This window comes from Patagioenas fasciata, chromosome 6, assembly GCF_037038585.1.
Source record: "Patagioenas fasciata isolate bPatFas1 chromosome 6, bPatFas1.hap1, whole genome shotgun sequence".
NCBI classification, from domain to species: domain Eukaryota; kingdom Metazoa; phylum Chordata; class Aves; order Columbiformes; family Columbidae; genus Patagioenas; species Patagioenas fasciata.
Genome location: NC_092525.1, coordinates 15,438,125 through 15,579,896, shown reverse-complemented (window position 1 = coordinate 15,579,896; position 141,772 = coordinate 15,438,125). Strand labels below are relative to the sequence as shown.

At 46.9% G+C, this 141,772-nt stretch overlaps 6 protein-coding genes and 1 long non-coding RNA gene across 7 annotated transcripts; 3 read left to right on the top strand and 4 right to left on the bottom strand.

Moving 5' to 3' along the window:
• Window positions 1-55,077: 55,077 nt before the first annotated feature.
• On the bottom strand, window positions 55,078-68,971 carry NUF2 (NUF2 component of NDC80 kinetochore complex). Its single transcript, XM_065842334.2, has 13 exons — window positions 68,776-68,971; window positions 67,606-67,680; window positions 66,595-66,671; window positions 65,872-65,933; window positions 64,790-64,887; window positions 64,114-64,187; window positions 62,217-62,313; window positions 61,209-61,271; window positions 60,332-60,469; window positions 59,247-59,387; window positions 58,345-58,520; window positions 56,453-56,588; window positions 55,078-55,873 (listed from the first exon to the last, which is right to left on the bottom strand). Exons 1-13 carry the CDS (start codon window positions 68,896-68,898, stop codon window positions 55,724-55,726), a joined length of 1,410 nt encoding a protein of 469 aa, XP_065698406.2. The 5' UTR covers window positions 68,899-68,971; the 3' UTR covers window positions 55,078-55,723.
• A 3,326-nt stretch (window positions 68,972-72,297) lies between these two features.
• On the top strand, window positions 72,298-75,710 carry LRRC52 (leucine rich repeat containing 52). The gene is made up of 2 exons (XM_065842454.2): window positions 72,298-72,922; window positions 75,436-75,710. The coding sequence occupies exons 1-2, from the start codon at window positions 72,298-72,300 to the stop codon at window positions 75,708-75,710; spliced, it is 900 nt and encodes a 299-aa protein (XP_065698526.2).
• LOC139828265 (uncharacterized) lies at window positions 74,282-77,720 on the bottom strand. The gene is made up of 2 exons (XR_011739679.1): window positions 77,537-77,720; window positions 74,282-76,690 (listed from the first exon to the last, which is right to left on the bottom strand). It is a non-coding gene; the product is annotated as an uncharacterized lncRNA (long non-coding RNA).
• Window positions 76,966-82,789, top strand: MGST3 (microsomal glutathione S-transferase 3). The gene is made up of 6 exons (XM_065842453.2): window positions 76,966-77,110; window positions 79,305-79,428; window positions 80,526-80,599; window positions 81,214-81,271; window positions 82,352-82,424; window positions 82,574-82,789. The coding sequence occupies exons 2-6, from the start codon at window positions 79,312-79,314 to the stop codon at window positions 82,699-82,701; spliced, it is 450 nt and encodes a 149-aa protein (XP_065698525.2). The 5' UTR covers window positions 76,966-77,110; window positions 79,305-79,311; the 3' UTR covers window positions 82,702-82,789.
• A 211-nt stretch (window positions 82,790-83,000) lies between these two features.
• ALDH9A1 (aldehyde dehydrogenase 9 family member A1) lies at window positions 83,001-90,804 on the bottom strand. Its single transcript, XM_065842581.2, has 11 exons — window positions 90,550-90,804; window positions 89,864-90,009; window positions 88,624-88,753; window positions 88,164-88,298; window positions 87,465-87,661; window positions 86,537-86,677; window positions 85,810-85,998; window positions 84,690-84,777; window positions 84,175-84,316; window positions 83,518-83,630; window positions 83,001-83,407 (listed from the first exon to the last, which is right to left on the bottom strand). The coding sequence occupies exons 1-11, from the start codon at window positions 90,728-90,730 to the stop codon at window positions 83,313-83,315; spliced, it is 1,557 nt and encodes a 518-aa protein (XP_065698653.1). The 5' UTR covers window positions 90,731-90,804; the 3' UTR covers window positions 83,001-83,312.
• Window positions 90,805-92,263: 1,459 nt separating this feature from the next.
• Window positions 92,264-113,804, bottom strand: TMCO1 (transmembrane and coiled-coil domains 1). Its single transcript, XM_065842175.2, has 7 exons — window positions 113,658-113,804; window positions 112,234-112,311; window positions 108,765-108,824; window positions 105,161-105,207; window positions 104,496-104,563; window positions 100,819-100,963; window positions 92,264-92,608 (listed from the first exon to the last, which is right to left on the bottom strand). Exons 1-7 carry the CDS (start codon window positions 113,725-113,727, stop codon window positions 92,510-92,512), a joined length of 567 nt encoding a protein of 188 aa, XP_065698247.1. The 5' UTR covers window positions 113,728-113,804; the 3' UTR covers window positions 92,264-92,509.
• A 3,487-nt stretch (window positions 113,805-117,291) lies between these two features.
• Window positions 117,292-136,950, top strand: UCK2 (uridine-cytidine kinase 2). Its single transcript, XM_065842420.2, has 7 exons — window positions 117,292-117,590; window positions 127,168-127,327; window positions 128,202-128,298; window positions 129,151-129,293; window positions 133,631-133,728; window positions 135,715-135,763; window positions 136,534-136,950. The coding sequence occupies exons 1-7, from the start codon at window positions 117,492-117,494 to the stop codon at window positions 136,671-136,673; spliced, it is 786 nt and encodes a 261-aa protein (XP_065698492.2). The 5' UTR covers window positions 117,292-117,491; the 3' UTR covers window positions 136,674-136,950.
• Window positions 136,951-141,772: the final 4,822 nt, after the last annotated feature.

The following is a 141,772-nucleotide window of genomic DNA, read 5'->3' as shown; positions in this document are numbered from 1 at the left end:
GAGATGCATCTAAGCTGGTGAAGTAGCTAGTGCTTATTAAGAGCCGCTGGTTATTAAAACATATTTGAGATGTCATCACCAGTGAGCAGTCCCAGTAGCAGGCAGGAGACTCAGTGCCTGCAGATGTATTTCTTCCTTAACTGTGGCTGCCCAGGGACAAGACCCAGTGCTTCCATTGGAAGCTCTGCAGTCACCACACCAGTACCCTTCATCTGCCTGTGGAAGGGAAGGTGATGGCCTTATTATGTGATTAGTCAAAGTTACAGGTTGCTTATTTTCAAGGCTGTTTTCTAGGACTTGAACAACTCAGACTGGGGCATTTTTAAAGAACAGGATGTTTTATTTTCTCATGTTAATGGAAGCTGTGGTTTGTTCAGCCAGTTCTTCACAACTCTTCTGTGAGGTCCATAGAAAAATCATCCTCAGATAGCCTACAAGACCATAAAGACTTTATTTTACAGGACCTTAGTCCAGCTATCCTTCCCGATTTTGTATGTTTCTAGGCTGGCTGTCCTGTTCTTGGTAATCTCCTTACCTTAATCAGACACACTGCTATTTCCCACAGAAGTGCTCTTCAGGTTGCTTTGGCCACCTCTCCTCCATTCTCTCCAAAGCAGGTACCTCCATATGCTTCAAAACGGTGTCACACAAAAGTGCAGTCAGGGCAGGTCCCAAAAATATTGCTGTCACAGTATAGAATGCACAACTCTCAGTTTGAACAACTTATACAAAGGGAGGGTCAAGCCAATTATTTCCCTTCCTAGCATGAATTGCTTTAAGTGCAAAACAGCCTCCAGGCAAAGCAAAGAATTTTCCTAGCACATCCAGGACACAAACAGTAAGTCAGTCTTAAATCCTATTAAACTCAACAGCTTAGACTGTTTCACAAGCACTAGCACTCCTAACTTTGAAACATCTTCACTGCTGAAGCTAGAAAATAGCAGCTTTGTAAAGAGAAGGGAAAACTCTGTCAGTCAATTTAAAAACCAGAACACACACCTGGCAGAAGTATCCTTGCCCAATTGAATGAGACACTGTTCTCAAGAACTAAGGTCACAATGCCTTGAAGCTTTAATGTCAGCATCCTCAGCTGGACAAGACTCCACATTCACCTTGCTCAAGCAAGATTATCTCAGGTTCCCACCATAAAAGGTTGATTTTCATCGTAAGTCTGGTGCTCTGTTTTTGGTCACCTTGTTTTGAGACAGAAATGGACCATTTTGAGAGAGCGAGCCCAGAGGTGATGCATCTGTCAAACACATTGCGCAGGAGCAGGGCCATCCCAGTTGGTCCTCATTGATCCAAAAGCAGCTTTCAAACAGCCTGCTAGAAATGGGAAGGCAAAGTTTTTTTTCAGCTGCATTCACCACAGTGTATAAACAACAGGCTAAATTTGAGGTAAGGTCAGATGAGGCGGGGGGAGAAAAAACCCAGCATGCTTTCTATGTTTGTTATGTTATTCTTGTCAGAAGCCTTGGAAGAGGTTGAGCAACCTCTATCCCCAAGGGTCTTTAAAAACAGATTAGTCCAGAAACAACATAGGTAGAGTTGATCTTACCTTGGGACAGGGAAACAGACTCACATGACCTTGGCAAGGTCCTTCTAATGTCTCTTCTTCGGCAGTCCTACGCTGTAGCATGGGCAATGCTTAGCCCTTCCCCATCCCCTCTCTGCCCTGCTGCTAGGGACTGGTATCAGAGTTAGGGTACCAGTCAGAGGATCCTGTACTCCAGAAACAAGCCAAAACCATGGACAGATGGTCCATAATCGCAGTCCAGCAGAAACAGTGTTCTGGTCTGCAAGGCTTGCTGGTCTCACGTGACAAAAGCTAACCCATTTCATGTCCCCAGCAGAACCCCAAACCCAAGCCTGCCTCCACAAGCAAAGCCCACAGTCCCCACTCCAGATTTGGATGACAGAGATGACCAGAGGGGAGCAAACAGAGCAAATATTTTTTGTTTGTTTGTTTGTTCTTTGTTCCTCGTCTCTCAGCCACTGGTGTCATTTAGGATTTTTTGTGGAGGAGACACATCAGCACAGTGACGGATCCTGTCTGGTCCCATCAGCACAGAGGCGTCGTGTCCCCAGAGTAACGCGAGAGGACTGCCGTTCCTGCAGGGAAGGCTGCTCAGCAGGAGGTGTCAGCCCGGGAAACACAACAATTGTTTCTCTCCCATCGGTTCTGTGGCACTTGGAAACTTTCAGGGTTGGGGAGAAGGCTGAGTCTGAACGCAGAGGTGTGCCAAGGGCTTGCACTGAAGGACAGGGAGCAGGCTTCACACCCTGATGTTGTTGTGATGACAGCCACCCAGCATGTCAAGGGAAAAGGAAAAGTATACTCCAAGTGGCTGTTTCCTACCAGACATGCCCCATGGGGTGAGAAAAGACACTTCCATTAGCTGACACTTCCCACTGCATTCCCTCATCACCTCTGTGTGCAGAGCTGCAGTCACAAATCATGGGCTGATTTAGACTCTTAAAAAAACAAAAGGATGGCGCCGTTTATAAAGTCGTTTCCTTAATTCTCAATAAAGGCTCCTATTTGCTTCCTCCTCCATAAGTCACCTCTGGTTTAGCAGCGTGGTAGCAGGACAAAGGGATGGCGTGAGTTAACACTCCAGTGCCCTCTAGCAAACACAGCTTTTGCTGTAGCAGAAGCACTTCGTATCCTCTTTCACAAAAGCATCAGAGGACTTCAGTTTCTCTGTGGCTGTGTGGGGACAAGCCTGGTGGAAACTGTTCTGCCTGCCAGTCAAGCAGAGATGTGAGGTGCAGAAAGTCTGAGCTATGTGCCAGGCACATGCACAAAGCGAAGAGCACCAGTTCTCCAGAGGCCCAGCCACCAGACCACCTATGCTCAACACCCTGAAGATCCCAGCTGGGGCCGTAGGTATAATTTTATGTAACCCACAGGGAAAACTGCCTGAAAAAAACAACAAAACAAAACAAAAACAAACAGTCTCTACATTTGGTTTACTGGGAGAGGAGCTGGATTCTAGGCTCCTTGTCTGTGCAATCAAGTGAGATGCACTAATATCAAGTACATATGTATTATAATGCCACATTTTGTCTCATTTCTGCTGTTTAGAGCTACCCAGGCCTTGTCTTTTGCCAGCAGGAGATGCCACGACACGGCTCTTCACTGGGTAGAAAGCGCTTGGAGGAGCTGCTTGTGAACAGCAGGCTCAGAGGGAGAAACCAGCGGAGGCATGCACAGAGCAAGTGATAATTTCTGTGCTGTGCAATTACAGCTGGGAAGGAGTAAACCTCTGGTGCACAAACCTGCCAACAGTTTACTGCCGACAAGGAAACAAAACCGACAGTTGACACTGGAACAGCTACTGATATCCTGTAATCATCTTAAAAATAGACTCTTTGCAAACCTGCTTGTTAGCAGTGAGAACATATGCTCTTTTTAAGAGTGGGGGAGAAAGAAAAAACCTCTCAGCATCTCCAAAGCAACATTTGCGTTAGCCAGAGCAAATGTTTGATGAAGCTGAAGCTGCAAGCATCTTCCCAGAAGTTGGTCTGGTCCTGCTGGATGACCAAGACACATCGAGGTCCTGTATTGCTACAACAGCTCTCTCACCACCAGCCACACTTAGTCCTCTGAGCCCAGCAGCGAGTGCTTGCGTTGCTATTCCAGACACCCAGCCTATTCTCTCTCAGTATGTGTACACATAGCTGGGTTCCCCAGCACAATGCTGTGTTCACCATCCCATCCATGTTGAAATGTAACATGCAAAAAGCCTGTTGTCCTAACTTCTGCCTCCCCCCGATGAAGTCTTCTGGGCTCATTGAGGTCTGACTGTGACCACGGCAGTGAGACCTCATCTCTCTGCTCATTCTGTAGTCCACTCTCAGTGCTCTTCAGCCCACTCATCCTGCTTTCCTTCTCAGGACCCTCTGAAGGGACATCTGTCACTCTGTCCCCCATCTACATTGCTCTGATAGCTAACATCTGCCATGGCATCCCTAAGGCTCCTTTTTCACACTGCTACAGTTCATATCTGGGCATGTGACATAAACAGAGACTCTCCATTACCCAAACATCCATACATGGTGAAGCACAGTACCACATCTCCAAACTGAGCCACCAGGCATCTCCTGGGTGACAAAGCCACCTGGCTTTTTGTTTGATTCCAGCTCACTTCTGCCAAACATTCTTGACCACAGAACCACATATATCCAGAAAAGCAAGAAGGACACAGGGCTGGTTTGGTCCCCACCACAGAGACAAAATTCACCCACCTGCAACTCACTGTCCCCTGTGCTCAACACATCAACACAGCAGGGGAGACACAAACAAACATTCCCTTGTAAGTGGATTTCATTTCAGTATTAGCCATTTAGAGATTACATCCATTTCAATTTGGGCAGGGATCCAAGGTTAACATCCCTGCTTTTGTTCATCAGCTCAGTTTTACATCTTACTTGGAAAAGTCAGTGCAATGTTGCACTGTGCACAAGGACAAGGGGAAAGGAAAGGCAGATCTAGAGGGGCTCTGGGACTGCTTTACTTAAGAATAATTTCCCTAGCCAGGTGTCACTGGTCTCTTCAATCTGCTACTCATGAATGTAGACATCACAGACTGTTATTGTACAGCCCTAAGCTGGCTGTTGAGCCCTAGCGAAACTTCATAGACTTTCTGTTGTTTCCACATGGTCAAGGAAGGAAGAGCTCTGCCAACCGGGCACAACACACAGCATGGGGGTGGCACCCTCCATCCAGGGTCAGAGCAGCATTCAAAGCCACACATTCCTTTAAAATCTACATTTATGCCAACTGTGGCTTCCCAGTTCCTGGAAGTCACATCTACTTCTTGGTAGATGTGGCTCCAGCAGGGTCATGTTGCTAGCCAACTTCCCAAGGTCATTTTGGGTCTTTCAGTAGATTGGCCAGCCAAGCTCAGCCTGTGTGTGCTTCCCTGCCTTGCAGCCCCCTGGGAAGACCACAAACCATGCTTACACACAACAATGCACCACAGCAGCAACTGCAGAGGATCAGTCAACCCAGCAGCTGACTCCAGAGACCATCCTGTCACAGAAGGATTTCAAACCCCAGCATCTCTGGAACAGCAGGCAGAAGAGTCCATCTGCATGTTATGAACTATGATAAAAGCTGATCTTTGGCAGTCTGGGTTTCCAGCCATCTTGAGATACCCTAGAAAGCAGGAGAGTGGAAGTACAGTCTTGGATGCTATAATTGCCAGCCTGGAAAGGATTTGGCTACACAACAGCAGCCACCTTGCCAGCAGGAGACCATCTTTACTGCATGACCCCAGCACCTGAGCAGGAAGACAGCTTCTTCACCCAGGGCAAACATACTAACGGCTTTCACCCAGGCGTTCTCAGATTAGCTCCCAACAGTCAATACTGCCAGCATGAATTATTAATCAGTGTGTCATTCAGCCTCAGAAGCTGATACATCCACACCACACAGGAAAAAAAAAAATAAGCAAGCTTTTAACAACACACCCATGTCAGCAAGCCCAAGGCGAGTTTGCCAGCCACTTTCTCACACCTCCCTGTCGAGATGCTGAGCGCCAGCAGGAGTGGACCCGCAGTGGGGTCTGCTCGCTGCCGTCTCCAGCACAGAGCCCCGCACGCCCCCGCTCCCAGCACCAGCTCCGTGCCCGGCTGCATTAGCTCAGCACATCCACCTGTCATGCAAGCCACTCGTTTGGAAAATTATTCTGCTGGAGCATCACTGAGGACACCTTGCCAGTGAAATATCAGACAACATCAGGCAGTGTTTACTTGCTCCAGTGCAGATACTACACATTTATTATTTACACTTTGCAGTGTATTTTCAGAGTTATGTCAATAAGACTAAGAGTTATCAAGTGATCTGTTTGTAGTCAGTCAAAAACTGCCATGATTCCCAGTTTGCCTGAGGAATTTTAGGACAGGGATTTACCATTTTACACGAGCCTTATCCACAGCACAAGGGACTAGGGATCTAAGAGGCATTTGTTTGGATTTGCAGGAACTCAAACTGAGTTTTTGCATTGCTTACCTCTGCTTCCTGCATACGGGTGCTCTCCAAGGGAAGCCAGTCCCAGAGGGGAAGGAGGACTCCTGAAACAGCATAATGACAAGCACAAGTATTTTCTCCCATCTTTTCAGCTGTCTTTTGTCAGGGGAAGGGAAAGCAGTGAGCATTACCAACCCAGTCATAGCATAAGCTCATTATTCCCCCTGCTAAGAGCTGCTTAACAGTAAAAGTAGCAAATATCCTCCCATGAAACCTGAACAAATTTAAAAATATTAATTTGAACTGCCTTTTGAAATGAAATTTATCTAGAGCTAGAGAAAACAACTTGAGAGACACCCACTGGATGGCATAGTCTCCAGCACTTTCACCAGTAACACAGACCAGCTGCTGTCTCCCTCTTCCAAACCCAGATGTGATGGACTATTGAGTGCCAAAGAAAACTAGTTATCCCAAAGAGTTCAAGACACTGTTCAAGAGCTCAAATTAATAGCCTGGCTCCAGGTGGCAAGACATGCATAATCTCTAGCAGCAGTGCTCTGATGTAGAAAGATTAGCCACAGTCCTCTCCTCATTCTCACCTTTTTGATTCTCAGAAATGCCTTCGTAGTTCTGACTAAAAGACCAAAGCATCCAGCCAAATATCTATATAAAGTCACCAGGTATTTTAGCAGCCACGCTCTGCTTCAAGGCCCATTGAAAAGGCTTAAGGTTTAGTATCTGAAAAGCCCCTTTTCATCAGGTCTTGGGCTAAGCTAATTCTAGTGTTCAACTGGACTCCACAGTTCGGCAGCAGAGATCCGAATTCTTGTCCCGGTAATAAGTGCCAAGGCAGTTGTTTTTATCTTATTCAGTCAACAAGAACATGGAAATCAATTTTTCCCAATCTCAGTTATGGCTAGAAATCCATTCCTTTTAAGCCAGCTACAGGATTAATCTATTGAATGGTTTGCAGGCATTTTGCTGACATACAAACATTTGAAGAATACATTATGCTTCCCCCCTCCTAGTCTAGCATTAGCGCTTACTTTTTTTTACTGTAAACATCTTTGTTCGGGAATCCATGAGACAGGATGTGGAAATGCATCTCTGTCTTGCAAACAAGCCTCATGTCTGCAAAGTTTTGCGCTGCACTCAAATTGCCAGTACTTGGCAACTTCAAAAAAAAAAAAAAAGGCAAAAACATCTCAATGCACAAGACATGCCAGCAACACAGAAATTGTGCTGAACTGCCTTTGTATGGCCAATACTGAACAAAGCATCAGCAAGTACAAATGAAATAAATGATGTAAACTCCAACTTCTGTGGAAGCTTTGACCTAAACACCTGCCAGTCTAACAATCAGTAAAAGATCTCTCCTGGCTTCACAACATCAGGATGTGCATGTAAAAAGCCATCTTGCATCTATTATGAGAGTAATCTAGTGCAATTCTGTAGCCCATTAAAAGAAGGTAGTTGACCATAGTTTGTTCTGTTGTCATAGACAAATAAGGTTCTCATTACTTCTGGTCCTTACTTCGGTCTCTAGAAGTTTCTTGCCCTGTTGTCAGCAAGATCACAAAGATGCTCTACAAACTTTCTGGAAAAACATATTACATTTAATGAGATAACTGATTCTTTTTCCCCCAACTTTACATACATGGAAACAGAGGCAAGTTTTTCTCTTTTACCAGCATGAGTTGTTTCCCACCCAAATCTGGGGATATATTGCCCTCAGTTCCAGTATCTGCACTTACCAATAAGAAACAGGATCTATATTTTCATTTGTCCAATATCACAGCTTCTCCACACCCAGTCTCCAAATGTCAGGATTGTTTGTAAAACTTTCTACAGGTGATGAATTTCAGGCCAAAGGCTAAGATTTGTTTTAAAACGTTCTTCACTAAATTTGATCTGGGCAGCAGTATCGAAATGCTTTTGGAAGAACAGAGAACGACAAAGCAATTATATCCCACGCAGCAGGACAGCAGAAAGCGAGCGCATCCATCTCGCCACAGCTGTCCTGTCTTCCTCCAGCAACCCGAGCCCAACAGACTGTGCAGATCCATTTCCCACCACTGTGGAGGGCACTACAGGTATTTCCAATTCAGAAAATACTCTATGCTATAATGTGTTATCCTGGCCAGAAGGGACACATCTAGTTATAAAAATGTGGTAGCCCTGTTTGCCCACCTCAAAATATTATATGTGGATGCAGCGTAGAAAGGAGAGAACAGCACCGTTCACTCAGTAACCATCCCTAAGAGCAGCTGATCCCTGCTTTAAGATAGTCAGCTGTGGACACCAACCTTGATGCCTAAATGGTACTACATTCACCTGGATTGTCACACTGGCCACTGGATCTCTTCAGAGCTCTCAGGCTGCCCATGGAATACATCTTCAGGCCTGTCCCCATCATGGTGCCCTCCCTCCCACACTTCTCTTTCCAAATTATTGCCCCTCTGTTTCTGTATTACTCTACCCGCTGGGCTGAGACTAAGACAATACATTACACTTGTTTTTCAGCTAGGAGCAAATCTCCAGAAGTGAATTTATCTCACACAACTTCCAGCACTTGCAGCGAAGTATTTCCTCATGAGCCCTCTGGATGGTCTCCAGCTGCCATCAGCAAGACCTTAGTCAACAGGCAAGTCCCTCTAAACAGCATAGGTTGTTTCTGGCTATCCCTTGCAAGTCTTTCTTGCCTGCACCAGGATACAATCGCCAGTCATAAAGCATAAAGACACCTGTGTCATTCTGGGAAGCAAGACCCTTTCTGGGAGAGCAACATAAAACGTGCCCATGCTGTGCATTGTCTGGAGAGGAGCAGGGGATGCTCAAGGACTCCTTTGTACTACCATATAGCATCACTGGAGAGCTTCCATCATGTTCTCTCATCTTGCCAGGATATCCAAGACAGATCCACAGTAACTGAATAATCAATTAATCCTCCTGTAGAGCTCCATTTACATAATGAAAACACAGCCTACCAATATACCACTATTTTTCAGTTGTCTAGACTAATATATCTGTCCTGTAGTTGGAGGAGAGAGATCTAACACAGCTTCTATTACAGGTGGCAGAGTTCCAGCTGAAATCACGTGGTAGCAATAAAACTTGTATTGATTTCATGTAAGCATTTAACCCTAGCAGAGCATGTATTCCTCCAACAGCCCACAACGGACTCTGCGTCCAGCAACCCAGGCTGAATTACAGTTGCATCTCATGTGGAACCTGGGGAATCTCCTCCCTTTCTCTCTAGCTCCAAAAAACGTCATAGATAAGCAGAAATCAGACAGGTTTCACTGCACATTTTGAAATACGGCAACAAGTTCGGACCAGTGGCGCTGAAACAACCCTCCTGCTCCACTCTGCACATACTGGGAAAGCACAAGCCAGTAGGCAGCATAGAGTCCAGAGCTGAATTAAAGCCTTTACTCTCCCTTCAACTTTCACCTCTGTAAATAGGATATGAGGAGCAAACCATCAGTAGCTCAGAGCAGGGCCCATTTGCAGGCCCTGGCTCCCAGCCAAACCAGACTGGCTGCAGATGGGTGACCAGCAGAGAAGGCTGAGGTTCAGCTGCAGTCTTGGGTCCCACCACAGGCTTCTGCAGGTCAACAGGCAAACAGTTTTGAATTTACCTTCAAGCCCACAAAGTCAGCACAAGACCCTCCATTAATCCAAGACACTGAAAAGGGGACTAAACGTCTGACCTGTATCACCAACAGCACAGCTGGATCACTGGAGATGGAGACAAAGCTTTGTTAGACCTTCTCCTAGGCAGGACGGTCTCTGTGTGCAGCAGAACAAGCCCTGAACCAGCCTGCAAAGGCTCCCATTGCTTCAGTAACAGCACTGTATTTATGCATTTCCGCAGAAGCACAGTTTAAGTGAGCACGCTCTGCCCTCCTCTGCTTGCTACAGGTTGTCTATTCAGCCTGCAGTCTAGGCAAACTCGTACATCTTGCCAGAGGGATCACATTGTGCTTTGCTGATGACACAGCCACCTAAAACAGACCCAGTGACTTCTGGCCATTCACACAACCAGGGCACACACACAGATCAGCTGCTAATTGCAGCAGCCTAACACTGCAGCTGGTAATGAGGACACTGATGCCAAACCACAGGGTTCCCCACAACCAGCTGACAGCAATGCCGAGCACAACTTGTCCCCATCTGAACAAGCAACTGTTCCGCCAGCAAAGACAGCTACCCCAAGGCGTTGTCCTGACCGAGCACCATTGTCAGATGAGACAAGGTCTTCAGAGCACACACGCACAGCACCAACAGCATCTCACACATAAGCAGAGGCCACAGCATGCCAAGAGCCACCAGCTGCCACACTCAGGGCTGCATGGGCTGGCCAGACCCTGCAGGGATGGGACAGCCACCATGCCAAGTGAGTGTCAGGGACGTGTCCTTAGAGTCCCCCATCTTCTCCTGCCCAGCCAGGCACAGGGACAGAAGATATTGCTCCCTGTGCAAGCAAGTTCCAAGATTTGCCTTGACATTTGTAGGTCACTGGAATCAAAGGGCTTGGGAAGGGGAAACTTCAAAATCCTTGAAAGCTCTGCTCTGTTGCGAGCACACCTCAGTCTTGATCTGCCTTGCCTTTCCATGTCCCCCACAACACCCTTCTCCCTTTTCTCATAGGACAGATCTTCCCACCTAGTCGCCCTCTCTCCCCATGGGGTGAGGAAAATCAGTTGCACCAGTACCGGGATCTCTGGTTCTTCTATCTGATCTACCAAAAGGTGTTCAGGCAGTGCTTCCATGAAACAAACTGAAGGAAAAACATCTCTGCTCCAGCCCAGGTGAGTTCTAGGCCAGTTTCTTCTCTAAACCAACCTCAAATGTCATTTGAAGAACCCTGGCCTGCTTGATTTTCACTATCCCTCTTTCTCCTTAAAATGTGAATTCCAATTTTTCCAAAGGTCCCTCTGTCTCCTCTCTGAGCAACTGGGGAAGAGAAAGTGCAGAGTAAGTTAGATTTCCAGGGCTAACCCCTAAATTTCTTGCAGAAACACACCCGAGGGTGGCTTGCATCAAGTTGCATCTCTGGTGGGTTTTGCAAATTTGTTTTCCTTCACTCCAGGCAAGAGTCTTCAGCTTAGAGGAGAGCACTAGGAACCACACCACAGTGCTATCAGAAGAGCAGGGACTCCCTGCTTCCAGCGCATCCCAAGGCTTCAACCATGAAAAAAAAAGACCTGGGCTACTGTGATCTTGTTCTCCACACACAGGACTAAGGCCCAGAGTTTTCCATTTGTCAGACATTCCTCTGCATAGTGTTGCCCAAGGATGGCAGAGATCAAGTCATTTAGACTTGGCAGCCCTGTATGTCCCAAGCACAAGTTTTGGCAGAAACTCCAAAGCCTGGGATGCAAATATCTTCCTAGAGAGCAGTTATGCTCCTCTCTTTCTTCTGTTGAGGTTTTCCCAGCTTTGCCCTTATGTCCTACATCCCCCCTGGGGCCTGTGGCAAGCACAATGACAGCTCCTCTTTTACACAGCTCAGAATGGCTGCCTTGCACAACAACCTTCTCTGCAGGTCTGAAGCTCTGGAGAACAGCCTACATCTGCTATGATGCTGTGCCTAGAGTCATCCCCGCTCCCAAAGGACAGTCTGAGCCAAGCTTATGTTACCAGCACCAGAAGCATGTTCCCCACTTCCTAAACATTGCATCAGAGCACACAGTGTCAGGAGCATTTGGAAACGCATTGAAGCTTCCTCTGCATATGTGTGTCAGAGGACACGCACGCATCCCGTCTGGAAGCAAGAAGAAAGGCCATCTGCCTTTCATCGTGAACTGGTGACGGTGGCAGATTATCCCTGCCACTTTGGCTACTGCACGCCGAGCTGTGCCCAGCTCCACAGCGTGCTCCAGAGCCACCTCCTGGCTGAAAGGATAACAGTCCTGGAGAAAACCAAGAATAAGAAAAATGTAATAAAAAAACCCTAACAAACCCAAACACACCAAATCCCAGTCATTCGATTTATAGCTGCAATGCCCCTCCGCATCAGGATCCAGCATCGCTTCACTGCAGATGTAGACAGTACCCTGCTCCCATTCCTAAGCACTGCCCCAAATCTAGAACAGTGCAGGAATCTTGATGCCAGAGGCAGTTTTCCTCCAGGGCTGCCAGCTTTGCCACAGTGGTTCTGGTGCAGACATGCATGGTGTACATGTGTTCACCCCAACTTTCATACAGATGCCCCAAGACACAGACAGCTGGACACAGAAGCTGCAGTTTATGCCCAGCACAGCACGCAGAAACAGGGAAGGTGGTTGGCACCAGGCAAGGTAAAACACCGAGACAGAAGCTGAACCTTCGCACTCAGGTATGCAAAAGGCTGGCACTCTCCTTTCCTCACCACTTCTTCCCTTTGTCTCCCACTTGCATTTGGCTCACAGGCAACAGAGACCCAGCCTCCTCCTCCAGCTTAAAAGATTCATCTGTTCCAGCCACTTCTGCATCCATTAACACCAAGGCTTTTCCTTCTCTGTGCCATTCCTTCCTGCTCAGCTCAAGTCACACTGGGGCAGACAGGAGCCGCTCCCCTTCCAGGCCAGCAGAAAGGACAGGAGACAGTTATCCCAAAGAAAGGTCCATCAGCACAGAACAGGAAAAATTTCTCTCAGTCTGTGACAAGGCCAGACCCTGATATTTGATTAGGTTAGTTTTCCAGCAAGGCTGTGCAGAACATCCAGACAACTGAGCTGCCTTGAAGAGAGCAAGATGCATTTTAAGTGTCCTTTCCCAGTCCTACCAGAGGCAGGTGAAGAGATTACCATCAAGATCCTTCTCTCTGATGCCAAAGTAATGCCCTTGACACTTGATGCTTCTTTGCACAACAAAAGGTACATTACCCAACTCCAGAAGTGCAGGCTGCAGACGGAGGCTAATTAAAGCACAGATTTAACTGTAAGCCAAAGTTTGTGCACATAAAAACCTGATAAAATGGCATACTGAACCCTTATAAAAGGGTTTTCCTTACTGCAAAAGTGATAACCAGGTAAAGGAAGGGTTACAGCAATTAATAATGATCTCTAATCTGGGTTTCTTTCCTCTCAGCCTTCTTTCTTCCAAGATGTCCGTGCCATCTCCAGCTCATCCAGCCCAATACAGATCACCTGATTCCCAACATGAGATCGGACTGAGGCAGTGAACCACAGATCGCTAAGGTCTGGCAGGAAGAAGCAATCCACAGTTAAAACCCCACAGCAGAGAAATCCAAAGGCAGGCAGAAATCCACCCACCATGTACCCTTCAAACAGGTAGAAATGCACCAGCCGAGCAGCGTAGCCAAGAGTGACACTGGAGTCCTTATGATGTAAAAATCTCTTCCCGTGTTGCAGCATGTTGACCTGACAACATGCCATCAGAATTTTAAATTATGTAACTGAAAAACCCTTCTCCCTGTCAGTGAGCGTTTGAACCTGAAGCGAAGCCGGCAGCGGAGAAGAGCCGACAGGAGAGGTAATTACCCGCGGTCTACTCCAAGAACTGACAGAAAGCAGGCCCCGTGCTGGAGATCCTGGCCTCATTACGGGCTCTCCTGGAGGCTGCAGCTGCTCCTCTCCGCGGTCAGATGCGAGTCACAGCGTTTCGGAGGAGAGAAGAGTGTTCCCGCAAGCTCATTAATGGCTGCGGGGTCCATCAGCCGTAGCACAACACCGTTGCTGGTGTTTGAAGCCAGAGCCCCAACACAGTGCAAAGACTCCGGAGACAGAGCAAGAGCCAGCCATGAAGCCTGCTCATCGCTGTGGCATTTCTAATATGGAAAGGGGCCTTGTCCTGAGTCAGTATGTGGTTTACAGCTAACAGAAAATGATAGAGCAAACTCTCACTCCTTCCTCCTTAACAGCAGCTAGACAAAAAAACCCACACACAACCAACTAAAAAAAACACCACAACTTTAAGATTCCACATTGTAGCTGGACAACAGCTTTAGAAGCCATACCAACTTCTGCAGCAGAGGTGCTTCCCAGGGAAAAAGACATCTTGCCCCACGAGAGTTGCCGCTCCACAAAAACCATGGTCTCCCTGTGGCCGCACATGCTCCTCAGACATTGCCCTGTCTCTCTGTAGCCCAGGACAGCTCTTGCCATGTAGCTGCCAAGAAAAGAAACATGCAGCAGCGTGGAGACAGAAAGGTCTGCAGGGTAAGACAACTTGGCTGGTATGGCACAGCCCCTCTTGCACCTCAGGACTAACAAAGCACAGCTTTAAGTGTCAGGCAAACCCCTTCCCCAGGATATGTGCATTATATGCCAGCCTCGCCAGATCTGGCCCACAATGACCCGTTATCACTCCAGCCAGAGGACTTGCCCCCTCCTTGCCCATGCAGGTCCTCAGCTCAGCCCCTGGCCAGATGGTGGTTGTTACCCTAAGGACAGATGCTGGATCATCTCACACTACCAAGCCCTGCCATGCTGGTCTCAGCATTCAACCAGCATTGCTGTCTGTGTCCTGCACACAGCCCACAGATTGAAAAAAACAAAGGGCATTTTGCACCTCTTTCCCTCCCACCACCATGCTCACAGCCCAGCCTCGCTCTTTCCCAGTTTGCGCAGGGTGTCTTCAACATGTTTCCAGCGACAGCCCTCCAACTGTAGCAAGGGAAACACAAGCACACAGCAGCACCTCAGCTGTCTGCAGCCAAAGGACTTGCGGCATCACTGATTTGAGCTCCACCTCCATCCAGCCACCAGCTGGGGTGTCCTCTCTGTGTTGCTCTAACAGCCTCTCCTGGCAGCGACCTTTGCTGACCTGCCGATCTTAAGGGGATAGGAAGGCAATTCCAGCTCCATTCTCCCGAGCTGCTACAGTCCGTTTTCCTTGCCTGCACAGGGGGGTTGTGAAGCCCCCATGATGGATTGCTATCCAAGGGGGAGGGTGTTGAGCCACCAAGTCCATTTGATAGAGAAACTGCCAGCTGGACATGAACTACAGACCCAGAGAGCAAAAGGTGATCCATTCCAGCTACCTCAGCCCCTTCCTAGCAAGAGCCTGGCCCAGGGAAATAAATATCCTGAATAGCAAAGGAGCAGGGAGAGACATAAATGACCAAGTGCTGCATGGGTGTAAGAAAGCCCTGTGATCATTTACTTCAAGGGAAGAGACATGAAGCATGTGAAGCCCCTTGAATACCAAAACAGAGGTGCAACAGTGATGGAGAACTTGCAATACATGGTTTCCCTTGGTGCTACCTGCTCTTTTGGCTGGTGGCCCAGGCTGAGCCACAACAGAGCAACCATCCATGGCACACAGCACACCTCTTGGTGAAGTGATGCTGTGACGCTACAGCAAGTCTAGCTCTCTCCACAAAGCCAGGAATGAGCATCTTTTCCTCCAAAAGGTCTGTAATGAACTAGCAGCTTCTTTTGGGAAAATACAGACCTATCAAACAAAATCTGTGGCATGGGTTGTGTCTCCTAACACAGCAAGCAAACCTCAACTCAGTACTGGCACCACCTGCCCTTGGATCCAGGGAGCACAGAACAGAACAAGACAGGAAAGATGTGTCAGGCTGTTCTGCTCCCCAGAGGGCAGGAGTGGAATGTGGATGCATTAAAAGGGTAATGTTGGCATATTATAACCAGCAAGTTTAATGACACCTAATCATAATGCTACAGAATTTTGGAAGGGACATAAACCCTTGGGTTTTGAACAACCTTTGAAAGACAGAAGAATGGGAATAAGTCACCCGCACAGCCACCTGCTCTACAATTTCCTCCACCCTTCCACTAAAACACCCAGTGCCAGAGCCATTACCAACCCCAGGCTGAGTTAAATACATCTTGGTGCAACTCCTGTCATCCCTTCATGCCTAAATAATTAACATGGCAAGTAATTTCCTCTCTAACAGACCTTTTTTCAGTTGAGCACCATTTTCTGCCTCATCCTCTCCTCTTCCCAATTCTTTATCTCAGACATTTTTTTCAACACAAGCCGAAGGAGTTTGGGGTCCAAGCACCAAGGCACACAGGCCAAGCCATACAGTCCTGCAGCCTCCAGCCCTCATCACACTCGAGTCTGCACCACGCACACAAACAGATTTCCCACCAAGCTCAAGGGAGCGAGATCAGACTTCAAATGCCTCCAAAAAAGCCTCGTATTTCTGTCCACCATGTGTCCCGTGAGGCTTTGTTCACACAGGCAGCTCCTGCTGCCACCCTAGTTGGGCTGTGCTCAAGGAGTCTTAAAATGGAGCATAAACTCCTGCCTCCTCCCCTAGCAGCACACATCCTCCTAGAGGGACTGGTGGGAAATTTCACACCGGGTTGGTTTTAATGCTTTGAATATTCTGTGAGGTTCGCGTTCAATTTCTCATCATAAAGTTTTAATGGGAACCCTTTGAAATTGCCAGCTCCTCTGATACATCTTCAGAAAGAAATTGTCTGTCTGTGCAAAACTTGGTGAGGTGCATCCTGATTATATCTGGGGCATCGTCTTCAGGTTTTAGTTTGAAAGAGAAAGCACATCAGATATGCAAGTTTTCGCAACATTTTTAACCATGATGTGTCAACATTTATCTCACACTTGCAATTTGGATAGCCAAAATCATCAGTTGTAGGATTACCTATATTCGATAAAAGTGATTTTGTAGCTGTCTCCTGCGATGGGAGGCAGGGAGCTGAGGACATACAAGGCTCAGCCCAGAGCTACCATGGGCTAAAACTCCCTCACAGATCACTCAGCTGCCTCTCTCTGCCGTAAGTACCACTGCAAGACTCTTGGAAACACCAGGGAATAAAAATCTTTGTTGAATAAGCTCACTGCTGTGCTACCTAACAAGCTCCCAAAAGTAAATCCACGTCTTCTCCGCAGAGATCTGAGCATTGCCAGCATGAGCAGAGCTGTGGAAGGAGGATTACAAAGAGGCACTGGGTGACTTTTCTTAACATATTAGTTTTCAGGACTGAATCTGCACACAAAATCTAGTCTTAAACAGTCAGGGTCTTTGGATGAAAGCAGAGATATTGCAGGGAATTAAAAAGAAAAATAATTAGAAAATGGTGGGGGGGAAATACTAGAAACTTAATTTGGTCAGGGAGAAAAAGTAACCTTGGTTTTCCAACACATCAGCTCACCAGAAGTATCAAATGTAGAGAACATGCAAAAAAAATTATTTATGAGACAGGATGAATTTTGTAAAATGGAAAGAAAAATGAGGATTCCTGTGGCAAGATGGGATTTCTCACCCCTTGCACTTTATTTCCTGGATTTGGCTGTTCCTCTTGCATACTGAAGGGCAGCACACCTGTTCAACCCACCTGCCCTGCACAGGACCCCCTTCCCACCAGCCCATGTCCCCAGGTAACAGTCAGAGGTCTCAGCAGAGATGGCTGAGCTGCAGAGATGTACCACAAGTCTGCATGGCCCATCCTTGAGCAGCGACGATACAGCTCAGGAGGGCACAGCTGGACCACAGCCTTACTCCTACCCTCTGCCCCCACATACGGCATCAACCTCAGCTAGGAAGGGGGATTTTCTCATTTCTACTTATCCATTGACCCTGCTCAGTGCTAATCACCCCAGAATTAACCAGCTGCGGGCTGCCGGGGCAGTGGATCAGGGTGCATTTCACCAAGCTCCCTTGGACCACCCCATATCCAGGCAGTGGCAGATGCCTTCCCAGAGCAGCTGCATTTCAAGCTGTTTTTTTCTTTGCTGCTTCTCTCTCTTTACCAGAAAGACTTTATGCAAATCAAATCTCTCTTTTGCTGGCTCCTGCTGTGCTGCAGAGAGTTGGTGGAGGGGAGGAGAGGGGAAGGGGGGGCGAAGAGGATGGAGCCTTGTTCGCTATCAGCTGCTCAGAAGAGCAGAGACAAGATTGATGATGCTCTCTGGATATAAGATCTCCTCCTTGTGAAAGGCTGCTTATGAGGCCTGATAGACTTGTCATCTCTTAATAAACATCACTGATATGTCGGTGAGGAGAAAGCGGGAGCGAGGGGAGGACACACAGAAAGGCGGCTGACAATCTACTCCGAACTATGCTCTCCTCTCGCCTTGGCCCTCCCATGCAATTCAGGTGGCCTGTCCCCAGGGAGGAACATCCCCAGCCCAGGGCCACCAGTACCTGCCATCGCAGCAGAGCCTAGGAGCAGGCTGAACCCAGCATCTGGGCATTTCCAGTGAAACAAACCCTTTCCCTACAAGCCTTGGGCAACCAGCCTTTCGCATATACCTCATCCTAAGCCTCAACAAAGCCAGGAGGATTTTCAAACAATTTACACAGTAGTTATGGGAGCAGATCCCAGTGGGGACAGAGTGCAAGGGAGGCGTTTCATCAGCAGCTTGCAGAGTCCAAAGCTGTCTCATTGCCATTGTGCTCCTTCTATAAATTGCTCTCCAAGTGTAAGTGGCTCTGCTCTTGCCCACATGGCTGTAAATCAGAGGGACTTGCCTGTGATCAGAAAACACACCCCTTGCTTTTGTTTCATCTCTGTAAAGCAGCAAGGAAGTTTTTAATGCCCAGAGGAAGCATTTGCCCTACCCAGTTCCAACAATGACAATCACAGGTAGCAAATGTGACATTATAACCAAGAGCTTGATTGGATACAAAACACATACCTATGGTCACCCACATCTAGGGGCAGGCTTGCTGATTTTGTGACTACAGCCACATTTTCCTTGTGCATCTGGCTCAGTTTGTACTTAATCAAGCTATGCATGGTTAAAAATCCTCCAGAGCATTAGCAGGTGCTTAGTGGTGCTGTGTAAGTGCAGAGCTAAGGAATAACGTGCTGTAAGCACAGCTAACGTAAGTGTTCATAGCTCCCTGTGGAGCTAGGAATGACTGCAAACCAGCTTCTCCACCCCGGGCTTACATATGCAAGGAAAAATTCCTACAGAGACCACATAGACAGAAGAGAGGTCCTTTGCATGTCATTAGTGCTCCCTTGTGAGGCTCAGAGCTGCCTGCAGCTACAGGGACACCTCTCCAGCAACGTGGGAGGACATCGGGCTCTCTTGCGTGTTAGGACCAGCCCAGGGCACAAGGATGACCGGGCAGCTCCGCTCCCGCAGGCAGCCTCCTGCTAATGCTTTTGTCCCCTCACCAAGGTTTCAGCCCCTGCCTAGTCCCCCTCATGCCCCAGGACACTGATGTTTTACATTACACTTCATCTTACACTATTGCTCTGTAAAATAGCAGTGATGCAGTGATCTCCCACATCTTACACCAATTTTATAATCACTCTATTCCAGTATTACTTTATTAGCAAGTCCTAAGACAAATTCATTGAGTCACAAAGGCTCATTACATCCACAGTACCAACACTTAGGCTCTTAACAAACTAAGTCCTTTCAGAGCTTGGATTTTTTTTGTGAGAAAACACCATACCTTCACCATGGCATCTATGTTTGTAACTCTTTCCAAAGTTAATAAAGGAACAGACTACCAAGATCCAGATTCAAACACCCGTACTAAATGAGCACAGGAGTGCTTACATGCCAGATGACTACCTGGCAGAAGGAACACGTATGTTTCTCCCTGTCTTGCACATGACCTTCCCACTATATCTCCCAGGAGAGAGGTGTCAGGTCTCCCTCCTCTCCAAAATTAGTGATCCACAAGAAATAAGTTTCTCAAGGTTGCAGCCCACAGCTCAGAGTAGACCTGGACAGTCTCAGTTTGGTTAGAAAGGAAAAGAACCTTGAGTCCAAAAGGTGAAAGTGCAGCCCCAGCATTTCTTGCCCTCGGCCATTCATAACGAACCAGCATCCCCAGCATCACCTTCTCAATCAAACGAGCACTTTAACACTTGAAACTCTCCTCCTGCACTCAAAGAAAAACAGAGGGATTTTTGGCAACCTCCAGTTACAGGGTTGGTGTTCAGGCACTGAACTGGGATCACGCTCACAGGGTAGCATCTCGACACCTGCCTTCAGTTCCCCAGCTCCGCAGGAACATCGGATCATGTTCAGCTCATCTGACTGCAGATTACTTTGCTTACAAGATTCTTCAGACAACCAATGCACCATACCCACATCTAAGCATACAGTGTGACTCTGTGGTTCATTTTTTGGTATGAAACAGCTTGCTTTGCAGTTATTCCACATATACAAACATTTCAGCTCTCTTACCTGGCATCTCAGGCCAAATCCACGAAACACCAGTTCCCCAGGACTTCAAATAGATAAGAGTTCAGGTGTCTCATGCAATATTCCCAAATCCTCATTATTTCATTGTCTTAGAATATTTTAGGAGCTTTTTTCCAAGTTTCAGCTGCTGGTGGCAAGTAATTTCATGAGAAACAATAATTGTGCTAAAAGATAATTATAAGTTTCTAACCTCTGTGGCCATGAAGTCCTTGAAACCAAAAGGAAAACCAACGTAAAGTCTCGAATGGATTTTTCCTTTAATTTGACTCCCTCACGTAACCCCAATGGCCCCTCTCTTCACCTTAGGTCTTGGAGTCAAGACTGAGAGCTCAGCTGGAGTTTCAGATTTGTTTACACATGCTTGCTTCATTGGGATTTTCTCAATGCACTGGAAAAGTGATCAAAATCCCCACCCAAAAGAACCCCACTATTCATTTTGTAGACTTTTTTTTTTGCATTTTCCTCTACCAAGGGAAAAAAAAAAACACACTAGAAGTAGAGGATAAGAGGCTTTCACAAACAAACTTTAAAAAAACAAAGCTTTGCTGAGGCTATAGGCAATAAAGAACCAATTAACTACCTCATACAAGAAACTGAATTGCTTGTCATTAAAAGAAAAGATAGTACCAATATAAACTCTGCCATTGTGATTAGAAACTTAAGGTACAGTATATACATTCTGTCCTCAGCACTTAACCTAATGGTTATAATGAGGATATCTAAGTGGCTGAGGATATTATTTGGTCAGAGGGTCACCACAGCAAGAGACAGATATTGCATAACTAGAAAATATGAGGGTATTTTTGCATCACATTTTACAAGCTGTCTTCCAATACAAATAGAGACATAAAAGAAAAAAAAAAAGACCTTGCTACATAATTAAGAAACTCTTCACATTAATAGAAATTAGACAATAAAAACACAATGAGATAAAACAGGATTCATGAGTGATTAAGAGATCAAGTGGGAGTATAAAACCTAGTTTTTGGAGCTATACTTTTTTTTTAAATAATCTGAACATAATCAAGCTAGGAAAAGAAACCACAAAGAGGAGGAGGAATTATTCACACTCAGGAGCTGTTTGCAATCTTCCACTGCTTAAAGCCCTTCCAGTGCCCTCCCATCTGTGCATCCCCAGAGTTTTGTGCATGGAGCAAATGCAGATATTTCCTTCCAAGAGCATTGCTGTGGTTTCCAGCAGGCTGGTTTGGGGATCACAGGGCACGAGAGGGTGAAAGAAACAAAAAGTTTATTTGGAGAAAGTGAGACTTCGAGATGTAAGGACAGCCGGGGGGTCTCTCTCTTCAGGACAACCCTACTTGAACAGCTAAACTCTCCTCGGGATCAGAGCCCTTCCAAAACTATTCCTACAGCGTGCAGCAAAGATTAAAACCCCAACAATTCCCATCTATAACTCACCCCCGTTTGGCAGGCAGCATCACACAACTGAGAACAGAGACGAACGGAAGGTGTCAAGGTAGCAATTTCCTAGCTCTACAGTGATCAGCACGGAAAATATGTGAACCTGTATTTCATCCTCCAAATCATATTAATACTCAGATCTCAAGCAAAGAGATACCACAAGGGTAAGTAAAGCTGTCCTAGCCAGTATTTTGAAACACAGGGATAGAAATATAATGCAAGTGGTGTTTTAGTATATATATTAAAACACCAAGCGGAGGATTGAACAAAGCTAATGAACTTAAAAGATGACATCTGAACAAGTAGTCCATTATCCAGGGAAAATTCCAGCATGCTCAAAACTCATGTATCATTTGCTTTCATACAATTGTCCATTATCTCTATTTTATTTATGTAGTAAGACATTAACACTCCTAAGATCCCTAGACAAAGATTTAATGCTGCCATTTTATACCCACATCTCCTCCATCATTGTACCAAAAATCTCTCCCCCTTCCCCTGCTGACACAGTGTAATCCTCCAAATCTGCAGTTTTCACAGAAAGTGAATCTGATTTTGACTCGGACTCCAGATGGGTATAGCTGTAAAGATACTGTCATATGAAAGATGAGGCGCTAACTTAGACAAAGAACTGTTCATCCGCAAGGTTAATAGCCTCCAAAACAGCAACTGCCATGAAAGAGTTACCAGGTATAGATATTGCTATCCAGAATAAAGCCGGTATTGCAACAGAAGATGGAAGTCCCGGAAACTCTTAGTGGTGTTCCATGCTCTACAGAGAGTTGGGAACCCCTGCACACAGCTCAGGATGCTTGCAGGTTATCTTTTTTTCACACATCGCAGTTGCAACAGTCAGTGTGGGGTTTGCTATGGGATATTGGAGGGGTGAGGTGCGGTGGGGGGACCACAGCGCAGGGGGTCTGCCAAGCCTTCAGGGCTGGGGAGCTGTCGCACAGTTACCTACTGTTCTTTCAGCTGGCAAACACAATGCATGGGCACTACTGGAGTGGGGTTAATCCCACACTCCCAACACACTGACCACCCACACTTCTCTCAGTGCTCCCCTCACAACCCCTCTCACCATTGCCACAAGGCTTGGCACCTAGAGTCTACATAGCCCAAGTAAAACTAACGGGAATAAGTAAAGGAGAGCTGGGAAAAACAACCAAAACCAACCAAAAACACACACCACACAAAAAAAACCCACACAAACCAAAAACAGCAATCACAGCACCAGGCCTGGAATGAAATTGCCACCTCCTGCCCCAGAAACCCCAAAACATGTCTCAACTTGTGTTCTGGGAAGAATCAGATCCCATCCTAGATGCACTCCTGTGTGCACAGTGAATTGATCCCCTGGTCCCTGCAGTTCTAAGCAATCACATGGGACATTCTTCCACATACTACTCTACCTCCCCAGACATTTCCTCAACACCCAAAAAGGCCAGTTACATCTGAGTCTACTACCCCGAGAGCCAAACCCCCCCATCCACCTCAGCCAGCAGGAGGTTCATCATCTTCAGTTATATATTACTATAATTCTGAGAAGACTCAGTGTCAGTGCCACACAGAGATCAAAGCTAATGTAGTAGACCATGCCATCAACACAAACACAATTTGGACCTACTCACTTCCTTCCAAGGTTCTCCAAAGTCGTCTTCTCCAAGGCACTGCAAGAATGCATCTCAGCGGGGCATATGGACAGACTTGCAGACCAGCCAGCTGCACCCTGTAGCACAGTGCAGATCAGCAGCAGGCATGAGATATCGTCAACTGAGAAGAGAACAAAACAAGTCAGCATGGTGAGGTGGTGCAACAGAGAAGCCACAATGCCCATCTGCCCTGGACATGATGACCACAGGCACAGAGCCAGCCACCAGCTCAGCCGCTGGAAACACGAGAGCATTATGGTAACATGATGAACACCAAGTCTGAAAGCGAGTCCTTCCTCCCATCTAGTGCAGACGCAAATCTAAATCCTCAGAAGCAATGGTGAATTAACTCAGGTGCTCCTGAAGAGATTTTGAAGGAGAGAGAAGAGAAACACCCTAGAAAGTTGAAATGCCCTCTGATTGCCCCCTAAAGATTGGAGCCCATCAGTGCAGCTGCATACCTGTGTGACAGGAAGGCAGCTGGCTCTCCTGTGCAGAGCTCACTGACTATTCCTGCTGCTGCTGCCCAGGCAGACACTGTCACTGTGTGGCTTGGGACCTCTAAGTAGCCCTAAACTAGATTTGTGGAAATTATGTTTGCCAGATTGGTGTCAGAAGTGCCTAACAAAGCTTGTCAGGGTTATCCTGCACCCACAAACCCAGCAGTTCATGTGGAAAGACATGCTGAGCCCTGCTTTCAGAAACCCCAGCCTCCCACCCTAACTCAAATAGTTCTGTGTTAAAAAAAAAAACCTGCCTTCTATTGAAGAAAAAAAAATGCAAAGGGAAAAATTCCTCTGATACTTGCCATGGCTTGTCCAAGGAGAACAAGCATCCTCAGAGATTAGATAGAGCCTTTGCATGACAACCAAAGCACGGCAAAACTGCATTAATCTGCAAGATACAGGGAAAGCCTTATAACCACCTCAAATAGGTAAACTGCACCTACTGATGGAGAGAGCTCAAACTGGGAAGCACCTTAGCATCCCTTCTGCTCAGCCCTAGAAAATCATGTTGTCCAGAGCTCCTCCTGCTTCCCTGATGCTCAAAAAATTGCCACGCTGGGAGGCAAGAGACAGATTTCCAGGGTGCATGAGGCAGGCCATCCATCACTAGACAGACACATTCCTTAGGTACAGAATTGAGACACAGATGTGACCCATGATTCCCACATCATGATAATTCACCCAGCCTTAACAACACCCCCTTCCCCAGCACACCTCCTCATTTGTTTCACATGAAGTGTCACTGCCCAACCCCACAGAAAACAAATGTTTAGAGGGATAGGGATGTTAAGGACCCCTCTTCCTTGATCTCAGATTAATTAATCTGTTCTGCTTGCTCAAGAAGCTGCTTTGCTGAGCTGTGAGGAGCAAGTCACACACTACACATGGCACGCTGCAGTTCAGCGATATTCCCAGCACAGCCAGGCCAGGTAAGGCTGGGGAACCACTAAATTAACACTGGCAACCATCTGCACTGTGCAAACACTCTGTCCCTGGGAAACAGGAAAGCAATGTTTTTGGGAAATACTAGAGTAGGGTCAACACATGCTGGGCTGGCATCAGTATTATAATGAAGACTGTTTTCCATCTTGCCTCATATCCAAGAACCCAGACAGGATCAGGTTAAAGGTCAGTTATTTTCTGATGGATCATGCAAATAGAACATTGCTATGGACTTACACAACGCCAACACATACACTAGTGTAGATGAGCGATTTCTATCCAAATATCGGGAGGAAAGTTTAGCTTCCTTAAGTAATCTCTAGGAAACCAAACCATAGATCTGATTTGTGTGTGCCAGCCTCTTACCTGATGAAATGCAGGACAAACTTTGTGCAACAAGGAAGAGTTATAATAGATGATGAATAGATAAATAAGGTGTAAGGGCTCTGAAGAGGTCACCTGCACCATCTCCTTGCCCTAAAACAGGAGCCATAAACCATCGCATCCACACACTTTAATATCTGCGTAGCACCCAGCACAAAAGAGTCCCGTGCCAAGGGACACTTTGATGATTTAAGTGCTAAATAACAAATAGATGCTATTTATGTGGAAATTATTCCTGTTGGGATAGAGACATGAAAGCAACATTGTCTCCTGTGCCTCTGCCTGCCTCACCTGCACTCTCACTGCTCATCCATCTCCCAGGATTGCCTGGAACATTGCACATGTAGGAGCATTTTCAAACAGCTCACATTTTCTTTTAAAAAGTCAACCTGTTCAGTAATGGCTCATCCTGCTCCTCCCACCCCCTGCTACACACTCCCTTGGGGCCGAGAGGGGAGAAGATTCAGCTTGCACTGGAAAACAGCTTTATGTACATTAAAATATCACCACTTGCGAGTCTGATGCCATTGCAACCTGCAAAGCCAGAAACAGCAGCTTTGTCCCCATGGAATGGAAAAGGACAAATTTCCAGCCTCCCAGAAGGGCTCAAGGTATGCAGGTGCCCTTATTCCTGCAGTAACAGAATCTATAACAGCAAAATATTACAGGGAGGATGGAACAATATTGTTTCAGATCATTATATTTTATATAATGTCCTTGTACACCTGTACAATGAACCTCCAGCTCAAAGATTAAAATCAAAGCATTTTATAGAGATGAAAGTAATAATCCTACATCTATCATTTTCCAAAACACTAAAATAACTTTATAAAGCATTTGGTGATGTCAAGGACCTCTATAGGGTACACAGGCAGGAAACAAATATTTTCCTGCAACAAGACCTCGCCTCAAAATTACAAATAAGGACCCTCCCCCCAAAAAAATTACATAATCTTATTTCCCATGTTATGAAAAAGAACTATTTCCATTCTCATGTAAAAATCTTTTCTGTCCATCGGGCTGCAGGATTCCTGACTCCACCACAATCATCCCCTACAAGTCAGTCAAACTGTTACAGCCTGAATGTGTAGAACCTTAGACATGTCCAAAGATATCCAAATAATAGGAGAAACCAGGCCATTACATGTCTTCAAAACCACATCTGTGTCTTGTGGTGTAGAGTCTTCCTGCATTTACGGAATTACAGCCCAAAAAGCTCACGTGCAGGAAAGGGAGGGAGTAGAGCTGTCTCAAGGTGAGCCACCGTGTGCAGGACACAAGCAGCAGTTCACACTCTTCCCTCAGTGGCCACAATGGGGTAAAAACCACAAAAATGACTTGTCTGTTCCCAGTGAGGATGGATGCTTCAGGAGACTGCTGGGCATCTAGCCACCCCGAGATACAAACATTTTAAAGGACAAAAATCAAAACAAGCCCTCAATTTACCCACTTTCCCTGTTGCTTTTCAATCTACATGGTCCTGCAGACCAGTGGCTGTCTCCAGCCCTGTGACAGGAGACAGATCAGGACTGCCAAGGATTGTCACCCACCACAGTTCTTCATACACCAAACCCTGGAGATCCACACAGCTACAGGAGCACCAGCCAGGCCCACATAGGGAGTCATCCTGTGGCTTTATCATCCTGTAGGAAGCCTTCACTGTTTTTTGCTCCAGGAAACCTGGAGGGGACAGGGCCCCTTCTACACCACAGCAACCAAGCTAACACAGACAGCCAGATTTTAGGCAGAAAGCAGCCAAAAGAGCCCCAGGAGTTAAACCCAGGAGTTGCTAACTCCAGATATCATCTGCCTCTTGATGCCATCACAGCAGCAAATGATTTTGCTTTTTGCTGGCAAGATGAGAGTCTTAGAGAAGCCAAGCAGAAAGAAAAGTATTTCGCCAAGTAGAAACCACTCTTGGATGGCTTTCAGTGACCTTCCCAGTCCTCCCAGAGATACACAGTTGTGTACACACAGATGCACACACCACCACGCTGCCACAGCTGGGGTTGCTATTTTGGCTGGATTTGAGCTGATGGAAAATGCACTGGATGCAAGACGACCGTGCACAGTGGCACTCCTGCAAAGCACAAGCTCAATGCAGTGGCAGCAGCAGCAAGAGCTGAATTCCCATTTAAATAAAATGCCAAAAGGCAGTCAGCGAAAGTGACATTTATGGTGTTACTACAAATGCATTCAGTGGGAAGCTGAGTAGCAGAAGCAGGTTGGGGGGGAAAAAAACAAGCTGTAGTGAAAACTGCCATCTGTATATTGTGCCCCATTTTTAATATTCTGTATTCTCATAAAAAGTGTTGTTTCTGTCACTATTCAATCTCCCAAACTCACATGGAACACTGTTAAAAGTCAGCAGTGTGTGAAATGGTATTTTAAAATAAATGAAACCCGCTCGCAAAGCTGCGGAGGAATATTGCAATGCCAGGGTGCTGACAGACAGGCATTGAAAAGTAACAACCGTTATCATCTTAAAGCAAAGCGGATTAAATAAAAACCCACAGCTAGTGGTGCATTACCAAGTCTGATATTGACACAGCTGCCGTGGTGGTTATTTTTCATTGTCTCATCAAGACAAAGCATCACGGGATATCAATCTTCCCTCTGTCAGGCCATGCCTGGTGTAAAGTTTTTCGTTTACATTTTCATTATATCCCTTTTATCTCAGCTGCCAGCAAAAAAATATATATATGTATTTTATATAGATATACATATACACACACACATATATACATATATCTATAAGCATGCAGGCATGTATATACTTTTGGGTTGACTTTAGGTGCATTGCCAAGCCACAGCCTATGGTGTGAAGGTCCCTGTCCTCCCAAGACAAAGCCAACCCCTACTTGTGCCTGTGAGAGGTGGGTGGGCTGCAAGGACTGGTTAAGGTCCCCTCCAACTGGGGTTGGGTTTAGCACTGAGCTGGTAAAAAGGTATGAGCTTTATAGCCAAGAAATCCAATTAACACAGCTGTCAATGCTTCCTAAGCAAACCCCTTCCCATAACCAGATTTCACTGGATAGACAGGCCAAGTCTGTTCTATCTAGCTCAGTTTGGTGCAAAGTAAGGAAAAAAAATAAAGCAGAAACCGCAATTCTCCATGGAGGGCACTAGCTGTCTCATCAATACTAGTACAGCTATTACATTTCTTCCTTTGTAGCTCCGCAGATTGATCTGTGTCCAATCATTCCATACATTTCTGTCCTTGACACATTTTTAACTTCTCCAGCCTTGTAGTATTAGCAAAGCACTGCTCCTCTTTTTAGGAGGCTTACAAACAAGCCTTGCTTGGGCAGAAATACCTTCCAGAGTATGCTGAGAGCCTCACAGTGCTCAGTAGCCCAGCCTGTGCTTTCACTCCAACTCACAACTCTTTTCCAAGCCATGAGGCAGAACCAGCTGTTTGCAGCTGGCCACAGTGCTCTCCAGAGCAATAGGGACTGCTGAAGGGGAAAAAAAGGCTTCCTTCCTTTATTCTTAAGGAAGAATCTTCCAAACCTGTTGCAAATGTCTGCTATGGCTGCTCTTCTGTGCTTATTTATAATAATTAAGCACAGCCTCAATTCCAACATTTTTTGATCTTAGAAGAAGCTCAGCACTGCCCATGACAGCAGCTCAGTCCTTTAAGAACAGGAACTCTGGGAAATGTAGTTCCCAGTGGAAAACCAGCGCTAAAGAAGCGACAGAGGGCAGGTGGTGCCCTGTGAGAGCTACAAAGGGGTAGTAAAAATAACAAAGCAAGAGCCCTTTTGAAGGGGCTACAAAAGAGCAAGAATCTAAGCAACTGGCCACCAAAACTCCCTGCCTCACCACTAGTGGCCCCTCTGATGAGGTGTCTGTAGGCTGACTGCAAAATCAGTTTCTCCCCTTTTTCATTCAGTTCCCAAGTCAGGTAACTGCAGAAATCCTGTGAACACTGGACACACACATGATTACACCAGTCCACTTGTGCTCTGTTTATAGCCTACCACACTGTAGGAGGAAAACCTTAATTACACCTTTCCTAAGCCAAGAAAGGGCTCCCTGCAGTGACCAAGAGCATTATGTGCATCCAGGTGGGTATCACCTTCAGTATTGTCACTGGCTTCACTGGCACTTACCTTGAAGTCAAGCCTTTGCTGCTGCTCTGCAGCCCAGCTGCCCCAGAAGCAGGGCTGACTGGTTCCAACACCCAGTATCCCAGATACTCCATCATCCCCCTGTGCTCCACTCAGACCCTGGGGATCTTCACATAGATGGGAAGGGTAAATGTTCTCAATCGCAAAGCAAGTCCTCCTTCAACACAAGAAATACTTGCATGAAAAACACAATGCAATGTAAAGCAAATCATCTTCCCACCTCTTTTTCCCCTCTGTTTCTGAAGCACTGGAGGCAGCATCCTTGGCCACTCCACAGTTTCTCTCCCAGTCTGTCTACACTGTTCTCCCCACTCCACCACTATAAATAAATCAGGATCCTCCTACCAGAAATTTCCATCCCATTGACAGGTCTCTACAACCCTGGGATATCTGTCCTTTGTCCCGCTGCTAGGGACATTCCCTCTCCATCCCCCAAACAACAGCCCATCTTCCCAAGGTGTTTGCATTTAAAGAGAGTCATTAGCTCCTGCAAAGGGACAACTTCTGGGAAGCCAGTGGCAGTCCAGTAAGGCTCCAGCCTTCACTTCACCCATCTGGGATCAGCAGCTTTCATGCTCATTTGCACCCAGCCCAAATTTGACCTGTAGGTCCTGCCCCACCAGTCTGCAGCCCCAGATGGACACCAGTTACACCTTCTCTGCAGCACTCGGCATAGTAAAGGGTTACACCAGCTCTTCCAGCAGTGTTTCCTCTCTCTCCCTCTCTACAAGCAGCAGCAATTGCCACTCTGCATCCTTAATAGCAGCGTAATCAAAAGTTATGATGCATTTTTCAGTAATCACAAGAAATGATCCCCACTTAGCGTTAAGTAAAGCAAATTTGCCACTGGAAGGATAACAAAAAAAAAAAGAGGAAAAAAAGAAGTCAAAAGCATTTCAATTTTCATCTGAAACGAATGAGTCAGAGTCAATTTGGTAAAGCAGTTAACAGCAGCTGTGCTCCCCTTCCCAGCCCCTTAACAGGTACAATTTGCTTTTAACAAACAACCTCACAGAGGTCTCTGGCACTGTGTTAACATAGTGACATTCAACCCCTCTTGCTGTTGTGTATTTAAATTGGGTAATAGAGTCAGGCAGAGGAGATCCACCATGAATCTTAAGAAGTGCAATTTGACAGCATATTAAAAAAAAAAGGGGGGGGGAGAATTTATAAAAAAATAATAAATTAGTTTGAGGGAAAGTTTTGCTGCACTATTTCAAAGCAATGTATTAAAAGCAACAAAAGTCCCAGAAAGCCCCAGTATGGTGTGGAAGAAGGCTGCAAGACCCCAGCAAGCTTGGAGCCATGAGCAAGCAGGGTCCCTCCACAAAGAGCTCTGCAAGACAAGCCAAGACATTTGACAGCAAAAGCACCCTCAGCCTGAGTGCACTCAGGATGCTTCATCCCACTCCAAAAGCAATAGTGGAAGGCTGCATTTAGGGAAAAAATTTAAAAAAAAACCAACAGCGAAACACCACACCAAAAGAACCACAACAGCCCCACGCACTCACACTAAGGCTACTCCAACCCCACAGGGCTTGCCAGACCATGGCGCATTCTCAGCAGTGGCTACCTCTATGCTGGGAACAAAAGCAAAGATGTGTGATGAGCCTCCAGCCATCCCTTCTTATCCCTCCTGACCCCAAAGCATCTCTGTCCTTCCCTCATCCCAAAGCCAGGCCCTTAACAATGCCCTCATTTCACCGGGCTTTTGGTTCAGACAGTCATCTTCCCTCATTCATTTGTTCTTGGAAGAAATCTCATTTCATTACCTTCCAGGCTCTTCAGCTTTGTGGGGAATTACAGGAGGTGAATGAAAAATTCATGTTCTCAAGTCAGTAATTGGCATTTTTGTTTCTTTTTTGTAGAGGAAGGAAAGCAAAAGAAAAGGATGTGAATGGGGCAGACAGTAGGGTGAGTGGGTATCTTTTGTCAGTTATTAAGATAAAGTCGCTCATATTGCTCCTCTCCAGTGTACCGCAGTGCTTGCTCCAAGCAAGCCCTGTAATCCTGCATATTGAAATTTGAAAGCGTTCCTGGTACTTTTATTAGAGGGACAAGTAATGAAAGCAGACTGGACATACACAATTATTACAGTGTAATCCACTGGAAATGAAGTCAATCCAATCACCCAGTGTTCTGCTTTCTTCTCATTTTTTTAGACTTCAAGTAAATGCTTCCCAAATTCCAGCTGAAGTTCCTGTTACAATCAATAGTGCAAGGGCTCTCAGCATAAGACTCAATTAATATGATGCTAGCAAGTGCTCCCCTATTGATCCCTGGCTGCTCTGAAACACCAGCCAGCAGTGGCACGAACTGCTCACACTAGCAAAGATGACAAATGCAAAACAAGGGGCTGCCAGCAAGCTAAAAGGAGCAGACAACTTCTTTTCATGGATATGCAAGGAAAAGAAAAGCTTCTGTCCTGAAAGCATGAGAAGTTCTCAAAAAAAAACCCAAAAAACAAAAAAACAAAGTCTCCCAGGCTCCTATCAGCAGATTTGCCATCAGTGAACATAAGACCAGGATCTCACCCTTCCAACGTGTGACAAAAAACTTTGTTCAGCGGCTTTCAAGGTCCTGTCCTGGGGAGCTGGGGACGGGCGATGCTTTTTCCTCCGCCTCTCCCTCCTGCGAGCAGCAAGCACACTGTCAGCTGGGAAACAGATTGCTACATACGGCACGACCAAGGCTTGCGATGATTAGATCTATTAATACAGCGCATCTGATTCACCTCCAAGGCCCCGACGCTCGGTGACAAATAGGGACGGGCTTCCCTGCCTCGCTGAGCAGGGCCCTGCGATAATGACCTCCTTGCCAGCCGCTGCTTGGAGCCAGGACCAGCAGAGATCGGAGAGAATCGCATCCCCCATGTGCTGGTGGGTGTCCTGGGAAGAGCCCCAGCAAGGATGGAAAATTGGCAGTGCAGGGAGCTGTCAATCGCAGGTGGTGATTCCAGAGCTTATGCCCCAGCAGGTCCTTCTCACTTCAAGGATGTAAAGTTGTCCATATTTCCTGTCCTTCATCCATTCTCCTCCAGCTATAGCTGGTCCTAGTTCCACAGGAGAGATTGCTCTGATGGCGCAGTTCCTGCTGCCATCGGGGATCCGTGTGTCCCTGTCAGTTGCCACTGGGTTTCCCCTCAGATTAGAGGAGAACCTGCTCTTCTGGACTTGTCACCTTCTCCAGATCACTTCTCCGCATACACATCCCCCAGCAAGAACAGCCACCCACTGAGGCACAGCAGAGGAGGTGGGATGGGCAACTCCCTGCCAGACAAACTCTTCCCTCAAGCTTCTCTGGCCCCACACCTCAGCCCAGGTCCTCCTGGTACCAGAGCATGCCCCACAGCTGCCTGCTCAGAGCACAGGAAGCATCACGCCATGTTTCTCTACTCAACACCTTCTGCTTTCTAAGCACCCCGCTCTAGTTGCCCTTTGTCCATCACCTCACACGCCTAAAGCAAAAATAAAAAAAATCACAATTTTAGCACCTCAAAGACGTGAAGTTTTTCATAACAAAATGAAACCTTATCTCTTTCCTATCACAACCTGCTGCACAACTTGTAGAAATCAGACAAGCCCCACTGCCTGGAATGCTGCTTTACATAAAGCTTTCATGCCCTAACCTGTTTCCCCCACCCCAAACCTTGCTCTCCCCCAACTCTGCAGAACTTGTGCTCTCCCCTGCCACAGCGGGGGGAGAAAAGCCAGACAGCTGTCACTTCAGCAGGTCTGACATCATCTGCGTATCGGGCAGGGTGACGTCTCCTCATCAGCAGCTGCAGCCCAGGGTCTGCCTCTGCAGGGAGGCGTGCAGGCACGTTAAAGGTGGACACTTAGTGCATTTATTACCTGCTTATTAGATACCAGGCTCCCATTATGATGAATTGGCTGGCTGATGGCTCCTGCCAGCTCCAAATGCTCAGCAAGGCTTTCTAATTCCATTTGGATAAGGCTGGGCCAAGGCAAAATCGTTTCCGAGAGGAAGGAAAGAGCAGTTTTTCTCCGGCTTCCAAAACAATCTGACGCCTTGCCCAGTCTCAGCAGAACCTTTTCTTGACAGGTTCTCTTTCCTCCTAACCACATGAGTGCAAAGGGGACAGCTAAGATCCAGCAGCTCCAGCGGCTGCAATCTTCTGTCACTGTACAGAGTGGGTATCTCAGGAGCTTCCACAAAGGCTCTGGGGAGGGAAGCACTAGACGGAAGGACCAGACCACTCATCACACCCCCTGCACACATTACAATTGCTGTACCACTGCAGGGACAGGGCTCCTGGGCAGCCCTCGCTCAGCACCAAGAGCTAACAGCTGGTTGATCTCCACAGAACATCCCAGCCTAGGGCAGGTTTTGAAGCAAAATTTTGCCATTGCCTGAAGGTTCCACAGAACCCACACAGCACCTTTCCTGTGCACAAAAGGACTTGTACCAATCTCTGCAGTAAACCATACCCACAAGCATCTCCCTGCAGAAAAACAGCACATCGGTACAGGTATAATGAGATTAAAAAGACGATAGATAGTTCAGAGACTTTTCTGGGAATGGAGAGAGGCTTGAAAGATGTTCCAGAACACTGCAATCCACAAAGGTGTTTTTACAAGGCAAAACAATCAGGAAATAAGGAAATGTAGCATTGTTTCACAGGACCACTGTTCAACTCCTCTAAAAGCTGGAATGGAAGGTTTTGGGTGCCTCTCCCCAATGCACAGAATGCTGTCAAACTTTTCATGATGATTTCTTCCATATTCCTCAGTTCTGTAGAAACCTGTTCTCTTTCTGTTATCCTTTATTCCTCCCGCACACCAGATTCAAAACTACACGACGGGGCAAAGAGTTAAAAGGATGGTGAAGCTGCATTCTCACCACATCACTCTCAGAATTTGGTGATTTTCACAGTCTTGGGTTTTTTTTTTTCTCCCCTCCCCCTTTCTCGTTTTTGATCAATAGCAACCCTTGGAAACTGAGCCCAGCAGAAGTGACCATGCTCTGCTGACTAGAGGTGCTTCATCACCCATTCACCTCTGTTGGCAGGAAAGCCATTCCTGTGCTGTTTTTCACAGGTGGTACCAGCTGGGGGCAGGCAGCAATGCCAAACTGCAATTCCTCTGAACGACACAGAGCAACTCCTTGGTTAAGGGAGATACGTTGTACAAGTAGTTTAGAGGCCTTTGAGGTGGACAAGTATCAGTTCTTGGTGGCCAAGCTGCCTGCAAACAAAGCGCTCAGCTCTCCAGTAGAGACAGACGAATGGTCTTGCAATGCCAGAGAAAACAGCTCATGGGCTCTGATATCCTTCCATCTTTACCTGCCAAGATACTACTGAATCTTTCTTCCATCTGCTCCCCACCACATCCTTTCAAAGGAATAGTCCTGCATAGGTCCAGACCGGATGAGGAACCTCACTCACACAGAGCCAAGCAGCACTGAGGCTTAGCTGTGGAGTTTGCAAGCTCTGGATGCCAATCTCAGCTCAGCAGGAGGTAAACACTTGTCCCCCTGTAGGGATAGACTCAGGGCTCAAAATTTCCCTCCTCTTCCATCACTGGAGGGCCCTCAGCCCCAGTCTGGGGGAGGGCTGCACATCATACATACCCCTGCTGAATTATTACACGTTTCTGCTGTGTTCCTTAGACAGAGGACTTTGCTACCAGCAAGCGGGAGAGAAACTACCATCTGGGACCGCATGTGCTTTCCAGACAGATGGCTGACTATTCTAGTCGTGTTTTATTTCTAGCAATGGTTCATACAGCAACAGTGCTAGTGTGAAAATGGGATGTGACAAGATGTGTATTGCTTACACCTTCTGTAAAGTTCAGATAAAACTAAGACGTACAGAATGTAAAAATCAATATAATTAGGTAATTAAGAGAAGAGAAAACTCCTGATTTAATGCTGCATTGTGTTCATGTATATTACAGACTGTGTATATATGAGTGATATGGAACACACATATGTATGTTTCCACATTTATGCATGTACACAATGCAAAACAAATGAAAAATAATGAATGCATATATTTATGCATTAAAATAAACAGTTACCTGTTCCAGCAGGTGATTCAGATAGACTTTGACAACCACCCACTGTTTCACCCTTTAGACCAAAGCTCAAGAGGGCACAAACTCCCTCTGTTGAGCTCAAGTGGGACACAGCACCAGGTCCTGGTTCTGCCTGTGTTCCTTGGACATTATATCCTGCATTCTGTAATGCTGTACAACTACACCTAGAAAGGGTAGCTATAAGACGAGCAGCATCACACCCACACAAGCTCTTACTTTATAAGCACTAGTCAAGTTAGGATCATTGCACTGCTTTATGCAGAGCCAAGAATTCATCCCTGTTGCTCTGGCCAGCATAGGGAAGCTCATCCACAGAGAGCCTGACACATGCTAATGCACACAGAAGTGGTGAAATTTGGCTATAAACCCCATTTCCAAGTTCTTCTGCAGTTCAGGTTGGAATGAAGGCCTGAACTTAATGTGTTAAAGGCCACCAGTCACATATTTGGAGTCAACTAGGAACAGGCTTCCCTTTGTACACGGAAGCGCTCTGCAGCTTAGCTCAAGAACTTATATCTCCACACTCAGGTCTTCATACAGACTCAAGGAGAAGGAAAAAAAAAAATGCCAAAAAATGAACTCAAGACAACAGTACCTGTCCTCTGGCTGACTCAAGAGCCAATATAGACATAACAAGCTTCTGGAAGAGGCTGGTGCTGGACTCGGGCACATCTGAGGCTGTCCCTTCCATTACATTCTGCTTCTTCAGTCTTAAGAGCAGCAAGGTTCCATCTCATTTCACACCATGTAAGACAACATGGGACTAGAGAGCACCAAATGGGAGAAAGGAATTAGCTGATCCACACACAAATGCAGTGTATCATGCTGGGGTTATCAGCAAAGTCTTTGTCCCTGCAAGGTTATCATCAGGTGGGCAAGAGAGAAAGTGTGCAACTGTTCTTACATTAAACTGCAAGACTGCAGCTCGGGAAGCACTGGGTGGCAGCTAACATAGGACATTTCTACACACGAGGCCCAGGATCCTACACAGAGACACAAAACCCTGTTATAGATATGTCTGGGGATGCGGAACAGGGAAAAATTCATCTCAAACAAGAGATGAGCCCGTGGTCAAACCATGTGCTCCAGGCAGGAATCCAAGCCTGGTCAAACAGACAGGTGAGAAACTGCCACCTCCAGATCGCCCTGTGACTCTGACTCAGCAAATGATTTTTTTGCACTTTCAGTCCTCACAATAGAGTGCAAAGGACATTATATAGAAACTAGAGCATGTTTGGGGTGTTTTGGCAACGACAAGCTCTGTCTTTTTGTCACTTTGCAGATCCCTGCGTGTCACTCAAACTGGAAAATCTTCTGTCCTGTTCCCATAAGGCGTAGATGTGTTTTCTCACTTCTGCCTAGCCAGGTACTTTCTGTACTGCTGATGGTTAATTACTTGACAATGAATCACAGTGCTCAGCAGGGAGGTGGGGCAAAGACTGTTATCCAAGCAAGTCCTGGAGTAGGGGTGGCAGGGAAGGAAACATCTCTGCATTGGGCGGGTGGGCACACACGTAAAGGATTCACAAGGAATAAATTCAGAGAGGAATATCAATAAATCTCCCAACCTGGCGACTGGGGTGGGAGTTTCTTTCTCCCCCCTCTCTGCAACAGGGAAATTCTGCTCTTTCCATGGGGGGTGGGAAGTCGCACACGGCTGCATTGAAATGTAAATTCACTCAAATTATTAAGCACAAGAGAGCAGCTCCTGCCAGCCCTTTGTTCCGCAGTCAGAATGTGTAATCTAGAAGAATAAATATAGTCAGATATCAGCTAAACAAAGAGACCCGGGGCCATGCATATTCAGCGACCCTCTCCCCCAGGACATCCCTTCCCCCTTTATCAGGGAGGCTCTTTCTGCAGTCAACAATTGTAGATCAAAATGCCCTCATTAACCAGGGCTGAGACGAAAACCTCTTGCTGTTTCGTACTGAGGGTGGGGTCCTTTATTTCTCTCCAGGAGCAGAGATCTCCCCTACTCCCCAGTTTCCTCCCTGCCCCTTTTCCATTCTGGGAGGACAGGGCAGGAGCGTCAGACAGATGGGGCAGCTACAGGACAAAGTCCAAGGGTCTGGCAGATAGCATTGCTCCAGCTTTGCTTCCCTACGCCTCACTGCCATATCCACCTCTGTGCTAGCAAGGCGAATATCCCCAGGAGGGGACAGTCAGGTTACAGGCCTGTGCAAGCTGCCTTAAAGAGGGCAGAAGCCACCAAATACACCCACCCTCTCTGCCGCCACAGAAAGGATTACCTGGACTGAGCCTGACAACCAGTGGAGACTCCCAGAGACGTTTCAATAAAGAGACCACCCAGAGCAACTGTTTCATAACTTTTTTTTCCCCCCACAAGCTACTGATCTCCAGCTGCAAAGGGGAACAAAGCCACCTTTGGGGTCCAGGTCCAACAGCTTTTGCAGAGCTGCCAGTTCACACTCTGAGGATGTCTACTACCTCTCCAGTCACAGGAGAGCAAGTGATCACACTGGCATAACACCATGCTGCTAACTGGATAGAAAAGTCAGGCCCAGCTTCTGAAAGCCATTCCATCAGCAGAGACCAGCATATCAAAAGCAGATAGCCAAAGGTTGCATCTGCCCCACGGAGAGGTGGTTGGAGGCAAAGCAAGCACCAGGTGAGGAGGAGAGGGTGCTCTCCCCACCCATGGCTGGGGTCACCACCCAAACACCTTCTCTGTCTCCAGTGCTGTCAGTCTCACACCTGTCACTACCACTAAGCTGGCTGCAAGATTTAAAGATGAAGTGGAGAGGAAAAAAATTTAAAAAAAAAAAAAATCAATTTGGCTGTTTTCAAGTTATATGAATATAATAAACTCTGAGTGTCCTGCTTTTGGATGCAGTTTGCGCTTCCAATAACTCAGCAACATATTCATTAAACAAAGAGAGGTAAAAGCAGCAAGCCATTAAAAATAAAGCACCAGGAGAGGGAAGGCCATACAGGCTGTAAATATCTTTGACTCTTTTTCAACCTCCATTTTCTTATCCCTGCTCATTCACTAATTGACCTCTGCATCCTGCTTCTCAGGGCTGTTTCCATCACTGCACTTTGTCCTTCAACCACAGCTTGCAACAAAAGATCTCGGGCACACTCTAATGCAGAATAAACTCATTTTGTACCCTTCCAAAGCAGGAGAATGGGTCCATTTATAGTTATCTTAGTGCTTTGATACAACACCCCCTGTGGCTATGAAAACCACAGGATCAAAGAACAGGCATTCCAGGTGAAAAAATACTTCCACTTTTAATCTGTTTGTGCACAGTGCACAGACCCTCTATGCATACATAGGAAACACCTACCTTCCGGTATTTCATTTTCATTGCGTGAAGGCTACCCATAGCTATAGACAGACTTCTTTCCACCCAGATGGAGGCATGCTGGCCACAGGGCACTGCTCCCCACCCTGATCCAGGCAGGATTTAATTCCAGGTGGCAGGCACCAGAGCCTCACAAGCTAATCTGGACTGAGGACCAGCACCTGGTTCTCTTACCACCCTGCAAAATTCCCCCTACCAGCTGGGATAGATCTCATACTGATATGGAGGGAAGTGGTTACTCAGTAGGAGGCTCAACTCCATCTCTGCAGCATCTGGTTCTTCTTTGGAGCTCATCATCCTCTACATGGTCTCGTTTCTTCACAGGTTTTAGAAGCATTTCAGAACATTACTCAATATGACAACAAAACAGCACCTAAGACTTCCCTCACATTTCTTCTGATTAGGAAAAATGCTTGCTGAAGGAAGCAGTCTTCAGTTTGGTAAAGGTGTAAGTTCTTTTCTACCCCAAAAGAGAAGTGATGAGATTCCTCTGTTCCTTGCCTGCAGACACTCAAAATGCCACATTTCCTCCTTTGCATGGGATTTAAAAGAGCAGCCTTCTCATATTCTTAATGCCTCCCAAAGCTCACAGCATATGGCAATTTTGAAGAAAATTGGGTTAAGACCATAAAGGCTATTAAAGGAGTTTTGCTAAGTACTGGCTCCACAAGAGAAAAGCTACAGGATAGAGACAACCTGGGCACATTGCAGACCTCACTGGGCCTTGGGGAGCAGAAAGCAGGGCCAGGAGCTCCGTATTACATGCCCCTTTGACAAGTCATCTGCGCCCAGTCCCTGCTAATGCTGAGCAGCAGAACAAAGACCAAACAAGCTTATTTCCTTGTCTTCTCTGGGAAAAGACACATTCAGTACAAGGAAGAAGAATGGTCCTTACCTCCCACATGGCCCAGGGTTGATGTGGAACAGTTCCTGCAACCTCTTGCCTCAGGCACAGCACAGTAGTCAGTTCAGCTCAGCCCAGGCTGAGGAAGGAGGAAAAACCCTAAAATCAGACATGTGCAAAGCCATTCCTGCAGGTGTCAAGGAGCTGCTCTCAGCCAGACAACACCCATCTGTGTAGCAGGCAGGTGACTGACTACAGTTCTTTGGGTTAAGCAAACCATTTAAGAAGCCACTTCTGACTACCAGATTGCTGGAGAGAAGTTCCCTCCATACAGCCTTCTGCTGCAGCTTTCACTCAGCAAGCCTGGTTTTAACTACAAATCAGTTAATTTAAAGAAAAATATCACCAGCTTTTCCTAATAACCACTTCGTTTTCTCTCACTGTGATTTTACAATGGTGTAGCTCAACTGTGTTTAAGTCAGAAAAGAAGAGCAGAATCTGGCCTCAGCTGCTTACCTTTTGCCCCCTCAACTAAGCCACATTTGATCAGGAATCTCCTTTTTTTTAATCTACACATTCACTGGTACTAAAATATTTTCAGAATAGCACAGTACTTGGGCAATTTCACACAAGACTTTTTGCACTGCATTTTCCAGAATAGCCCCAAAATTAATCAAACACTACTTATCCCCAGATACCCTCTGATCCATACACAAGTATATGAACTCACCCAGATTTGACACAAAACCATTAGAGAAGAAAAAAATTCAAGGCCTCTCAGTTTGGCTCATCAGTGAATATTAATTTTTATTGTCATGCAGTTGACTTGTAAATCAACTGGATCATTAACTCAGACCTTTTGTGCAGTAACATTGCAGGATGTTGCAAGTTTAGACACCACAGCACTTCCTACACTCCCACTGCTCCAAATGCAGTGTTCTGCTCCCAAGGAAACAGGGGCACAACTTGAGCCTACCCAAATACAGGTTACACTCCATGTGACAACTCTGCTGCCTGGCTGTATCGACTAGCTGCAGCGCATTTGCCAAAATAACCACACCATGCTAATCTAACCAAATAGCGCTTTCTGCTGGATAGCTTATTCCCCATGCATACTGGAATAGCAAGACTAATGAAAAACCTGTTTCTGACAAGCCAAAGGTATCCACAATAAGTTTACAGGTCCAGGCAAAAGACTGAAGTTTAACTAAGGATTTGTGGCTCTACTGAGACTAGACTGCCGTTTCAGGGAGTGAACAGATCTATATCGATTTACAACATCAAAAGGCTCAGATCTTGGTTGTTTCATATCTATTAATAATAAGTATTGACTATAATAAACCAATTGAGAACATACCGCTCAGTCTGCTGCGAATACAGAATTAGTGACGTGAATCACAGTATGTTCATTTCCCAGGCTGTTGCCGCCACAGATGTCCCATCTTGTCAAGCCCAGACATTCCTGACCGTTCTCCTGCAGAAAGGCACAAGTGTCCATCGTCTCTGCCGGAAACTCTCATTCAATTTTTCTCTAGAGAGAAGCAATGGAATTAAAAGCCACTTCTTTTTTATAAGCAGTTAGGAATGCTGCCATAAGATGCCAATTCACCTGTGCAACTTGCAGCAAATTTTGACCTGTGGACTTTTTATGGAAATTCATAAAAGGAGCTGAGTGTTTCGAGCTAGCTCTCCTTGTCTGGGAATGGAGTTGGGACACAGACACTCCCAGCCAGCTCAGAACCTGCTGGGCTCAGGGGTGCAGCCCTGCGCCTCCTGTCAGGCCTGCCCAGGAGAGGATCACATCCCTTTGCAGGAGGGCATTTCTGTGTAGCAGCAGTAGTTTCACTTCTAGTACAGCCAAAAGGAGCTCAGTGAGCTTCAAAAGGGCAAGAGAGAACTGTGGAGAAACAGCTCAGTCACACTGTCATACATTCTCCTCTACCTACATCTATTTAGTCCCTCATTTGCAGAAGCCTAGTGTGGTGCTTTTCGGGTAACAGTCTTTCTGTAAGGGAAAAGCAGCCTGAGGTATTACAGAGCAGGTTAAGAATTGAACACAATAGAGAGAGGGTGGCTTTGGAGAAGCAGGGGGTCTCCATTTCCAGTTAAACAGCGACCTCTGCTCTCAGCAGACTGAAATGCACATCTCGCTTCTCATCCACCTTTCAGATGGATCGCTTTAGTCTGTTTTATCTATGAGAAATAAGGACACATCTTTCACATGTGGGCAACCACCGTGACCTTCAAATCCCATCAGAGGGAGCCAAGGGCTTCACAGCCCCAGCAGCTGTTAAAGCACCTAAGGATTTACCTTCTCCTACTTGGCTGATATTTAACCAGATGCCAAGAGAGACAAGGACACCTGGTTTCTAAATGGATTGTTCTCAGCATAACCCAGAGGGAATATAGATATATGTGCACTCTCGTACACACGCACAAGACTTGCATGGGAACTCTTAAACAGAGCTATGTGGCTAAGACAAACAAGAAGGATGCAGCTACTAAAAAATTCCAACTGCCCCTTGAAGGCTGAGGAAATTAAGAAATGTGGTAGGAGACCTGTCCAGCCTGCAGAACTGTTCCAAATATGCCATGGCCAAAAGAACTGTCTCAGCTCCTCTGTACAAGGCATCCTAAAGCCCTTTCTGCACCTCTTTCCTCTGCTAGTCTCAACTCACATTCCCACATCGAGTTACAGGATGTCTAGGACTCTTCCAATAGTCCACAAAACATCAAGCCACATCACAACTCCCCATTACTAGACTTTCCACCCTCTCACAGCAGCTGAAAGGGGAAAATACCATAAGAAATCCCACCTGTGCCATGCCAGGGGTCCAGCACTGAGGTCCTCTGCTAGGCTGCAGAAACCAGCGAGGCAGTTCTCAATCTAACTCCTCACTCATGCTGCAGAATATCTTCCCTGTGTGTCCTGCATGTGAATGATCCACAGGAGCTGGGATGCAAGCACAATGGGGTCTCTTGCCTCATCCATGAGGATCAGCAGGTAAAGTGGCTTTCTCATGCTGGGAACTAAAGGATGGATGTGCCCATGGTTGCCCTTCCCCAGTGCCAACTGGGCAAAACACCACAGCGCCCAGGAAGAAAGACAACTGCTCCAAAAAAGCCCCAAGCATTTAGCCTTGGGCTAAAATAAGACAGCAAAGTAAGAATCGCATACCTCACAAGCTCCAGGCATATTTTAAAAGGTCCCCTAAATTTTAAGTATCGGCTAAATATCGTAACACTATTGATCAAACAGCTTTTAGGACTGCACATAGAAGGCCCTGCTCCTCCTTCCCACATGCACACTCACACAACTGTAAAGTCACTGCAACAATTCTTATAAAGAGCAGCAAAGAAAATGAAGGTCAGTTTAAAAATACCCTTGCAGCTATAGATAAAAATCAAGCTACAATTAACCATTTTGAGTAAAACAAAAGATCTGTTAAGCAACTTTAAAATTACTGCAGCCAAAAGCATCCAAAACTTACACAGAAGTTGGTAGAAAACAGAACAAGTCTGTGCATCTCCTGAGGATTGTGTGTGTTCTCCCCAAATATAGTTTAAAAAAAGAATTGACAAGCATTGCCTTACCGATGCAAAACTTACATTTATACAGTGTTTCTAAGAAGTAGTCATATCAACCTTAACAACTGTTACAGAAAATTTGTGTCATACTTTTACAACTTTGTATGGTTTGATTACTGTTCTGTTTATATTCCCAATAGTATTTCAGTTGTGTTCACAGGACTATACCTGTGTCAACACCCCATTCATACAGAGCTTCAGACATACAGTGTCCAGAGACCAAGCAAGGTCAGAGATCTGCAAGAGATGAAGTTGCAGTTCAGACATAAATACTTGGGCACAGACTTCCATATATGTTTATATACGTCACCATCTAAAGATATTACACAAACAAAGCCCTTACAGGTGGATGTGTTAGTAAAAATTAGGATATTAAGCCTTCTTTCCTGTTTGGTCATAGAGGTTGTTTGTCAGGTTTGCCATTGCATTCCTAGGTAAAACATTTCCAAGAGAACATACAAACAGCACATAGCATCTCTCAGTACCTCTGCGCTTTGCAAAAACATCTCGACTACAGTCTCTGCAACTGCTTTTTGGGTAAAACCTGTGCACATCAGTTCAATGTTCCTGCTTGCTTCTGTCCCCAGACACTAGTGACGTGATCCCGTTGCGTGCCAAGGTGATGGACAAGCTCCAGGCGGAAACGGCCTCCAGACTTGGACTCCCACCAAGGACCCGGGAAGTGAAAGGCTCAACGTAACTTTGGCTGCAGAGCTCTGAAAAACTAAAGTCACATGTTGTTCTTCACTAAACCCAAGAACTTCCTGAGGTGGTCATACCCTTGTCTCCACAGCCCTCACCATCTCTAATGAGCACAAGTTTAGGTGCATTAGCATCCATTCAATTTTCAGCACTTAGACTTCATAACTCTTCCCATTTTGTCACTCTTAATATTTATAAGACATCTAGTAAATGATTTATTTTCCTTCAGACCCCTTGTCATTCACAGTTGCTTATCTCCTGCATGGAGGGGGCAATCAACAGATTTATAGCAGTCCATAAAAGTTGTTACCAAAAGTACAGTTTCTTTTTGTGTGTGATAATTTCTAATAACTCTCATGCATAATAGCAATTACTGACAAAAGTCAGCCTCTGTTAATAGAGTTTATCTCAGTTCATCATATATCCTTTGTCAGTGGAAGCATTTTGACAAGCCTGGGGTTAATTAAAACCAAGAAGACAATAAAATACACCTAATCAAACATTACAGGTACAGAAATCAATTAGCAGATTTATGGCACTTTGGAGCCCTCTATAACGTGCAAAATTCAAAGAAACTGTCAGTTCCATCCCCCCAAGACAGTGTAATTGAATTTCTAATTGAAACTATTTTTCAATAGGTAACACAATCCGCAAAGTTTGATTTGCATTAAAGTGGCATCTGCCGAGGACAGAGAAATCTAAAAAAAAAAAAAAATTACAGAAATCCCCTGCTGCTCCCATTATTACCAGCAATAATTATTATTTGCATATTTAAAATTTTGCAAATGCCCTTTAGAATGGAGTGGCCCATTCTTTGCCAAGACACCTCTAGATACTAAGATTCCTGTAGAAAGAGTTCATTTGGATCAAAACAAGGGGTGTGGGGGGAAATATAAATATAAAAAAAATTCAGGAAGGACAGAAATCAGAAGGGCAGAAATCCAGCTGGGCCTGGTGAACAGCAGAACGAAGTCCAACTGATCACCTACTACTCTTGGCATCTCTAAGGGATGGACACTGGGACTGTATTGTTTAATGGGCCTTATTAACAACCTAAATGGTGGGAGAGAGCTGTCTCAGCAGGTAGGCAGACAGCACCAAAACAGGGGGGAGCAGTCCATACGCTGGAGGACAGGGCTGCTTTTCGGAGGGAGTCCAGTGGGCTGAGAGGAACCTCATGCAATTCAGAAGCAAATACCTTGACTGAGCTGCTTGGTTGCCAGCTGTCTTTCAGTGCAAAGCTTCACAGGAGCAACGCAGCTATTGCCAATTTGGACACAACAGCCACACAGATCTTCGTAAAAGCAGAAAGTAATTCAGGTTGGGAGGGACCTTACAGAGATCGCCCAGCTCCAGACTAGATCTTGTTCAAGACAAGAATAACAAAACAGATTTTTAAAAAGCCACAGTATAAAACCCTCGAGCTTATTGTAACACAGTATTTCCCTCTGAAATGCAATGAGACAGAGCACATACATGCACAACTATATAGTCTAATTACATACAGTACCACTCAGTATATACTATCTATATCTTACATTGCTTCATTTCTTCTGCTGCTCATAAGATGTAGCTAAGAGCGCTCTCTTGGTAATTTACTGGGAGATGGGAAAGACTAGAAATGAAAAATCAGAAGAAATGAAGATACAAGACAAACAAAGCTTTCCAGTCCTTGCATCTCTTTCAGTGTAGTGAGCCAGATTATTTAAACACCCAATTTTAGCACCCCTATACAGAATCCAATATAAATGAAAGTATTGTTATTCTAAATAAAATTTAAATATCAAATGAATAGTTAATTACTAATTAAATTTTTAACCTTATACAGTGAAACAAAAACCATGAAAATTGTTTTTATTCAAATACCACTCTGATGGTAGCAAATCCAAACTCCAGCTAACTGGCTCTGGTTTCACAAGAACCAGCAAGAGAGCCTGAGCAGAAAAAAAAAGCAGAAAATATCTGGCTTTTAAAAAAATTCTGAACAAAACAAACTACAGAATGAAGCAGAAGCAAAGTGGGGCTAAGGATCTTTCTCCTGTTTTAAGGAAGCCGTGGACAAACAGACAAAGTCCTCAAATGCAACGCAGCTCTCCAGAGAGGTCAGTCACGGCCACACACCTCCCAGGCCCAGGTCAACCCCTGTTTGTTTTACCAATATCTCAGCAGCATCCCATCTGGAAGAAAAGCACATGCAGAGAGCGCATCTACGGTAGCTTCACAAAGCACCAAACCTTATCTGAGAAAGGCATTCCCGGAAAGCCACATCTGTAGGATCAATCAACAAGTGAAGCACCAGGATCTTCTCACAGGGAGGACACCTGAAATACAGATCTGCTTTACAGGAAGATATAGTCTCTGTGTTACCAGAGACAGATTTTCATCTGGATATCACTCAGTGTGAAATTAAATCCTGGTGCATTTGGGAAATGGTCCACGGAGAGGTGATTAACTCTATTAGAGGATCTGGAGGGAACTCATTCCTATTTGTGGGTTTTGGGGTTTTTTTGGTGGTTTGTTTTGGATTGTTTGGTTTGGTTTTGTTGCAAGGTTTGGTGGATTCTTTGCAGGTTTTTTTGTGTTTTTGTTTGTTATTTTATTAAGGAACAGAAAAAGGAGTCCAGAATTCAGATTATAGCAGTTTCTTCTGGAGCTGATCCTTGAAACTGTCATTGTCATTGACAGGGTTATTATTAAGTGTCTGTGCTTGTAAGAAGCACACTTTAAACTCTGCATGTCCTAACATTTTGGAAGTTTGAGGACTTCACTCTGGCCCTCCTTCCCCTCCCATAGTGGCTCCATGGAGATGTACCTGCAACTGGACATTTGGTGGTGCTGCAGCATTCACCTCCCTTCTTTCAATAGAATAAACCAAAGGACTGTCCTGGTTTTGTAAATTACACTGGCCCTCATTAAAAAGCTTTCTTGCAGTCCCGGTAAGGAGAAGTAGTCCCTTCGTAAGAAAACAGATCCAAGATACCAGTGAAAAATCACTTGGCCATCAACTGTAGGAAAGGAGCCATTTTCTGGTTTGGCTGGGTTATGCTTGTTTGTAGTTGTTTTATTTGGGGTTGTTTTGTTTGCTTGCTTTTTTTTGGGGGGGGGGTGGGGGGAGGAGTGAGATGTTGGTTTTGTTTGGTTTTGTTTTGTTTGTTTTTAGTTTCCCTTCCACATCTTTCATCACCCTCCACTACAAGCACATATTTTTGCTTACTCTGTTCCTTGTATGTTAACACACACTGCTTATTCCAAAACAAACAGGATTTCTAGCATTGAGAAGTGAAACCTCTCCCTTAGACATCACTAGAAGCAGCTTTCAGTACCAGCACCCACTGGAATTTGCTGCCAAAGTAGAATGAATCAGGTAGCAGGGAAGAGGAGCTAAGTGAAGATGAGGAAGAGGTATGAAACCCTCTACCCACAAAGGCTGTAGGAACACAGTGCATCCACAGGGCAGAAGAAAGCTCAGCTTTGCTGAGTTAAGAAGAGAAGCAGGTGGAGTTGAAGACCAAAGGACACATCCAGCAAGGTCCAAGGTTTTTTCTGGCAGGCTGAGTATTGAGCATCATAGCTTATGGTTAAGGTTTCCCTGGTATCAGCTTAACTCTCCCTTACTGTAAGTTAAGTTTGTTTTTCTTCCACTAGGACTTTCCACTGCTTATCCCACAGGTCATGATTTCCCAGTTCTTTCCCATTTTTGGCTTTTGAAATGCAGCGTGCAAAGCTGGATACATTCTGCTAGCCTAGACTTCACCCAGTACCACAGAATAGCCTTATCTCACTCCTGACCCCACAACTTGCACGTGACATTCCTATTAATACTCCCAGGAACAAGATTTCTTTTTGAAGGAGCATCACTCTGACTCACTTAGCTGTGATCCACTGTCAACCCAAATCCTTTCCTGCAGTACTGCCTGCCTAGGCAGTTGTTTCTCTTTTTTTTTTAATCAGATATTTCCTCCCTAAAATTAATGTTTGTTGTGAATTGCATCCTATTGATCTCTAACCATTCCTTCAATTTGCCTAGATCATTTTGAACTGTATCACCCAGTGCTGAGAGCTCACAGAAGGAAGAAACACCTCACTAAAAACATTTTGACAGTAAGCAAAGGGCAACTATTCTTTAAGAAAAGTCGAATCACACCCACTAGAAGAACCTGTTAAGCAAATTCAGTTTGTGCTGCTTTTACAGTGCTGTCCTCAGGGACAACACCAGCAACTGCAGTCCATAGGCATTGCCCCAACTACCCCATCACCCACCCAGCAGCTCTGCAGCCCAGAAGGAAGATTCCTCTTGGGTGATCCATGTTCAAAGGAAACAACCTCAGAGTGCTTTCTTGTGTCATCCAAGTCATCATAGCTTGATCCTTTCTATCTGGCAGTTCAAAAGTCTTTAGAATCCCAGTGACATAGACCTTTCCACACTTGAAGCACCACATACCAACCCCGACCAAACTCTGTTTTTGTTAATTTCAAACCATAGTGAAAATGCCAACACAGCAAACACTGACCAGCTGACACATCTCTACTGTTACAGGGCAGGACAGCTCAGATGGAGCTAACACGTGCTCTACAATATGTTCACGGCGGTTTTAAAACAGGAGATTACACTGATGCCCCATTCAGAAGATGTCAGACTGTGTTGGCACATGGTCACAATGTGTTGTTACATGGTAATTTTCCCCTCAGCCCAAATATCACCAGCCAACATTCTGGCCAGCCACTGCGTGGTAATCCCAGGCAGAAAGAAAATCCAAAATTCTTTCCCTATTAAATCTGTGTACAACATAAGACAGATTTATTTTCTTTCTTGCATTTCAGCTTTTTGCCTGGCTGCAAGGAAATAGGGGTTTAAGAAGAATATATTAAGAAAATGCTTTCTTAACACTAGCTGCAAATTCACCTGTCTCCTTGATGCTGATACATTTTCCTTCAAAAGTTTGCATCCTTTGACATCTTTGCAGTCCCTTCATGTTCCTGCTGCTGTTTCTCAGCAATAGATAAGAAAACTTCAAAACCTTGCTCTGCACTGGCAATAATGAGATTCAAAAGAAAAGATTTTTTTCCAATCTTTCTACATAAAAAAAGGCCTGAATCAGAGCCCAGCAGTGCACAAATATTACTCATGTCATTGACACTAAGAAAAGGGGAGCTGTGAATAAAAAATGTTAAAAATGAACACAAGGAGCATTGTTTGCATATCAGAAAAATTAATCTACATAGGGAAGTGTAAGAGCCTGCAATTCAGAAAGCAAAGAATTAGGACAGCCCAGCTGAGAATAATTTTCTAGCCAGTTAATTTAATTGCATAAATCATTCCTTTGTTAGCAATAAAGAGATATAATTAAAATGAGATTGCTTCTCATTTCTATTCTCTGGAAACTAAAGGAATTGATTTTGGGGAAAGCATTCTTCCAAATACCAGATCGGCAAATTACATTTACCTTTTTAGAAAGGCTAAATTATTTTGCACTAATATCATGGAGGGTTTAATTAATTATAGATCTGCCATATGATCTTAAAGAAATAATTTACTTAATGCCCACAGAACAGAAGTTTTTAAGTGTGCATATCCCTCTGATAGATGGTGTGCAGATTTTTACAAACAGGTCAGAAGTTGAACAGGTGGCTGTCAGGAGAAATATGAGAAAATATAATAAATGTTTAAAGATAGGGGACGGTTTGTTAAGAGATATTAAAGTACCATTTCCTATTTACTGGGACATACCTGGATTACTGTTCTTTGAACTCCTCTGAACTGATTTTCTTCTATATGTTGCAATGAAGGTTGTTTGCTATCCACAAATCTTCAGGGCTCAGTAATTGTTAAGAGGTTAATAACAGAGCAACAATTGGAGAAAAGAAATGTGAAGCCCACCTATTAATACAGAATATTGCAGGGGCTGGCCACCGTCAGGCCCTTAACAATGGTGTTAACACAACACATATAAATACAGAGGTCCCACAGCAGTGCCGCTGTCACACTGTACACATTTTGTAGGCTTTGCTTTCTCCTCACAAAGAATCACAGACCTTGGGAGATCACACAGGGTATTGAATTCCCTGTTCTTCACTTACAGCCAGAAAGCCAATAGGTCTCAAGCAGAAGAGATCAAAAAAAGCCCACACTACATGTAGACCGAACACCACAGCACTTCACCCAAAGTCCTAAGACCTGCAGTAAAAAACAGAGGCCATAACATGAAACAAAGCATCACCAACACTCCAGTTTTCACCAACACAAATACAGAAGAGTGTTCCTAGAAACAGATAAGTCTTCCCAAATCTTCATAATGCCCACAGCTCATACACCCTGCTAGAAAGGGGTAAAACAGTATCTATCATTGTCATCTGATGGGAACTCTGAAATTTAGTGATCGGTTTAGCACTGAGTTTGCAAGCAAGATGCACCAATTGATCACTCAAAATACCATTATGCTAAACAGGAAATACTAGAGGTCTATACTAACACCTTGTCTGTATCATGCCCAACTCCTATGGATTCTGGGGAAGATTAAAATTAAAAAAAAAAAAATCCCAGAAGCTTAGTTAATAAAGTTGGCAGGGAGGAAAGGGAGACTTTTCTGTATGTGAGGGATGACCAGGGGAAATACTCATAGAACTCATGGCATGAACAGGAACATAATTTCCTTCTAAACCTCTCCCCACTGGACTGAGTTTCCTTCTAGAGTAGTCTCCAGCTCTAAGATTCCTTCCATGGTCTTATCTAAGTGCCTTCACTAGGCAGATTGCCAGCTAGTTTCCAAATTTCATTCCTTTCAAGGTTACAAACTGTTCTATCCCAAAAGCAGTTAAAGGTATGTACATACAGCATCATTTCGGGGACCTGCCTTCTCTCATCATGCTCTCTTTGTAAACAGTTATCATGCAGGAGATCTCAGATATGGTGGTGACATCAGAGAAGGGGGAAAAAAAAACAAACAAAAGCACACAACCCAACTTTTCATCTTCCATTGACAGTCAAAGCAGCTGAAAAGCAGGAGGAATACAGAGAAGAGTTAAATGACCTGAACAGTTAAATCAGCTGCACTCAGCTTCTGCTGAAGCAGCCCCAGGCACTCTTCCTGGTCAGGCAAGCATCATCATCTCATGAACACACTGAGTTACAAACACCACACTGTCAAGAGGGGCAAGTTAGGCAAATGCCTTCTATATCCACTCCAGCCTTCCTTCTGCAAGAAAGGAAGAACAGACACTCCCTTCTACATTGCAGAAACCACTAGTAACTTCAAGGACTTCTGTCACGCTGCCCACTCTCTCAAATTGTCCTTTTTAATCAGGTGAAAACTGCCACCCTTCCACAAGAGGCTTCCTCTGCCATCAAGGATTCCCAAATCTGATGCTCTTCAAACAAAGGTACAAATTTAAGTCAGGGTGCTTTGATGAACTCTCCAAACATCCACAGAAAGTTTTCTACATATCTCAGACAAGTATTAAGCTGCGTTGTTTCTAAGGAAGACACATCCTTATGCAGTAAACCCTGCGGGCTATGGAACAGCTCAGCAACGTACCTGCCTGGCAACTCTGCTCTCGGTAACAGCATAGTCCATCCTCTTGGATCTGCAAGAAATAGGAGCTTCTCAAGAAGCCAGTAAACTTCTTCAGTACAGCCACTAAGTCATTCCTACACAGAGCCCATAACACACACACTGGCCCTGTCCCATCAGCTCTTCCTTTTCCACGTGCTTTGTACAGTGGGGGAACAGCACAGGGACAGCCTTGCCCCAGGAACATCATTCCCCATGCAGGCCACCACTGCATAATGACACACATCACTAGAGAGGATGCTGTGGAAGATGGCAGGTAAGCTGAAAAAGAAGGCGGCTTTGCATGCAAGAGTTAAATAGCAGATAGATTAGATCTCATCATTTGATATTTCCAGCAAAACTATTGTGTTGCTATGGAAACCTCAACATAACCCAGGTTTTCCCTCCTTTTGTTTGTTCCTTTTCTGCAAACACTGGCCTCTCCCAGTCCCCTCCGGTGACTTGCAACTCACAAAAACAATCCTTTTTCCAATGTCCACTTCTTTGCAAGTATATTTTTCAGTACATTGCCTTTCACAATATCACTGACACAACCTCCAAACTCCTCTTTTGCAATAAGTACCATATAATTTGCTACCCATCAGGAAACTCAGCTCCTAGGCATGTTGCTCTCTTTCTGCTCAGGCAAAAAGGGAGAAAAATCTTCATGGAAATAAAATTTCTCAGGCTTCACTCAGGGAGAAACCACATCTACAATCTCCCTAGAGTCAGCAAGGTGTGCCTCTAGTGATTGTGTTCTAGGGCTTGTAAGGACCTGTCTCACTCTAGGCATTGCAGGTGTTTACTCCCAAATTGCAACTGCTCCACCTGTGAACTTTCCATAGAGAAAAATGAGACCAAACCCAAAAAAGCAACCTAAAACCCCATGAAATTGACTCTGTATTTGCAGTAGGATCAGACAACCACATTGAAGCAAGGAACAAAGCAAGATCCTGTGGATTCTTCTGTGTCAGATGGCCCAGGCCACAGTGGTAACTATGTACATACAGCTTGAGGATGCGCACAGAATGAGAAACTTGTAGCACTACTACAAACTGGTGAAGAATCACATACAGGTGGTGACATTGGTGACACCCTGGAAGGGTCACTTGAACATACCTGTCACACTGCCCCTTTTAGATTGTCAGAGTTGTAAGGCAAAGACCATCAGGGACTGTTATATAATATATAGCAAAGTAAGCACCAAACCTGATTCTGGCCCATTGGTGCTACGAAAAACAAAAATGACACAAGGCGATACTGAATGAGAGGAACAAACCTGACCCAATCCCCATCAAATCACGCACATACACAAAATAAAACCTTGGTCTCTATTTTGCAAGACGTCAGTGCAGTTTTTAAGCACTGCTGCTGTGTTCTGCCCCTCTGCAGTCACCCTGCTCTTACTGGGCAATGCAATACACACCAGCAAGAGAGAACCCAAACCCTCTCGGGTTGAAGAAACAGAAGTATATTGCAGTAGCGCTGATACATACCTACCACTTATTTTGTGGCACTCACTGACATCAGGAAAGTCCACCATCATCAATATTTCGCAAACTTTGTCATACAAATTCTAGCACTAAAAATACCACAAATCGAGAGGTCCCTTGAATGCCACAGATCAACTAAGTGTAAAATGCTATGGAGTTTCATAGTGTCACATACGGTTCTGTCCCCATTTAGAAAGCCTCAAGCAACAGCCCATTCCCTTTTTAGCTTTGTAAAATGCAGGCAAAGAGAATCTAGATATTCAGCTCAAACTTTTCTTTGTTTTATTCCCAGGCATCTCTAGCCATTTATTTCACTCTGTCTGTACCTGGTCCATAAGCTTTGGAGACTTGGTGCCAGCTGAAGGCAGCTTCAGTGCCTGAGCAAGCTTTACAAAAGGTAAATGGGCTCTTCAAAGCTGAGACCCAATACCATATAATGCAATGTGATTTCATGGGCACTAGCAACCTCAAGATATCTTCATATTCCCCAGCTGGAAGACAACACCAAGAAGGACACAGCAGCTTTTTGAAGTTGTTTGGATGGTCTGCACACAAAGCTGACTATCAGTCATCTGAAATCTTTACAGTTAAAAAAGTTTTAACTTCTAATTTACCTGGTTCTGGCTAGTCCTAGAATATATGAATCTCAAGCTGCAAAGCTGCTATTCTAGGGTTGCAGATTCAGCAATTTTCCTTTGGCTTCCTCAAGCAAAGCTGTGACAGAAACAAAAACGTGAATTCATCACCACTCTGTGCCAAGAGCCCCACCAAGTGGGCAAACACACCTGCAGCTCCTCTTCCAGCTCATCCTACAACATCAGAACAGTACGAACTGCTGAAAAAACAAAGCTTGTGCACCTAACCCAGCCTTACTGTGGCCAAAGCCTAAGGGGACTTCTGAGACAGAGATCTGAAGATCTCCTTTCCAGCAAGACTTTTCATAAAAGGCAAAATAAGTGAAAAAAGCTTCCTTCACGAGGAAAGCAGCAGCAAGGCGTATGAGCAGGGAAGAGGCATCACATAGTCTCAAAGTTTTGTTCACGTTCATGTACCATGAAAAGCCATAATTTAAGTTGCTCACCCATTTCCCATCTCACCCATTACTATTTTTATTCCTTGCAGAGATACCCAAGCTGGTTTAAATTGGACCAAAGCCCTGTCCTCCCTCTGAGACAACATATCTTCACGGCAGGAGACACTTACCTTCCTTTTTAATAGTTTATGGCATGGAGTCTGTGCAAAGGAAGGATACGTACAAATAGCAGGAAGTTCAGGCTCTACTGTCTGTACATGTATTCTGGATATTCATAAGTCTGAGCTCATCAGAAGAGGTATTTCCATCTGTGTTCATGTATAGAACTCTCCCAGCTGCATACAATAACTGCTGATAAGCTCTGTGCCCTCTCCTCTACCCATTTCCCCACCCCCCTGGCCCCATACAGACTTTTAATTCTAAGCTAAAACTGTTCAGCACTAAGGAAGGGGGCTTGGGAACAGGCTATGGACAAGCTGATAGTCAATCCATCTTAAGCTTCCTGCTCCTGGAAAGGGACCTTCTGAGTGGCAGCCTACATTCACACCAACCGTTAGTTGGTCTAAGCTACTGCCTGATCTATGTGGGTTCCCTAAAGAAAAGCTCTAAGACCCAGATCATACTGAATCAAAGCACAAAGCAAGTGCCTCAGCTCTGCTCTGTATTGATCTGAATTGGCAGATACCTGGTTACTCAAGCAGAGGCATAAAGCCAAGTTTACAGGATATTTATATGGAGTTGGAGTAGATGTTATGTCTTCCACAGAAGTTTTCATACTCCAATCAGGGCTACATTCTGCCCGATTTCCTAAAGATCACCTAACTTAACTGCAGCCCAAGCAGCACAATGCAAATTTGGTACAAGCTTTGTGTAGCACATAAAACACTGAAGTACATAAAAAAAAAAAAAGTCAAATGCATATAAACAGTGGTATGCCAAACTGCAGAGCAGCTACTGACATTCAATTATTCTCAAAGGTAGACCACAGGGAAGGTTGTGAAGGTCTCATTCCACGTCTCTTGTATCAGCTTAATGATAGGTGTCCATCTATAATTTGCTTATTTCACACCAGTGTCTGAAAACAAAGGAGTTCTACAGTTTTGTTTGATTTAGGCCCTGACAGATGACTCTAGGCATTCAGACAGAAATGCTAACAGAAAAGACCAAACATGAAAATTTTGAATAACAGTGCCCTCTTGAGGGAAATTGAGCTGTATCACCTTAGCAAAGCCACCCTCCCTTCACTGCTATTCAGCTTACACTGAAACTCCCCCCACTGCCTTGCCATCAGTTCAAGACCAGTAGTTGTTCTCGAAAAGCAGCAGTAGATTTTTCCAAGAAATCATTTCTCTCTAGATAAAATACAGCTTTATTTATAGGTATTTTAGCTACAAACAAATCGGCCATTCTGAAGACAAAATCATACTGGAAATACAGAAACCTGACACTGGAAATCGTAAGTTTTGCTTCTTCATGAATTGCAGTCTTTTATTTTACCCAACAGCTGGTGTTGCAAAACCCAAGAGGAGGAACCAGAACATAGCATTTTCATTGTCCTGCAAATTCCTAATCACTGGGATAAGCAAGCATGATCTCTTTAGAGAAAGTATCTTAATATTCATAAGCAGTTACCTGAAGGACAGTAAGTTTATCCCATCAAAATCACATGCTGGCTGGAGTAATTCCTTCTAATATCTATGTGAAGCTTTTGAGAATATCTTTCCCAATAGCTGCTGTAACATCCAGGCTGCGGAACACAACATCCAACCTGTCGTTATGAGAAAGTAGATATGACTGTTCTACTTATACAATACCAACTCAAAGGAGTTTACTTTGAATGTGTACAACACCACAAAAAGAGAAAGATAACTGCTCTGATAATTTTTGGGTTGTTGGTTAAAGAAGGAATGCTTGGCTTCTTGTATCTTGTCAAGCTGGGATATAGGCTGGACTGACATGAGAATACAAGTGGAATACAAGCGAAAACAGGTCTAAGAACTACTTCCAGAAGTCTGAAGTCCAAGCAGCCCCTTCTTCAGTTCAGCAATTTTTTCTTCTCTTGAGGTTGCATAACTTTCTGCTGTCTTAATGAGAGATTCATGAAACTTCTCCAACCCAGCCTTCAGATTTCGGGATATTTCCTAGAAAGAGAAGATAAAAGGGGGGAACAAAAAAACAAAACAAAACATCCATCAGCAAAGTTAACATTTCTGCTTCATAAGGATTTAAATGAGAGCAGTCTGGTGGTCTCAAGTGACTTCAAAGGTAACTCATCCCTGGCTTAAGAAGCAGCATTCACAGAGCACAGGAAAGTTACAAAACATCAGAAGAGCAGCCACATGTAAAAATCCCAATGTTACGATTCTGTTGTAACTCTAGAGGTGACAATACTAAGATTGTCAAAACCAAAACAAAACACCCCTAGTTCAGTATTCACACTACTATATGTTAACCTGTGTCCAGAATCTTTTCCCTCAGGTCTGCAAACCCCATTTCTCCTGTGGGCCACCTATGGCCTGCAAAGATGAACACAAGCCTGAGCACAAACCCAGTTACACCACAAGCAGGACATGCTCTCCCTCCCACTATCCACCCAAACCACCACCTGTACAGGCTATGTCTTTAGGGCAAATGTTCCTTTATCTACACAGTCCAAGTTAAAAATCAGTTTTGAGAATAACAAGCAAAACTCCTTCAGGAAAAAAACAAAAACAGCTCACCTTGGCTTTCATTTCTTCTTTTTCAGCATTCTCCTTCAACTGCTGAATTTTGAATCTTGTATGTTGTTTTTCCTTTTCAATAGCTGTCACTTTATCACAGACAGCACCCCTCTTCTCCTGCAGTTTGTCGCAATATCTAAAAGTGGGAGAAAAAAGTTAGTACTGAGACATGACTAATCCCAGATTAAACTTAACCCCACCACAAGCAAAGTTTTCATTTTATAAGAATGAAACTAGCAGCTTCTAGAAGCCATGCTGTATAGCGTTTACTTGCTTGGAAACTTGTCCCATTTTTAAACCATAACTTAGGTACAAGAAGTGAAATTCAAAGTGAAGTTAGAGGACTATGTTGAAGATCCTCAGCTGCTGCCAATCACGGCAACTCTGTGACATCTGGACACTGCATTTTCCTGCTTTTGTGTAACGTAGTACAGGTGTCAGTGAAGAGCCCAGCCTAAAGGCCAGCTACTGGACCATGTTAAAAGCACTCTGTTTCAGCATAATTGGAAGCTACACATTTTCCTTAGCCTCAGATCCCTTCCCACCACTCCTAGACACCTATGTATGTTATCTGCAACTTCCAAGCCATCATTTCACTGTATACCAAATAAAGACCAAATAGTATTTCCCCAGCTTGCAGGTAAATTCAGATCACTCCAGCTGTTAGCTGCCATATAATCAAACGAAACAGGAGATTTACTCTGATTTCAAGTGCAAAAGCACCTACCAGCTTATAGTAAGCATTTGTACAATAATTACAGTTGGAACTGTAGCAGTTGCCTTCTCTAAAGAATGGCTGAAATCACTCATACCTTAGAGCCTTCTTACATCTTCCTATTCAAGGGAAGAGTCAGGACATATTCTCTTATTCATTGGCAAAAACTGCTTTTTCAACTCAAGGCTACCTCCCATACCCTCTTTCTTATCAAAGCATCTAATTGCATCACTCAAGGGCAATATCCAACACATTAAAAACATAAATCAGCAACTTCACATAAAGGGCATTACATTATATTATTTTCATTCATTATTTGGAAGGAAAAGTAACTTTAATCTCATTTAGCTGGTACAATACACTAAATGAGGAGCAAAGGAAGCCTGGAAATCTCACTGCCATTCTACACACCACATGAGCCTTTCAGCATGACTAAATCGTAGTTGAATCTCTTAGCTATATGGAAAAAGCTCTCTTCCATCATAGTTAATCTACCCAGCTAGTAATTTTCCATATTCCCTTTCCTATCCATGTAGCAAAAAAAAAAAAAAAAAAAGCTTTCTCTGTAAGAGTTCAGCACTTCTAATCTCACAGTGAAGCCATGACCCTACAACACTGCAGTTTGCTGCTGCAGAAGCAACTGCTGTGCTGTAAACACTGCCTTGCCACTTGCCTTTAGCATATGGTAGGAAGGAAGATGGGCTAAGAGGCTTTGATCAAATGACACTTTTCCTTTTGTTTTAGAAGCATCATGTCAGGATAATACTCCTCCGAGATACGAGCCCCATTTCCCCATGGGTCTCAAACATCTTTGATAACGAGCAAAAGTGGCAAGGGAAATTATGAAAAATTCATGAAAGGCAAATGGGGCTTTGTTGAAGTCTGATAAGTTGGAAAATTATCCCAATGTGACATTCTCTTTAAGAAGATAAAAGAATCAAGAATAAGCATTATAAATTAAATTAGTGCGCCAATAAAAGAATTGCTGTCAAGTCATATTGCAATTATTGATTTGAGACCCTAAGTCCCTGCCTGCAGCACTACTGGTCTTCATGCAGAGCTATCCCACATCACTCATTTTCTTCTTATTGCTAAGCTAGGTGTTTGTTCCAGACAAGAATTTTGGTAGCACATAAAGACAAAGTAGTATCAGGCAGCAGTGTCAACACATCCATACTCAAATACAGTGTGCTTATATTGCTCAACTTCTTCACGCTTCTTTTCTCTCCTGATTTCAAGTGTAGACAGCTTCTCATGTTTTGCAGTGACCAGTCTCTTTAAGGACATTTCATCTGTCTTTGCCTTTTTCAGTTCTATATGAGCATTCTCAAGCTGGTCCTCCAGATTTCTGACCTAGAGAACATAAGGATTGAAATTAATTAAATGAGAGAAAGATAATGGAAACAGCACACCCTGTTAGTTTACTGAGATTAGAACTAGCTTCCTGCTTTTTGAAGATCTGATTGCTAACTAATTCTCCCAGTTAAATCCCAGTTCCCTAGTCTTTATCCAATTCTAAATACATCCAAGTTAACAAGATCCCATGACTCTGAATTGTTTTCAGAAGTTACTATGAATTCTGCTACAGCTCTTAGCCAAGGGCGATTTGAACACGTGCTATACAAATACCCCAAAAGACCACATACTATTTTTGAAATGCTTCTAAAAATTGCGTTCTCCCAAAACTAAGTAGCAAATAGCAAAGTATTGTGTTGCAACAAACCTTGCACCAGGGAAAGGCTGGTTTAGTAACATTAATAAAATTAAGGCATTTAACATAATTCTTCTTCAAGTATTTATTTTTTTCCCTTAGTTTCTGTGGAAGAAACTGGATCCCTTCTTCCATCATTTCCTACCAACAAGCCCAAGACAGCTCAAACTATTTTAGGTCATGTTTCTATGGTAACTAAGGCTTTGACCATTAGAAGTGGTCAACAGTACATTAGCTAGTGTCATGCAGCAAAGTAGCACCTTATGTTACCGATGTGTTAAAGAATGAGATTTTGAAGTTATCCAAATTCTTTATTTTTGGAGAAGAGGGGAGGTAGAAACTTTCACAATACAGATGATAATACAAACCTCTGCTAAGACATTGGCCAGTCTCTCCACATTTGCTCCTTGTCTTTCCATCTTCTTTTGATATAACTGCACCTCTTGTTGGCATGATGGCAAAACCTCAACTAGGTCTCTATAAACTTCATATTTCTCAATAACTTCTTGCTTTAAAGAGAAAAGACTTAATAAACCAGCTTTGGAGTTCAGCATTTATTTTGTGTATAATTAATACATATTGACTTTTTTACCCATTCCCTCTATTAAGTAGTTAGTGAAATGAGACCTTCAATTTGTTAAAAAAAAAAAAAAACACACACACACTTGGAAAGCACAGGAAAAGTAATATGCAATTGTTTTACTCTGAACTAACTGGCTTGTTACAATAGCTTTCAGGAAAGAAAAAACTGTACAGTGAAGAAATTATACACTGGAAGTTATGCAAAGCATTATAAAAACAGATGCCTGGAACTACAGTAATAAAGCTCACACCTTTGGAACAAAAATACACAGGGAGACAAAGCTAGACAAGTTTCACTGATGTATGCGCAATCGTGAACTATAAACATTGAAAGACTGGACATTACTATAAAAAAAAATAAGCTAGGAAGAGAACTCAGCGTTCCACATGCTAGTGGAGACAGCCACCAATTCCAGAAATAAGGAATGATAAGAGAAACACTATGTAGTACGTGTTCTAAATCCAAGGACATTTGTGAACTGCCAAAATATTGTCATCTCTTGAAAGATAACAGTCAGACAGGTAGAGCATAGATTCAAGAGTTCTACATCTAGTTTCACAAAAATAGTTACTCATGCAGGACAAAGCAGTGGTGACTGCAATCCTCATTAAAAAAAAAAAAAAAAACAAAAAACACACAACAACAACACACACACCCCCCAAAAAAGCCACAAACAAAAACAAAAAACCACCTACAACCAATCCTCAGTTTTCTCTGAAGTTGTGATTTCCTTTCACACTAACTACTGTTTGTTGATTTTAGACTGGAAGTATAAGTCATTCAAGAAACAGTTCCAGATGATGACAGTTCAGTAAAACATGTGCTTTTTATAACAGAATACTTCCTTGTGTGGACCAAGGAAAACCTCACCTTGGATTTCTTGAGTTTTTTAACAGTCTCTTTCATCAGTTCTTTGTAATTTTTCAGTTCCTCTGGACTCTCCACTATTTTTGATTTCAACTGCTCTTGTTCTTCTTTCAAAGTAGCCATCGTCACTTTAAGCTCATTCTAGTTAACAAGATAAACACACTTTCATTATTAACAATTAGGTGAACAAAGGAATTGTGAGGGATGGTTTGCCTGGATCTTTTGGTTAGACAAGTTCTTTTCTCCAAGTCATTCCTCATTAGAAAGTTTGTTCTAAAAATAAATTCCTCCAAATAGCACTAACATTCCCAATCAAATCAGTTAACAGTCCTTTTTTTATCCCTGAGCATGCTTATGGGTGTGCAACACTAAGTCACAAGAACAGCAATTAACTAGTACTCCACAAAATACCTGCTAATTAGTGTGTATTACTTCAGAACCCCTCACTGAGGGCAACCCAGGCAGTCACTGCAAGGTTTCAGAGCCAGATATATCAGCCTAGGAGAACAGTAACAAGCTTCCTGTGCAACTTCTCAAAAATCTCCTGTTTTGTCCCCACCAGGTAGATCAGCGGCTGCCTCATTAGCCATTCTATGCACCCAAGGTAAGCCTGCAGCTTCTCAGAAGTCCAGATTGGCTTCCTAAACACAGACAGAGCTTTACATTGCAAAGGTGTGTATTCAAAGTTAACAATAAAACAAGCTACTGCAGTAAAGTTGCCATGGGAAGAAAAAAAAAATGAAGCCAAATCGGTTAAAAACACCCTAATAATCACCACTTGAACGTCACCTAGCTCCAAGAATAATTTCATCCTAGAGAGAGAGACAATCTCTTAGTTGATCTGAGATGCAAGCTACAGTTTACACAGAGGTGTATTTACCAGCTTTCGGGTCCTCTCTGCAATATCTGTCTTCTTTTGCGAAATCACTTCTTGCAAAGCTGTCTAAAAAACAAGCAACAAACTTTAAATAAGCATCTCTACAACCACTACCTCCTTTACCCTTCTATCACAGATTTGTCTACAAGAGAAATCTTAAGTGTGGTTTCCTTGGAGTGCCATAAGCAGCAGACAAAACTGCAACCTGTAAAATTTAAAAGACCAGTAAGGAGAGAATTGTCACAAAAGCCACTGGGATCACTAGGGATACAGCCAGCAATAGGTAACTAGGAACAGGGATAAGAGATGGATTGCCTCTATTCTTACTGACCCTGGCACTGTTACACACACAACATCCTCCACCAGAAGCACTGCTCTCGAGAAAAAAACAAAGTTAATACAAGATCCCAAATAACAGATCAAACACATGGTTAATAATATTAATAGTAGAGACAGGATTTAACATAAGAAAAAAAACTACATATTTTGTTTGTTTTCTTTTCCAAAAGAGCTGAAAACATTACCTATGAGATCTTAGAGGCAAGTTGCCATTGCTAATAAGTTATCCCTGCAATCAACACTAATATTTTTGCCAGGCATTCCCTCAGGTGACCCTTCTTAGGCCTCCTTTCCTGCCATGGCTCATACCTCCAATTCCAATTCTTCAAATTCAGGTGGAAAACAAAGAAATTCAGCAGGAAAACATACACAACACACTTCTGAACAGTAACACAGGTATCACCCAAGTCATTGCAGTAATGCATATCAAAAAGAGTATATTACAGCTTTGTATTCCCTGATTTCAAGTATGTTTCACAGTCCTTACAGTGAAATGAAGAGTTGGTGCTATTGATTAGACAAGACATTGTATTGTGATGACCTTCAGTTTATATCAGAAAAATCTCCTTTATCCTTTGTAGAAATAGGAGGGGAACAAAATCAACAGGAATAAGGAAACCTATGATCAGAAGCCACAGTAGCATTTCAGAGAAATACATAACAAGATCATACTTGCTTCCGACGATAGTCTTGTCTTAGTAGTTGCTCCAGCTCTCTAATATCTTCTGTCAGTTGCTTGACCTCTGCTTGATGTTCAACTGGAATGGTGCTAAGCAAAAAATAAAGATATTGGACAGTTTCAGCATTATTATAGTCCGGTCAGAGTACAGTAGATAAAACAATCATTCTCTCTAAAGAGTTTACAACCAGTAACTTCAATAAATAGGGCAAGACAGTCTCAATCAATAGACCCTATTCTCTTTTGCTTGTAGGATTTCATAGTTAAAGAATAATCTAAAGAGCTATTTTGGCAAGAAGTGGTACAAGCAAAAACAAAGGACTAAATTTAAAGATAGTGCTAAGCAAAGCACAAAAGAACAATACTTCTACCAATTTTTGTTGTGATTTTCATTTATGATATTCGCATAGTATTACTTGCCATAGAAACAACTTGTATGAGGGTAAACTTATAGGTAGCTAGAGAAGCTCCTGTCTAGCACATATCAAGAGCAGCTATCAAAGAAAATAAAATATTTTGGAAGCTAGCCATCTCTGCATCCTATTATCCACAAGCAAAAGCAAAACTTAATAGTGCAAAGACACAGGACTAAACATCCTGAAACAGAGAATGGGGCAAACATGCCAAATAACTAAGAAAGCCAACTTCACCCATCTATTAACTTAAAGATAGGCTTCTTATAGCTATGATAGAGATAAAGACATACCACTAAAAACTAACTATAACAGCAAAAGGTTTCATCATAGTCCCCAACATACAAAATACAGTATCGTCTCAAAGCACCCACACACCCCCAAAGTCACATTTTTATTTTCTGCCAGCAACTCTTCTAGCCTAATGCCAGTAGCACTACTTCTATAACTGAGTGCAACTCAACAGCAACACATCTATATTTTCTGGCTTATTCCCTGGGGAGGCTCATTCCTCAGGGGGGCTAACCAGCAAAGTAGTCAGAAAAGGGCCAAAGGAGAAGTCAAGTCAGCTCAAATTAAAAGTTCCTATAGTAGTTATCAAACAATTCTGTCTGATAACACAGCTCAACTACTCAGTTCCTGTTTAGACACCCCATATAGAATCAGAATCATTTAGTTTTGAAGAGACCCTTAAGTTCAAGTCCAACCATTAAGCTAACGCTACCAAGTTCACCACTAAACCATGTCCCTAAGAACTGCATCTACACGTCTTTTAAACACCTCCAGGGATGGTGATGCCACCACTGCCCTGGGCAGCCTGTTCCAATCCTGAACAACCCTTTCCGGGTAGAAATTGTTCTCAATATCAAATCTAAATCTGGCACAACCTGAGACTATTTCCTCTCATCCTATCAGTCGTTATTTAGGAGAAGAGCCCAACCCCTCCAGCTCCAACCTCCTTCCAGGCAGTTGCAGAGAGCAATAAGGTCTCCCCTCAGCCTCCTGTTCTCCAGGCTGAACTCCCCCAGGTCCCTCAGCCACTTCCCAGCACACTTGTGCTCCAGCCCCTTCTCTGAACTCATTCCAGCACCTCAAGGACTTTCCTGTAGCGAGAAGCTCAAAACTGAACTACAATTTGAGATGCAACCTCACCATTGCCCTGGTCCTGCTGGCCACACCAGTGCTGATACAAGCCAGGATGATGGTGGTGTTCTTGGCCACCTGGGCACACTGCTGGCTCACATTCAGCTTCTGTTGACAAGCCCCCCTAGGTGCTTTTGCACCAGGCAGCTTTCCAGCCACTCTTCCCCAAACCTGTAGCATTGCATGGGGCTGTTATGACTCAAGTGCAGCATCCAGCATTTAGTGTTGTTGAATCTCACAGAACTGATCTCAGCCTGCCCAGATCATGTGCACTGAAGAGGAACAACAGCCAAGTCAAGTGGTGCATCTCACAGTGCTTACTCCTCATACTCACTTCAGTTTCTCCAGTTTCATTGCTGCCTCCTGATTTGCAGCCTCCAGTTGTTGGCGTTTCTCCATAGCCAGTTTCTGCAAATTAATATTTCAATTTTTTTTTTTTTTATTTTAAAGGAATATGGTTTCTTTCTGGGCTTCTATTAGAATCCTGCTCATCATTATTTCACATGAAATGCACCATCTCTAACCTACTTAGATATTCAGAAGAGAAGTCACCTGCAATTCCCACTTCAGTCCACTGACTTACATTTATCTTTTCTCCAAATGATGTGATGTGTGAAACCTTTGCTTACCAGGCTAAACTATCAAATAAGTTACTGGAAAAAAAATTCAGATAATAGCCCAAGTAATAACTTGGCCATGGTCATACAGAAACCTTGACAATATTGACAAACTCATCCACTCTTCTAAACTGACATGTTTCCTCAAGGGCTTTGCCAAGGTTTTTGTTAAACCATTTACAATAGCTGTGCAAGCTTATTACGTGTAATACAGCTGTACCAGTTTTACATAATATTAAACTACTACTTTTGTGTATTACTTGGCAACATTGAAGATTCGAACGCCATATTTAAGCATATGGCTAAAAACCCACAACCTTTATGTTCCCAGTTCCAGGTTAATATTAATTATCCTTAAGTAGGTATCTGGAGTAACATGGCACCCAATCTTACATAGTTCTGCTGTAACTCCAAGTAAGCCTCACGTCGGAATTCTCTGAAATTCACAAAGTTGAGAATGCCACTCAAAAAGCGAGCTGTCCTCTTTGTTTCTGAAATAGGAATTAGAAGCCATCAGTATTCTGGTTTCCACATGCATTGCCATTGCTTAGAAAAAGTTGGGCAAAACATAATTCCAAGAAGAGACAGAAATTACAAAACAGAGTCCAAATGAGTTCTTCCCCTACTTGCCTCACTAAGATTTCACTGTCTACACAAAAACTAGCACCAAGTTACGAATCTCCAATGTCTTAGCAGTTCTATGCAATTCCACAAATGAAAATGTCATCTAAGATAAAGACTATCAACATACAGCCTCCCATTAAAACAAAAGTCAGGGAGAAAGTGTATCGATCTTCAACTACAGGTCTGAAGACAGAGCCTCACTGTAACTATCAGGCTAACTGAAGACAGCAGTTTGAACTGCAGGGACTTTTTTGCAATATTGCAAGCAAACTTTGTGGAAGATGATTACAAAGGCTTTGAATGTCTGAGACAAGGCAGAGGCAGAAGAGGTCTTCAGAACAGCCTTTACTAAGCTGTTTTTACTGTACCAGAATCACCAGTCCTAGATATCAAAAATGGTGAAGGAAAAGTTAAATTGCTTCCCACACAGGCACCAGCATAAGAAATACCTACAGCATGCCAGAGCTGTCAGGATAATTTTCATTACCACCTATTCTTATACTATTTCAAGTATGTCACAGTCTGCTCTCCAGACCAGCTGTTCAACAGACTCATCGCATGCAGAGTCCCCTCAGTTATTTAACTGGATTAGCCTATGTAAGGAATAAGGAGGAGGACTGCTCATTAGAACCAGTTTGTCCAAGGGCCACAGCAAGGGTCACAGTAGTAGCTGTGTATGGCAATATAGCACAAGAATGGTGAGGAGGTTGGTTAAATGGCTCTTCTTGCGACATGCCTGCACACACAAGCTGGAAGCCAGGGACAATCCCCCACCAAACAGAAAAAGCACCTGGATATCAAGAGACACTCACCACCCCAGGAAACACAAGGATTAAAATGCATTTTCTTACTTGGGTTTAAGATATCATCAATTCGAAAATCAGTAATCTGGCACACTGAAAGTAAGCGCTGCCTGCAAAGAAAACAAAATAAAACCTTATCTGCAGGGACCATTACTCAGTTTTTGTGCTATTTCCATTTACTAAAAAACAGAACCTGTCCCAGAGCATATGTACAGCAAGCACATAACAGTAAGTCTCAGGAGAACAACACAGTAGGACTCTACACATAGATCAGCATTAAAAATGTGTATTCTTACAGCATCTCAAAGAGATTTCTATAGACAAATTACTTGCCTGTGTAACAACTTTTCAGCTTAATTAGGGAATACCTACACTTAACTGTTAGTCTTTTCTCCCCTTGTAACTGAAACAAAGCTTGAAGTCACTCACCCCATTCCAACAGAGATATCTACACAGAATTCAGACAGCAAATTTACACAACAGGTACTTAAAATCCCTCTTCTAGGTATAATGATGACCCTCTAGACATTGAGAGTATAGATGCACACTCCATCTTGGTGAGGCTGGATTATTTAGGCAACACATTCATTTTCACAAGATGGCTGGCTGCTGAGAATTTTACTCTACTAAGCATTGCTGTCCCTTGTTCATATGCAAATTCCACCTTGCTCAGAACCAACAAGCAGTACAACCACAACACCAAAAATGCACAGAGCCCTGCTACTTCTCGTAAATCATAGCAATTGAAGAGATGCAGCATCTTCTACTTACATGTGAACATACAAATTACAAACAGGTAGAAAGCCTTCAAATAACTGTGGATACGTTATCTCAGTGTTGACGGGCATCTAAACAGTAAAGAGATTAAATGCATAAGTAGAGAAGACTTAAAAATACATGCATTTATGTCCACAACATAAGATACTTCAAGTACATTAAACACACTGAGGATTATCTCTCCATCCACAGGGAACACATGCTTGAGGCTGAAGAATGCCATCAAGTTAACCAGTAGACTATTTTAAGTGTCAGGCTTGGCTGGTCAAAATATAAAAAGACAATAATAACCAAAAGCAGCAACATGAGAGACTCAGGAATTCAGTCTAAACTCTTTTTTGATTTGTTCAAAACTGGTACCTAAGGACAGACTTTCCATTACACACCTAACAGGAAGCAGCTCTTTCTTTAACCACCCAAAAATTCCCACATAACTGTTTTACAAAGTTGTAAGGAGAAGGTAGTGGTATACTGTCACTTTTTCTTATATTTTAAATCTCATAATGCAGTATCCCAGCCAATGTAATTACCTGTAAAGAACTGAGTTACTTTGTGCACATATGAACTTCACTTTCAGTTTATCCAAAAATTGCATGAGGAAATACTACTTATTCTCACTTTCAGGAATTGGTTCTTGTCTAACAGACACAGGAGTTAAGTATCAGTTAACCTCCAGCTGCATTTCTCCTTATTTTCCTCTCAGATAGTAGAGAAGTATAAATGATCAAACCTTAAAAGCAGCATTTACTTTCCTTTTACATGAGTCTAACATCTAAGCAGAGACCCTGCCCCAGCCATGACCAAAGACACATACAGCATCTCACAAGTTTTTTGCAATATAGGCAGAATTTCTGAGCTCCCATTTGTGCAATTACAACATGCGAAACAGTAAGCTACTTGCCATTTGCTAGGGCGAAGGCAAGAGAGAGATACTTCAACATTTAATTTGTTAAGTGCAATGTTTTTTCCTTTCAGATTTCATTATACCTGCCACTACAGACTTACCATGTAGAAATCCTCCAAGCTGATTCCATACACCTTCTGCAGGATTCTCATGTAAATCATGCGTAAAACATCAGGCTGCAAGAAGAAAGGGCATGAATCAGTATTCCATATGATTCATTGTCCACAGCTCTCAGACTAGGCCATAAAAGTAGTTCTGCCTTTAACACATGAAAACTAATTTCACCGAGCCACCAAGACGAATAAGTTTTTCTTTGCAATAGTTGGCAGTTGAAGCATTACTGTCACATAATACAATCATAAGAGATGGCAATCAGCTCAGACAACTACAGCCCCTCATTGTTTTCCATTATCTTGCTGCTCACTGAGCAGTTTTCAAAGCAAGTGACACCAAAATAAGAAAAAGTCACAGGAGTTATAACCCCATAGCAAAGTATGCCCTTCATGTCGTCATTAAAACAGACAGGAAAAAACATCTACAAGCCAAACAGTTATTCATTTATAACACTAATGCACCATCAGTACAAACCAATCTTCTTAAAAATGATCACTCCATGGTTCCCTAAACAGACCGGGCCAGCTCGGTCCTCCAGCAGGGACAAACACAGAGCACAAGGAAACAAACCGAAACATCCATTCAACTCTAAAGCCACTGCTCTTTTGACAAGGACACCGCAAGACTACCTTAGAACTAACGGCCAGATCATCAGAAGAACGAAAAGGGGAGGAGGGATGCTTTTCACAGGACTGGTTTAAGGGCATTAGTAAATGCTTACTCAGTTTACAACGAAGCTATCGAGACTATAAGCCTATGCCGAACACAGTGGCTTATACCACGGGACTGAAATAGACAGACCTTGTAATTTCATGTTTGTTCGTTTACGAACCCACCTCCTTGTTGGTGAGCCTTGAGCAGTCTGCTCGCAAGCTGAAGAGGTGAAAAGCGCTAGGTTTAGTCCTTGAGCTCTTAAAAGACCGATCTGCCACACCGGGAAAACTTCTCAGTTTACCGAGAAGGCGCTGGTGTCTGTCACGCACCGCGCAAGCCGGTGGGCGAGCAGCCAAGGAACAAAGCGACGTGCAAGGAAACCTCTGGTGCCACGGCACAGAGACAAAGCTCTTCCCCCCACAAAAAAGGGTTAGGAGCCGCCCAAGCGCAGCGGGGCTCCCCCCGCTCCGCCAGCGCTGGCCGCGGCCCCCGTCCTGGCGTACCTTGGGGTTGTCGAACACATCCTCCTTGACCAGGTTGCGGGCCTCGGAGCCCGCCAGGATGTGGCTGCGCAGGTAGCTGATGATGTCCTCGGGGCTGTAGCGGGGGAAGGTGAACGCCTCCATCCCGGCACCGAGCAACAACCCGCCGCGCGCTCCCAACCGCCACCTCAACCGCGCGCAGCTTGAAAATGGCGGGCGCCCCCTCCGGCCCCGCCCCGTCTCTCGCGCCGGCCCGCCGGTGGCCTATCGGCAGCCGCGCCGGTGGGGAAAAGGGCGGGGCTTGCTGAGGCTCCGCCCCGCCCCGGCGCGCGGCCGCCCTGGACCGTTAGGGGCGTGTGTCGGGGGTGATTTTAGCGCTGTGCCCGCTGCAGAACAGCGTTCGGATTTCTTAAACACAAGCGCGACTTCAAAAAGTTCGGTGGCGGGTTCACTCTGTTATTTACCGCATGGGGGAAATATGCCAAGCCGAATGCTGCTGACCTTCTCTGCAGGTGCCTGTACCCGTTCACAAAGCAAACTGTAGGAAACAATTATTTGTAAACATAATAGGTTCAGGCAGGATCTCTCAGCAAAGCAATTTTTTTTAATAACGATATTGCAACACCGGGTGTTCTATCTAAAGGTAGGCACACGTAATAGTGCAAAAAGCCCCTGCTTATATCCCCTCAAAATCCCAGCCGCAATTCCCTCCTCTGTTCCCCATTGGTTGGTACTTCAGGGTTTACAGACTATCCTGACACCTGCCTCAGTTTACATACAATACCCTTCCCATTATCAATCTATTTAAAATATGGATTCCTGGTACTTTGGCTACCCTTCCCCCTAAATTAACTTGTAAATACAGGTATCAGTATGCATAAAGGTATCAGTATATATTCCAGGAAGAGATTGTGTTTTACATTAAGGATTCATAGTCTCTTGGTCCTCCACCCTGCTGGGGTCAGGCACCAGGTCCTCAGTTATGTAAAAACAACAGTTCTTCATTAAATGTTCCTTACACAAACTTTCAGGAGTCTTTCCTCTCTGATAACCATTCGCTGTGGAGTCTGTATTTTAGAACTGCGGCAGCGAACTTTCAGGCAAGGCCTTATGACCATACACAGAGCAGGCTTTCAGGAGACAAGTGTATGGGGATATAGCGGAAGATTTGGCGAGGAGGTTAGTCAAATGTAAATACGCTCAAGTGACTTGCACCTGTCTGTAGAAAAAGCACATACATCACACTAATTTTTTTACTGACCTTGTGTGCTTGATGAGTAGAACCTCTGTGTTAGATAACACAGGCCTGCGAGAAACTCTGGGCACCTTATCACTATGTCTGAGGTTCCTGCTTTGTTGTGAGAAAGAGCGGGAGGCTGCGCCTGCCTGAAGCCTTGAAATACAGGCAAGCTCAGCAGGCCCAACGATCTTCCAGCAGGGCTGAACTGACCAGCGCCTGCGTCCCTGCTGGTGTCACCTCTGCCTGGGAGCTCAGGTGTGGCTTCGGAGATCCCCCAGTAGAGAGGTAACTAAAACAAAACTTCTCTTTGCAAATGCATCCGTGGCCTCTGGCTCTTCTTGCGATGTGCCTGCGTATGTGTACACAACAAGATTCTCAGAAAATCAAAAATTTACTGGAGTAGAATAGCAGAACGCTGGCTCAAGCTGGGTACCTGCGCAGAGGTCTGCCCGAGCATAGAAAACTACAGACTTTTATATCTTTACAGACCATTCACATCAAGATCCAGTCCAATAGCAAAATTTCCTTTGCTCCCCATTGGACCCTTTTTCTCTGACTCCACGAGGGCCTTTGTTTTGTTCAGTTGTAGACACTGTTTTGGGTCCATATCCTTGAAGGTGCCATTTTGTCTGGATAAATTCTTTCTTCTTAGTGAAGTGCAAAAATAAGCCCTGCTTTCCAGATGTCTGTGATATCTCTGTGTTAGCCTTGGATCATTGTTTTCCCAGTCAGTCCTATTTTTTCCAGCAAAATGCAAGCTAGACTTTACCTTGCAGGCGTTTAGTGTAGTCTGCAGTTACTTTTGGTAAATACAAGTAGGACCTTACAGCTTAAAACTGGGGGGGGAGGAGGTGAGTGCATCCATCTTGGGGGGAGAGCGAAGGCCAGGGAGTGCGGGATCCTGCGTGAAAATGCCCCTTCAGACACGAGTGCGGTGTGTTTGCTATAACAATTATTGAAATAACATCTTCTTTAACCTCTTAGTCCAGGCTCATATCTGTAAAATCTATCATCAATGGCTAATAAAGAGGGGCTCTGCACTCCTTCCTCAACACGATCTCTGCCTCTGTGTGCATCTTTGTCTGCGTCCCAGTGCGGGTCGTTCCTCATCACCGCAAAGTCCCTGAACAATATCAGAGTCACAGAATAGTTAGGCTTGGAAGGGACCTCTGGAGATCATCTAGTCCCCCTTGGCTGCCTTGTCCTATGTCCTGCAAGGAGACAAAGCCTCTCCAGTGCAGCACTGTGCTAACAATGAGATCAGCCTGGGCCATATGGAGATATATGGCTTTGACTATGATTACACATTAGCACAGTATTCTAATTGACTACACTCTAGGATTTTCAACACGGCCAGAGATATCCTCATAGAACAATTCAAGTATCCAGAAGGGCTTTGAAAGTATGACTACATTCCAGGGTTTGCCTTATGCGGACTCCACTATGATGTACAAGAGTCTTTTGATGAAGATTGATGCTTTCCATTTGGTCCAGCTGTGGACAGCATATAGAGGTCTCCAAACAGTGCCTGATGAAGACATAATTGAACTCTACGGTGGTACGCAGCACATCCCCCTGTACCAGATGAGTGAATTCTATGGCAAAGGTCCTTCACTTAAGCAGTTTATGGACATTCTTTCTCTTCCTGAAATGACACTGCTCTCTTCAGTCACTGATTACTTCATAACTCATGGCATTGAGTTTGACCAGCTGCATCTTTACAAGGATATATCTGATGCAATTAAAAATGTACATGTGAAAGGAGTGATGTGCAAATGGATTGAAAAAGATCTGGAACAGTGTATTCTGCATGGGGATGAAATCTATGCTGTGCTAAATCACCTGGTGAACCACAAGAAGAAACTCCTCCTCTTCTGCTTAACCAGTACGAGTGACCACCTCTTGCATTTTTACACCATTTGTGACAAAATTTGCACCGTTCACACCTGCTCTGTGCATTTTGGGTGCTCACACCCCATGCACAACCTTCCCTGCACCTCCACCCAGCCGAGAGCAACACCACGTGAGGCCAAGGCACCGTGCCCAAAGCCAGGCAGCTTTTGCAAGCCGTTGACATCACCCAGGTGTCACCTGGCACCCAGCGCGACATGGAGATGCTGCAGCCACCATTCCGCACTTGCCGTTGTACAATCTGGGCTCAGTTTCCAGCTGGGCGCACTGCCAAGGAGTCAGGTGAGACTCGGACACAAAGTGCTTCTTGACAGCCCGGCAGCCTCCTCGGCATGGCCGTGACAGTAATGCGGCTTCCATAGGGCTGCTGGCAGCCGGGAAGGTGTTGGACGATGTCTCCTTCAGGTAGACCACGGCCCCTGAGCCTCATGTTTCTTCTGGGGATGGGGATGGCGTCGGAGAGGACCAACTGCCCGAGCAGGTGTAGCTGTCAGTACCTGGAGGTGAACTGCACAGGACAACAGCTGCAGGAGTTCCCTGCAGCCATCCCGCTGGACACCAGGCAGCTGATTCTGGCGGCGAACAACGTCTCGTACCTGCCAGCTGTAGAACTGAGCTTCTTGTCTGATTTGGTCTACCTGGACTGCAGGAAGAACCTCTTGGGGGATGACCTGGATTTTGCTTTCATTGGTGTGGCCAAGCTGGTCTATCTGGACCTCAGCTTCAACAACCTCACACAAGTCACCTTCAACACCTTCTCATACCTCCTCAGCCTGGTGGTGCTGAAGATCTCAGACAATCCCAACCTTGTGGCCATCGAGAAGGATGCTTTCGCCAACAACACCTGGCTGAGGCACCTGGATGTGAGCCGGACGGGCTTAACATTCCTGGACACCAGCACTGTCCGGGATCTGCCCAACCTGAGGTTTCTGGGGCTCAGTGACAACCTGTGGCACTGCAACTGTTCCTTTTTGGACTTCATCACCTGGATGACAGAGAGCAACGTTCATTTCCCAGGTGAGGGCTGTGCGAAAGGACCTCTCTCCTCCCTACTCCTGCAGATCTGTGTAGAACGGAGAGGGCCTTCTGTTCTCTTTCCCAAAACTGTGCTGATGCATGTTGGCTGTGGGGCCCATCTTCTGGTGTTGCACAGAACACGGATGGGAGCAGCTGGGTTCCACCCACCCTCACACTTACTCTCATCCTCAGGACAGTCAGGGAAGCGTAGCCTGTAGTGAGGATATTGCAGCTCTGAAACACCTTGCTCCAGCCTCAGGAGGTGTCCCTGTGCCCACAGCCCCCTGCGGCTGCAGCACCAAGAACAAGGAGCCCAACGTGGCTCTGGGGAGATCTGCGCTGGGAAAGCTGCTGCTGCTCTGAATTTCCTGCCTTGTCTCCATCTGCTCTGATCGTTTGGTGCTGCTGCAGCACCAGCATGTCTGTAATGATCAGCTAACCCCCTTCTCTCTATGCAAATGCTCTCCTGCCTCTGTTTTGACCTGCTTGGGGCAGCCTCTCCAGGCCTGAGCCCTCTGCCGTTTTGTCAGTGTCCCCATCACCTCCAACACCTCCCACCGGCCTCTTCCCGCACAACCTGCTGGCAGGCAGACCTCATTCCTGCAGCCTCTACAGCAGTCCTGCTCAGTGCTGAAAACAAACCTGGGTTGCAAGCCAGGCAGCTCCTCTTCTGCTCTCATCTCTCACTGACGGGGGCTCCAGGAAAAGTTTGGGTAGTGAGTAAGCCAGCGAGAGTTTAGCTGATGACTTCTGTGGGGCTGTGATCACACCCTGCTCTCCCCCGAACCATTTCCATACATGAAGATTGTACATAGTGAGCTTTTCCTTAAGAGCAGAGCAGCTGTTGTGCTCGGACACATAAAAAATTACAAATCCTGCAACTTCCAGCCATTATGGTGCTCCTCAGCCCTCAGAGCAGGTACATTTGACTGATTTTCTGTGTCAGACTGTGACCTAATGCGCAGAAATTGGCAAAAGACCTTTGCTGTTCCCATGGGAGCTCTGGTTTGGGTCCCAGCTGATGTTTCATGGTCTAAGTGAAACAGAATATTAGCTGTGCTCAGAAAAGCAGCCGTATCCTTAGGGCTGGGAGGCTCCATATGTTCCCACTCTTCTGCCAGCACCCCAGAGCAAATTTGCTCTAAGTTTTCCAAGACAAGAAATGCAATGCAGGTGAGTGCTGAGTCCCACAGGCTGCAGCAGCATATTGGATATCCAGGAATTCTTTCCTTACAGCACATTGGATCCCCAAATCAGCTGTTTCCCATGATATTGAGAGATTCTAGAACTGGCCCATGGACACTGAGTGTTCATGAGGCAGGGTAATCACCAGCTCCCTTTCCCAGAAAAGCACTGGTCCCAGGGGCAAAGGTTTATTTTGCAGCTGCAGCACATGAACGTGATTTTCCAAACTGAAAAGGAACACAGCACAGCACATACTAATCAAGGAAGTTTGGTGTCCATCAAAGAAGAAAGGGGCACAAAAGAGCCCAGAGGAGAAAAGGGAAGGGCAAATGGGAGCTGGTGTTAGGACAGAACCGAATTAAGGGCATCTCTGTGTCTTGTTAGATGTAGTAGCTCCCTAGAGGCAGTAAAGATTTTTATTTTCCTCATAGATGTTACAAGCAGTACTGTTCTTAGCAGTAACATTGGATTTAACACACTGAACCCTGGAACAAGAGAATAAATCTCACTGCGGGCAATTTGAGAGTGCAGGAGTAGGAAAGGAAGGGGCAGCAAAGTCCAGGGGTATGAGTGTGGCTCCCTGCACCATGCTCTGGAAAACAGGAAAGCCAAAGAAACCAGGGAGGCTGTGGAGCTGCTCTGCTTCCCTGCTGTGTTGGGCTTTGCTGTGTCCTGGAGGGATGCCCACAGGAGAGAGTTATACTTGGGATGATGAGATATCGCCATGAGCAACCACTGCAGTTATATCACTCAGTAATATATCATATAATGTAAGGTAATATAATAAAAATCCCCTGTATCTTGGTCCTCTCCCCTGCTGCCTTTCCGTGAGGCCTATCCATCCAGTGCATGAAGTTGTGACCAGCCTGTGTCTGGCACTGTAACTGTGCCTGGTCCAAGGAGTTCAAAACCTGCAGGAAAAGGAGAGAACAGTGCCGCTACAGACACCAAAAGGAGACGGTGCTTTTTACCACACTCAGCCTTTGCTACCTTCAGAGGGAAAAGCCAGCATCTGTTTTGTCGTGGCATATATTACAATACAACAGGGTATAGTCATCATTTCAGTAGAACTGAATCATTGACGAGTTTCCTTTTCCTGTCTCACAGGGCAGGTGAGGCTGTGCCTAACTGCAAAGCACTCCCATTGCCAAACTTGACTCCCTGGCAAGGGTTTGCCTGTCTGATTTTACCTAAGCCTAAAGGAGAGGGGTGTGAAGTCCGTAGACATTTTTCAGGAGTCTAGCAAACTCCTCCATCATTTTTATAGCAGGACTCCTGCTAACTAATGCTTAATAAAGAGAGTCTAGCTTCTGTTTATCCCCCTGCAGATGGCGACAACATCACCTGCTACACCCCAGCAGGGCTGCGAGCCCTGAAAATACCTGCAGTGGAGGCACAGCTCGACTTCAGCTGCCTGACCAAACTGTACAAGCAAGACTACATCTTTCTGTGCCTCATTGGCTTCTGCATATTCTTTGCTGGCACTGTGGCAGCCTGGCTGGCCGGGGTCTGTGCTGTCATCTATGAAGTCCACACTGTGAAGGGGGAAGAGGAGAAGGAGGAAGAGAACGAGGAGGAGGAGGAGGAAGACACAGTCACTTAGGATCAGCCCTACAAATGCTTCTGGACTCTCATCGTGGGAACTAAAAGCAAGCCCTTCCTGCCTGATTTCCCACATGATGTCCTGCTCTAGATGCTATTTTTTTGAAGCGAAAATAAACTGCAATAGAAGAAAAAGTCTCTGTGCTCCAGTTTCACTCACTGTGCTACCTCCACTTGTCTTCTTCCACTGGGACTCAGGACACTGGCAAAATATTCATCTGGGGGGGGCTGGCATAAGAGGTGTGCACAGTGCCAGGTATTTATGCTCCTGCTTTATGAGACCACAGAAAATCAGGGCCATAGGGTCAGACTTGAAGAGGTATGACCCGGGGCATGGGAAAAGCCCCAGCACTCTGCTGTAGCCAAGGGGTTCACCCAGCCCTTTCTGGCCAGAGAGCCCAGCAGAGCTTCTTGGGTACAGCCCACATAGTTCACTGGAGCCCCAGAGTGTGCCAGGTGCACCTTGTCCCCCACCCCCCACTTCAAAAGCACCAGAACTTTCTGCAACGCAGGGAATCCAAGAGCCTTCTGCTGTCAACAGGCAGGTACGTAAGCAAAGAGATTAAACCCAAGACTCCTAGGGGCCTGGGATCCCTCTGGGTCTTGCTTTCTTCCCCATTACACTGGTGACAGCAAAAGACACCATCTGTCCCCTTACAACTTCCTGTAACTCAGCTGGTTTGTGAACATTGACAGAACTGGAAAGTCCAGCTCCAGTTCTGCATCACATATCCCTAAAACTGGGGGGGGTTAAAATGTGAAAAATGTTGCTTACACACACTCCAACTATTCTTGGAAATGGCATGTGCTTTGGTGCCAGAGTCCTGGGGCTGCATATACAAACTAGAATAAAGGGAGATGTGAATAAGATCCTTCATCTCACTAACGCTGGTAACCGCCAAGAGAAGTATCTGCTTACATGACCGAGTACAGCAGCTCCACGTGTGAAACAGCGGCTTGTGCATCCGATACTAGCAGGGCCTGCCGCAACAAAAGGGAAAAGTGGGAGAAGATTTCAGCAAGCATAGTACAAATTAGTGCTGTCCTAGAGACGTTAAACTGTAGGCTGTGAATCAAAGCTGCAATCTTCGTGTAATTGCTATGACAAAAATGGTTAAGAGTGGACACGGCGGTGCGCTTTGCTAAGGATATATATGTGCTGGGACACGTATGGAGAGCTACCGGGTAGGACAGACACACCCTGTGCAACCCTCCGGCCGTCCTGGAACACACCATTTTGGCAAACCCCGCTGCAGATCTAGAAAGATCCGTGCCAAACCCGTGTTCCAGAACACCGCCCGTCCCCGGCCGCCGGGCCCCGCCTGCGGGCGGTGCCGCGGGCAGAGCCGGCCCCGCTCCCGCTCTCGCTCCGCTCTGTGCTGGGCTGCGCCGCACCGGACGGTGAGTGCGGGCCGGGGACCCCCGGCTGGCCCCCCGGGGCCGGGGAGGGGGCACGGGCGGAGCGGATGCATGCTTGTGCTGATTATCCTGATGATAACGAAAATACAACGAGCGCGGTCACCCTCCTCCTTGACTTCCCGTTTATCCCTCTGACTGCGAGAAAGCGCCTGTAGGACGAGTTCAGGCCGAGTCTGGCCCCGCGGGGAGTTCTGCCGCTGCGGCTGAGCTTGCCCGCTCGCCTGGTGACAGAGGGGACAAAAGACTCCCTTGGCTTGAAACCCTGAGCTTGTATCTGGTAGCTCAAGATACCAGCCACGGTGCTAGAGACGTTCTATTCCCTAAAAATTCCCTGCACAAGGAGACTTAATCGGCTTTGCTGATTCATAATAACTGTAGCATTAGGGCAGACTTGGTAAGAACCCTTACTCTGGAGCAAAAGCGCCCCGTGCAGCTCTTTTCTCCCAATCTGTGCTGTGTCATGCTCCGCAATCTCTTCGCTGTGTAAATCCGGCTTGAAACATTGCTGCGTGGAAGATACAAATCCAGCCATGTGCGGAGTGCGGGTGCTTGTCAGCAAAGCCCTCGCAGCTGCAGACAAAGGTTGCAGAAACGCACTGGCCACCAGAATCCGGAAGCAGCTGCACAGCATCCGGTCCGAGAGAGACCCAGAGTCCTTGGGCTCCAGAGTGATAGAGCAAAGGCTTACGGTAGAGTTTTATACCAGTAGCCTAAGAGTAGGAGCTTTGTAATACACCTGGCTTAATGTGACTGAACTGTGCTCTTTGCTGCCCCAGGTTATAGCTTGTTATCGTGAGGATAAAATGCTTTGTCCTTGCTGACAGGTGGGGTTCTCCACCCACCTTATAATTTAAAGAGGGAAATGTGACCATCAGCTTGCTCTATGCACCAGGAATGTGTTGTATTTTCAGTGTTTCATCTGTCAGGCACTAACCTCTGTTACACGTGGGTGTAGCTGCCGTTTCTACTTTACTTGAGATTTTCAATGTTCTTACTTAAAATTGTTCACCAAACTTCACATGGACAAAGCCAGGTGATGTCTTCACCTTGCTCCGTCAATAATAATCCCTTGCAAATGAGAAATAAAAGGCTGTGGTCCCTGAAGATCCCTTGCGAGAGATGCTGCTGCAATAGGAAGGCTGTTTGCACTGGTTCTGTGAGGTGGCCCGTTTTCCCCCCACTGACAGATTGTGTTGGTGGGACGGTGCAGGGCACACACCAAAACCTTGCTATATTGTGGAGGCACCAGATGGGGAGAGGCATCAGCTGGGGTCTGGTTTGCAGAGGGAGTCGGCTCAGTGGTGGTGAGAGGTCTCTGGGATGTGTCATGCAGCGCCATCTTGGCTGTTGCAGATAGCAAACCTCTGAGGTTTGGGATTGTGCAAGAGGACCAGTGTCAAATCGCAAGGGCCCTTGTCCTCACTTGCAGGTTGTGAGGCAGCATGGCAGAGCCTGCTGGATGCACCTTCTGCCCCGTGCTTTTGTCTCAGGCCTGTGCAAGGAAGCCAGAACCGTTGAATACAAACCACGCAGGCCCCGGTGTCCCCTGGCCAGCAGACTTGCTGGTGCTGGCGTTGGTAGGTGCCAGCAGCCACATGTCACTGACTTGTGACTCTGAGAGGGTTCCTTGAAGCTGCAGCATTGCTTGTCTTGCCAGTGCCTTTTTGCTGAAAAGGTTTGGTCGTTATTGCAGTTGTTGTGGTGGTTTTTATTGCTATTTTATGTAAGGATGATGTTAGCAGTTCAAACTAACTGTCACATAGCCCAGCTCCTTTCAGCTTTGGGTATTTCTGAGACAGTTCTAGGTTGTCTGTATTATAATTCCCAGTTTACCTCTCATTCCCAGAGCTTGCCCAGTTTCCCCTTGAGTATATGAAAACTGGCTGCACTCAGAGCACCTCTCAGCAGGGAGTTCCACAGGTCTGCTTCCTCCTGCATGAAAAAAAAAGTCAAAACAATCTCTTTTGGTTTCTTTTGAATCTATTTCCTGACTTCATTGGTGGTTCTGAGTTCTGGTGTTGGAAGTGGCTGTGAACACTCAGTTTCTGTCTACCCCTCCCGTGCTTGGAGGGCTTGGGTCCGTGCCCAGCAACTCTTCCACACACATCTGCATGGGGTGAGCTGCCACCTCTCCAGTCGGACCCCGAAATAGTAACGGGCTCTCTGTTTCTGACAGCACCGAGATGGCTGTTCTCTCCAAGGAGTATGGCTACGTCATCCTGACGGGGGCTGCCAGCTTTGTCCTGGTCACACACCTCGCGGTCAACGTGGCCAAGGCCCGCAAGAAGTACAACGTGGATGTAAGTGCTCAGGCTGAGGGAGCGGGAGGATCAGAGCAGTTCTGTAGGGGATGTTGCAGATGAGCTAGGTGACACCTTGCTTATTTTTGGGTGAACTGCTGACAGTTCCTGCCCCACACATGTTCACAGAAGGGATGGAGCTGGTGTTCTGGCTCTCCAGATTGGAGCAGACGGCACAACAGAGCTCAGGGTTTGGCACATTGGGCAGCTGGCACCGAGCTGAGATGGCTGAAAGCTTTGAGCTCGGAAACTGTGATAAGCAAGAAACCACACAGCCCTTTTTCCTGCAGAGAAGGCCGATGCAGTGCTGGGGACAAAGGGCAGTGGCACATAAGTGACAGGAGGGTTTCTCAAGCTCAGAGGGAACACGTGAGCCCTATCACAAGCCATCTTTCAAAGTGACCTTCCCTCGCATCTGTTGAGGAGCCCATGAGCTGGGCAGGGCTGTAGGCTTGGCGGGGGTGGCCAGTCCTGCCTGTGAGTCAGAGCAAAGGTTCCTGTGCCACCCCAAATGCAAACATTCCTTTGCTCCTTTCCCACTCAGGGAAGTGGCAAAAAGGGGTGTGCTGCAGGCCCCGGGTGCCTGTTGGGGTCACCCCACTCCTACTACATGAAGTCAGGATGCACAGAGATTTCGGGCTGGGAGAAGCTCAGCTCTGCAGCAGTGAGGAGGGCAGCATCCTCCCAGCCTCTTCTGGCTGATGTCCACTGCCAGCTCCCCAGAGGAGACATGGGACACATCCTCAGTAATGCTGCTTTGCTCTCGCAGCCAGAGAGATGGGATTTAAACAGGGAGGTCACAAAGCACCTGGCTATCTTCTTTTCAAAGCAGGGCCACCTCCATGGTAGTCACGTTGCTCAGGGAGTTCAGGAACTGACCTAGGGCAAGCGGCAATTTCAACAAAGCAGCTGTGGGTCACAGGGCAGGAGATGGGCTCTGACTCGTCAATGTGAATCAGCCTTGCAAGCACTGCTGCAGCTTGGGGTTCTGTGGGGAGAGGTGCTGCAGGGCACGCTCCTCGCTGCTGGAAAACGCCAGGCTCCCCAGCTCAAACCACACTTGTTCACCTGCTGCTGCTGATCTATTTTTTTGGCAGTATCCAACCATGTACAGCACAGACCCTGAAAACGGGCGTATATTCAACTGCATCCAGCGTGCACACCAGAACACGTGAGTACTGCCTGTGAATGCAGACCTTGAAAGCTTGCTGCTGCCACATGCTTGGGTTCAGGCTCAATGCTTGAGGAAAACACGTGGCCATGTAACGTTTACAGTGAGGCCATGTGCTGGCTCCTTACCATACCTTAAACCATGAGATGGGGCTGTGAAGAAGCCTCTTCTTCCTTCCCCATTGCCCAGCTCTTTGTCTCCATGGGTGGATCTTAAGACACTGGAAGCCTTGTTTCCAGAAGAGTCTGTCTGGGGCTGCTGATCTGTTGTGCTGCCCAGATCTCCCTGGGGAGAGGCATTAAGTCCACCCAGCTACAACAGCACATCAGAGTGGTGTTGGGAACAACTCCTCCTGGGTTAGTTAGCATTAGTATGTAGCATCTAGCAGTGGCTTAAAAGACAAAACAAAGCAGGTGGCCGTGGAGAGGGGCACACAGTGTGATGTCCCTGAGTCTATGTGTGCTCAGATTCCCTCTTCCCTCCATCTCTGACCACAGCACCAAGCACAGAGACCCATAACAGTCAGACCCCAGCAGGGGATGCTCACAGCTTCTGCAGTTTCCTCTCTGTAAGTAACTCCAGCTCAAACATAACCTCCTTGCTTTTATATTCAGATTGGAAATTTACCCCGCGTTCCTGTTCTTCTTAGGCACCAGTGGACTGTTCCACCCGGTAAGTGATGCTGCGTTGCAGGCCTGTGGGACTCAACTCTGCTCTTACTCATTGACTTAGGGAGGGCAGGGGGCAGCAGGCCAAGCTAGCCCACCTGGAAGCCAAGTTGGCTAGCAGCAGACTGCTTCACAGCTGTGTCCCTTTTGAAAATGTACTTGGGGAAGGTCTTGTACAGGGGATCCACAAGTATTTAATAAAGGCATTACTCCTGCTTCAGCTTTAGACCCCTTTAGGGTGCCTTGTTGGATAAACTGAAGCATTTGCAGCCTCCACACCATGAGTGGGAAGGGTCCCACCAACCCTGCCTGGTTCTTTCAAGCCCTGTACGGTCCTGTTAGACAGGAACCATTTCCCCTGCTTCTAAGCACGCTTTCATGAGGAGTTTATCAGCTAAGAATAGATGGGGAACCTGGTGATCTTCCCACTCACTTCCACCACCAAAGGAGGTGTGCAAAGGATCAAAAAAAGCCTGGAGTAATTTTAACTGAAAGATGTAGGCAACTCACAAGGACACAGGTGTGTGGGGAGGCCAAAATCAGTAGCTCGCTCTTTGCCACCAATGGAAAAATCGGGTCCTTACTGAATATTCCTTTTCAGAGGGAAGGAAGCATAAGCAAATCTGGCAAACTGGAGCAATGTTGCAGGAAGCTCTAAATTAAGAGGCAAGGTGGAAGTTTGTAACACGTTGAAGAAGAAAATCTGTACACCAGCTGGAGGCAGTGCAGAGGGGCCTGGGGCAACAGCTGCCTCCAGGATCCTTGCACTTGCTTTGTTCACTAATTGGACAGTGGCTGAATGAGATTCAGCATCTGCTTGCTGTATGACTTAACAATTCCTTGCTTGGCAAGAGCTGTGCTACAAAACAGCAAAGCTCTGCAGCACATGGCATCCTGAAAATGGCTCCTCCTGTACAAAACTCACCCCAGGATGCTGCATGAGTCACCGACTCCCCAGTGTCCTTGCACAGGCAGGACCCGTGCCGCAGTTGGTGGTTGCTTCTCTGAAGCAGGGCTGCTCTAACAGCTAAGCGCACAAAGCAGCAAGTCACCAAAACCTTTAATGCTTCTCCTTTCTCTCTAGCGGATTGCCACAGGGCTGGGCATCACTTGGATCCTTGGGAGAATCCTCTATGCCCATGGCTACTATACAGGAGGTAGGTCTGTACCCTGCAGCACTCACAGTAGCACAGACTGAGGGCAGGTATTTGGGATTTGTCCCTAGTTCATGCTTCCTCTAATTTTCAGGATGCAGTAGTCCTTCAGCAATGGGCTGCTGACCTGACAAAACATGTTTTTTCTCCAGATCCAAAAAACCGAAGGAGAGGGGCCATGGGTTCCGCTGCACTGATTGGGCTGGTGGGCACAAGCGTGTATTCGGCTTGTCAGCACCTTGGCTGGATCTACCATCAGAGTGGCTGCCGGCGAAACTAAAGGAGTTTGTGTTTGTTTTCTTTTAGAACACATCATTTCCTTGTTCTGTTTTCTCCACATTCAATAAAATGAAGTTGTTGATTCTGTATTTTCATTCTGAAGTTAGAGGGTTTTCTTAAGAAGCTTTGCAGAATGCTACAAGTGTGGTTTTGTAGGACTACGGAATCCTGCCCTGCAGGCTGAGATGCCTGAGCTTTTATGATTTTAGTGACTGAAAAGCCATCTTGCAACCTGTTTAACCCACACAGCAGCAGCCCTATTTCTGCACCCCTCAATTCATGTCACTCTGAGATAAGATGTTCCAAACAGAGTTAGTGTTTATTTGCTAAAAAAAGATGTAGGCAAACATAATAATGAAGCAACAACTTTAAAAGAACAGTAGGCCTGTAGCAAGGAAGTCTCAAGACTCCTCAAGTTTCAAGAGAGGCAGCGCTCTATCCTATGCTTGAGCTTGCTGCCACTCTAGTTGTGCTCCCTACTCTGCTGCTCCAGCTACACTCCCCTCCCAGGCACTTTGAATTTTAGAGCACGTTATTGCTGTGCAAATGATCCACATGTCTGGCTGACAGGAAAGAACTGGCTTGTGGTTCCTTGAGCAGGCCCCAGAGCCACTAAAACACAGATTCCACATCACCCATCTCCACGCAGACAGTCTTCAGCTGCGAGTAGTACTCCATGGCTGCACGCCCATTCTCTCTGCCGAATCCTGCAGGGACAAGTCAGAAGTGAGAACACAGGCCCAGGCAGTGCCACGCACCACTCGTGCCCTCTGGAACTGTCATGTAGTCCTACCAGGGAGGATCAAACGGAGCTCACCTGATGCCTTGTATCCTCCGAAAGGCAGCTCCACGGGGCTGATGTTGTAGTTGTTAATGAAGCACATCCCAGCCTTGAGAGCAGCTACTACCCTGTGAGCCTTCTGGATATCCCTGCAGGAAAAGGGCAGTTCAGCTGGATGCCTTCCCATTCATCCTCTGCCAGCTGACATCCCACCAGAGAAAGGCCAGCAGGTCACAATGGTTTTTGGAGCCTGACCTGCCATACTCTGTGTCTGCCTGCTCAAAGGATGTAGCACTTATTCCCAAGGACACTCAAAACCGCATTTGATTTGAGAGGGCAGGACAAGGACATGAGGCTGCGGCAAGCAGCCAGCAGCCATCTTTGCGTGCTTACAGCAGCACGGCAGGCTCCTGGTGCACGTCTCCTGGAGATGCAGGAAGGCAGACAGCAAGCCAAGCACAGGCTGGAAGGAGTCTGAAGGACAGCCGGGCCCACCTAACCCCTCAGGAAAAACTAGGAGGAGTTGTGCAGTCATGTACAAAGTTCCCTCTTGGCTATTCCTTGCTCCAGCTTGCCTGGAAGAAGATATTGATGCCCATGCCAGGCACGGCAAGAGGAGCATCAAGCTGCTGCAGTATTTCCCTCCTCCCCTCCCTAGACCACTTTCACAGCAGCCATGTTACCCAGTCATACCTTGTGAAGACGCCACCTGCCAGGCCAAATCTGGTGTTGTTGGCTCTCTCCACAACCTCCTCCTCTGTGTCAAAGGGCAGAATGGACATGACAGGCCCGAAGATCTCTTCCTTCACACACGTCATGTCATCCCTGCAGTTCCCTGGAAGCATGGCAGAGCTCATGTGCTTCAGGAGGAAGAGGGAGCAGAACAGCCTGTGCATTCAGCAACCCACGCAGCTTCCAAGACAGCACTCAGCACTGCACAGCCCCCACATCCCGCCTAGCAGAGGAGCAAGTCCCACCGTGCATCTCAAGGCAGCAAAGGCACTAACTGCCCATGTCCATCAGACCCTCCAACAGCAGAGACTTCTCTGAATGCAGTTCTGCGTCCCTCAGCTCTCTAATGCACCCATACACCTGTCCACACTGTGGATGCACACAGAGACAGGTTACACTGAACACAGCTTCCTACAGAAAAAACTCAGCAACATCCATATAGAAGACGGCAGTACCATGAACGGGAAGGATCGTACCTAACACACAAGGTCGCATGTAGTAGCCATTTTTCAGCTTCGGATCGTCTGGTACATACAGGTCCCCTCCACAGAGCACCTCTGCCCCCTGAAAAAGAGCCAAGCAGAGGGTGGGCAGGTGCGTCTAGGGACATCTGCCCCTCTGCTGCAGCTCTGGCTGGACAAAACTCCCTGCTGGGTTTGCAGTCCTATCAGAAAAAAACATGCCTGGTGTCTCTGCATGTCAGGACTGCTGGTAGAGCATCACTCACACATCAGGTCCAGGGGGTGAGACCCATTGTCAAAGTCCAAACAATGCTGCTTTGGGGTGCAGGTGCCACAGGAGCCACTGTAGGTTGGAGAAGCAGCTACAACTAGGAGCAGATCCTCAGCATCACATTAACTTCTACATCTTCACATTGTGTGATTTCCCTCATTAGCAAGTCAATCACTTCCTTAGCAAATCACCTGGTGAGAAACACCTACCTCCACAAAACACCCCACTGCAGCGATGGGGATCTCTCATTCCTCACATCTCCTTCCACATGTCTTTTCCAACTTCCAAAACCTCGTCTAGCCCTCCTGGTTTTCCCTCAGTTCCCCTTCTACAGCCCATCCCAAATAGGCTACAAGCTGCTCATATACCTAGTGCTGGCATTTAAAACACTTTTACACTAAAACCTGGAGAAAAAAAAATCCTGGGTAGATCTTATTGTTCTTACAGAGACTGTTTCCAGCTGCCTGTAAATTTGGCCTCTGATCCTTAGAAAGCTCTTTCTGCAACCAACAAAACTGGAACCAAAATGAGAAAACAGACAAGTGTGCAAGGTGTCACCACAACTTTTAAGAGAGATACCAGCTCAAATGTATGAATTCTCCTATTTTAAACACTGCCATGCTGGGTATTTCACAACCTCTAAAACTTCGCAACATGAGGATATGCAAAGCCACATCACCTTCAATGCTGATTTAGAGACATGCACTGGGTCACCTATCAAGTGCACCTATCAAATAATTCAACCACAACATAAAAACCAGCTTCACTGGGAAAGCATGGGGCAAGAATAAAGCTGCCAGTCTGTTTGTCTAATGAGAGAGACAGACATTTCAGGGCAGGCATAAGGCAGCATCACAATCTCACCTGCTCCTTCGCCTGCTTGATAAAGCCTTGGACACGATCCAGGTGAGGCCGGTTGATGAGGGCTCCCATCCGTGTGTCTTCCAGAAGCGGGTCTCCAATTTTAATTTTCTGGGTGCGTTTCACCACCTCCTTTGTGAAGACATCCAGTATCTTCCTCTCCACAAACACCCGCGTGCCATTGCAGCACACCTGGGATACAGGACAGGCTGCTCAGAATAAGACACACAGCACTCTGCAGTCCTTCCCTGCTTGGGTGCTGCTAGGGAGGCTCTCCAAAAAGCCCCTGCACAGCTGCTAGAACACGTCACTTGTCCCAGGGGACAAAGACAACCAGATTTACCCCTCTGCTCCCAGCTGCACTGAACAGTCTGTGCTGGACATAGTGGTACTGATGCCACCAGGTGGCAAAAACGCATCAAGTCACCAGCAGGAGAGAACTTGAGCAGCCTTTCCAGTTCCCAGAGATGACCCCAGTAAACCAATTATAGCAACAGGATTACACAAAACCTGCAGCACGTGTGGAGATCCCAAATTTGGGATGAACAGAGCCCCACAGGGCTGTGGCTCAGTGCACTGGACTGGAACCTGCTGCCCCAGGGAAAAGGGTGACGAGACGGGAGCTTCAGAGCACCCCTTACCATGCAAGGTCCCAGGCTGGCTCTGCCACCCAGTTCTCAAACTGCCCCACCACAATGGGGCCGATCGCTCCTGCCCCACAGACACACACCTCACCCTGCGTGAGGAAGTTGGCCATGAGGGCTCCATTCACAGCATTCTCCAAGGTACAGTCCGAAAATATTATAAGGGGGGATTTGCCCCCCAGCTCCAGGGTGACTGGTTTGATCCCTTTAGCTGCCATCTCCATGATCTGAGGGAAACAAGGAGAGAAGACACAAGTGGCCCACTGGTAAATGGGAGGCTGGCAGAGGGCGGTAAGATACACCCAAGGGGAGAGCCCCCACAGGGCCCTTCACCAGTAACAGAAGCAGTATGAAGGGCAAGCTGGTTTTCCTAGTGTGTTTAGTTCAGACTGGGACAGTCTCAGAGGGTCTGTTTTCTTAAAAAATAAAAGCAACAAAACCTAAGGAGTCATTTGCAGGAAGCCGTAACTGCATCTGTGTCACTGCACCCCACAGGTACACACATGCAAGGGGCAACAATTCCCCTCTTTCAAATCAGAGTTTATTTTTAAAAGTCTTTTTAGGGACTTGCAACTTTTTGAAGAATAAATTGAGGGTGAGAAATTCACAGAAACTAATCTCCTGCTTAAAAACAGTGGCTCACATGCCACTAAGCAGAACTATTATCACCAGAAACACACATTTTCCCAGTGCTGCTCTGATTTACATACCCTCCCTCCCACAAAGATTTTTGGCAGCTCTGAGACTTCACTTGTTTAGTCCCTGGTTGCAGTGAAGATGAAAAACTGCTCCTCTGAAAGGACTGAGTGCCCAAGCTCATGCCCAGCAGGCTACCTGGAGCCCCAGTATAACTCTGGACATGCAAACTGTTTGCTCAGACCCACAAATGCCAACTTGCACCCCGTCTTTACAAGCCTCATGCACAAAAGCTCAAGGAGGCGTCAACATCCGCGGCACGTGAGGAAGGCTGGCACTACAGATCCCTCACGTCCCCGAGCGCAAAGGTGCCTTTACCTTGATGCCAGTTGGCACGCTGCCAGTGAAAGAGATTTTGGCCACATCTGGGTGATGACAGAGGAACTGGCCTGTGGCCACTCCACCCTGCACCACGTTGAAGAGCCCCTTGGGCACACCAGCCTCCGTGAAGATCTCTGCCAACCTCACCACCGAGATGGGGGTGAAGGGAGAGGGCTTGTAGACCATCGCATTACCTAGGGGAACCCAGACAGAGGCAAGGTGCAGTTAACACCCAAACTGCTTTAGAAAAAGCAAACAAACAAAACAACAACAAACAAAAAAACCCCACCCCACACAATGGATTTGTCTCAACAGATCCCAGAAGATTCCCCCAACAGAGGGGGAAACAGTTTCAGCTGCAACCAGGGAAAGGGAGGAACTGCACCTTCCTGCTGGGAAGGGCTGGGGGAGCTGGGGCTGCTGGTCCTGCGCTGCAGACACTCCCAGAGATGTTCCTCATCTGGTAGAAAGCCAAGCAATCAGCCTGCTTCCTGATGCATTCCCTGCCTCTCTTAACTTCCGCTGTGTTCCCACTTCCATTTCCTTTCCCTTCCTGCCACAGTAACAGCCTGAAGTTTCTGCCAGTCCTTCAACACCTCCTTCAAGGTAATCCTAGACTTCTTCCCCCCAAATGACTCTCCCCTACAGAATCATTTGGCTTCAAAGAGAAACTCGCGTGGGCAGAGTCTCCATTACCACAAGCCAAGGCCGGGGCAGCCTTCCAGCAGGCAGTCTGGAACGGGTAATTCCAAGCTCCAATCCCAGCACACACCCCAAGGGGCTCTCTACGAGTGTATCCAAAGGATCCCCCAGGAAGTTGGATGTGTTCACCTGCAAAAAAAAAAAGGCAGCAGTCAGAATGTAGAGGAGAGCAAAGCCCCTCCCTGTCTTATTAGAGCATCAAGGGCCAGATCTCACTTTGACTGGGAACAGAGACACACTGCTTCTACCCCAGCAAGCTCACAGAAAGTAAGTGCACACAGAGCATGGCAGCGTTAGGTAGAGATCTCTGAAAACCCTTCCAGGATCTTCAGAAAAAGGAACAGTCCATCTCTTAGAGAAATCAGCAGCAAAGATGATCTCATGCCATGGAAGTTATCAGGGAGCGCAAGCGGCAGGACAGAGAATAAAGAGCAAACTCTGGTAATGTTCTCACCAGCTAGAGATCCTGCCAGTCCTGCATAATACTCCAGGCACTGCCAGCATATGTCAATGTCCACTCTGGCTTCAAAGATGGATTTCCCATTGTTGATGGTTTCCAAGGTGGCAATTTCTTCTCTCTGCTCCTGTGAGAGGTGCAGGACAGTGACGACGTGTTAGAGAATCCTGTAGTAGAACTCTACATGGAGACAGCTGCTTCCCAAGCACACAAGTCCCAAACAAGGCTCTGCCATCAGTAAGCAGGGCTCTGCCGTAAGAAATAGCCATCTCCAACAGGTACAGTCCCAGTAGCTATTTTTCCATTTCCCAGTGGCAACTGATCACAGGGGAATGTCAAACAGTCAGTCGCTGGCGTTCACTACTAGTCCAGTCTTGCTTAACATTCCTGTTTTTATCTAAGATGAGCAAACTTGAACCCAGAAGCCGGCTGGTAAACGATTAAAATTCACAGAACTAAACTGGGAGGAAAAGCAAACAGCAAGTTCAAAATGAAATGAGAGGACTTGGTGAAGGACGGACAAAACAACGCAGCTGGGAAGCATCCTTTAACAGACTATCTCCCAGGCAGAAATATTACCCTGCTGTGCAAGGCTGGCAGAAGCTTGGCAGCATATATAAACACTGGGGAAAGGTCTGGTTTCTTACAAATCTGTTCCTCAACAGGGTTTAACTTTGATGTCCAAGAACATGCTATCTCACAAAGTGGTTAGTGATTAAAACTAGCTTGTTTGTATAATCTCTCTCTCTCCCACATGTATTATCTAGTGTCTTATCTGGTATCTAAGATAAAAACCAGTATTCTCACTTTTTTTTATTGCTACAGCAAGACACAGTCCAGTCATGTGACAACAGTGTCCAACAAGCTGAAAGTTCAGCAATGTGACAGTTATGCAATTTCAGCTTTGAAATTATGTGCAGCAAAGCATCATCTTTGGACTTGTGAAAAGAATTACGAGCCCTGCAGGATCTCAACTGCATGGCTTCAGTTTTACATCTTCTAACAGAATTAAGCAGAGGAGATACACACTGGCCTCAATTAAAGTGATAAGAACAAAGCCCTGTCCAAAGCAACCTACTGTTTCTTCTGATCAAAGGTGGGTTTTAACTCCTGCATTCCTCCTGGAGCTCTGGAAATCCTGCCATGAGCCCCCAGCAACCACATTTTTAACCCATAAGAAAGCTGAGAGACAGAACCAACCTCTCTCCAAAAGCGGGGGTGAGCTCCCACAACATACCCGAATAATTCTGGCAGCCTCCAGCAGCACCCTGCTCCGCTCCATGCCAGACATCTGACTCCATACTTTAAAGGCAGCTTTTGCACTCTGCACAGCCAGATCCACCTCCTTCTCCCCAGAGCAGAGCAGCTTGCTTATCACACGACCTGGGCACATTTTAAACGGGAAATAAATGAGAATCTCAGAAAAGGGAGCACAAAAGAACACGGTTTGTCTTGCATCATACCCTAAAGACTTGAGTCCAGCCACCTATACCAGGCTATGGAACTTGACACTGTGGTTCCCACTCATTTGCAATTGGCTTTAGAAGAGGTGCTGCAATTCGGCTGGTCTAATTAAAAAGATCTGTCGTTCTCCACAGTCTTGCTCTAGTTACTAATTAGCTCCAACTGTTACAAAATGCCTCCGTTTTCCACTGCAGTGTGTTGTACTTTTACCACTAGCTCCAGGAGCCTGTTACACACTCCTCGTCATAGTTAAACGCTCTCCTTCTTAAGTTCTGCCAAAACTGAGGTATCTCAAAATAAATACGAAGAAATGTTTAAATCGTGTCCTTTGCCAAGATATGGGGCACCGCTGGATGGTTTTGACTGAGAGTCAGAACTGATTTCTTACAGATCTCAAGGAAGCACCTCGGGGTACCCCCCACCTCAGCACGGCCTCAACCCCCCGCCCCGAGCGGGTACCTGTGGCCGGTTCGTACACGTTCTCCGTCGGGCCGCCATCCACGGGCTGAACGCGGGCGCCCGCCCGGTAGTTGAGGGGCTGGTCGGTGGTGAAGGTGCCGGTAGCGCTGCTCATGGCGAGGCTGGGGCGGAGGGCGCAGAGTCGGGGCAGGAGGTTCGGCAGCTGGCCGCGCAGCAGCATGTGCCGTGCCGGCGGAGGGAAGTGATGACAGCCCGTACCCCGCGGGGACTCCGCCGCCAGGCGCCGCCTCCACCGGGGACTCGAACCTCAGGACCGCGGGCCCCACCCCGCGCCCAGGCTCCCCCTGGCGGCTCGGAGGTACCGAACAGTAGCGGACTGCACGGAACCCTCCCAAAGCCATTAAGGTGCAGGCTGTCATTACGCTTGATTAGATTTAGCCGTCTTACTCGGATCCAGCAACCAGACGCTGCAAAATAAACTACTTCAGCAGAGCTGATCCATGCAGGTAGATGCCTGGTATGTTTCTGGCTTTCCTGCGAGATCAGGCCCTTGCAATAAGAGAAGCTACACAAGGGAAAGAGGAATTGCAGGACCAGGGCTGCTCCCTGTGGAAGGTTGCAAGTCAAAAATGCACCCCAAAAGCCAGGCAGCATCTGTATACACTAGATGCTTTCCTTCAGCTGTCAAACACTCAGCTTTGAGACAAAGCATTGAATAGAGGTGCCATACTCATGATTTATCTTTTAATAATCCTATTAAAGTTCCCCACACTGATTAATGAGAATTAATTCAATATTTAGTATTTAATATGATTAATGAGAATTAATTCAATATTCAGTATTTAATATGGTATTGCACATGCCCCATACTGCCATAAGGTATTTCAGATTTATCCCCTCACCATGCAACTAATAAAAACTTCCCAGTAAGAGCTACCGCATGATAAACCTCTGCTCACAGATGCAAGAAATCAATAGTTTCTCTGGGTACTGCCTAACTTGAGAGCAGCAGCGAGATTTATTCACCCCTTTTAAACAATGTGAGCAGGCTCCAGCCAACAAGACTCAAACTGAGAATTATTTGGCAAAGCAGAAGACAGCGTAGAGAGCTTCCTGGCCGGAGAAGGAAGACTTTTAAGATGCATACTGATCATCAGGCTGTTCAGCAGTAAACTAGGGACTATGAACAAAAAACTGCCGTCATAACCACTCTGGTAATAAAGGGGTCGGTAGCAGTGGCTGGCACCGGCAAAACTTGACAGCTTACTCAAGTTTGCTTGCTGAGGCAGAATCTGCTCAATTACAGAAACAAACCTGACCTGCAACTTTTACAAAAGCTGTATAATGCCACAAAAAAAAAAAGTCTCAGTGGGGCTGTACTCTGCCAGCAAAACAAAGGCTGACAGCATATCCAGGAATACCTGCCACCTCCTAAGGTTGCCTGGCACAGGGGCAGGTTCCAGCACCTCCAATCACCTCAGCCAATGAAAAACCTCACCCTCCATGCTGGAAGTTTTGGAAAGGGAGAAGTCAGCACATCTACTTGCTCAGCTCCCTACTACACAGGACTACAGCCAGTATGTCTAAGGCAAGAGAGTCACTTCACAGTGTGGTTGCTCTGAATTTTCCAAATTGTCTACTTTGCAGATCTCACTCTTGCTGTCCGAGTTGATGTCCATGCCGCAGGTTAAATCAACTGTACTACATCAATGTATTTCTACTTGTCCTACAGCACAATTAAGAGACATCTAAATCAACATGCCCATGCCATTTATTTCTCAGAAACAAAAAGTCAAGTTATCTTTTGAGAACTTTCTCAGTTTGATGAGCAAACAACTGCTGGTAGAATACTCCAAATGGAAGATGTTTCCAAGACCATGTCCAACACTGCATAGCTTGTTTTTGGACATGTGAAGCCTGGTGCAGAATCCCATCTTGCTACCTCCCAAAGACAGTCTTGTGTACTGGTCAGACCTTCTGTGAAGGCTGTAATGGTGCTTTAGGAGAACTTCCCTGCCTGAGGTGGTGGGCCAAGGAAGCCCCCTGCTTGCTTGGTGGCAGCCCGGGAAGGAGCAAGACCGAGCATCTTCTGGATGTTCTATAAAAACAAGAAAAGAAGAACAAGATACTGTCAGACCATGATGAGGGAGACAAAGATGAAAAAAAAACCCAACTCTGCTTACAAGTACAACCTTCCCATTAGTTTTTACAAATTCAGTTTCTAACCCACATAGTGTTACCAGTCTGGACCTCTATCCCTGTACATTCAAAAAAGCTTAGCACAGCGCCAGACAACCATCCACAACGGCTACAATTAGAGCTGGGCCACCCTCCTCCACCTCAACAAAAGCCTTCTAATCATTAAATCCATGTTTTGCTTGGGAGTTCTTTTCTCCCTCCAGCTTCACACCACACAGTCAGTTGGCAGATACCTCATTAATGTCTTTACACACAGATTGGTTTAAAAATCAACTTGCAAGAGTTATCTTTGCAATTTAACTGCAGTGCAGACACAGGAGCAGGTTCCTAACATCTGCTCACAGGCAGAACCATAGCAGCCTTCAGTTTTCACAAGTACCCTTGTTTTCCAGAAAACAGAAACCCTGTTTTCTGGCGGCCACCAGAGCCTGAGGGTCTGCAAGCTGGCGAGGAAGGCACTCTCAACACAGCCACAATTTGGGTCAGCAATATGGCAACCAGAACACGTGCCAAGTCCAAGTCAGGAGCTTAGGCACAGAATTAACATGAATGCCAGTGATGCACACAGAACAATGGCTTGGTGGAGACATGCAGTATAACAGTATATATGTAGCAAACCCCCAAAACTGCCTATTAAGATGACCTCATCTGCATCTGAGCAGGGTGTTTCAACAGAAAACAACAAACAAGGAAAGAATTATGTAGCAGAGTCAGACATGAGCTAAAACTCAGAGCAGAATATTTAAATGTGATGTTTTTATTGATTTTTGAAAAATTCCTTTTGAATTTTGCAACAGCACAACTACAAAGAGCTACCAGTTCTTTCATTCTTCATTGTAAATAACTTCAGCTCAAGATGCTGCTCACGCAGTGCTGGCAAAACAGGGACATCTGATGCAAGGGAAAGAAGAAAACAACTGTGTCCTCCACATGTCACCAGCTGAATCCTGGCTATCGAGACAATAAAAGAAGGAAAGAGGATTCTTTTCAAGCCTGAGTGTTCTCTCAGACATAACTGTTGGGATAGGCCAGATAGGAAGGCCATAGAGTTCTTGAGCTTTTTGATCATGGAATGAGAACCAACTAAAAAACCAAAACAAAATGCAGACAGAGCTTCGTAATTCCAGAGTAGCTAAGTTTAAAAAAGTTGGAAAACATTTCAGGTGGAGACTAAAGAACAGAAGATTTCAGTTCACACACAAGCAAAAAAGAAGGGGAATACTTGAAAAGGAATTACATCAGTTTTAGTCTGTGGCCTCCATAAATCAACCACTGGCTGATATTCAGCAACTGAATATATATTAGAGCATTTCACTGTGGGAGGCTCCTTCCGGTGGTTCCTATTCTCAGAGCCTCCTTAGTCAAGAGGTTGACAGGAAGGAGAAAACAAAAGAAGCTAATGGGCAGATTCAACAACACCAGAGGGTGCTGCAGAGTCAGCAGCAGGCACGACTGGGCTCCTACCAGCTTTGTACTGCCCCACTCACAGAGCAGAGATACCCCAGCTGAGCATCCATGGAAGCAAAGAAGCATGTGCTGCCTCCACCCTGTTCCTTCAGGTACCAAGAGAAAGCTGGCCCCCTACACTAACAGTGAAGCAAGCTTTGCTGGACAGCAATCCTCAAGTCTACACAGCTGTAAACACCAAGCCTGGGGCAAGGTCCAGCAGAAACTTGTCTTGTCTTCCGTGGGCCATGTTGCACAAGGAAGTCTGCAGAGTCTACTTCCAACACCAACAAGACCTTCAGGAGCAGAGAGGGAAGAATGCAAGATTTAAAGATCCAAATTCCCTATCTGAGCTCTCGTGAACTTTCCCTCAAATGACTGCAGGAAGGACAAGACTTGCTTCTGCTTTTGTCTTTGTACCCAGAGACAAGAGCCTCAGAGACAAGGCAGCAAGTGGCTCCCGGTCCCAAGATCAGGCCGTGTGGGAAAGTGGACTCCTGGCAGAAGAGATAATTGCTGGCTCCTGTTCCCACTGGGAACACATTTCAGAGAGAAGCAGCCTAATCTACAGTTCAGACGTGTGTAAAAAGGAAGTGAAGACCAGCAAACGCCTGAGGAACAGCAGCGTATTCCTCTTCACAAACAGCACAGGTGAAGGCTGGGAGCTCAGAAACAGGAGCGGGGACAGAGGATGTAACCCTGACATTATACCTCCCGCCCAGCCCAGCCGCACACTTTCCCAGCTGAAACCCAACAGCTCAAGGACCCTTGGAAGGCCTCTCCCAGCAACCCTCCTCTCTCCAAACAGGAAGGCAGGAGGAACTAGGGGACAGGATTTACGTGCCAGGGAGAGCTGGGAACAGCGCAAAGGAAGTTACTCACTGCAAGTTGACTATTTTGGGAGATGCCGGCCAGGTCACAGCCAGCAAGCTTCCCAGTCACTGTTTGAAGAGTTTATCACCCCCATCACTCCATGAAGAGACTGCCTGATGCTGCTACTGCCTATCCCACTAATGTCAGTTTAATCACCGTCCTGTTAGTCTCCCCTTCCTCACGTACTCCCCCTGCATATCCCTCCAGGTCACTTTTTTCACACACTCAAGTTCCTCTGCTTCTGAGCTCCACAGGGACATCTCTCTTCCCTGCCTTTGATCCCTTCACAGGCAGCTCCAGGATTTAAGGGAAGGTTGAGATATGTATGGTCTCCTCAGTTTGTTCACAACCTATTCTCTGACATTTGGTACATCTCTGCTCCTTCTCTTGTGTCAGCAGCATCAAGCCAGACACTAACTCCCACATCAGTTCTCCTCCCTTGGTCTAACAGCTGTTTTGAAGCTGACCTGGTGAGATTTCCCCTCTTGCCCAGTGAAACACAAAGGGTGACAAAGCTTTCACATCCAAGGTAATCAAAAGCACAGAACACAAGTCTTTGGCACCATTTTAAGCTCTTAATTACTTTCTTCCCCTCTCCTCTGGCCTCTCACAGCCTTTCAAAGTGCTCTTCCCAATGCTGTTATCATCCAAGTTCCTTCAAACAGTAACAAAGCCAAATGCAGCATGCCAGCAATCACAGCTTCAGTTCCCAGCTTCTGCACAGACTAACGTGGCCAGTCCCTGCCCTCCCCTCCATGGAGCACAGAGGAAGAAACTGAGCTGCCCAACAGCTGGAGAACTGCAGGTATAATTAACCACCATCACACAGGTAAGGCAGCGCTAACAAGATTGCAATCTAACACTTCAGAGCAAAACCCCTTCTCCAAAGCAATAAATTAACTTCTGTCCACCACAGGGCCTTCAGCATGAACTCCCAAGCACAAGGGCAATTTTTTTTTCCCCCCAGAATTTCTCTTGAAAGCCCAACCCACTGAAAACAGCTCAGCATTTCTGCTCAGAGCCAGAATGGACCACCACTCTGGTCATGCCACCTACTGATTTCACAATAGGCAGTAGCAGGAAATGCCCAGGACTAGAACTAACCACAGGAATTATATTTTTGGACAAAAAAATCCATGGGGTATTTTTCAGCAAGGGACTTCCCCAGTCAAGCCAAAGAGTGCAGAAAAATCTTGCTGTTGGTGCTATTGAGTTTCATACAATAACCTGCAACAAAGAAAAGAAGGGACTTTCATGTAACAGGTTAAGTAACAGAGCAGCACCCTGCAATGTTGTCTGAAGGAACAGCATCAGACCACAACATCACAGGAATTCAGGAAGATGATCCAAAGCGCTAAAAAGGTCTCATTTCTTTCGAAGTAGCAAACATTGCTCCAGCTATTGGGAAGTGAAACAAGATTTGTCTTGCAGCAAACAGAATGAGGAAGCCCCTAGCCTTTTGCACTCTGGCACCCGAAGTGAGGGGTGGGCTAGATGATCTCCAAGTGACACTTTCAACATAACTTATTCTACAACTCATTTTCTGCTTTCACATAGGATCAGACACGGATCCATTTCAACACAAGTACTCAATACTGAGGGCTACAGAGAATTCAATTCACTAGCATGCACTCTGTGACTAAAGGAACTCTCTGTTACTGAGCTGCTCCATGAAGCTCATCCAAACTTCTGACAGCAACTGCCGTAACCTTTGCTGATCTGCTTTGAGTCTAAGTGCCTCTGCACCTCCTGAGGAAAAGCAACAAGCTGGTCAAGGAGAAAAGCAGCAAGAATTTCAGAAAGAGAATCAAAGCAAAAGGAAATATAAACACAGGAGAGCAGATAACTTGCAGCTTGTTCTACCAGCATTCATCCAGCCCCCTGAGTCTAACTTAACCCCAGCACTCCCTGGGAAAATCTGGCAAAAAAACCCTAGACTTCTGGTTGTACTGAGAAGTCTCATTTCACAGAATCACAGAATCACAGAATTGGCTAGGTTGGAAAAGACCTCAGAGATCATCAAGTCCAACCCTTGGTCCAACTTCAGCCCATTTACTAGATCATGGCACTAAGAGCCATGTCCAATCTCAGTTTAAAAACCTCCAGGGACGGTGAGTCCACCACCTCCCTAGGCAGGCCATTCCAATGCCTGATCACTCTTTCCGTAAAGAACTTCTTCCTAATATCCAGCCTAAACTTCCCCTGGCAGAGTTTAAGCCCATGTCCCCTTGTCCTATTGCTGACTGCCTGGGAGAAGAGACCAGTTCCCACCTGACTATAACTTCCCTTCAGGTAGTTATAGAGAGCAATGAGGTCACCTCTAAGCCTCCTCTTCTCCAGGCTGAACAACCCCAGCTCCCTCAGCCTCTCACCATAGGTCATGTGCTCAAGTCCCTTCACCAGTCTTGTTGCTCTTCTCTGGACCCGCTCCAGCACCTCAATATCTTTCCTGAACTGAGGGGCCCAGAACTGAACACAATACTCCAGGTGTGGCCTCACCAATGCAGAGTACAGGGGAAGGATCACTTCCCTTGTCCTGCTGACCACACTATTTTTGATACAGGCCAGGATACCATTGGCCTTCTTGGCCACCTGGGCACACTGTTGGCTCATGTTGAGCTTGCTGTCAATCAGTACCCCCAGGTCCCTTTCTGTCTGGCTGCTCTCCAGCCACTCTGTGCCCAGCCTGTAGCGCTGAAGGGGGTTGTTGTGGCCAAAGTGCAGGACCCGGCACTTGGCCTTGTTGAACTTCATCCCATTGGAATCAGCCCATTTTTCCAGTCTATCCAGATCTCTTTGCAGAGCCCTCCTGCCTTCCAGCAGGTCAACACTGCCCCCCAACTTGGTGTCATCAGCAAATTTGCTGATGGTGGTCTCAATCCCCTCATCTAAATCATCAATAAAGATGTTAAACAGGACTGGACCCAACACTGACCCCTGGGGGACACCACTAGTGACTGGCCGCCAGCTAGATGCAGCCCCATTTACCAGCACTCTCTGGGCCCGGCCCTCCAGCCAGTTCTTAACCCAGCAGAGAGTGCACTTGTCCAAGCCATGGGCTATCAGCTTTTGAAGGAGTATATTATGGGAGACAGTGTCAAAGGCTTTGCTGAAGTCTAGATAGATCACATCTACAGCTTTCCCCTCATCCACTAGGTGGGTCACCTGATCATAAAAGGAAATCAGGTTGGTCAGACAGGACCTGCCCCTCCTAAACCCATGCTGGCTGGGTCTGATCCCTGGTCCATCCTGGAGGTGCTGTGTGATTGCATTCAGGATGATCTGCTCCATCACCCTGCCAGGCACCGAGGTCAGGCTGACAGGCCTGTAGTTGCCAGGGTCAGCTTTGCAGCCCTTTTTGTGGATTGGGGTAACATTTGCCAGTTTCCAATCATTTGGGACCTCCCCAGTGAGCCAAGACTGTTGGAAGATGATGGAGAGCGGCTTGGCGAGCTCTTCTGCTAGCTCCCTCATCACCCTAGGATGGATCCCGTCTGGTCCCATAGACTTATGAGGATCCAGATGGCTCAGTAAGCCACCAACTATTTCCTCTTGGAATACAAGGGGACTATTTGGCTTCCTATTCCTGTCAACCATCTCCAGAGGCCAGTTATCCTGAGGGCCATCTGTTTGACTGGTAAATATTGAGGCAAAGTAGGTATTAAGTACCTCAGCTTTCTCCTCATCTTTGTTAACTATATTTCCCTCAAAGTCCAGTAGAGAATGGAGGTTTTCCTTGCCCCTCCTTTTGTTATTAACATATTTAAAGAAGGACTTTTTATTATCCCTAACAGAATTGGCCAAATTAACTTCAAACTGCACTTTTGTTTCCCTGATTTTTTTCCTGCACGATCTAGCTATTTTCCTAAATTCTTCATAGGTAGCCAGCCCTTTTTCCCACAGTCTGTAAACTCTCTTTTTATTTCTGATTTCCTTCAAAATCTCCCTGTTTAGCCAAGCCGGTTGTCTTCCCTGTCGGCTAGCCTTTCGGCGCACTGGTATAGCCTGATCCTGTGCCCTCAAAACCTCCCGCTTGAAGTATGTCCAACCCTCCTGGGCCCCCTTGTTTTTAAGCATTGTTTCCCAGGGTATGCTCTGAACTAGACTTCTGAATAAGCAAAAATCTGCCCTCCGGAAGTCCAGTGTAGAGGTTTTATTGGTGGCTCTCCTTGCATCTCTAACTATTGAAAATTCTATTATTTCGTGGTCGCTATGCCCCAGGCGGTCGCCAACCACTACATCTCCCACCAGCCCTTCTTTGTTTGTAAACAGTAGGTCTAGCAAGGCCTTACCCCGGGTAGGCTCATTTACCAGCTGATGAAGGAAATTGTCCTCTATACACTCTAGGAAATTCCTAGACTGCCTCTTCTGTGCAGTATTGAGCTCCCAGCAGATATCTGGCAGGTTAAAGTCCCCCACAAGAACAAGGGCTGTCGATTTTGAGACATCTGCCAGCTGCTTGTAGAATAATTCATCTCCTTCATCATCCTGGTCGGGTGGTCTATAACAGACACCCACAAGGACATCAGCCTTGTCGGACTTGCCCCTGATTCTGGTCCACAGGCACTCAACCTTGTCACTACTGACCTCAAGTTTAACAGAGTCAAGAGACTCTCTAACATATAAAGCCACCCCTCCACCTCTCCTGCCCTGCCTGTCTTTTCTGAAGAGCCTGTAGCCACCCATAGCAGCACTCCAGTCATACGAGTCATCCCACCACGTTTCTGTGATGGCAACTATGTCATAGCTTTCCTGCTGCACGATGGCTTCCAGCTCCTCTTGTTTGTTGCCCATACTGCGTGCATTAGTGTACATGCACTTCAAGTGGGCTGCTGATTTCACTCTTAATTCAGGCTTTTTGTCCTTAGGCTGATCTTTGGAGAGCCCAGTTTCAATCCCTTCCCCCTTCAAACCTAGTTTAAAGCCCTCTTGATCAGTGCTGCCAACTTATGGGCTATAGTCCTCTTGCTCTTCCCAGAGGGATGAAGCCCATCTGATTTCATGAGACTAAGTAATTTGTCCTCACCAGCCACTCTGCCACTTAAACTGCTTGTGAACCTTCCTGAACAGGCATTTCCCCTTATTCTCAGTGATGCTTCTCTCTCTCTCTCAAAAGAAAAAAAAAAAAAAAAAAAAAGAACTAACCAGCTTTTCTGCGGAGCTGTGTGGAGCCTACTCTTGGCTCATCCTACCAGACCCCCTTTCTCTGTCACGTTCCTAACACTGGGAGAGACTTGACAGCAAAGGTAAAGATCTTAAGACTCTGAAAAAAGTCAGGCAGTCAGCAAAAACAGGAAGGACAAACCCAAAAGAACAGGTTTAACTCTTTCCTCACTTTTCTAGCAGCTTTATGGACTGAATGAACCTTGATAGAACCTCAAGCCACCAAGGAAGTTTCCCTTGAAAATGCTACACTTCTCTTTTCTCATATTAACTTAAAAGTCATAATTACTAACTAAGAAGGAGTATTTAATTGGCTTCTGATGGAGACCTCTTGGTGCTGCAATCTGCAAAGTTATCAGACACAGATGCAATCCATTTCTGCTAAATGTCGTAGCACCCTGGTACAAGTCTCCAGTCAAGTCTTCCATACTGGTCCAGGATAGTGGCTGTTTTTATAATCCCAATCTAGAATCACTTTGAATGATACATAGGAATGAAGGCAAACACAGAAACCACAAACAGATCAAAGATTATACATGTGAAACTGGACAGCAGTAGACTCCTCTTTATGGATGGAGATGTGCTCTCCCTGCTCCAGGGAGGCAACTAACACAACAATATACTCACCTGTCTGATCGACATTGTGCAGAGAATGTAGAGGAAGATGAAGGAGCAGTCGGTGTAATCCTCACCTAGAAGGTTGCGGTGGGAGAGACCTTGGATGTATGAGAGGGGGATAAACGGAAGCTTTGCCACCACTCGGCCATCAAATCTGGAAAAGAGAGCACTGGATCACAACTGGGGACAGTAAAAGAGCCTTTGACTATAGAATGAATAAGTGAGGATCTTCAATAGGCCACCAGAGCAGATAAGACCATGTGGAAGGCTAAAAAGCCACACTGCCCTCCCCAGCCCATCTCTATGTACACACAAGGAGGGTATATACATCTGTCTCACACCCAGTCATCCACAGGGTGAGTAGGCTTCCCTCAACAACAGTTCTGCCATAGTCAAATTGTTTCACAGTGATTTAATTGACCAGTTGAACAAGTTGTTGGGTTCATAAAGTCTTGGTTTGTGTTTTTCACTTCAGTGGTGCATTATATTTAGAAGTCAAATTTAGCAGATTGTTTCCCATAACAGTCAGCACTTGACCAAAAGATAGATGACTATCACCCAGCTATATTGCAGCCACTGCAAGAAGATGGACTCTTTGCTTTAAGCAGAAGAGCATTTTTTTTAAGCAGAGCATAAACCAAAGACACCCTTTCCTTTACTAGAGCAGCTATACATCTCAGCAGAAGAAGGATGTGTAAGAGCCACCAACAGAATGGTTTTTAATACCAACACTCTTCTCTGTGTTAGCTCTGAAGATGAACGCAGTGCAGATGCAGGACGATACCACATATTCCAAGCAGCCTGTCCCGCTCCTGGAACTCCTCCAGGTCCACATTCCAGGGCATCAGGCAGAGTGTGAATTCTGGCCAGTTTGCAAAGATTTCTCTCAACCCAGACAGGCAACCCAGTCTTTTGAAGTAAGTGTGTATGATGCCTCATCAGCATGTGCATATTTGGATGTTATTTTCTCTGCATGTGCTGATTTTCTAACAGGTGTTTCTTGTTTCAAGATATCCTAAATGAGCATTCTTTCCTGTGGAGATACATTCACACAGCTACAGCTCAAACACACGCCAACTTTGTTTACATCTCACAGGCAGTTTGGCTAAAGAGCTAGGAACGGATGTTTATCTCCCTGTAACATCCCCCAGTGGCTTAAAATTCTGCGTTATTCCTGCTGTGAGAATGACAAGTTCTTCAGCAGTAGCACCCCGAGGTACCTGCTTTTAATTCCAGCAGGTTTTCACAGTTATCATGAAGGGGTACTGAAATACACAACTCCTGGAGTAAGACAGAATTATTGCATTTAAAAGTTTCTGACAAGAGAAAATCGAGACACACATAATCTAATTTCTCTCCCAGGAGAAATCCCATCTGCTTGGAGGCCAGCATTGCTACAGATCTCACTGCCCTAGCATACTTTAAGCCACAACAGTCATTCAGTTGCTCATCTTCAGCACAGCATTCTGCTCTTACGGTTTAAATCAGCCTTCTTGACACATATGTACCCTTTCACTACAGTCCACCCTGCTGCCACATTACTACTGACACTCCAAGGAAGAGAGGAAGTCATCACAGCCATTTCCGTTTTGGCTAAACTGGCACTTGGCAGAGATGAGGTACCCAGCGACAGAGCAGCAGCATCTGTGTAGTATTTGTTCAAAGGGTGGCACATCATACTACTTCCCATGCAATTCCTGCTCCTTTTGTCCCTCAGAGCAATGAACTCAATCAAGAACAGGAAAAGCAAGCAAATGAGGCTGCAGCCACTGCAGGTGTCAACTGCCCTTTTCATACCACACCCAGAGCACCTCCATGGATGACCTGACAGCAACAGCTTCCCAGAGGAAACCGAAGAGCCTCTTGAATTCATAACTGAAGTTCCCTGCCCCCAAGACAAGCAGCTGCTCTTGATGCTGTCTCAAGAAAATGACAGTACATACGTGAGAACCAGCTCCATCAAACCATTCTATAAGCTTCAGACAGTGCAAGTACAACCCACCGAAGCTGCCCTTCTGATACAAATGCACTTACTACCTTGTACTGAGACCAGGAACAAAAAATTGTCTATCTAGGCCCAAAGGCAAGACGGTCAAATCTATATTTTAATTCAATAGCCTCAGCTATTAGCAAGAAAGTTATTTCAGTTCCATCAGTGAGCTCTCTGGATACTCCTGCTGCTCATGTTCACGTTCCCTCCAAAGAAAGAGGCAGTTAGAGGAAAGATGTACCCAAAAGCTTCATGTCAACTCTCTGGCTTGTACCATGGCCTCTGTGGGCAGGAATCCTCAAAAAAAGAACAAGACAAGTAAACTTTGTGGTCTTGAAGGAGAAGAAACCAATACACTGATTTTTTAGGTTAATATTTATGGAAGGAGGAACCACACAGGATTTAACCAAAATCAATTCCTTCCTAAAACTCTTAATTAAAGTTCTGTAATACTTGTCAGTCACAGCAAACTCAGAATTGCCTCTTCCCGTTCAAGGAAAGTAAGCAGAGTAGGCTGAGTTTCTCCAGTTTGTTTCAGGGGCAGGACTGCTGGTGGTGTTGGTATAGCACCTGAATAGCTAGGCAAGCACCTGAAAGCATCAGGTACAGCACTAAAAACCCCCCCAAAGATACTATGCTGCTCGGCACATGACTCACAATGCACCTCCATCCCCACTCAGGGCTGCAGTTAAATGAGCCATCAATGACTCAAGATTGTACCCAAATTTTAAAGTCCTTTAGTGCTGTGCTCTTCTGCTCAGTTTCACAGTATTCCAGGGAATGCTAGATGCTGAAGTCTGACTAAGCTGAATAAAGAGTTCACACAGTGACACTTCTGTTATTATGTTACCCCCCATTTGCAATTTTTCCACCCACAGATCTGCAGTAAAATAACAATTGACTGTATCCTGGCGACTGCCAGCACAGAGGCCAAAGGTTTTGGGGCCCAAGAATGTAAAGTCCCATTTGCATGACAAGTGTATTGCCCAGATATTAAGCAGCCTCCCAAGGGTTATACTAACCATATTTATGTTATCTTCAGATTTAACAGCCAATGGGAAGGTCGCATTTCAAGATTGAATCAAGTTTTAAAAGTCAAGCAGAGTCTTTCAGTTTTGCATGTCTGAAAAAAAGCTGTCTATAACTGCGCAAACCAGTTGGGGCTTTTTATGCCTTTTTTTTTTTTTTAGAAAAAACTAGACCTATCCCAGGTCATTTTTAAAGCAGAGGAAGATTAGAGCCCATGCCTGGACCTGTTAGTATTTTAATTCTGATCACCTTAAGTAGGGCAACAAACTCTGCAATTATAGCTCATTTCTAAGGGCAAGGGAGCTGACCCAGTTTTGCTTGCGAGAGCATTCTTTGGTCACACTACTACAGCAAAGCCAAAGACGCTGAAGACTGTAGCTGCTTGCCTGACATCTACCAAACCTGTCAAGATGTTCCCAAGCAAAAAGGATGTTAAAATTGTGTCTAGATTGAATGCAACTTGTTCAATTTTATTCCATTCAGCATGCAGTGTTCCCTCTTGAGCAAAACGTGTGTTTTGTATGCATCTGCATACAAAATATTTATCCATTCTATACAGATTAGTGATGGGTTTTGGATGGACTGTCACTGTAACACTTCAGGTGATAAAGTGAATGTAAATATTCACCATGACAATTTAACACAAATCCAGAAATTTGATACTTACATTGAGTTAAACATTCCCATCAAGGCCGTGAAGCAGAAGCCAATGGCAAACATGGATTTCATCCGAACCTGCAAGCAGAAAGGTCAGAGATAACCAAAACAACAGGCTTGCGCTGAGGGATGATGGGCTGACACCCATAAGAACAGGCTTTGTACAACATCACTGGAATCTAGAAGGAAAAAAAGGTGATCTGGAAGGCCAGGGGGATTGTAAAAAGTGACTGAAGAACTCCCAAAATTTGGCCAATAGTTGGGTATAAAGCCAGTCAGAGTAGACCACTGGTGTGAAGAGCTGTTTTTTGGGTGGGAAAAGTCCTGTTACCTTCACAGGTTGTTGGGTTTTTGTTTTGTTTTTTCCTTAAGCCCATACAACCAATCAGCACAGGATCATTATGAAGACAGAACTTACAAGAAGTAGTCAGACAAATTAATTCTACTTTGAAAACATCATAGAGACTTATAAAGATGAAAACAGCTAAGATTGGGCATGAGATGAGGCAGTAACTGCTGGAGAACTCTGTGACTCATACTACAATCTGTAGCCATTATAGATAATCCAGAAGGACCTTTCAGGAGGAAAGGTCACTATGTCTGCCAACCAAAGTCTTTCTGTTGGAAAGCTGATTGAAATCTTCAGCAGCTGGGAACTGGCTTTAATTTTCTTACCATTGACAAGTCCCTGTTGTTATTCTTCAGTTTCTCTTCTTGTCTCTCTGGAAAGACAAAAACAACAACAGTTATAATCAGTTATACCAACCTAGAAACCAGAGTGTTTTCATTTCCAGGAAGACTTAACCTTTTTGGCTCTCCAAACAAATAACACTCCCAAAACCAACTCCAGCTCTCTACGCCAGACAATACAAAGTGAAAAACTGTACATAGTCAACTGCTTCTCCACCACAGCAGCGTGCAGCAAAGCAGGCACAAAAGAGGAGGAGGCTAGAATCACACATTCAGCACTTTTGGAAGAAATGCACAGAATGTCAAATTTGCTAACTCAACCAACTAACACAATAACATCAACAACATTGCCAGAAAACAGAGACAGTGCCTCTGTATCACACTTCCAAAAGAGAGCAGTCTCAATTTGCTGCACACCAGGCTCACCATCATAAATACATTATATAAGTAAAAATTTCATTTTGGAGATGTGAGAAGGGACTCAAACCACACACAAAGCTGGGAGTCACACTTCAGCAAGGCTACTATCCTGCTGGTCTTAATAATGAATTTTGGACCCTTGTCACACCCAAAAGATTCTCTAAAGAGGAAAGGTATCTTTTACATGAATTTCACTATGTCTGTACTTTTTTTTTTTTTATTGCTATGCTTTGCAAAGAATACTTCAAAATACTACTTTGGAAATTTAGTCCATCTTTAAGTCACCACAAACTTCAAAGACCCACAGTTTTCTGAGAGAATATTTTCCATGCTCCTCATTTGAAGACTACTTCAGCTTTGAGAATTATACACCACCTGTCACCTTTCTTGTCCCACAATCCTGTTGTCCCTTGTCCACTATGCTCCTCTCAGATTGGGGATCCAGAGGGGCAGCCAGGGCTTAGAAGCAACACCTAGCTGAAGTAAGAATGTGGACTATGAAGAAATACCAAAAAAAGAACGTGAGCAAAGAGAGGGAAGATGCAGGAGGACTGTCAAGGGCTATCCAGCATGCAAGTTGTCCAGTGGATCCCTGCTGAAGTTTCAGTACGAGAGGCCTGCAGCACCGAAGCTCCACAGTTATCTTTCAAGCCCTGGCTAAATACAGGGACTTGCAGTAAGTGCAAGAAAAGCAACAGCAGCATTCCCATCCAATTTCTTAGAATCCTCATTGCAATTTGCAATTGCTCTTAACTACAAACCATCCACTCCAGCAGGAACTTTCCAGACACCTGCTTCCTGACCCAGGTGGAGAGTTTTGTTCTGGGACATTTCAGCAACCGCAGGCCAGCTCTTTAGGAATCACATTTGGCACAAATACTTGTTTTTTCCCCTCTGCTACATAACTAACCATCTATTTAGAAGGGCTAAAGGTTACACAGGGATAAAGAATACAGCCCAGATCCCCCAATATACCTGACCTGTTTCACACCCATTTCTACAAATTCAAAACAAGCATTCTTCAGGTGCCCAACCACCTTATACAAATAGTCTATTCCTGCCCAAGTTATACATAAGCAGCCTTTAAGTACTTTGCTGTACAGCTGAGTAAAGGCACAAAGAAAGAGGACCAGGCGAAAAAGCAGCACCTCGGACTCAAAAATCATCTTATTCTGCTAACTGGAACACAAACCACAAGGATACAGCAATAATCTTATTTGCTAGCATTGGGGTTTTTTTGTTTAGTTCTTTTGCTGCCTAACCAGGACCCAGGTGGACTCCTGGGAACTTCATTGTCTCTTCTTCCAGGGGCACATGAAACACAAAGTAATAGTAAAGTTTAAGCCAACAAACGCACTCCTTAAGCTGAAAAGACAGAAGGCTGCCACATGATGTTAAAGGCATCCTGTTCCAGCCATGTGAAATGCGATGCAGACACAATGTGACCAAAGTTGGTTCACTTTACACTTAAAAATAAAATGTTCAGCAAGTAGGAAACACCAACTTAAGCCTTCCCATGCAACTTTCACCTTACTTCCTTGTGCATAACCATGATTCATCCTTTCACTAACCATGCAATATCATACACACACCTCTTGCTTTATTCTGTGCACAGATGCAGCTGAAGCAGGTCTGTACCACAGATGTGACTTATTTGTAAAGCCTCAGCTCTTTCTTTTTTTAAACCAGAATGACAGAATTTAAAGGAACTCTGGCACAAGTAAATTCACTATTACAACAACGCTACATCTTGCTGAATGATTTGACACCCAGTAAGTTACTGGAATCAGAGATTTCAAAAGCAGTTAAGAGCTGCGAGTCATTTTCTGGATGCTGAGCTTGACATTCAGGGCCTGATTTTTCAGAAACACTCAGAACTCTGCTTCGCCTGAAGACAAATGAGATGCTCAAGTTATGTAGCACTTGTAAAAAAACAAAACAAAACCAAAAAGTCTCAGTGTTTCAGGCTTGGCCAGCAAGCATCATAGCAAACAAAATCAGTGGTCATTTCCTAAGTTCTGTTCTTAGCCCCTTTGTGCTTTGTTTTTCATTTGCAAAACAAGATTATTTCAGTGTATAAAAAAAATGGTGGGGCATCTGAATTCCTCAGGTTCTACTGTTTATTAGTTTAGTCCAAGCACAAGTAAAATATCATCTGCTAGTAATACAGCTTAGATGGTGCCCTAAAAAAAGCAACATTGCTACATTGAAAAGTGACCACACGTAACATTAAAAAGTTGTCTTATCCACTAAGTACAAGTCATCCCATGCAGGGATTATTCAATATTAGAACTAAAAATGCACAAGAGGAAGAATTTTGGCTCCTGTTCCATCAGGAGTCTAATGATAACAGGTTTTATACCTTGGAAGAACTGTTTGAAGATATGTTTATAGTTATCCCCAAGCTTTGTACAGATCAAATGACTAATCCAGCTACCTGGTGTTAGAGAAGAATGAGGAAACCAACTCCCAGGAGCTCACAGAAGCATTCCTGCCACAATTTCTGTAATAATTTAACTGAGCTTTGCTGCACATTTTAGAGTCCTGCAGATAACAGAACTTTTTAAAGCTCACATCCATTAAACTCCTACCACGTTGTTCTTGCATAATTCAGTATGTAAAGAGTTACTTTTATCCAGAAAGACTTAAGTTTACTCACAATAAAAACAGCAGAAAAAACAAATCGCCGTCTAAAAATTAAGCAAAACTCATTTATCAAACCTGAAGTAAATCTAAGTGCGGTAACAGTTAACATGCAAACACCTTCAGCTCTGAAGCATACAAATGAGAAAAAAACCCACCACAAATCATGCAGTCATACAGACACTGCAAGCTGACAGTGCACTGCAGCAAAGAGCTTTGACAACAGAAGTTAATAAAAGTTGTGGATATAAAGGCTTAAATCAGAGAGAATGGCAACCAGTTCAGCAAGAAGTGCTGCTACTCTCGGGGATGCTGCATTTCTCTTCATTTGCCTAAAGCCACCAAAAGGTTAGATCTCTCCTGTCTTGGAAGAGGGAGGCAAAAGTGTTCATATTATCATCACCAGGCCAAGAACCAGCCCTAGTACCACTTTAAATAAATAGTTTTGAAAGGCAGGATAATCACTTCCACAAGTTTCTCAACTTTCTCCCATTCTTGGGGCACCACACTCCTCTCCCAGTCTTACCTATTTTCTTTTTCTGCTGCCGGCCTGCTGATTCAGTTATTGTTTCCTTCTTCTTTTCCACTGCCAAGTGAAAAGAAAGACATACTATCATTTCTACATAGTGACACCACCACCCCTTTTTCACACACCAAACAAAACATTTTATTCCCCTAAAGAACAGGGTCACAAAAGGAAGTTAGGTATGACTAACAACATACTGAAAAATCAATATGTTATAAACCAGCAAGGTTGGTCCCACCAGACACTTAGAAATAATTTTTTAAAAATTCAGAACCCTAGACAAGATATCAGACTATTTAAGGGGTTAATTTTAAACTCTCTCAAGAGCCCAATACATTGTTAACTGAGCAGTCTGGGGACAATTTTGGCTCAAGTGACCCTTGCTAATTTGTCATTAGTATTAGACAGTACTTTTGATTCACCAACTGTAATCAAAAGAGCTTTGTGGCAAGCTCTGCTCCTGATTATCTGCAATTGGAAGCAGAATACAGGAAAGCCTGTGTTCTCATACATCCCTTCTTCACAGGCAGGCATTCTCAGGGGAAATGCTGTCCAAGCATTTGAGGCAAGCTACAGCCTCTCCATTCTTCAATTAATTAGTACTGAAGCATTTCCAATATTTTAAAGTAGGAGCCTAAGCTCAAAGTTACTAAAACCCCAAATCACTTAGCTAGCATCTGCAAGCAACTACCACGGCAGCAAAAAAGGCTAACACAAAGCCAGCATAGTGAAATTATTACACAGCAAATGGACTGTTCATCTGCAAAGGCTCTTATGCTGACAGCAAGAGCAGTTTTTCCACAAAGTAAGAGACATTTTAAGACCTATAACAAGAGTACTATAAGAAGTGAGGATGATGTGCATGGCTGTGGTCTAACAACAGAGGTTAGAGTAAAAAGAGGCTGCTATCTATGTATTTGTACCATATCTACTCTGCCAATGGATAGACTTGGTTCCTCGTGAGCTCACAGAATCAGCTCGGGGATCTGAGCATTATGACTCTCCTCCCATATGAAGTCCTAGCTCAGCACAGATCTTCTAGCCTTGATTTCCAAGTACAGGTGAAATAAAGACAGCAAGCCTTCCAAATCACAGAAGGATTTGTACTGCTGCCTTCTGAAATGCCTGTGATATGCGAGTCAGTCACAACTTCTAAGAAAACCACACTAGCCCAGACAAGATACCTAAACATCACCTCTTCTGTAGTAATGTAGTAAGACACAATTGTTTTTTCCAAAGAACACACATATCTCTGATGGGCAGGCTAGCACAAGGGGAAAAAACAGGGAAGTCTGCTCAGAGGGAATGCTGGAGAGAGGTGCCAAATGACACAACACACCCAGTGCTCACAGAATGCTCTCTCCACAACCTTCCTTATGCAAATCCAGTGGGGATCTCAATCAATCCATCCAAACCCTAGCCCACATAACCCCATGGCCCCAGGCTCTAACCCCAACTGGACAAAACTGACTCAGGTCCACCTACCGCTCCCAGCCCTAACATGAGGCTTCTCCAGACCTCAGCTCCACTCTGCACAGTGCTATTGAGCCTCATACCAACCCCAAGGAACTCTACAGCCCTTATTCCCTCACAGTTTGAGCAGAACAAATAACTCTAAGGCAGTTGCACAAGCATGTCTGTTGGAACATACATGACACAACGTGGCAGCAATTCTAGATAGCCTTCAGCCTTGCAAATTTACCACAATGTTTACCCCAGAACACTTACTATAATCTCTGCAGCAGGTTCAGATAATCCTGTGCCTCTCAACAGAAGTGAGAGGACAGGAAGAGACAAAGCAAATGGCTCTGAGTAACAATGTCTGCTCCAGCACACTGCTTGGCCCATTTGTTTTTACAAATCCTCAGGACTGCTAGGACTCTCATGGGAGAGCTTAAAGATCTCGAATGTGTTTTTTCCTGTTTCAGATGTGTTAGATAACAGTTGAAAGGTGTGGCTCAAGTGGTCTACTCTGCAAGTTGTCTGTAAGCCATCAGGTCAGCCAGATGTCCTTAGTGCAGCAGGAAAAAAAATTAAAAGCTAGATTTTTAGTGACTCTTTATTCAGTTTTACTTTTTTTCTTCTCCTCTTTTTTTGGTTGGGGGTAGGGAAATCAAACAAGGAGGTTAGAAACTAATTGAGATGCATGAGCCTCACATCTTTCCCTTCACAGATTATAGCCTAGATACCAGGAGAACTATAAAAACAAACAGCATGAAACTCCTACAGCAATCATTAAACCCCAGAGATTAAGCCCTGCGAACTGCTTCCAGAGTTCCATAGCACAAACACACGAGGATATTAAGTTCTCAGCTGGGTTTCAACTACTTCTCTAACTTGCTCTTCTGGGGCTAATTCTACCCCACACATTTTTGTCAGCCAAGCGGGATTAAAGCAAGGCAGGCAAAGATGCAATCCCCATCTGATACTGCCAAGATGACAAAAGCCCCTGATTCAGGAGCTTCAGCACAAGTATGACTATACTTCAGCTTCTCAGTTTATTCTGCCCAAGGGAAGGCTGGAAAAAGCTAGACTGCAAAGAGCACACTTGGATAATGTTGTTCCCTGGCATAGTAGGAACACTGAAATCATGGTGAAATCTTTTTAAGGTAAAACCAGCTCAGGTTTGGCCCCAGCTGTTGTGTGTTGTCTCTTACAGCTGCAACCTATGGAGGGTACATACAACAGAGTTTGAACAGTCAGCTGAATTTCTCCTCTGGTCCTTGGCTTCCAATACAGACCATTGAAACACTCCATGCTCAGACTGTCCTGTTTACCATTTCTTTTATAAAAATATCCAATACATCTCTTCTAACTGCTCACCTTCAGCTCCCTATTCCCTTTCTCCCTCACACTTTGTTTAATGTCTCCCAGGCCTCTCAGATGTGCTCTCTATGGAAATAACCTAAGACGTTTTTCCTAATCAATTCTGTTTGTTTCCAGTTTACACTAGTAAAATTTATTTTTATATCAGCTGATAGCTCAGATCTTTCTATCATGACTTAGTTTTTACTCACCCTCACCATTAATCATCACTTTCACTCTTTATATACAATGCTTTCCTCTCATGGTATTCATTATTCAACCCTAGTTCTTTCTTAATATAGATCTCAAATTCTTCACCACCCTTGAAAAGCAGAAACTGCATCTTTGAACTTATTTCAGGCTTCTAAAGGAATCTACATCTACAGATACTGGCTACTTATGTTCAGAAGAAAAGAGGGCAATACTGATCTCTTACTCCCCTCCAGTTCTCCATTAAGAGGAGAGCCAATTCAGACGCACAATAGGTTTTTGCACTAACCTTCCCTCCAGCAAAAGAATCAAGGACAGAATGAATCCCCCCCGGTATGGATTTGTGTACCTTGTAAAATTAAGCTCCTATTAAAGCCATTCAATTTGCCACCTGTTAAAGCAGGATGTAACAGGAGCAGCAAGACACACTTTCTAGAGTCTAAAGAGTACTTACATTTCTTACTTTGTTTTTCCACTTCAGCCTTTAATCTCTTGTATTTGTCTGTTCGGTATACCAGCACCCAAGTTATACCTGAAACAAATATCCAGCAAGTAACCAGGTAAGTAAAGATCTCTTACAATAAGAAGGACACAAGTTAGTAAATACATATACAAAAAAAAAAGTGCATGTCACATCTACAAAAACACATCATAATACAGCAAAGGTATCGCAAAGCACCAGTAAGCTATATCATCACTTTTCTTCAAATCATCTTCTGAAGTTTCATGTAGCAATGGTGGCCATAAAATAAATGTCTTAGAAGTTACCAGCTTTCTAACTGAGTTTTGTGGGACTCATTCAGTTCCTTCATGCTCATTTTTACCTGCTGTTGCTCACCTTAAAACCAGAGACTGATTAAGGCAATAAACATTTTTGTGTTCCACATTTTTATAGTGCCTAATTAAGGCTTGAGGAACAATTCCTGCTCCTACCAGGACCTGCCTGTTAGCAGGATCACATTTTGAAAAGGAAAATAGATGTATTAGGCTCGAAGAGGCCTTGAGAGGTGCTCCAGTCTAAATTCTTCCACTCAGACGTGATCAAAACAAGTTGTACCAGAAAAGCAGAACCAGTGGTTTGTGAAGAGTTTAGTCCAAGCTCCTACACAAAGCTTTTGGCCCTTTTTTTGGCTGTGGTTTGACAACAGGGCTGTGCTGCCGAGTCCCTGGGATCACCAGCTGCAGAGAAAAGAACCCTGTAGGCACTTCTGAGGCCAACACAGTTTTGTGCTGCAAAAATCAATGGATGCATACAGCACCTAACATCAAATGCAGTGCAGTAGGGCTCCTAAAAAGCAAGTAAATATCATATTCCACATGGGACACTCGCTGCCCTTGAACACCCAAAGATGCTGTCTTGCAGCTCTGGTACAAAGGAGATTTTGGGATACAGCTTAGTGCTGGGAAGAGGGAGGTGCTTCTGACTTTGACTATGCCAAAAGGTACTCATTTAACTTGTCTTTAAGGAGTTGCACCAATTTCAACACCTGCCATTGAAAAAACCTTCTCAATATGAGTCACCAACATTGCAAGTTCAGGTGATTTCTGTATGTCCTTCTCATAACCTTCCTTTTCCTAGACCCAACAAGCCCCATTTCCACCACTTCACACCAGGGGTGCGTTCTGTTCAGGAGTTACTCACCGCTGAATAACCGAACCTCATTTCACACTCTCGCTGTCCTGTTCAGAGAAGCCACCGCCTCCAGCCAGCCCCCTCCCTGCCACCCCGAGCCCTCCCCGTGCCTCCTATGGACGGCACCGCCGATCCAGGACCGGCCGCAAGGCCTCCCCGCCCCTCCAGGGCCCAGCCGCGACAGGCCCCACCGGCCCGCTGAGGGGAGGACGCCGCAGCCCGCCCCGCGGTGGCCCGGCACTCACCCTCGGCCAGCAGCGCGGTGCACACGGAGATGAAGACGATGAGGAGGGTGTCGGCAAACATGGTGCTCATGGTGATCCCAACACCCTCCCCCGGTAACGCCGCCGCGCTCCCGGAAATAGACTCCGCCACCCGGAAGCTACCGGGGCCACGTCGCCTAGCAACGACCGGAAGCGATAGCCCACACTTCCGGGAGGCACTGCTGGCCAATCGACGCGGCGCTGGGAGAAGAACGGCGGGAAGGATGAGGGGCGGGGAAAGCGCGACAAGACGCGGCTCTGATTGGCTGATCGGGCTGTCAATGCTGGCCGAGCCGTGACGCCCACACGGGTCACTCTGGGCTCCTCCGGGGCCGTTTCCAGGGGAAGATGCGCAAGGCGTTTGGTTTTGTTGAACATGCTCTTTGTAGTCACGATGGGTTTGGCTTGGAGCAGCCTTACTGGTTTCTAAAATTGTGCCCTGCGTTAATTTGCCAATGGCATGGGTGTCCTGTTAGCACATGGCAGCAGGAGGCCTTTTCTGGAACAAAATACTGGAAAATATGGTTGCCTGCCCTTTAATTGCTGGCCCATGCACTCCTTATACAAATCCTGAGCTCAGCAATTGAACGGGTGGGAAGCAGGGAAGTAAATCTTAAGTTAACTGCATGTGTAAAATATTTATGGCTGAGATGAAAATAGGAAGAACACTAATGAGGACAGCAAAATAATGGCAAGAGAGACTAATTGACTATCATTGAGGCTCCCACAGTTACACCTGAAGCAGCAGAACCAGACCAAATCCGCGAATTGTGATGTGGTACAGAGACCTAGAAAGCAGAAACACAGAAAAGGAAACAGGGCAGGTAGGGAAGGGCTGGTTTGCGCCTGTCCGTGGGTAACGGAGGAGTTTGCCATCAGTGGAAATGGGTGCACTGTGGGATTACATCCACAATGCTGAGTGAAAAATAAGGTAAAAAGCCCCACCATCACCCTTAAATTAAACACTCGGTTCAGAAAGACAGTGAAAAAGAAGTATTTCAGAGAAGGCAGCGTAAGTGATAAATGAGGGCATGAGATTAGACAGCAAACATCCTCCAGTGATATTTGCATACAAGGAAACACGAAAGCCATATGTGTGCAGTAGCCACGTGTCACTGAAAGTTGCAGCTGAGCACCCTCTGTGCCCTGTGCAAAGTCACGGTGCTGCCTCCAGGAACCAGGAGCTTCCTGCGAGATCGGAGGACAACTGAGAGCAGAACCTGGCCGTGAGCAACGAGAGAGGGAGTGAGAGCCATCAGGGAGACAGGGATGAAATTAAGGATGGATATTTCAATTTAGGGTGAGCAGCAGGAAGATATTAATGGCTGCTGATGTGGCAGGACCCACAATAATATTTTGTGTCCTGCTGTGTGCCACCTGATGCACTTGGCTGTGCTGTGTGCCATCCTCTGCCCTCTCTCCTTCACTTTGGAGCTCCCTGGCTGTGAGATGTATCCATATCAATCAAGGCAATATCTGGAAATAGTTTCTCTTGTACCACTATGGGAAATCATCCACATGGCATCGGTTATCAACACTTTCACAGAAAGTTGTGCGGCAGAAGCCGGGCCAGGAGGAGACGGTCAATGACACGAACCTCTTCCCTCTCTGATGTCCATGCTTTGAACTGGAGGCAGAGGTGACATGGGCTTTGTAATTTCATCCTGTCATTTTGAGTCACACCAGGATCCTTATCAGCAGGGTTGTTTTTTTTTTTTCAGACAACAGAAGGCATATTACTGTCAATGGCATTTCCTTTTTAAAACAGCGTTCTGTGCTTTGATCAGCGTGTAAAGGACAGATGAAGAGTTGGGCGCAGTTTGATTTGATCTAACAAGCTTGGCATATGAGAAAAAGGGAAGCGTTTGCGTAATACATAGCTCTGGACACACGAGTCAGGGGCCAGTGCAATCTACAAACATTCTGGCTACAGCAGAGGTAATATTTATGGAGGTAACCTCAAAAACAGATAGGAGAGAGACATGTCCAAACTGATTTCACATACTGAAGTCTCCACACTTAAACTGAACAAAAGATGAAGTTGCTTTGCACAATATGTCAGTGACTGGCAGCTAGGAAGAAGAGTGCATAAAATTCTCAAGCAAGTTTCGGGAAAAGATGCCATCTAACTGGGATTTGAGCCGCTTCCAGTTTACAGCCCTGGATGGATTTCGAAAGAGCCGTTAATCTGATCTCTGCAAGTTCTCCTTGTGTTCTGTGTAACTAAGCCTTGAGTATCCTTAGCTCGTACCTTTCAAGGGCCCATCAAGAGGTGTTTGCTTATCCTTCCCTCTCCAGGTGTGTCTGCTCCTGCCGTGTGTCAGGCACCTGGCTGAACGGGAACAGGGTTGGAGGGGAACTGGGAGCGGTGGGCAGAGACGGGACACACCTTCCCAGGAGATCCGCTCTCACATCCTGCGGGATGAGGGCCGGGAAGTGGGACCCATCCGGAAAAACATTTCCACACCTGTTTTGGTGTTTTGAAGTGGGAAGTTAAAATCCTTGCTGAAACTTACAGTGCTATGAACAGGGGCAGGGGGAACCTCAGGGCATCGCTTAGGCCATGGCCTGCCCCAGCGCAGGTTCAACTCCATTAAAAACTTCCTATGCAGGAGCTTGCCCTGTGCTTTTTTTTAAATCCCCCGCAGTAAAGAGTCCTCACTCTCCCTAAACAACCTATTCCAGGACTTAACCATTCCCACATTTAGAACATGTTCCTGAATATCTATCCTGAATTACTCTTGTTGCAATTTGAGCTGGCAACATTTTGTTCTAATCCCTATGGGTAAGAGAAATGTATTCCCTTCCTGTCCGTGGCAGCCTTTTATGTATTTGGGAATGGTTATCATGTGTCTCCATAGGCATCTCTTCCCCAGACTAAACACCATGGTTCCTGCGGTCCCTCTGCAAACCTGCTCCTCAGACCCCACCAGAGTTTCTCCATCATCCCTCACCTTTCTCAAAACGCAGCACCCAAGGGTGCTGGGCCCCAGCAGAGGGTTACCACCGCATCCTGCCTACGTGTGCATGTCCCGGTGGAATATTTGCCTTTTTCACGGCCGCACAGTGTTGACTCTTTGATCTGCTGTGCTCCCGGATCTGTATCTGAAGAAGGGCTGGCGTGGCAGCACGTTCCCCGTCTTGCATTTTCACAGGTGATTACTCCTACCTGGGTACAGTACTTGGCACCTGGCTGCATGGACTCGCTCCCTGCATTTCACTGAGCCTTTTTCCATTTCGTCAAGAGCATTTTGACTTGGAATCCTGGGCCTCCAGAGCGCACGCGGCTCCTCACAGACGGATCATGTATGCCAAAGACATAAACATAATTTTTATTCTTGCCTTTGTGTCGTTAATAAACCTTCCTATGTGCTTGCAGGACCAGGGTCTGGGTGGCAGAAGGCAAAGTGGGGGTCATCTGGGTGGGGGACAAATAATGGGGGTCCTGCTGGGGTGGTCCCAGCGCTTGCTGGAGGTGATGGCGGTTGGGCAGCGGGACTCAACGAGCAAAGGGGCAAAGCATCCCGGCGGGGAGAGACAGCGATGGCCACCGGCCGCATCGCCTTTGTGCGCGGGCGGGGGAGGGCGGCGGCGAGGCGGGGGCCCATGTGGCCGGCGTGCTGCGCCGTTCCGTTCCGTGCCCGCCCGCCGGCAGGCTGGGCCGGAGCATGTGCAGCTGCGGCAGGCACCTGGCAGGGAGCCGCAGCGCCGGGGATGTGAACCAGGCGGGGAGGAAAGGCCCTTGACTCATCAGATAAATCCAGCCCCGCACGGTAGAGCGAAGGCGGAGGAGGCGGCGGCAGCGAGCAGGGGAGGATGGCGGGGGACAGCGAGCAGAGGCTGGAGGAACAGGGGCAGCCCAGCGGCGGTGAGCCCTTCCTCATCGGGGTCAGCGGCGGCACGGCCAGCGGCAAGGTGAGCGGGGGCGCCCGGGGGGAGCGGAGCGGCGGCCACATGGCAGCGTGGCGGGGCCGAGCGGCCGCCGCGCCACGTGCGCTGCCCGGGAACCGGGGGATCCGGGGCCGGGCGAACCGGAACCGGGGTCGGGCGGGTTCTCTCCCTCGCTGCCCCGGCACCGCACGCTGCCGCCTGGGGAAGGACGAGCCGGCGGAGGGAGCGGAGCCGCCGAGGCCTCTCTGCGGGCGGCGGCTGCGGGAGCTCTCGGGACACGTGGAGGGGGGGGCGCAGGCTTTATCCCTTTCCCGCCTGGGACCCGGATCCCCTGCGCCGTTCCGCGGGGAGCAGGGCCGGGATGGAGCCGGCATCCCCCTGCAAAACCCTCCCGTGGCTTCAATAAGCGCATCCCCTCCGCCACCCCTGTCCCTTGCGGTGTCCCCAAGGGCTGCTCGCCCCGCGGCAGACCCGCAGTGTGCGTTGGGTGCGGCGCAATTATTTAATAACATTTATACTTATTTTAATTGTATCGGTCGTGCATGGCGGGGGGATGCCCTTTTCTGGCCAACTTTAGGGTAGCAGGGGTGGAAACTCTGCAGTGAATGCTGACTCACAGCAGCAGAACGACCTCCTGGCCGTGCCCGGGGGGATGGTCCTTGGCAGCCGCCGGTGGGAGCGGGGCGGGGGGCGGCGGGGCCGGGGGAGCCGCTCCGGCCGCGGTGAATAATGCGGGTTTTCTCCGGGGGCCTCCTGCACCCGAACTGCAGCGAAATGCAACTCCACCAACCTTACGGCTTTTCTTTTTTTGCACCTTTTTTTTTTTCCTTAAGTCATTTAATGCAGTGACTTTTCTTTTTTGGTTTAACCAGCGGTAGGTTGCTTTCTCTCCTAATAGGTAAAGATAATTTTTTTTTTTTTCTTATTTGAGATAAGTAAAACCAGATCCACACCTAATCATCCCTCCTATGCAGAGCAACACAGACATTCTACCTACATTTTTGAGAGGCGTTTCAGAGAGCATTAATAGATTTGGAAGTAGCAATACGGCTGAAATATTTCTTGCAAAGGAAACCAAATGTGGGCAGAAGACAGAGCCTTATATCTCTGGGTTGATTCGTGTTTGGAGCAGGGCCCTTTTTCTCTTGAAGGATGGCATAACCCAACTGCTGTCCCTTGGCCCATGTTAACAATGTGTCTCTGTACCCTATTGATTCTTGGACCACTGTTGCTGCTGCTAGGGGGAAAAATCCAGATATAACAGGAGGGGTGGTGAGAGAGGATGCAATCTCCTCCACTGGGAACCAAAGCTGGATTGTTCCTGCACTTCAGCTCCCGGTGACTCAAAGGCGCTGGGCTTGTCTGCTCTGTGTTGCGTGGGTCTACCTCTCTGTAGCTGTCCCAATAACAGTGTGTCTGGCGCTGCTGAACTGTTATGTGTCTGAACATTGTGTTTCTGGCCCGCAAGGTAAAAGGAGTGATTACAGTACAATACACCACAGTTGTTCTTAACTTCAAAGTGAAAATGCTTAGTAGCAGCAGACAGCCTTAGAAAAAAAGTAGGGAAATGGTCCTTTCTAGCAAGGGAGATGTAGTAACTGGCTTTTCCTGTCTCTCAGCTTTGATTTGCCCCCCTCCAGTGATTGTTGGCTGCTAGAAACCTCTGTGCAGTGCTGCCCATGGAAGGGAATCCAGCAGACCAGTACAAAGTTTTTTGGGAAAAGGCTGCAAGAAATTTGCTGGCAAAAAAAAAAGAAAAAATAAAGCTTGCTCAAGCAGAAGAAACAGGAAAAAAGGACCTGGGGCTTGTGCATGCGGGCTCTCAAACGTGCATTTGATGCAGCTGCGAGGCTGGGGTGCGCTGGGGCTGTCCCCATCTGGCTAGGGACAGTGGCCTGTGCTTGGTGATGCCGAGTGCTGCAGCACACTCTGGGAAAGCAGCAGTGGGGCTGGTGCGGTTTGCTCAGCCAAGGGCTTGCCCACAGCTAAAATCCAGCTAAAATCCATGCTGGTGTGCTGGCTCTGGGCGAAAACAAAACGCTCCTGAAGGGAAAGCAAAGCAAACACCTTTCCCACTGGGAAAGCGGCAAATCCATCCCACTCGCCTTCGCACCAGTTGAGGGTTGTTGTCATAACACATCCCTTTGGCAGCACAGCAGCCCAAAGATAACGGAGAGCGCTTGCCTTCCAAGAGCCCCCCCAGCTCCTCCCACGGCTGCTTTTGTTGAGTCTAAGATGGGGGAAAAAGGCTCTGTGGTCCCTGCCCGTCCCTCTCGATGTACCAGCACAATCAGGCTGTGGAAGGAAGGGATCCTGTTTGGAGCTTGCCGCAGCTTGTCGCGTGGTGCCCTGGGGAAGCTGGCATCTGAAGCGGCCAGCGTTCCCTGAAGAGCCAGGGGGAGGGTTTGGCTGGTATTTCTTACAGGCAGATTCGTGAGAACTCAAATTCAAAGGCTGACTGCTGTTCCCTAGTGAGCAAACGAGGCTTGTGCAACTTTGGTACTCAAATAGGACAGAGAAGCCTGAGTGCTCTCCCATCTTTGGCTCTTGAAAGAAATCTGGACTGCGGTGGGTGCAAAGCCAGGGAGCTGCAGAGGTCTTGGGCCTGCTGCAATGCCGCAGCTTCTACAGGGACAGTGCCAGTCGCATGGTGGCTGCTTTGTGTCAGCTCAGCTGGGACAGGCTCTTCACAAAAGCTTGCTGGGAGGCAGCGTTTCTGCCACTGTCCTCCAAAATCCAAGCACTGTGTGGCCCAGGCAGAGCTTGCTGCTGTCTCCTGATGTGAAGGAGATGACATGGCATTAAGATCCCCTCCTGTGCCAAAGCTGGAGAGAACTGCAACCGCTTCATTTCCTCGGAGGGATTCCCAAGGCTGGTTGTAGCATTTTCTTTCAACCTATATGCTTTCAAGTGTTCTGCTAAAGCTCTTTGTTTCCTTCTTATACCCATGGTCTTTGTGCTAACAGCTTCTTCCCTCCCTCTTGCAAGAGATTCTTCACTACCAAGGACTGCAGCATGCAAGGCAGGCGGCCAGGCTGGAGGAAAGTTCAACAAACTGGCTACGGGGATGAGCTGGGAAGTGCTGGGACACCTCCTTATTCAGCTTAGCTCCTGGAACCCTGCAGCTCTGCCGGCAGGGCTGCTGCGGCTCGCTCCTGGCAGCAGTGGAAGCATCTGGTGCTGGGGTGGTTGCAGGGCTGGGGAGAGCTTTTCAAACTCGGGCTGAAGGATTAATTGCTTGTCCCCACGTGCTGCAAAGTGAGGTTCTGTTTGCTACCTTCCAACAGGAGGTTGTAGGAAAAGATAGATTTACAAAGGGCTGAATGCTTCTGTTGGATGCCTGGTCCTCAGACTGGTGCGGGCTGCATATGGGTGTCACTGTGGCTCGGTGGCTATGCCGTTTAGATCTTGAGTTAGCACATAGAGCTGCAAATGTCTCTTTGAACATGCAGCCTGAGAATTTCCAGACCGCAGAGCACAAAGATTGCAGCGTGTGTTCACCCAGGTGTATTTTGCACTGTTAATCCATTAGGCACTTCTGCTTTAAACACCAAAAACAGTCTGAGGCTGAGCTGGCTGCCTAGTAGAGAAGGCTGGTGCCACCCAGCCAGGGTGGGACAGCCAGCACGTTGGACCCCAGGGAAGCAGTGTCCTACAGTGCATTTCACCATGGGGTGGTTCCCTCTCCACGTGAGGCTTCTTGGATGACAGAGCTCAGTCCCCTACACTAGCACAAGGGCTATAGACCCAAACAACATCCTGGGGGACATTGCCACCATGTCACCACCTGGACGCCAGGCAAAGAAGCTCAGGGTGAGCCATGGGAGGGGGACTATCAGGGATTGCAGCAGTGCTGTGTTGGTTCAGCGCCGTTTCCTGGTGACGTTCATTCCATGGCTGGCAGGAGCTCTGAATCACAAGGTCTGACTCGTTAAATGCTGGTGTCAATGCGTGCTGGAGACTCATCAAACTTTCTAGTAGAACATTATTCTGTGCCAGCCCCTGATCAGACTGATACACATGACGTTTTGACAGGTCAGCCCTTTCCTGTTGCTGATTGAATATGTGCGTGTTCGTTATGGAGCCTGCTTACCATAGTCCTGCAGGCTCAGCCAGCTTCAGGCCATAGAGTTTACAGCAGGGGCTAGAGAAAAATATCCTGTGTCTAAAACCAGTGGATTGGGAGGGATTGTGTTAGCGGGGTTGTTTTCCTCCCCATGCATAATCTGTGCTCAGATCCTCTGTGCGTGCCTGTTTATGCTCCAGCCCAGGACTGCTGATCACAGGCACGGTGTCCCAGGGTGAGTGAACACAAACCTGGCTGTCCCAGCCCCGGATGGGTTAGCCTGTGGGTTGACGAAGGAAAGGCAGGAACGGTGAACCTGCCTGGGAAAGCTCTGAGTGGAGGATCAGGCTTTTGGTACAAGAATAGCAAGTTTCCAGTCCCAGTGCTGTCGTATGGATGAGCTCCATTAGGAATGGAAAGGGTTGCATGGGTCATGAAATAGCTCTCTGCTGTTGCAGGCAGATATTTAATAGATGCTCTGGGACCCTTCCCAATTTGGTGTCTGTTCTGTGGTCACCCCAGTTCACCAGCCACTTCCTAATACTCTATAATTAACCTTACAAGAGAAGACCAAAAGATGAGCTGGAGAGGATGACAGCATTGCCATGACTCTTGATTTCAAGGACCCAATGAGTAGAAGTCCCCTACGATGTATGCAAAGGGCACCATGCTACAGGGGATATCAGAGAAATGCAACAATCGCAGTGGTCCCTGTTGTGATCTTCAGGAAAATCCTGCTAGGTCCCCAAACTGGAGACTGTTTTATCCACAAATGTGCGATGAAGACACCCTGGCCAGGCTCCTGTGGATGCGAAGCCACTGACAGCCCCTGCCAAGCCTGTTTGCATCCAGATCCTACAGGAAGGAGGTCGTGTCAGTGGTGTCCACAGAGTTATAACCTCTAGCCCAGTATAGGTCCTACAAGTCAGGACAGAAGTTAATTTACTGCCCTCTCTGCCACAGCGAACCTGGGGCTGAAAGCATCAGCTGTGTCCTGCCTGGTACCTTCACGCGGTGGTAACTGCAGCACTGTCCCTCAGCTTCCTCTCCAATTCCCATCTGAAGTCATAATGTACTGGCTGATCAGAGCTACCCAAGAGGGATTGTGGGATAATCTGTATAATAATGTTGGGGAATTAGTCAACTCCTGAAGAATATCGGAGCAGCTGGTTATAGGCCACGAGTGAATACGAATTAAATATGTAATTAATATATTTCAAATAAATGTCAGGGGTAGGGGTCCGAAAATCTGTCAGAGTTTCTTCCCTTGTGCACCAACTCTTTCCTTTTGGGAAAATATGCTGGAGTTCTTCACCAGGTGCCCTCTGCATTTTCCTCTGACGGCAGAATAAAGCTGTACTTCTTCCTTAAACACTGGTTATTTGTGTGCCTGGTTCAGAGGAGGGATCCTGCAAGGGGAGCTACAGCCGCTTCTGTGCAGGATTAACATCTCGGAGCTCTCTCCTTGCTCTGCGGTGTGTGGATACCTCCCTCCCAACTGTCTGTGTGTGGCGTGGGTTGGTTTGCAATTAGGAAACAGCTTTCTTGGGGAGCAGCTCCAGCACAAAGCCTGGGGGAGCGCAGCTCGGTGGGTGGCAGCCAGTTTGCTCCAACCTGGGGCTGAGTTCCCCTTGCTGCAGTGTGTGGCAAGTCTGGACCGATGGTGGAGGATCCAGGGCTCCCTACCTACACAGTTGGGAAGTCCTGCATTGGTTTTGTGTGGATAATATGGCAAAGGTCTGCTTGGCAACTGTGGAGGCTCAGAGGCTGCTGCGTCTCGTCTATATTTAGTTTTAAACAAGTTCCGAAGGAGGGGAATTATTTTCCTTGAGAAAGCATCCTGTTGCTGGGAGTGCGCTGCAGCTGAATCGCCATCAGCGTTTGCTTAGGGTCATGGTGGGGTATGTACAGACAATATAGGTCTGGGGAAGGGGCTGAGCAGAGGCAAGGAGCCCTGTCATATGTATTATCTTCCTGCAGATGAGGTATGTCACACAGGGCAGACCTAGGGATGGGGCTCAAATCGCAGAATTTCTGTTTTGGGATTTATCTACAGCATCGCATCATCATCTTCAAGTCATCCTCCGTGTGCCTCTGCAGCCCTGGACTTCTCAGAGAAGAAACAACTGTCATCTTCTGCTCTAGAAGAAGCAGTTATGAATGGGCAAAGGAAGGAATCTGAGCCCAGGGTGTCCCTTCACATGGGTGCTGAATGCCTGTGTGAGCACCACATGTCCCCTGAGTTACTGTGCATCCAGGCTGGTTGCGCCCTGGCACAGTACTTCAAAGTCATAGTCTTGATCTTTCTGGGCATCTGCAGGCCTCCCCAGAGCCTAACCACTATAATTTCCAGTTATTAGTGTATTTTTCACACTTCTAATTAACATCGGTCACATGTATGTGTGCTGGTTTGGGAGAAGGGGGTTTAAGCGGGGTACATGAGTCATTCATTTGGAGGGACAACTCCTGAGGCTGGGAGTTTCTGTTCCTGCTGCTCAAGGAAATTTGTAACCTTTGTGTTTCTGGTTTATCTTCCTCTTTAACATAGGTTATTTAACCACCAAGGGGAAAAACTGCCTGTCCAGACGTAGGAGATATTCAGGCTGGCATCAGGGAATGCCCCCTATGAACCATTCTTGTTTCCATCACAAACGATTGTGAGGAAAGGAAGAAACTTTCTTCACTTAGACCTCACTGAGGTTTGCTGCCCCACTAAGGCAAGCTGAATGCAGCCCTTGGGATGGAGGGATATGCCATGTCCCCTGCTGTCCCTACGTCCCGCAGTGCTCATGCAGGTGTCACCTGTGAGCAGTGTGCTGGCCCATGCCTTCTGCGGGACCAAGGTGACACGTGTGCTTCTTCCCAGAGGTGACATCCTTGCCGCTCAGGCGGTGCAGTACACTGGACCTGCGCTCTGTCCTGAGAGGAGAATGTCCTTGTGATTATCTTTCTCCATCGCTTCTGATACCTCTCTAAAGCCCACCAGAGAAAAGGGCAGGTTCTGTAACATCTGCCTGAATGCTTTTGTGTGGGGCACTGGCCATGCCAGAGCATTGGGTGGTAAATTCATCCAGGATACCCTCTGATCCTTGTCCTGGTCCCCTGTGGGAGGATGTATGTGTGAGCCAGAATTTATTCCAGTCTCCAGCTGCTGAGGGCTACTTTCTCCTTCAGTTTTCTCACCATCGGATATCTTGAGCTGTGGGGTATGGAACAGGAGGGGGATTTTCAGAGCCGATGAGGGCTCTTTTCCCTACTTTTCCAGCATGACTAGACCAGACATTAGAGTGCATAAGGCAGAAAAAAGACTGGATGGAACTCTATGATGCCCTAAAATGATTTTATTACCTATCCACGTGCTGAGGTCCAAGGGGAGAGTGTGAGTGCAACTGTCTGTTGCTTTCGCTGATCCAAAGTCCCCTGGGTTGGGGAAGCAGTTTCTGGTGCAGATCTTTATGGGGCCTGCTGACCCACAGACTGGGGATCTGTGCTGGAAGGTAGTTTGTTCTGAATTGCAAAAGTCCTGGGAAGTTTGATGCCCTAGGCAGCTGTGGCCAAGGCTGAACCCTGCTGTGCTGCATCTCCTTGCTGCACGGGAAGGCAGCAGCGCACAGGAGAGAGAGCGAGAGAGGAAAAGTGAATGAGAGGTGCTGCGCACGCCCTGTTTTCGTGAAGCCTATGGGATGCAACAGGACAAGCAACAGGGCTGACACAGGCTGGAGAAGCATGTGGGGAGCGGGGAAACAGAGGAAATGGAGATTGGGCTCTGGCTTTGTGTCTGTGCGTGCCGAAGGGCGAGTGACTGGCACCGACTTGCAGTGCTTTGTCCTGGGTGGCAGCAGCTTTCTGCAGGGGAGGGATGCTGACGAAGCACAATTTGCCAGCCGCAATAGGCAGCAGAAGAAGGTGGGATGCTCAGAGAGACCCCATCCCTTACCCAAACTCCAAATTTGTACCCAAGGACGGCTGTCGGGCAGCCGGAGCCGGTTGGTTCTGCAGCAGTGCTGTGCGCGGAGGCTCTCGGCTGGGCTGGGGCTGACTCACAGCACCGCGGTCACAGCCAAGTCAGGTCAGCCTGGCCTGGAGGGGAATAGAAGGTCTCTGGGGACAGGAATGCCGTCAAATCTTCCAGCTTCTGAGGCAAACAGCCTTGCCCTCTGCCTGCTGGGGTGAGTGCCTCTGCCAGGCGTGCCTTCCCCTCCCTGTTCCCTCACACCACCGCTGTCTTTAGCTCTGCATCTGGAGGTTGCCAGGCAGGTAGGGAGCAGATGGTTGAGCCAGCAGGAAGGTGGGAGCATGGAAAGAGCCACAGGCAGGCTGGGACAAGCAAACCTCTCTCTGCAGAGCAGAACGCTCAGTTGAGGGAGTATTTGTGGTAACTGAGGCCAGGAGTGGCTCAGCTGGGGATCTGCAGCTGGCACAATTTGCAGGAGTTGAAGCAGCTCATTTTGGCGCCAGGAGCATCTGCTTCTCCCCGAACGGAGGATGCTGCGAGGCAGGAGCAGGACTGACGTGTAGGGTCCCGCAGACAGCAGAGCACTCCCCCGCCGGCCTGACCTTGGCTTCAACTGGCCGGGGCTGGCGTGCCAGCGGCTGGTTAGTGATGCACTTAACACCGCTGTGTTGTGCAGTGGCCAAAGACTTGTATGGCTAAGGAGAAGGGACTGAGGCAAGCTTTGGGATTTGTCCCCCAAGCTGAGCTCTGATTCATGTTGTGATGGCAGGGTCTGGTGTGACCCTTGGCCACGGTGCTTGCTGTGGTGCTGGCAGTGATTCGGTGAGGTGGTGGTCCCTGTGCCAGCAGCGCTCATGGGGACCTTGCACCGGCAGCCACAGCCACGTGGCTCCGCAGCTGCTGGCTTCGCAGTGCCCTTATCCTTGCTGTGACAAGAGGCTCCAGGATATGAGGGTGCTGCTCCTTCCAGCTGTGGTGGAGAACCCTGATAAACTCCCCACGCTCTCTTCATGGTGTATTTTCATCCTGGGCTGTGTTTAGGGTTAGAAAACAGCCTGGTTCTCCCTCTCTGAGGACTCTCTCAGTCCCTGCCCATGCTATGGTGTGGTTTTTGGGCTGGACCAGGGCTGGGGGAAGCAAGGCATTGAGGCTGCCTCCCAGGGAGGAGGCTCAGCCCTGGTGCCATGAACAGCTCAGCTCCCCCGAGGAGCTGCTGGGCAGGCTGGGGCTGGCCGAAGGGGCCTGGGGCTGCAGCTGAACCCAGGCAACAACAACTGGTTTCCTGCTGCAGTTTGTGCCCAGAACAGGAGCTGTGGGCAGGCGACAGGGATGGAGGAGAGTGAGGCAGGGAACAAGCTTGGTACTGCTTTCACACCAAAGGGCTCCATGGTGATGCCTCTGGAGCATTTTTCCTTCAGTGGCTTCGAGCGGTGCCTTTGAGGGGACCACGAACTCTCGGCCAGAGGTCCAGCAAGGAGTGTCCCGTGCACCTAGGAATGGCTGCTACCTGGAAACATCCTCCCTGTGTGTCTCAGATGTCACATACCGCTGACCTGTCTCCTCTGCTGTTCCTTTTGCAGTCCTCAGTGTGCTCCAAGATCGTCCAGCTGCTGGGGCAGAATGAGGTAGACTACCGCCAGAAGCAGGTGGTGATCGTGAGCCAAGACAGCTTCTACCGGGTCCTCACCTCGGAGCAGAAATCCAAAGCGCTCAAAGGCCAGTTCAATTTTGACCACCCAGGTGAATGCAGAATGGCACCGGGGCTCTGCCACGCAGTGGGGGGTGAGGGCTCAAGAGGGACCCCCAGTTCTACCAGCAAAGAGCTGTGGGTGGCTTAGTTAAGCTCTTGTGGAGCTGGGTGACTCCCTGGCAGGGGGCTGGGGGCCACCTGTGTCCCCTGCAGTACAACCTCTGTCTCTCTTGGGAAAGAAACTGTCTCTGGGGTGGTGTTTGTGATGAGAAAGGGCAGGTTGAACCCTCAAATTCCTTAAGACGCTTCTCTTCTCCCTGCAAAAACATCCCCCAGTTTGAAAACCTTTCTGGTGCAGCTGGGTCGGGACCAGAGAGCTCTGGCCTGGCACAGCCCCCAGGAGCCAGCAGCTCCATGTCCCCCCTTCAAGGAGGGAACTGTCTTGTGAAGCTGCTCTGCAAACCCCTCCACTGAGGGGGCTTCACCCTGTTGCTACAGCAGGGGCTTTTTGAACCATTTCTGGGCTTGCTGGGGAAATTCCAGAGCTGCTGTCCCTTCATCCCCATGAGGACAATGGCCAGAGGCAGTGAGCCCCAGGCAAACAGAGCCTTGTCTGTCCAGCAGCTTGAGACTGAAACGCTGCTCCAGTCTCTCCAAGGGCTGGAGCCCAGGAGGAGTTACTTTCCCGAGCCTAGGCTGTCAGCACCACTCTACAAGGGTGGTATAAATGTCTGCAGGCCAAATCTGGGGGTTCCGGGAACGCTGGGCCTTGCTACATCCGTGGGGACATACAAGGCTTTCCTCCCGAGTCTGTGCGTCTGTCCCCAGCGCAGGGTGCCAGCAGCTCTGGCTTGGCTAAGCTCAGCATCTGGTGGGTGGGAGAGGTCGCAAAGCTGCCTCGGGTAACGTTTCCTCTCTCCTCAGATGCCTTTGACAACGAGCTGATCGTGAAAACGCTCAAAGAGATCACGGAAGGGAAGACAGTCCAGATTCCCGTCTATGACTTTGTCTCCCACTCCAGGTCTAACAGCTGCCTCTGCCTTGCTGAGCCTCTGCTAATGCCCTGTGGCGCTGCACGCAGCCCTTACAGCCCAGACCCTCTGCCCCACCGCTCCTGCCCGCTCTGAGCCACCTAACGTGCCATCTGAAAGTGTCAGTGCTGACTGCTCCAAACCCCTTGGTTAGGGAATCCAGGGCAGATGCAGGCACAGCCTGGAAAGCTGTGCAGCCGTGCAGTTTCATCCAGCAATAGGCAGATGTCACTGGAGGGGGGTTATGACTCCCTCTTTCCTTCTCCCATCCACGCTGCTTCTTCCCATAAACTCTGTGTTTGCAGCTTTAACAAGTGTTCCAGTCCCAAACAGCCTGGCACTGCCAGGAAAGGAGGAGGATGACAGTTCTTGCTCCTGTAACTCTTCCCTTGCATGTGTTCAGCTGTTTCTGCATGCCTGTGTTGGTCGTGGATGCTGTGACCCTGCTCTGTTTCACTGTGGTGTCAGGGGAGTGCTGCAGCTTCCCAGGGGAGCAGAGCTGGCCCTTGCAGGTCCCACAGGTCAAGCCCCATGTGTGGTCTTTCTGGGATTTATGGTTTGACACATAACCCTTGCAAGCAGCAGCTGGCTGAGCTGGGGGGAGAAGGGCTTGTCTGCTTCCTGCTCTGCTGTTTGTCCTTCTGGGAAGCGTACGTATGCCTTGGATTCCCTCCACCACGGTGGGGTAGGTGTGCCCACTCCTCAGTCACCCCCCTGGTGCAGCAGTTATGTCCCAGGGCTGGAGCAGTGCCTAGGAGCACCGCTGTTTCCCAACCGCCCCAGCCTCTCTTGACTTGTTTCCCCCTTCACCAGCATATTTTGACTCTCCTTCCCTCTGCCAGGAAAGAGGAGACGGTGACCGTTTACCCCGCCGACGTGGTGCTCTTCGAAGGCATCCTGGCTTTCTACAGCCAGGAGGTGCGGGATCTCTTCCGCATGAAGCTCTTTGTGGATACGGATGCAGACACCCGGCTGTCCCGCAGAGGTGAGGCCTGAACATGCCTTGTGCAGCAGGGACAGAAATGTCACTTAACTGATCTGGGCAGCTGGTCGCAGAAGCAGGTGACGGTGACCAGAGCAGAATGGGAACTGGTGCAAAGCTGTGCTGCTGCTAGCAATGAGCCAGGGAGCTTTTCCTCCTGGTGCAGAGCATCACATAGGGCAGCTTATGGCAGTGGAAAGCACCCTGCTTTATGCTGCTTAGGATTCAGTGGGGGCTTTGCTGCCTTGTCTGCGATTCCTACTTTGATGGGTGCAGCAGTGTGACTGCTGAGCGTGCTGTGTCCTCGCGTGGCCCGGTGACACCAGCCCTGTGCCATCAGCTGAATGGCAGCAGGGAAGGGTGCAACGGGTAAGGCAAAACATTGTGACAGTTTCAGTCAGAAGACAGCGCCTGGTGGATCTGCTCAGCACCTGGGGTGTGGGTGTGCTCTGAGGGTGACATTTGGGTGTGAGGGCGTCTATTGGGGATGATGCAGACAGGGAGTCTGGTTGTACATCTTGGTCTGTGCAAGCACAGCCAGCACAGCGTGAAGCCTCTTTGTGGTATTTGGCACAAATTTGGCCCTGGAAACGAGAATATCCCTCTCTAGGACTCCTCCTGTCCAGCTGGCCTGGCTGTGGGTTGCCAGCTGCCATAGGAGGGGCTCTGCAGGGTCTGCATGGCTTGAGGTGCCTTTCATTTCCAAGCAGCCTTTAGGGGTGGTGTCACTTGATGTAGCACCTGAGTGTCCTGGATGACTAAGAAAGCAGACTCTTGGGGCAGAATTCAGTTGTATCTGAACTGTCCCTGCCCCTGCCTGTCTCCGACAGCCTCCACAGGGTGTCCAGGGATGCAGAAGATGACTTGGAGGAGAGGTCCTGCCCAGACCTCTGTGCCATGATGAGAGGAGCTTGTCTCAGTGTGTCAATACGCACAGGAGTGTTCCGCTCTGCAATGGAACTGGTCTTGCCCGCCCTCCACTGCTGGGATGTCATCAGTGCTGATTAAAAGCTCCTTTTCACGCGTCCTTCTTGACCCTGCCTGCTGCTCTTGCGTGACTCATCTAGGGAGGTGACAGCAGAGTCACTGCAGGGAGACGCATTAGCAGGTCACAGATGCGCATTTGCTAGATCCTGCAATGTGAGCCTTATCCCTTAAGCAGACTGTACTGTGCAGGAACTTGAGTTCACACCCAGACTGGGGTTACCACATGTTTTTGGCAGTGCCCCTTATCAGCTCTCTGAAGGCATGGCATTGCCTTATGCATTTGCAGTGCCAGATGACCGTGTGTGCATCCCAGTCATACTCTGGCGTGTGTGTTTCAGTAATTTGGATTTGGTACAGAACTGTGAGCTTGAGAACTGGTTGAGATCCCGTTGACTAAGAACTGAGGTCATCCAGCTGCTGACCACAATTCAGAGCTAAACCCTGTTGTGCTGCAGCTGTTGGACGGGGTCCTGAGCCACACAGGCCCAGGCCATTCTTGGGGTATTTCTCTACCCACCATCAATTGCTAAAGCCTTGCAAAGTGACAGCTAGACTGGTTGAGGTGCTGGTGTCTCCTAGTTAGGGCAACTCATCAGCCTCCTGATAGGGACCTGACTCCTTAAGTTGCACCAGGGGAGGTTTAGTTTGGATATTAGGAAAAAATGTCTTCCTGAAAAAGGTTGTTGGGCATTGAAACAGACTGCCCAGGGCAGTGGTGGAGTCACCATCCCTGGAGGGGTTGAACAGACATGCAGGGACCTGTTGTTAGGGACGTGGTTTAGTGCCAGTGTTGGGTTAATGGTTGGACTCGATCTTGAGTGTCTCTTCCAACCAAAACGATTCTATGATTTGGCAGAATCCTGGCCTGCCATCAGCAGTTGGTAAGGACCACTGCAGCAGCAAATCTGTTTACTCTATGGTCTCCCTAGCATTTCTGGGAAAGGAGAGCCTGTGTGTGAGGTGCTGAAGTGTATAGTTGTGTCCCTGGAATATAGCTGGAGGCAGCTTGTAGCCAAAATCAGGATCTTGCATTGTGACATGGCCCTGAGTGATCTTGCTCTCCCAGAAGTCCTGAAAAGTTGCAGCAATGGGCTTTTCAGCTGGGCAGCAGTGGGAGATGAGGTTCCTGGAAATGTAGCTGACAGCTCTGTTAATCAATAGTGCTGGGATTCAGTACGTGCAACTCACACTGTCCTCATTGCCACACCTCTCCCAAAAAAAACGCTGCTACCAGAGTACAAGGGACAAGGTCTGTCCAGTGCCTCCAACAGCCTGATCCGTGTGATTCTGGCTGAGGTTGCTCACTACCCTGTCATCATCCAGCTTCTGCAGAACAGTGACTAGGTCAGGTGCCATGTGCATGTTTCAGGCCTGATTTGAGTGATGTCTGCCTGCTGGGTCTGGATGGGTGCTGGTCTGTCCTTGGGACACTTGCCTGACCTGCAAGTAGAGGGTGATACCTCCAGATAGGGTGCGTGGTCTTAGCCTGGGTTGCTGGGACGTGGTACAAGGCATTAAGTGCTTGACTTGTTTATGGGTGTGGGGCGATTGCCCTGTGAGCGAGCAGGAGAGTTTTGCCCCATCAGGGCCAGTCCTTCAGCCTAGGCACTCACCCTGTGCGTCTTGCAGGCTTCCCACACGCCATCCCAGGCTGGGTATGCTGTAAATACACCCTTGCTGTGCTCCTTCCCCACTCCAGAGCAGCCAACAAACTGGGTGTGGGACCTGGGAAACAAAAGTCCCTCTGTGTCCCCTTTTTAAAATTTTCCTTGCCTGTTTTTTCAGTATTGTTTGGGCTGGGTCTTGCTCCCACTCTCTGGAGAAGGCACGGAGCTGGCTAGAGGAGGCTGGGCTGGCTGAGCCATTCCTGGAGCAGGCACGCATCCTGCTGCCAGCTCTTTTCTTCCCCCATCACCTCCCCTGCATGGAGCTGCGAAAGGGCACGTGGTGAAGCTGCTGGTCGAGGGCAAGAGTCACTGGAACGGTGCCAAACCATTGCTGGGAGAACTGTGCTGTCCCCTCCCGGCAAGCACATGGGCATCGTCTGGCGGTGCTGTGGATCAGCTCTGCTTGGCACACGGAGAAGGCTCGCTCTGAGCCCGCTGCCAGGCACTGGTGTGCTGTGGAGAAGCCAGCCAGCCCCCTGGGGAGAGCCGAGAGCTGTCTGCTTGGCCATGGGGCTGTTCTTGGCTCTTAGCCGTGTATCGAATTCCTGCTGGACTGGGGCATTTGTCCACACTGAAGTGGCTTCAGAGCGGAGATGGCAACGACCCAAATACCTCGTGCAAATAGGGTGTGAGGCTCGAATGGCAGAACAAGGAGGAAGCCGGCTTGTTCTCCTGGCTTCCTCCTGAGCTGGTTTCCTCCAAGAACCCCTGGTTGTGGGAGCCTGTGCCACCTGCCCGACCCACTCAGCTGGGGACAGCACAAGAATCACAGAACAGTTTGGGTTGGAAGGGTCATTCAAAGCTCCCCCAGTGCCACCCCTGCCATGAGCAGGGACATCTTCACCAGCTCAGGTTGCTCAGAGCCCCGTCCAGCCTGGCCTGGGATGTCCCCAGGGATGGTTCATCCACCACCTCCCTGGACAACCTGGGCCAGTGTTTCACCACCCTCAGTGTAAAAAATGTCTTCCTCGTGTCCAACCTGAATCTCCCCTCCTTTGTTTTAAAGCCATCACCCCTTGTCCTGTTGCAACAGGGCCTGCTAAAAAGTCTGTCCCCATCTTTGCTATTGGCCCTTTTAAAGTGCAGAAAGGCCACAATAAGGTGTCCCTGGAACCTTTTCCAGGCTGAAGCCTGGCAGAGCTGGGCAGGTGGGTGAGTTTTACTCTTGTCACCTCTGCAGACCTGAGTTAAACTGCACCTTAATGTGTGTATGGGTGAACCCCACTGCTTTATGCAGGGACAGGAGTTGGACTCTGATCCTTGTGGGTCCCTTCCAACTAAGGACATTCTATGATTCTATGCTTTTTCTATTGTTTGGGCACCTCTGCACTGAGATGACTGGGAGAATATGCCATCCTTGGGGCAAGGCAGAGTGACAGGAGAGACACAAGCGCTGACACTGGGAACAGTCAGGACTGGGGTGGCACTGGTTACAGCTTGCAGAGCTGAGGAGGGAGGGAGGCCAAGAAAAGCCCATGGTCAGGTCAGCCAGCCCTTAGCTACCGGGAAAGTGGATTAAAAGCATGTAGCTGGGCTGGGGTGTGCTCATACATGTGGGCAGCAACTTCCAGGAACAGAGACCTCAGGGAAAATACCCAGTGGCTGGCCAAAGGCTGTACTGAAGTGAAGGAGGATGGAATGATTAATGTCTCGGCTCCTGACTGTGCTTTGACATCTTCCCTGCAGTGCTACGAGACATCAGCGAGAGAGGCAGGGACCTCGAGCAAATCTTATCTCAGTACATCACCTTTGTCAAGCCTGCCTTCGAGGAGTTCTGTTTGCCAGTAAGTAAGGGGAGTGACACCCGCAGGAGTCTGCCAAAAATGTCCCATACCCTTCCCAGTTCCTCAAACAGGAGCCTTTTGTGCCCCAGAGCTCAGGTCAGCCTTGCCCTGCCTTGCTCCCTCCCTGCGGGCACTGCCAAAATGGGGATGCAGGGCAAGATGGAGAGTATTTATACAGCCACTGCCTTCCTGGTGAGATCACCCTCCCCAATGGGACGGCTGACACAGCAAGATAAACCCCTCCCTGCGCAGGGTCTGACAAACCAACACCGGGCAGCTCAGCAGATACCAGCCCGGGAAGGAAGATCCTTGGCTGCATCTAGCCAGGGAAGGGGAGATCCCTGTCCCCAGGTGATGTCCCCTGTGTCTGCCTCCTGTTTTGGGCTGTCCTGCCTGCCCTGTTCACCCTGTTGCTCCTGGCTTCTTGCTGGCTGCATGCTTGGTAAAGCAGAGGAGCTTCTTCCTTTGCTCTCTGCTGTGGAATGTGGCCTTTTGGGTCACACCTCCTGGCTGGTGAGGTCAAAATGTGGAGCACACAGGGTTGCAAGGTCTGCCTGGGGAAAGGAAAGGGATTTGGGGAGCCAAGGCATGGCTCCCTAGCAGACAGGGACTCTGCATGCGGGAGGCTGCTGCAGTCCTGCAGAACTTGCAGGTGAAATACCATGTTTGCAGGACAGCAAGCATCTCTCCTGGTCCTCATGGAGAGGAGCCTGCTCCTTGGTTCTCAAGGTTTTCAAGCAAACGTGGCAGTTATATGAGGAATTTCTTCTTATTCTGGAAGAACTGAGCCAGAAGAGTCCACCTTGGGAACTGCTGGCCAGCGGCACAGGCAGGAGTTGAACTTGTTTCCAGCCTCAGGCCCTGGCCATAGAAACATCTGTGCCTGCCGGTGTGGCCAGCTCTGCCCCTTCCCATAGAAGGGGCTGATATTTTTCTGTGCTGCAAGATATTTTTCTGGCTTGTGGGCAGCACACTTTTCCCTGTCTCACTCAGATGTGGCTGTGGGAACCACGGTCCAATTCCAGTGTAATCCCAGAAAGGTCCAGCTTGGTACCTCCCCTCCTTGCAAGTCCCCAGCAAGGTAAATCCACAGCTTTACAAAGCAGCGGATGCTGCATCAGTCTCTTCTGTTGAAGAGTCTGTATGAGGATGAAATATAAAACAAGAAAGGTGGAAAACAACTGCTTTGTCCCTACCCGCTGTCTTTGCAGTGGTCTGCTCCCACTTCCAAGCTGGTGGTGGGCTCAGCTGCAAAGCAATGGCATTTGGATGTTGAACAGGCTCAGCACCCACTGTTGCTGTTACTCAACTCCTAAACCAGCTCCGGGCCAGCTGGTTCAGCAGTGGTCCAGCATGTCCTGGTGATTTTTTATGTGGTTGGAAGCACCTGGAGGTGTCAGATGATGCCCTTTGCCCAGCGGGCTCCTTGTTTACCATGGTAGACCTTGGCTGTCAGGAAACTGATGAACTGTAAAAGCTGACACAAAATACAGGGGAGGAAACTGAGACTGGCACCCGCAGGTGAAAATAGGTCAGACTGATGTCCCAAATCCGAGGTTTTCTGCAAACAATGCTGGTAGAAAGTTCTCGCCCCATCCCAATCAGATCAGTGGCTGTGCCCCACATGTCCACATGGCCCTTGCTCTTGTACCGAGCCTGGCTGGGTTCAGGGAGGAGGTTGTTCCCAAAAGCATCAGTTGCTGGAGTCTTGCAATCATGAGGCTTTTAAATTTCAGATTTTGTTAAGGTGCCTCTTATTGGAATCTGTAAGAGCTTGTTAAAATGGAGTCAAGGTGCAAAGTGTGGCCCTTGAAACACAGAGCAGAAGACAAGAGCACCCAAAGTGTAGTATCACCAATGTCCTACCTCCCAGCGGGTGTGGGTTTGGCAAGGGGAGGGGAAGGACCTGCCCCAGGAAGCAGGGACAGTGCCCCAGCCTGGTTTCTCTCCACTTTCCCTGTAACGCAGTGCTTTCTCTCCTCCCAGACCAAGAAGTATGCCGACGTGATCATTCCCAGAGGAGCAGATAATGAAGGTGAGTGGAACCAAACCTTGTCATTATGTGCTGGCAGCCAGCTTTGTGCTGTTGCGGCAGAGTTAGGTAGGAGGTAGCAGGACCTGCCACAGAGGTGACTCAGGCCACTGCCACCCAAGAGAATGTTATTCCCACACAAGCTGAGATGAGCCTCTCCCCTTTCTTCCCGCCCAGAGCATTAGTGAGTGGGAGTTTGTGCTCCTCTGAACAAGCCTGGGAGCCCATCTATGTGAAGTGCCTCCAGGCAAACACCAGCTTCGACCCACGCAAAGGGAAATGTGCTTCTCCAAGGCCAGATGTGCAGCTGGGACAAACACCTGGCTGGAATCAGCTTGACCATACTGGCTTGAGTGCTGGGCTCAGAGGGATGAAGTGCCAGTGGGGCACCTCCTGCAGCTCCCCATCATGTGAGAGGAGGGGATAGGAGCAGGGGAGACACGTGGGGGGTCACCACCTCTCGCTTCCCTGTAGTTTCTTTACCTAGGGGAGGTTTAGATTAGATATTAGGAAAAACTTGTTCACAGAAAGGGCTGCCGAGCATTGGAACAGGCTGCCCAGGGCAGTGGTGGAGTCACCATCCCTCGAGAGGTTTAAAATATGCATAGATGAGGTTCTTAGGGACATAGTTTAGTGCCTGAGCTGGGTTAATGGTTGGACTTGATGATCTTGAGCATCTCTTCCAACCAAAATGATTCTACGATTCTATTCTACTCGCAATGATCCTAATGCAATCTCTCCCCCCTTGTCTTTCCCTCCCTTTTCGCTCACAGTGGCCATAAACCTGATAGTGCAGCACATCCAGGACATTCTTAACGGAGGACTCAGCAAACGCCAGAGCAATGGCTACCTGAATGGCTACACTCCTCCCCGCCAGCGGCAGCCCTCAGAGTCCAGCAGCCGGCCTCACTGACCCCGGGCGGCAGGCGTGAGGCTGGGGACGGAGGGCACTCGGGCCCTGCCACTGCCCCTCTGTACATACTGTCCGTTCATTCCCCCCTTATCTATTTAAGAAACCAGACGGAGACGAATGCCTTTAATTTTTGTATGTTGGAAATGCCGAAATGAGAAGCAGCCGGCTGCTCGGGAGCCTGGACCGCCCACAGCTCCTGGCCTTGCTCAATAACTCCTCCAGCACGGAACCGGCTATAAATCTCTATAAATATAGAATTGCTCTATTTTTGTGTAAATGCAGAATAATGTAAAATTACTTGACATAAGGTATCTGCCAGGCTCGGTGTTGCTGGGAGGGGGCTGGGAAGAGGGCCTGGGGAGATGGTGTTGTCAGGATCCTCACCTCAAAGGCGGTAAGGAAAGAATAACATTTAACATCTGCTTTAGTATTATATCCCAGTGGTCTCCATCCTAGGGTAGGTTTTCGAGCTGTGGTGGATGTGGTAGCTTGACTGGCATGGATTTTGCGACTGGGCTGATGTTGCCTCTTCCTGGCATTGCTGTTCATGTCCGAGCAGCCTGGTTTTGGCCGGCAGGCACTGCGCAGTGTCCCTGGGAGTTGGGAGAGTGATGTGTAACACCTCCCCCAGCTGCTTCTGCACCTCCAGGTCCCAGTCCCTCAACAGCATTGCTTTCTGTGTCTGACACTCCCCCACAGGTATGGGTCTGCAGTCGCACGCTCCAGCAAGGCCCTGGGAGGTGATCATATAAACGTGGCACTGTCTTTAGCAGTCTCACTGCCTGGCTTGGGTGGAGACAGCACGTGGGTACCTTCAGCCCCTGTGGAGCTTGGTGGTCACACGTGTGGTGGGACTCCTAGCCAAGCCTTGGGCTCAACCCCAAGGTCACAGGTTGGTTTGCAGAAGGTCAGAGGTGCGTCTGTCATTCTCACTTGTAAAAATTTTGCTCTTGGATGGGGGAATGGTTAAGGGAGAACCAGCCTCTTCTGAAAGAAAGGGGCAAGGGATGATGAAATGCAGTTGCTGAGCAACCTGAGGAGGAAGACAGTGGTGTGTAGTGGTTCCTGGGTTCTCTAACATCCCCATATGGGACATCTGCAGGTCCTACCTGGATGCCCAGGAGTCCTCTGCTGCCCTTTTTCAGAGCATGTTCTTGCCTGGCCTGTGTCCCTTTCGTTGTGTCCTGGTGGAAGACATGTTATCCCTGCAGTTTATTGGCCCCAAGGCTGCTCAAGGGGTGCCCTCCCTTACTGAAGGTGAGAATTGGTCTCTCCTAACCTGGTAGTGCTGCAACAGCCATGTCCCAGGAGAGTCTGGTGTGGTTGTCCTGCAGGTCTGGGGATGCCTGGAGAACAACGTGGGGTGGTTGGGCTGGGGCAGGGGCTTGGTGGGAACCATGGAAGATCCTTAGGCCCACACTGCTGGGACTGACTGCGCCACTGAAAAAACCCTGTTTCACAGGCATCCCGTAAAGCCTGGAGCAGGGACCCTTAGCCTTCCTCTCTTCAGTTTTCACTTGTTGCAGAGTATTGGTTTTGCTCTGCATGGTTAAAAGCTTAAGACCTTAGATACTCAGTGCTCCATCACTTGCCAGCCCCACGTGAACTTTGATTTTTAACAGAGAGCACAAGAAAGGAAACACCTCCCCCAGTGACCATTGGTGGGGCAAACTCATTCCCTCCTGATCTGTGAGGGGGACACATGGCAGCCCTGTATCCCCCTCCCTGTCTGCAGATGCTCCCCAAGGTATGTCAGCTTTGCCATAACTGAGGGAGAGCACTGGTTAATTCTAGGTACAGCTGTAGGGAGCGAAGCCCTGCAGAACTGGTGAGGCTTCTTAGGGCTTAAGCAGCTAAGAGCTCTAAAGATTAAGTACTGGCCTCCTCTCCCCTATAAATAAAGACAGAGCAAATGGATGCTGGTGGTTCTTGTCCCCTGCTTGGTGCTGCATGTTGCTGGATGCCTTCTCAGTGTAGAAGCAGACTTGGCCAATGTTGTCTTAGTTCTTCAAGTCCCTGAGCTAGGCTGTGAGATGTGTCCCCGTCCCTTCTCATGGGGACTTACAGCACACCAGCCCATTAAGTTTCACCTTAGGCACAACTTGAACTTTTTAATGTGGCAGCAAAAGAGCACCCAGCACCGGGAGGAGGTGGAGATGGTGATTCTGAGGGGGAGCACTATGGGTCAGAGATGCTTTTAGAGCATTATAGACCCCAGCAATGACGAATGTTTTCCACTAGATGGCTGCAGCCTTCCCTCAAGCTCTGCAGCAGCTCCGGCGATGTGACAGTAAAACTCACTAAGTATTAAGCTGCACTGGTAGTGCCTGATTAAATGCTAAAGAACCGGAGGGCAAAGTGTTGAAGAGCCAAGGCTGTCAGTCATAGAACGAGAACTGTTTTGCTGGCTGTAAACAACTCAAAACGGCCAAAGTGCAACACCTTTATTCGCTACAATATTTGTCACCTATTTTGTTCTTTGACAGAGCAGCCCTTCAGCTAAAGCAAGTATGAAGCTGCATAAAGGGCATTAAGTATTTTGACTACTTCAGTAATGCACCTGATGGTTGTTCTGCAGTGGACACCAATCATGCAAGAAGAAGGTGTGATTCACCAGGTTCCATTTATGCAGCAAGAATTACTTGCATATTTAACTCACTCACTTAAGACATTAAGTTTTGAAAAACAGTCAATAAATCACCCCTAGCAGAACACTAGAGCAAATTTGCTGTTATTTCAGCCTAAAGATTGTAATACTGGGGATTCAGTTAGAAAAACAAAAAGGTGGTTTGCACATGTGACAAAACATCATTTTTCCAAATCTCAGGGGAAAATTCTGCTTCTGTCATCCGTGAGATTATGAGTCAGTGTCACAGAATCATAGAATCATTTTGGTTGGAAGAGACCCTCAGGACCATTGAGTCCAACCATAACTTAACTCTAGCACTAAACCATGTCCCTAAGAACCTCATCTAAACACCTTTTAAACCCCTTTGGGGATGGTGATTCCACCACATCCCTGGCAGCCTGTTCCAACACCTCACAACCCTCTCCTGGAAGGAACTGTTCCCAATTGTTCCAAATCTAAACCTCCCCTGGTACAACTTGAGGCCATTTCCTCTTGCCCTCTCACTTGCTGTTTGGGAGAAGAGACCAACACTCTCCATGCTACAACCTCCTTTCAGGTAGTTGTAGGCAGCGATAAGGTCTCTCCTCAGCCTTCTGTTCTCCAGGCTGAACAGCCCCAGTTCGCTCAGCTGCTCCTCTGTGTATGTTACAGAGCAGCAGCAGCGATGCATTCAGTGGAGAAAGGTCTGCCTGGCATAACCGTCATCTTTCACTTTTCAAAGATGGACAAAATACCAGAGCACATCTTCAGAGCATCATCACATCAAAGAGACTTCAGCCTGTCATTTTAGGAAAAATCATGGCATTTCTCACATGTGAATGTCGGCTATGGTAGCTGCTAGATACCAGCTCCTTCACTAGTTATTAAGGGATTATAAACTTTCATTTGTAAAATAGCTCTATTGATCACAGCAGATAATTACTTGCTAATAATGGCATTCCTGATGAATTGTTCCTACCATGATTTTTTCTGCAGTGGCTTTGTCACTTCTCTGTTGGTGAGGTTTGCAGATTACTGCTTCATGTTTGAAAGCAGAACAGGTTTGCTGTGGGTTTGTTTTGTTTTGTTTGGGGGTTTTTTATTGTTTGTATTTGGGCTTTTTTTGAAAGGGTGGTAGAGGCAGAAACAAACCACAATCATAGATGTTAAATCAGAATTCAACTCCAACCATTTAGGTGATCATTCAGGAGACAGAGAGAGAAAAGAAATGAAAATGAATTGTCCACTGTCCTTCCATGTTGAAAACGGTCTTCTCTGTGTCCAAAGAAAAGCCTTTAACAGGAAGAACTATCGTTTCATCAGAGCTGGAAGTGGTGAATGGACACCATCATGGACTGGGAGCAGTTACAAGCAAAGACAAAGAGATTTATTGGGGAAGTTCCTGTGACAGGAGGCGGGAGAGACGGACTCTCCTCGACACAACAGTTCGGCTCTCCTGTGCAGAAGGGGGACAGAGTACGGGCCCAAACATCACTCCCTGGAGGTCAATCTGCTGCCTGAGGAGCAGCTACATTCCTGGTGCCATTGGTTTCTGTAGGCACAGACACAGTAGCTCTGCCCCAGCTTCAAATGTCTCTTTCTGGGCAGTGAATCTCCCACGACCACCCCCTGTGATGATACTAAAAAGCCAGATACTGACACCAGCTGCAATTCCGCTTTGTCTCATGCGTGGCATTCTGTCAGGGCTGTAACAAGCACTGGACCATTCCATACGTTTCAAGATGAATATATTGAAAGGCTCCTCAGAGCATTCTGTTTGAAAGATCATTTTCTGTCACTCTGTATCACCCTTCCTTTTGTTATTCCACAGCCAGAGTGGTGGCTGAGGCTTGGCTGTGGTGTGAGGAAGACACAAGGCTCAGTGTCCTTTTGGTCCGGATATGCGAGGGGTTCACCACATCTCATTTCACTCAGTATCTGAAGCTCGGTTCACCACTGCATTGAACCACGCGTCTCTGAGTGAGGAGGGAAGCAGAATGCTTTGGCCTTGCGCTCTTTCTTGCAGATGTTCGTTTTCCTGATGTCTGTGGGTAAATGGGGGGGTTTGACCTTGTGAAACTGAGGCAGAGAGAGATTTGCAAGAGTGCTGACACTCAGGTGTTCCCAATAAATCAGCATGTTCAGGTCCCTCTGTGACCCTGGTGGGGGCTGGATGGAACTTATGGATTAGGAGTCTGGCAGGCACTGACATTCCTCCTTTTTACTGCTGCATCTCTCATTTCCCCTGGGCTGGGAAGAATTTCAGATAAGCACCGCATGACATTCTAAAGTCTTAAGTTTTTTTTTGTTCCCTGTAATTACTCCACTGAATAACCAGTCTCCCAGATTGAGTATGCTTTTTGGAAATTGTATTTAAACCAATATAGACTAATCTGTTCACCAGTTCCAGGTTCAATAGCACTTTCTGACAGCCACAGGCCAGGTGCGGGATGAGAGGAAAGGGAGGCAGAGACAGAAATAAACAAAAAAC

Bases quoted from the DNA above. Each gene is read 5' to 3' on its own strand.
- MGST3 (XM_065842453.2), top strand. From the start codon at position 79,312: ATGGCTGTTCTCTCCAAGGAGTATGGCTACGTCATCCTGACGGGGGCT. The intron at 79,429-80,525 runs GTAAGTGCTCAG...TTTTTTTGGCAG, and splicing joins GCAAGAAGTACAACGTGGAT to TATCCAACCATGTACAGCAC. The intron at 80,600-81,213 runs GTGAGTACTGCC...TTTTATATTCAG, and splicing joins CAGCGTGCACACCAGAACAC to ATTGGAAATTTACCCCGCGT.
- TMCO1 (XM_065842175.2), bottom strand. From the start codon at position 113,727: ATGAGCACCATGTTTGCCGACACCCTCCTCATCGTCTTCATCTCCGTG. The intron at 112,312-113,657 runs GTGAGTGCCGGG...TATTTGTTTCAG, and splicing joins CACCGCGCTGCTGGCCGAGG to GTATAACTTGGGTGCTGGTA. The intron at 105,208-108,764 runs GTAAGACTGGGA...TTGTCTTTCCAG, and splicing joins GCAGCAGAAAAAGAAAATAG to AGAGACAAGAAGAGAAACTG.
- UCK2 (XM_065842420.2), top strand. From the start codon at position 117,492: ATGGCGGGGGACAGCGAGCAGAGGCTGGAGGAACAGGGGCAGCCCAGC. The intron at 117,591-127,167 runs GTGAGCGGGGGC...TTCCTTTTGCAG, and splicing joins GCGGCACGGCCAGCGGCAAG to TCCTCAGTGTGCTCCAAGAT. The intron at 135,764-136,533 runs GTGAGTGGAACC...TTTCGCTCACAG, and splicing joins CAGAGGAGCAGATAATGAAG to TGGCCATAAACCTGATAGTG.
- ALDH9A1 (XM_065842581.2), bottom strand. From the start codon at position 90,730: ATGCTGCTGCGCGGCCAGCTGCCGAACCTCCTGCCCCGACTCTGCGCC. The intron at 90,010-90,549 runs GTACCCGCTCGG...AAATGTGCCCAG, and splicing joins CGTGTACGAACCGGCCACAG to GTCGTGTGATAAGCAAGCTG. The intron at 88,754-89,863 runs GTATGTTGTGGG...CACCTCTCACAG, and splicing joins AGGCTGCCAGAATTATTCGG to GAGCAGAGAGAAGAAATTGC.
- NUF2 (XM_065842334.2), bottom strand. From the start codon at position 68,898: ATGGAGGCGTTCACCTTCCCCCGCTACAGCCCCGAGGACATCATCAGC. The intron at 61,272-62,216 runs GTATGATCTTGT...CTTGTTTTTTAG, and splicing joins AAGACTATCGTCGGAAGCAA to ACAGCTTTGCAAGAAGTGAT. The intron at 56,589-58,344 runs GTATGGATGTGT...TCCCACTTTTAG, and splicing joins TATAAGCACACTGTATTTGA to ATATTGCGACAAACTGCAGG.
- LRRC52 (XM_065842454.2), top strand. From the start codon at position 72,298: ATGTCTCCTTCAGGTAGACCACGGCCCCTGAGCCTCATGTTTCTTCTG. The intron at 72,923-75,435 runs GTGAGGGCTGTG...ATCCCCCTGCAG, and splicing joins GAGCAACGTTCATTTCCCAG to ATGGCGACAACATCACCTGC.